Below are 140,068 nucleotides of genomic sequence, written 5' to 3'. Positions count from 1 at the left end.
CTGCTGGCTGATCTACATTTCCTCCAGCTGCAGCTCACTGTTGCCAATAACACTATGCAGCGTGACCTTGACTGTGTTATTGCTTAATTGAGTGCATACACCTGAGTGTGGGATGCCCCGGAGGAAATCGCCCCCAACGCTGCCTATGGTAGTACCACCAAGAAACACGCGACCTGCAGAAAGTGACCACGAGAGAAATGCATTTATTTGCCGTCTTCCATTCCTCATCACAATACTGCAGAGTGGATGTGCTGTCTGCTAAAGTTTCACATTAGGGAGAGAACTACAGCATGTACAGAGCTGCTTTTGTTGCTATGTCAGGTGACCAATGCACTAAGCTGCCAAAAAAGTCGGTGTGGTCTGCTGAGTGACTGATGCTGCCCTCCTATACTCGGCCCAGAGTGGCCAGCCGTAGCCAGGCCCCTAAATGGGCGTCTGGATGACAGAAGGGATCCTTCAAATGGGCATCCATCATGTCCTTCAGGAGCTGCAGAAACCAGACGGCAGGACACCGGTCGAGTGTTTCTCTTCAACCGAGGAAGGAGTGATGACCTGATGATGCACAAGTTTTAAAGACAGAGATCTTCACAAGTGTATTGCCAGCATAGGTGAGACTTTCACAGAGACCTGCTTCAATTAAGCCTTGGCATGCAATATAAGGCAGGCAATGAGCATGTTGGAAGCAGATATCTATTTGTAAAGGGTTCTTGAAGGAGACCTATTATGCTTTATAGCTTACAGGTTACAAAATTAGCATGATCCAGATCTTTATTTATCTTGTACTCGCCTTTGACGGAGCCCATTGAGCCATTTTAGTCTTTTTAAGTCTCCACTCACTAAAAGTCACAGACACGATATCACGATGTTACACAATGAGAGAGCTGTGAAAAAGCAACATAAAATACAAGTCATCCTAAAAAATGTGAAAAAAAAATGAAAGCAATGATTTGGTCCTGATGTTTCTAAAAGGGAAAAAAAGGAAAACATGGAAATTCTGGGTTTGTCCAGTTCTAATGAGAAGGCAGCAGCAGGGAGCACTTCATGGTTTGATCCAGGAGTTGAAACTGCATCACGACACCTTGTATACATATTTGTGGATGTCAGTGGGGCAGTTTGAGCTCCTGTTGGCAGAGTTGAAACCACATCTGAGGAGGCAGAGAATTAATTTTAGAGAGCGGACTGAACAGAGAAGCGTTTAGTTATGTAGAGGTAATTTGTATATTATTCACCTGTGCACATTTTGATCTAAGACTGTGCCAAATGCACTGATCTGATTGGTCAGAAATGTTTATTTGGATCTGAAAAATTGAGCTTTGTTATAAAACACAAATGTCACAAATCATCTTGTGAAATTCTGCGGTTGGTGTGACATTAAAAAAAAATTTAAAACGCAAAATACACATGCTTTTGTGTAAAGCTCTTCAATATAAACATGACCACTGTGATGTCACCAAGCCGCTAGTAACGTAGCGTTACGAAGCCTCGTGATGGCCGCTTTCACCAATGGGCTCTTTGAAACTGGGTGTGAGATCTGACGTCACGTTCTTCAGCTAACATCTTGTGACTGACACCTCGTTAGCCAAGTGAAGTGAGAAGTATGGTTGTTTTCCTGAAGACTTTAATACCATCTTTTTTTACGATCAGAGGAGTCGCCCCCTGCTGGACATAAGAAAGAATGCAGGTTAATGGCTCTCACTTTAAGCTACATTCATCTTTTATTCGTGGTCATCCAGGTCTCTCGTGTTCAGTGTTGGTCAAGTTACTTGAAAAAAGTAATCAGTAACTAATTACTGATTACTTCCCCAAAAAAGTAATCCCGTTACTTTACTGATTACTTATTTTCAAAAGTAATTATTTACTTAGTTACTTAGTTACTTTTTAAAAACACGATTTACAACCTGAAGAGGTGATAAAGCGATAGATCTTTCAGCCCAATTCTACTTTTTCTGCATAATCCATCATACAAAATGTAATCAAATGGAAAAGTCTCTTTTTTTAACTTGTTTTATCAGTTTTAATCTTTTAACTTTATGCATCAAGCAAAAATGTAATTATATGCAACATTCTCTGACTTGAATAAATTAGTTTAACATTTAAACCTACTTTCTGCACATTCCAGCACATAAAATAAAATATTTTTTGTGTTTACACTCACTCTTTCAAATAGAAGCAAGTAAAACACAGCAGAAAATAAATAAAGTCAAAGACTCAGCGGTCCTTTTGCTCTATTTTCACCTGTAAAGCAGGACTGGGGTAGGCGGAGGTTTACCCTGGTGCAGGTGTGCTGCAGTCAGTTGAAGAATCCGCGCACTCGGTGCTTGTTTAGGGGGTTTTTTTCGCTGTAAAACGAAGTTTTCTTCCCACGCACGACGGACGCTAATGTTTTTGTCACTTTTTATGGAATCAGACTCAAAGTAAGGTCAGTACTTCCACGCTTTAAACGCTGCACGCTCATACTCTCTCCTACAATCGATATGTGATCCATTGTTGATCTGCACACAGCTGTTGTCACTAACGGCGCACTCGCTTACGTCACTGTCGTGAGACATTCTCGCAAAAAATTTACGGTTTTAGTAACGCAGTAACGCAGCGTTCCTACAGGAAAGTAACGGTAATCTAATAACCGTTTTTGCAATAGTAATCCCTTACTTTACTCGTTACTTGAAAAAAGTAATCAGATTACAGTAACGCGTTGCTTGTAACGCGTTACTGCCCATCTCTGCTCGTGTTACTGTCAAGAATAGTGCGATTAAACCGATATTATTGTAAAAAGGAAAAGAAGATTTAAATCACCTCTTTTTGATTCTCTTTTATTTGTCAGTTCAAAGTTCGTCTTTAATATTAATAACACTTCAGCTGTTTGATTCAATATTAATAATATTTAAGCTTTTTCATCTTTTAGCCTTAGAAATAAAGAATTGTTTTCAGGTGATAAATCCTGTCTGCTGCATTAAAAAAAACTGCCAGCACTGACAGTCTTCAGGCTGTGCTTCTATTTACCGATGTATAAATCGCTCACTGTAATTCACTGCAGGTCTAATTTTATATTTCTCTGTAAACGGAGCAGGGAGCACTTGAGGAAACTCTCCTCAAAGTAATCTCGTGCTCTGATACCACTTAGTCATCTCAGAGCCGTCGGGTGATGATGAACATTTCAAAACACTTGAACCGTGTGACACGTTCTCCGCCGTTCTCGGGGAAAAACCACCTCGACAGCTTGACAGAATCGCTCCAAACCGTTAAGGAGGCTGGATGGATGCTCTTAACCTCCTACAGCTTTTATAGGAATCTAAAGCGGCTACGCACACAGAGGCACTGACATTAAAGCAGGCTGCTTGAACACAGTCGGAGACAGTGTGGAGGGATGTATGCACACATGATAAAAGAACATGGTTCAATCACAGTTTAGATACAAGAATACTTATATTTTACCTTTTTTTTTGCAGCCTAAAACATTTGCATTGTGCCATACATGCATATACAAGAGCCAAAAACATAATACACCATCATATTCAATCCCCAATAGTCAAAAACCTTTAAATACTCTCTCATTCTTGGCTCTCGACTGATGATTTGGTGTTTAGCACATTAATGGAAGCAGTGTAGGGGTATTTTAGATAATATTTTGATATTTCAGTCAGTCAAAAATTATTATTCCTGGTCACACCCCTAATGCTGCTGTATGGCAATTACATAGAAAGCCTATGCAATTGTGAAAATCCATGAGCTGGGATTCTCCTGATACTGCCGACAGTCAAAAATCAAGGGCTAAGCTTAGTGATGCCGTTTGAGGGCAGCTGGAAGTGTATGATTCAACTTCACTCTTAGACAGAGACAGGGAAGGAAAAAGTAGTGGGCTAAGAGAACAGGGAGCCAAATTTCACTGTGGGTTTTACTGCAACTTCATTCAGGGCATCAGATGGATTTCCATTGTTGTTACCTGTTACTGGAGGGAAGAAAATTTAATGGTAACCAATGTGAGTACCACCGGGGAAAGCTTAACTTCACACTTCCTGCAAAAGTCCCTAAACACAGAGAAAATCCTCTGCCTTTTTCATGTCTTGTAAACCTAATTTAGACACTTCAAGGAACATGTATCCATCCAGTCAGGCCACAAGGGCAGCAGACTAAGGATCCTTCATGCCAGCCACATTTTCCGCTTCCTCCTGAGGGATTCCAAGGTGATCCCAGGGTGGATGAGATATACAAAATCTCTCAGCGAGTTCTGGGGTCTCCAACCAGTTAGAAGTGCTTGGAAAATCTCCAAAGTGAGGTGCCCAGGAGAAATCCTAAGCAGATGGCCAAACCTCCACAACTAGATCCTTTCGACATGCAGTTGAATTCAATTCAATTAAATTCAGTTTATACAGCACCAAATCACAAATACAATTGCCTCAAGGTGCAGACAGACGAGTGACTTCACTCCGAAACCCCTCAAGAAGGAGGGGTCTAAAGGAGCATTCAGACAATTAATTCTCAGTTCTATGCAGTAATGCAGAGACATGGTTAGACTAGCTTATTGTAAATGTTGCGAATTTTCCTGAATATGACTGGAAACTGACATTTTAAAGGAGAGTTGGGAGATGTGCCTGTTTCTCACTGCTGAAATAGTCCTTTAACTGAGCTTTCTTGCCTGGATATTAGACTTTAAAACTCTAACAGAAACCTAAGTTATCCCCAAGCTTTAACATGAGTTAGGAGCAGCTGTGGTTCAGAAGGTAGCACGCTCATCTACTGATCTGAAAGTCAGGGGTTCAGTCCCTGAATCTTTTGCCCTACTGAAACCCAAATTGGATGGATGCATCAGCAGATAAGGTGTAAAGGGTTCAATAAAGGTTTCTGAGACACCAAGTTTTGCATTAGTACAAAGCTGGCCTAAAGCTAAAGGCATGAAAACTGGAAGCCAGTAAGAGACATCTGAGAGAGAAGAACAGGAGTATAATTGTTATAATTTTTATAATTTTTGTGATAGGAGTCATGACAGTCTTTTAATAAACTGTTGAACTAATCCTTTAAGGGAGTCTATTCTTATTTTGCATTTCACATTTTACAAGCCTTCCTATCTGCCACCATCACACGCAGCAGCTTGTTTCTGATCATCACCTTACTTTTCCTCAATGATAAGAAAGTAATAAGCGACCTTGTAAAGCAAGATGTTAATTATAATAATACTTTGTTCACATGTACTTAGAAGATCAGAGTTTCAAACTGCAACACAGAGAAGTAAGAGAGAGTAAAACATGCAGAAATCCTTAAATTATGACTAGAAGCAATAAAAACGTGAACCAGTGTTAAAATAAGAAAAACTCAAAGCTGGATGGTTCAGGTAGGTTTTATGTGCCTTTGGTTTCTGTTGCTAAGTGAACACAATGGACCTAAATAGTTTTATGACCTACCCCACAACTCTGACAAAGGGTTTCTTTTAAAAATCAAACACCACCAGCTTTATTTTCAGGTTCTTAAGCTCATAAATGACTGTTTTGCTGCAAGTAGAGAAAGTGAAGAACTGCAAAATGCTCTCACATCAGAGGTTTTCTTCATCGTTCTGGGCATTTCAGTGCACTTTGTGTACTGGAATACATCAGCTCACACCCGGCCTGTGAAGGGAAATCATCCCTGCATGACGTTTTACCCGCAGAGACCCCAAACATTTACGTGCCTCCCCCGGCTTGATATCAGACACCCTGCCACCACCACCTCATCATGGAAGTACCTCTGGGAGACAGTCACGTCTAAGCCTTTTACATTTACCCATAAGGCAGGTGTCATGAAGATGGAACGATGGTACAAAGCAGGAGTCTCCAAGATATGAGCTCTGAGACCAGCCGGGCCGAGCTGTCCGTCCCCGCCCTGAAACTGACGAATCTGGGGGGAAATCACGAGTTGCGTTCCACTTACTGCATCTTTCCTCATCCCATCTGGCCTCCCTCACCACACTGTTAGCTTCAAAGAGCCCCTGCTCCCCGTTAGACAGAAATCACTTAAGAGGGTTGTTTTAAATTGCAAAAGCTTTCAACCGTCTCTGAAACAATGCACAAAAGCGGGCCTTTCTCTGCCTTTGAAGACGGCATTGTGTGGGCTTTCTGTGCGCATCTCTCCGCGGAGGACGAGCAGAAGAAAGGAAAGCAGTCACTGGCCTGTTGCAGGACCCTGAAAGTCACAAACACACGTGGACTCCCACAATTCCTTTATATAAAGTGGCTCACAAAAACATGCGCTCTGCTTTTCAGTGCTTACCTCCCCTCCAGCAAGGAAAGCTATTATTATGGCACATTACATGTCAGTAAGACTGGTTTCAAAGGCCCACTGAACACTGCATAAATGCTAATGTTCTGTTTCCAACATGATTCATTACTTATTCAGTCCGTTTGAGTACTATTCCTCTTGGGGAGTGACATTGTGTATTAATGGTCAAGAGTGGGCTTCACAGACATATTTTTGTCTCTTGACAGCAAATTCAGCAAAGCATGCAAGTGCTTTTCCCAGAAACAAACCCTTCTGCACCGCGTTTTCATGATTTCCCTGAAATAATCATCCACAGGATCAACAGTCAAGCTGGCTGCTCTTTGAGTTAAATGCATCTCCAGACTTTTGAAGACCTTTTCACAGTTATCTGCTACTTTCCTTCTCTCTAGTTCAGTTCTTCCTGTCATATTTCCTGCTAATGTGGCTACTGTGGCTCTGTGGTTAATGCTGGCTTTGCGCCACTCCACTGGGAATTCTGGGAAACGAGCAGTTGCATAAAACAGACCAAGATGGTCCTAACAAGGGTTAAAAGTCAAAGTGAGAATGAAAATAAACAGAAATTAGCCACCGCAGGCCTGAACAATGAAGCAGGATTTGGGGCTCATCAAGAAGCGTGGCGATGTACTCACTGAAGTATATCGCCATGGTAACTTGTGCTGAAGACTTATCCAGCTCCAGAGTCGGTTATGTTTGAGATTAGAGAGGAACAGATGTGTAACCACTATATGTAATATAATATATAGTCCTATTTATTTTTACTCTGTGAATAAAAGTTTTCATTTTCTTTTTGCATCTGAAGGTGTAGCTGCTCTGCATTTTTGTTGTATACTGTATAAAGACAATTAAAGGCTTCTTATTGTAATGATCATAAAACCGTTTGTACTTGCAGACCTCATATCAATATATGTATTCTGTTTTTAGAGTTTTCCTTTACCTGCTCTCAGGTAACCAGGTCTGCAGCTGAAAGAATAACCCTGTCTTACAGACTTCTAAATATTCATTAATTGGAATAATAATGACATCTGACATTTTTTCATGTTTAAATGACAGATGTGAGCTATTGCAAGTCCATTGGACACAGCTGGTATTATCAACAGCTTTTTTCCAGTCTTACTGAGCAAACACATTCAAACACCACTGATCTGCCTGCTGCTACTTTCAGCCTGCACTGGTTGTTTAGCGTCTTCATAGTTTAGTTTCAACTTTGCTGCCTACCTACCAGTGTTTGTAACTACCGAGATGTGGCCAGCACCCAATTCTTTCATGTGAGCATGTTTATAGCTAGTCTAACAAACCCTGTGGGTTTAATTACCTTTATGTGTCCACTTGGCCTGATTCAAGTAAGTGAAGGCAGCTAGTACAGGCCATTCTACTCACTTCATTAAAAGTACTCCATATTCATCCTATAGCCCAAGCCAGTTACAGTAGCCACATAATAGCCAAAAACATTATAAGTTCACCTTTTTGGTGCTAATAGCTCATTAGTACAAAGAACAAATGAGAGCCAGCTTCTTGCAGTTCAGCTCAAGGCCCTTCATTGACCAAGTCTATCAAAACAGGTCAGACCTTCATAAAAATTTGCTGTGCTGATCAGAGTCTAAGGTTTCTGTTTTGTAGGATTTTGAAATTCAGTTATTGAAAGCTAACAGTCTGGGCTGTAAATGCTGACTGCATACCTCTCAGCAAAAGTTGCAGGTTTTATTCCCCAATGACTGCTGAGACAACCAGTACTGATCTGAACATGATACATCAAGTCTCCACTTGATAGATGAAAAATTCAAATTACCTTAAATCTTTTAAGATGTTGAATAATTTAAATCTGATGAGCAGTTCTACTTTCCAAGAAATTTTAATCTGCTCTTTAGAAAAGTGGCATTTCTGATCGAGTGTAAGGGATTGTGTCGTTAGCATAGAAATGGGTCCATCTAGTGGACACATTCATAACTGCAGCTTGAAAACCACAAAAGCGCAGGACAAAAACTTAATTCTGTGTTTATTCAGCAGTAATAAATAGTGAATAATGTGATCACATACAGACAATTAAAGTGGGAAACATTTAAATTAAGTGTACATCAATTTCTAAAAAGTGCTTTTTCACTTTGTGAGATTTGTGCTAGTTGTGCAGATCAGCATCGTGTGTCTCTGGTAAGAGTTCCTGCAAAAAAAAAAGACAAAAAGTTTACACTTCATTTGTTCATATCTGACCATTTTTTCTAAATAAGTAATAAATGATACACTGTTTATATTTAAAGTTCTTATTTTGAGCACTTAAGACTCAGTTTTTTTTAAACCAACCCAAATATTCAGAATTAAGGGCTAATCAACTGTCAGACATCCCATCAAAATAAATTACCGTTACATCATCCTTGTCGTTCGTCTGAGCTGCAAACCTCCAAGAGGACATATGGACGAGAGACCCTTCATCTCCTGTTTTCCTGCCTATAACCTTGAAATAATCTGTGCACCATGCTGAAAGATGCCTCAATTCCTACAAAGCATCAGGTGGACAAAGGCTACAAGAGCAGCTATAGTAAAGCATGCACTTCTGTGGAGTGTTTTACCTTCAGGTTAACAGGCTTCAAACACAGCCGGACTCTAAACTCTTCTTTTAAGTGTAAAAGTTACTTCAGTTATTTAAGATGATAGTTCTGCTCTTTACAGTTTGTTTTAAAAAAAAAAACAACATTTTTAAAAAAACGACCGACATCTTGTCACACTGCAGCCTGTTCCCTGTTTTGAATTTAGTTTAAAAATCAACCCTGAATATAAAGGTGTGTCAAACACTTCTTACATCTGAGACCATAAAATAAATCTGAAGCATGGTAAAACATGAGGCAAACCTTGTGATTGTGGTTGTGATTTCTTGTGTCTGTTCAAGTGTTGTGATCTGGTTTCATTCTTGGAGCCATCTGTGTCACTCTTAGGCATCCATGATTTCTCTGTTGGCAGAACAATGTTAATAGAAATGTGGACCAGCATGTAAGGAGAGAATTCTAGATAAACTGTGTGCTCACCAGTTTGCCACCTGTGCATCAGGTATCTCTGGTCCACATCCCTCCAGTTGTCCTGAAGAGGCACAGCACAGTTCTCATCCATTTCCCGGATGGCATTCCCGGTGGTGCAGTGGTGTAGCCTCTCCCAAGCAACAGGCTGATGCTGCAGCTCATTGCACACACAGTTCTTCTCCCTCAGCTTTGGATACATCGCTCCAGGACTCTTCTCCAGGTTCTGCTTACATGCTAGTGGCCTTTTAAGGTCTGCGAGCTTCCTGAGATTGTCACCCGGCCTCCACCTTTGACCTTTGCGACACGAGCTGTTTTCAGAGGATTCGCCCTCAGTGTCATGGCCCCGATGAGGACTGCAAAGATCAGGATTAGAATCTTTCCTCATCAGCCGCCTCTTGGTGTGAGATTTACATGCGTCACATGTCGGTAAGGGGGCGTCGTTCCACTGCTGGAAGGGAACCGCTTTTCTTTTTAAGTTGTGCCCGTCAAGTCCAGGGCTGGCAGGCATACAGGTTCTACGTTTTGTCAGACATCTGGAGCAGAGTCTTTCCCTCTTTGGCACACGAGTACTGAAAATGTTCTCATTGAAGCTTCTGCTGAGGCAGCATTCATGGTCGGAAAGGCTTCTTCGATCTGCTTTGCCTTTGGGTTTGTATTTCTCCTTTGGCTTGCGAATATTTAGTTCTTTGTATTCGAGGTCTAGTTTTCGCCTTCGAGCAGAAACATCTAAACCCTGAGGTCGGGTCTGCTTCTTGGGAGCTTGCGGCAACTTGTTGCTGTAGTAGACATTCTCAAAATCAGCTAGCCAGTTAGTTGAGGGGAGATAGGCAGGTAATGATTCGAAGGATGTGTCCTGAGAATCCTGGATACTGGTTTCTGTTCTGCTTTGGCTTCGATCTGCCCCAAGAGGAGAGCTCTCCAAATGCTGCACATTGGATACAGCCGCCATCTCCGTGCACATTAGATTTAGTTTAGAAGGTTCTTCCGAAACAGGTGATTCCATCATAGGGCAGATATCAGCTTCAACCACCATCTCATCCTGCACAGTGGAGACTACTCCCAGGTCATCCTCTTCCAACGGCGGCATGTCAGTCATAGCTGTGCCATCTTCCGGAGGAGCCTCCTCTTCCAGCATCATGTCTGCAGAAGTCACCTCATTAGTAGTCAGTGTTTCCTCAAGAGACTCTGCGGGACCATTTTGGATCAACGACTCTGAGGAAGGAACCAAGGTGTCGTCCCTGGACCAAACTGAAGACTCCATCTTCCTCAACTCATCCAGGTAGCTTGTATCAAACGACAGGTGAACGACTTCGAGTTGGGGATTCTTGGTCATACTCTGCTCTCTCTCACTCATCACCCCAGCTTCCCTACATGCTGCCTCTTGAGACTCCAAACTGCAAACGACAGGGACCATCTGGTTCCCAGATTCTTCTAGAGCAGGGATATTCTCACCTGTGCTGGGTGCTCCAACTAACAGGATATCAGGACAAACCTGGAGTGCCTGCTCCGACTGGTCTGCAGGGAGGCAGAGTCCCTCGTCCTGCAGGACGTGACCCTGGAGAATGGAGCTACACTGGACCATGTCCTGGGAAAAACTACGGGATACTTCTGCGGTCTCGTGAGAGTGCAGAAGCTGTAGTCCCACAGGTGTGGTGCAGCATTCAATCCTCACCTCTTCAGTTTGAATCACAAAGCTGCCATTTGATGGCGTCCTAATGGTGGACGAGGGCACCATGTCATTACTCTCTGGAGAACTCTCCACAGTCAAGGCTGACGAGAGCACCCGACTGTTGGAGACATTGGTGGTGGTGCTGCTGCTACAAATTGGGAAGACACTGGATGACTCCATGTCTCTGGAATTTGGGGTGCTGGTGTTCTGTGTCACTGAGAGTGGCTCAGTTTGCACCTCGGAGCTGGTCATTTCTCTGGTTGGGGAGTTGTGTTGGTAGCGCAACCTGCGGGCGTGATAGGCCATGGTCTGGTAATACTGGGGGTTTAGCATGCGCCTGTAGTCCATGAGATGAAGGTGGGTATGTGGGACGACAAAGCCAGGTGGCTCCATGTATGGATTAGGCTGATAGTGTGGCATCATTGGCATCCCAAAACCTGTAACAAGACAAGAGGATTAAGTGAATACCTCAGATTTTAATTTGTTAAAGGCTGCCACTACAATGGTTTACTACTGCTCGTGGGGAGCCAGTTAGTGCATAGCTACAACATTGAAACCACAGCTGCTGCAGATGTTAATAAAAATACAATACAAACATTAGAACTACAGCCATGTAGGGCTATTCATAATGCATACCCTCCTAGTTTGGCACTTAAATTTTAATGACAAGGCTTTGACTGTAGTAGTAAATACTGGGCTGATGAACAAATGAGATGGTCTAGTGTCAGCTTGTGTGGGACTGCACAGTATTTACCCTCCTCATCTCCCCTTTCTACATAAAAATGACCAATATACAGGTGAAGACACACAGGAGAGTGCCAAAGACATCATACGATGATTAAATCTCACAGATGGCAAAACATTGTTGCTTTTTTTAAAGATATGATTCAAAAGAGACAAGTCTGATGCAGCCTTCCTGAAACCAAAGATTACCACCAGAAAAAAAAAAACTACAGCTCAAAGAGCTACATTTAACCATCAGTGGGAAAGAAGGTCATTGCTGATTAAGACTGTTTCATCAATCAGACTCCTTTAGTGCATATCTACTGAGCAGTTTGACACTGAACACTTTCAGGTACAGCTGTTTAGCTGCTTGTTACTGCAAATACCTAATGAGCCAATAGCAAGCTTCTGTTTAAACACCACAGTCTACCTGAATATTGTTGCTGACCATGTAGAAAAAAAGAACACCTGCACACATCTTCTAATTGCTGTGTCCAAAAGGATACCACATCACAAAGCTCAAGTCAACTCAAATGAGCTTCTTGAACATGGCTCCGTGTACTTAAATGGCCTCCACATTCCCCAGATCCACATCCAATAGAGAACCTTTGGGATGTGATTGATCAGCAGATTCTTACCCTGGATGTGCAGCTGTATGATGCCATCATGTTAATGGGCTGAAATCTCTGAGGAGTGTTAAATGTGGAGCATTAGCGATTTAGGCAGCACTGAATTGGGATTTCTTTTTTTTCTTCTTTTTTTTTAAAGTGACCAAGTACTAGCAAGGTGTACTTAATGAAATGAGTGGATTAGCGGGCAGGGGTTCTCTCATAGTTGACACAAAGGGTCATGTTGGCACTTCAGGGAAAGACAAAAGTTGCAGGATTTAGCATTTGAAGATATTGAAACGCACATTGTGAGATAAAGTCTAGACAGCTTGCCAGATACAAATTTCTGAAATATAATTACACACCTTTTGTGAAATAAGTGTTATTTAATGAGGATTTTAAGCAGACAGCTACAGGATTAAGTAAGAAAAAGAATTAGATACAGGGGATTAGATTTCACTCCTCTCAATTATTCCCTAACATTTAATTCCTAATTAATTTCACCATATTCAGAAACAAGCAGAAAACCCATTTATTAAACAGGTTCTGAGAACTGACAGCATTTAGAGGTTTCACAGGCTTGAATAATGTTCAACATCTACACAAGGAACTTGAGTCCCAAAACTCTCATTAGTCACATTAAAAAGCACTAACAGTTGAGTTAAGCTTACCTAAACCTGGGTAACCATAGTATGGATTGTAGGACACAGGCATGGGCATCGGTACAGGCCACTGCAGACTCTGCATGGGCATGTATGGCTGCGAGGGCTGTATGTAGAAGAAAGGTTTGTGTTGCTGCTCCTCAGCACGTGGAGCCCCTGGAGCCGGTTGTTGGGGCCCCTGGGACGGCTGAGCTGCACTCAGTGGGTTTGGACCACGGGGGCCCAAACTGTGTGAATATTGCAAGGTAGACGTTGCTGCCTCCATATCTGAACAAAGAGAAGAATCAAAATAATTATTGATACCTTGTTACCGCAATACCCTTTGACAGACTAAAAGCGACTTGTACCTACTTGCATAAGGGTTATCCACTAAGCAGCCAACACACCTCCTCTGCGGGTTAAATAGGAAATCAAGTGTGTGCGATTAAGGCCAGGCTGGCATTTTAGTGCCAGGTGACAATTGTCCAGTTAAAGTTAAGCAATTTGCATTAAAAGCCAATGAGAAATGTTTGTTTCCAAAGATCCCCTCCCACTCTGCATCAGCTCACCTGTGAAAAAGGCAGATAATAGATCAGAGACGTGGAGAAAGTAAGACTGATGACTTCCACTGACCCAAAACAGGTGACAGGGGAGGTGAGAAGCTGAGTGGCTCTAATGGAACAGAGCTGCTGCTCATTGACGTGATCTACCTGATGAGAGTAGCATTGATAAAAGACGCAAAGCAGCTCATCTTGTCATTTTTAGCGTCTTCGTTAAGTTCCCCCTTACTTGGAGCTGAGCAGCAGTAAAATGCAAAGCATGCATCCACAAGCCCTGTGTGATATTCACGTTTGACCCCTGAAGAGCCAATTATGAGTTTAGATGGGAGCTCATTAAGTAGCCTTGAGCAGTGTTTAAAGATGGCATTATCCATGAAGAATAAACTAACAGACCGTTTTGTTGACTTTGCAGTGATTTTAAATCAGCACTGCTACTGGAAGAGGCGTTCTATGAAGGCATTAAAGAAAAAAACGCACCCTTTTTCTCACGTACTTCTTTTTCTCACCCTGTTTCGCATGTGGAGACTGAAAAGCTAACTGATAATTCACAGAAACTTTCTTTTATTGTATTGAAAGGTTGTAAATGCAGACACCAACACTAGTGTTTTTACACAGTCTTCAAAGGACCAGCAAACCTGGGACAAATTCTAAATGCAATGGATCGCTAAATAGTTGTAGGTTTTCCTTGAAACTTTGAACATCTTGTATTACACAAGATGAATAAAAGCCCCAGCAGAGTCTGCTGATTTTTATTTAGATGTACAGTATTATTTCCAGTTCACACTCGTGGCCTGGAGAACCCAATACAGCCAGGACCATCACCAAAAAGCAGGGAGGCATTCTCGAGGTCACCAGGCTCCATGCACTCCAGCTCTCAGCTCACAGCTGGATTCAAATAATTGTTTTGGTTCTTTTAGGAAAGCTTCTGAGTGAAATATGTCTGTGCAGCCATAATGAGAATAAGTGAGTTCTTTAACAGCTAACGAGACGACCTCTTTTAATAGAGGATACACTAAAAGAAAGGAAAATGCGATAGCATCCAACAGTTCAAAGCAACAAACCATCAACATAAGGTTGTGCAGATTCTTTATCATACATCTGTTTTCTTAACTACTTCCTTCAGCTGCTCACTTTAGGGGTCACCACACCAGCTCATCTGTGTCCATCTCACCCCATCCTAAACATCCTGCTCTACCACACCAACCCTCTCTTTTGGAGAGAAAGGAGCCGACTCTGGGTACACCCTTTACAAGCCGCTAGTGCAAATCAGGAAACTGAACTAGATACTTTGAACTTTATGCTGGCCTAATCAAATCTGCTTTTGAACGTCCTGTGCTCTGTACTTATGTTACACACCAGTTTTAAATAAATAAAACTGGGTTCGAACCGGCAACCTTCCGATTACAAGACGAACTGCCAACTCTTGAGCCACGTATTAGTTCTGTCCTTCGCTCTAATGGTTGAATTAATTTGACTTAAGTCACAGAAAGCCTCAATAAAGGCAGAAGTTACACCTTTGTCTCAGAATAATGAGGTGGTATTTTTATTTTTCATATGACTTGCATGTCTTGAAAGAACACATGAAGCAATGTGTCTACCATGAACTTTTTTAATCACATCTTCAGGTAATTATTTCCAAACCAACATCAACAACATCAACCAGAGTTCCAGGTAGATTTTGGGGGGCAAACTCAAGGACAGAGAGCAAAGGGAAACCATCACTTTCTTGTGTCCTTGACTCCTCTTCCCACCATAGGTGCAAGCAGAAGAGGTGAAAAAGGGATACAAGGAAAAGGAGTCAAAGCAACAGGTGCTTGGTATATAGTCTCATTTTAAAGTGATATAAATGAAATGACATTTCACACAGCTGTATTTTATGATCTCAGATGTAAAAGTGCTAATGTTGTAATTCAATTAATAAAATAATGCAACAAGGCAAGATGTACACGGAGAAACGAGGAAGAAAGGATTAAATAACAAACATGAGCAGATGAGCTGCTTAAACGGTCCTCCATCCACTAATGCTTGTATAGTCCAGCTGTGTACTGTCTCCTTTATCCAGTGAAGGTAAAAACACTTCCACAACTATAGATCCTCCTGATGGTTCTAAGGAATACAGAAATTAACTTCAGGCTCACAGGCAGGACAGGAAACAAGGAGGTACACACTAGTGAATGAGAGAAGCCCAGAGCACAATCAATGATGCTCAGCTAGAAAACATTGGACTACCCCACCGCCTCCCCCCGGTCAGGAGAGCATCCTTTGAGAGGTTAATCAAAACTGTTCTTCAGTGATTTCAAGGGTCTGCAAATACAATTTGGCATTCGATAATACCAGGTTGATATTAATAGTCTTCAGGACAATACCGAGAAAATCCAACAATCCCTTTTGAGAAACCTCAGAAACAGACTGAGGGGAGCAGAACATCAGCCTCGAACGGATCGGCTGATTGTAAAGTGAAAAGAGAATATTTTCCATGCCAACATAATACAGCCAGCTTTGTTTAAACTTTGTGTTTTGTATGGAGGAAACATTACTCCTGGGTAATTCGTTCCTACCTGTATTCAAAATGTTAAAAACAAAAGAGTCACCACAAAGATTAAATAATGACATTTTATTGGACTGGCCCCAAACAATGGCACACCCCCGGGTGTTACTACCTCTGTGAAATCTGTTAATCATGAATAGTGCAAGACAGTGTCACTGAGGTTTACTTCTTTCTTTTTTTTTACTTTTTTCACCAAACATAAATAGGCCTCCTGTGCGGTGCATTTCACCTAGTGCTCCAAATATCTCCAAACACATCCTTGAACATTTATACCCTTTGGGGGGGACCTGAGGGGGAGAAAAAGAAAAACAAAATTAACACACTTTAATAAATTATATAATCAGTTGTCAGTCACTATAAATATATTAGACCCCCCACAGCAGCACAGAGTACTGCAACTGAGTGAAAAGTACCCCATCACATCAAGCATTTTCCTGAATTTCACCTACAGATCCACAAACTTTGTTCAAAAGTCGGTCAAGGGACATTAACATCTCGGTTCCCCTCTCACTGTAGAGCCTGAATAAACAACAGGGTAGATTCTGTTAAATATTCACACAGGAAATCTAAAACAGAAGAACTACCTACTAAAGAAAAACGCATTAACCTCTGTTCCAGTGTGGTGGCAGCTCGTCGTCGTCACGGGCCTCATCTCTGGGCCTGTGGTACATCACTTTCCACTGAGCACTTGTTTCTTTTCAACCCGTGCAAGCAGGAGACACAACAGTGAGTGAAAGTTTAGTAAAACAACATGCACACAGTAGAAATGTATGAAAACTGAAACTATGCCACAGTAAAAACACACCTTATTTAGTTAATTAGACTAAAGAGTTTATGGTTTATTTTGCATTTGCATTTTTTTTTTTAAATTGTATTATTTTAAAATGTGACAAACACTGCTCACATCATAAGAAACAAACTATGAAAACCTAAACCACTCAGCTGATGCTGGTGAGCAGAATTTAAAACCAAGCAACAATAAAACTTGAAAGGACAACATTTCGAGTTGCACACCTTGTCTCCTCCTGGGAATCACATCGCCTTCAGTCAGATCTTCTCTGCAGAGCCTCTCTGTGAGACGGTTCAGAGTCACTACAATGAACAGAAAGGATCTGAAAATATCACAGAAGGAGGCGTCCTTGGCTCAGACTTACCTTGACATGTCCTACACTGCAGCTCGCCGCTGTCCATCTCGCCTGCCTCACCTTCACCTGCCTCTTGTTTGCAACCATCTCTCTCTTCGTCCTGGTCCACTGCATCCGTGGGCTCTTTGTACAGGCCTCTCTTATACGAAGACTTGGCTGGATGCCTTTGTGGTAAAGGGTGAGTCTTCCTCGGTGAAGAATGCTTCCTCACAACCACCCTGATGGGCTGCTCGCACCCTCGTCCATATCTGCCCTCATCCTCCGAATCTCCAGCATCGTCCATGTACATCTTTGAGCTGTGAACTTTGCTCCTGCCCGTCCCTTTAGCGAGGCTCTTCCCACAACACGCGCACACATACCTCTTCGTACCTGGCCGCCACACTTCCTCTACATCCTCAGCAGCACGGGGAGATCCACCAATCACCTCGGTGAGCCGCCTTCCTGCGTACATGTGGTGCTGGGGAAAGAGGTCCACGTCGTCCAGATCCGTGGAGAACATTTCATCTCTGGAGGAGAGTTCATCCAGAGATGGACTAAGGACGCTCATGCGTTCGTGTTTTGGCTGCATGGACAGGTAGTTGTAGTAGTAAGGAGCAGTCGGGGAGCAGAGGTGGCCAGGTCCGGCAGATCCAGGTGTTAAAACATCATCGAACGGCAGCTTGAGGATCTGGTAGCTCCGATCAGCTTTGGCTTCATCCAAAGACACTGCTGGATGTTCCACCGTTGAGACGTGGTCTCTGTTTTTAGACTCCTGTACTGATGGCTGAATGGAGGAAATGGCGAGTGAGGCTGGAGTGGAATTACGCGGCTCCTCGGCATCACATCTGGGAACACATTGATCAGTCACTGAGACATCTGACTGGATATCCATGACTACTTCTTTCCCAAGATGGAGGAAACCATCTACTGCCGACCGCTTGCCCTCAGGACACTCCTCATGGACAGAGGAGCTATCGAGGGGCAATTCCTCTTCCAGTCTTCCTGCCCAACATCCCTGAGCGCTCAGGGTGCCTAAGATCATTTGGCTGGACTCATCGGCTGCAGTGGATCCGCCGAAGGTCACAGTAGTGGACTCTGAATGCAACATGCGAGCCTGCTCTTCATTCTTCTTTTCTTCTTCTGGAGAAAACATTCCTGAGGACTGGGACGCAATTCCGGAGTCGAGTTCTCGTTCGGCGCCCTGCAGTTCATTGGCTCTAATTTTATCCAGGCACTCTATGAGCTTGGTTATAGCGTCGCTGGGGTCAGTTTGGGCCTCCGAGCAGGCCGTTTCCCGACGGCCATGAGGCTGTGGATGGTAGTGATGCTGCTGCTGGCGAGGTACGTCGCCCCAGACAGGAGCGTGGAAGCGAGGCTCAAACATTCGCCTGTAATCCATCGGGTAAATAGGAGCATGTGGTAAAACAAAGCCAGGGTATTGCATGTACTGGTAAGGGTGCATGCAGGGGCGGCCAAAGTTAAAAGCTGGGAGGATGGTGAGAAGATAAAGGGAATGAATGGCAATGAAGCTGCATGCACCATCTGCAGGTTTAATGCAACAGTGGATGAGTGTACATACCTCCAGGCAGACCAAAGTGACTGTATGGGTTGTTGAGCTGCCACTGTGGATAGAGGTAGCAGGGCTGAGATGGTGGCTGGACATAGAAAAAAGGTCTGGGATGGTGATTTCTCTGTTGTCCACTCCCAAATGATTGTGGCTGTTTGCTTGCATCTACAAAAATGTGTTTTAAGATCATTAACAAGCAATAAGTAAATAATCCATTATTAAATTAAAGGTTTAATCAGCATGAGATGAGATACTTAAGGCTGCCTTTACCGTCCATTTTCTTTCTCCTTCTTGCTCAGCCTGTCAGAAATAAAACCTCCAGAGGGATTAAAACAGCCACATAAACATCCCCAAGCTTCTGGAAATTAAACTCGTTCGTTTGTTTGCTTTTTTTCTCCTTCTATAGTTAAAGTTCCTCTAAACAAACAACGGTAAAGAGGCTTCCCACTCAGGTCCACATGACGCGACCATAAACCAAAGCTGAAACATCTCCGTTAATCAGTCATATAGGAAACAGCTGCAACTCCTGCAGGGCTGCCTGATTCAGGTGCAAACGGAGAAATCAGCATCGCGACCTGTAAATAAATGAATAGTTAGGATTTATTCCAGGGGGTTACAACCTAAAACGGACACACAAAATAAAGAGTCGGCATCAGTAAATAAGTCAATTAAATTATGTTACGCCGGACAGTTATGTCTGAACATGCCAAATTCAGACCAACACCCGACATCGACATGACAGTTATTTTATTTTATTGTATTTTATTTTATTAGCCGAAGGGAGACATAATTAAACAAAAATCGAACAAAGTCAGTTAAGGAAAATATCGATTTTAAAAAGGGCTCAGAATAGTACAAAGAGATCATGGCTAATGAATACTAAAACTCACGAATAAATATGGTTAATATGATATCCTTTAAAAACGTCTTTTTGTTTTTGATTCTGTGTATTTATTTGCTTATTTGATTGTTTCTTTGTAGAGCCAAATCTTTTATTAAAAGCTTAATTCTAATGTCACATATAATTATTTGCCTATATATTTAGATCCGTAAGATTAATGAAAATTATATTATCTATTATTGTAAATATCAATAAAATACTAGGGTTTTATTGTTAAGTGTTAATAAATAAATGTTTTTAATAAATAAGAATGCAGGGGACTTTGCTCTTGTCGGTGGTTCTAAAATAAATGTCCATAATTGTTTTTCTCAGGTGCAGTGTCTGTCTCAGTCCTGCAGGGGTCGCTGTTTGTCTCTTCATCAGAGGACGCAGCTCGCTTGATTCCGGCGCAGGCGCAGTATCCTCTGTTGGCCTCTTGTCTTGGAGGCGCTTATGATGCGTAAAAAGGTTGTCCGCTGCTCGGACCTTCCACACAGCGTCTCAGCTCGGCACGGGGAGATCACTGCACGCCTTCTGTTGATGGGAAGAAATCCCGTGACGGTTTAGAGTGTGGATCCTGCTAAGGTTTACAGTAAGCTAAATTTTTGTTGTTTTTTAGGGGTTCTTCGCGAGAAGTGGCTCAGCTTATTTAGCAGCTAGCCTAGCAGTTTGTGTGCGTGTTAGCAACATGACCACTCTCGTTAGCTACTGCTATAACGCCCTTTTTTTCATAGCAGCTTCTTTGCTGAGTTGATGATATTATATCCGTGATTTTCTAACTATAACTGCCGGCTCATCCTTCTCGCTAGCTAACTGTAAGGTACACCGGAACTACGAAGCTAATGGGGAAGCTATAGTTGCTAACTTGCCGCGGGTGACTACTTGAGCCAGTGATATAACGTTACATAGAGGCTAGATGTCTAGCTATCGTAATCAACAGATGGGGGACCACCTCTGTGGAGGTACACGTAAGAAACATAGCCCCGTGGTGTTTGCCAACTTCAACATCTGGCTAACGGCTCCATGTTTTAGACAGCACCGGGGTTTGTTTTGGACGTGGTGGAACGTGCTAACGAAGCTAGCAGTCCAGTTTCAGTGTGGTCCGAAAAATGTTTGGCCGGACTGAAAAAATATCTCAGTATTTATCTGCAGGATAACCTGTTAGCAGGCTGTGAGGCTGACTGCGTCCTTGGTGGCTGGCTGGCTGCGTAAAAAGCACGTTTTCCAAGGTGTTGCGTGCAGATTGGGCCCGCATTAAGTGGAAGAAACCCTGTAGACGCATAAATGTGGATGGAGTTGTATCAATCTTGACAGTTGACAGCTGTTAATATAGATAGATGATCTTAGATTCTGCATCAGCAGAGTGTTTTTCCGCGGTGTGTGGAACGTGCTAGTAAATTGCACCGATGCATAACCCCGAATCCGTTAGCCTGCAGACTGATGTAACATATGTTAGGTAAAGATTATTAGCGGGGGGTTTTTTCTTTTCTTAATAACATCACCTTTGCGGCTTATACTCCAAGGTAGATTTTCATAGACCTGGGTGAGGTTGAGGTTCAAGACAGGTGACTAATTGGAGCTGGAAAACCCCTGCTTCAGTGTGGCTTAGTAAGGCTTTTTTTTTTAATTTTTTCTGGCAAAATGTGGTGACCCATCTTCCTTGCTTCTTGGCACTGCTACTGGTGATGTAACTGCATATAGAACTTTTTTTTTTTTTTTTTTTTTTTAAACATTGTTATTTCCTGAGGATTTTCACTCATTTTTTGTTTAATTGACAGCTGTGAACAAAGGTGAAATGAGATCAGATCAGGCAAAATGGTTTGGTGATTATTGAGAGTGCTTTAAAATCCAGAAACTCTTTAAGGTATTAGGTAGAGTTAGGATCTGGTGACTGGTGAAGACTTTAACGCACTCACCTAACTATTCGGTGACCCCTGAGGTCTGTACCGTAAACCAGTTGATCTTATCCAGATAACATCAGAGTTAAACTTGGGTTTCCTGTGAAGGTGGTTTACTTTAGGATTGTGTTATGACAGGGCGTTTGGTGTAAAAACTGTGCTACATAAAAGTTAGGAGCCTGTGGTAACCCCTTGCACCAATGGAGAAGCCATGCTGTACACCAGCAAACAACAAAACATGTCTTTTGTGACTGCTACACCTGGAGTTACAAAGGGACTATTAAAAATGGACACATTGTAGCCTTTCAATAACAATTTTACAAAAAAAACTGTGAATCCATGTAATTCAAATGCTGTCTTGTTTCTTAGAAGGGTTTTGGGTAGTTTCTAGCCAGGCTGTTTTCTGGCTTTTTCCTACTCTTACCAGTTCCAGCGCGATACAGGTGCTTGGCTTTGGGAATTTGTCGATGTTGAGTAGCAATTCCATACCAGTGTTAAATTAAATTGAGTGACTGGGAATCTTTTTGTAAGCTAATATCAGACTCGGTTCAATTGCACTCTCTCTAGTTTTGTAATATAACATTTCTATCCAGCCCAATCTTTTGAGTCAGACCAATATTCAATACAAATATTAGATCCATGCATCTCTTGTTGTTTCATCGTCTAAGTCACTAAGCAGTGATTGCATATTTTTGTGAATTTTGGGGTGTAATTATTTACCATCTTCACCATCATCATGTCATGTCACCAAATCACTTCATACAACAGAATTTAGTGTGGGAAACAGTGCCTTTGCACAAAAAATAAAAAACCATTACAGATTTTGAAACGTATATGTTTCTCGGGTAGCGAATCGGGTGTTCAATGCTCAGACAACCTAAAGAAAATCAGAGGAATGTAAAGAGTTTGTAGATTTCTTATTTTTCCTCTACTGCCGGTTTCTCTGCATGTGAGACTCACGCTTCCTTTTTTCTTTTTTTACAGACAAGCACTGATGTAGCAGCTCGCTCTCTCTCTACCTCCACTCCCCAGTGCCTCACTGCATGACCTCAGACAACAAATAGGAAGCCCACAAGGGGGAAACAGCCCGTTCCTCAACCCGGACCCCCTTCCTCTGGATGCCTCGTGGTGATGCTCAGCTTTTGGCACATCTCTAGCAGAAGGAGCAACAGATATTTTTCGACATAGGTGTTGTACGCCTCCACTTGGGCTTGGGGAGTCATTAAAGAGTTGGCCCCTGCCCACTCCCCCTTCCCCATTTATCCTCTTGAATCTTTAAGATTGTAACTTTTTCTCCTGGTTGGCTGGAGTCCGGTTCTGCCGGCTGCGTTACTTTTCAAAACTGGGGCGGGATTCATGGGATGCGACCATGTCGGATCTCAGTGAGCGAAGGCCGGTCAACACGGACTACGCTGTCTCCCTGCTGGAGCAGCTCAAGTTCTTCTATGAACAGAAGTTACTGACTGACGTTGTGCTGCTGGTGGAGGACACGGAGTTCCCGTGTCACAAGATGGTCCTGGCCACGTGTAGCTCCTATTTCAGGTGAGTGCGCCTCACGGGGATGGAATAACTCGCGTTGTGCGCGTCTGCTTTTAACAGCCTCAGGCTGCATGTGACTCTAAATGCGAAGAGATGTATGCATGCTGTCTTTATGTAGCCTGGTGAGGTCTGTGGGTGCTCACCTCCCTCAGTTTTAATGAATAATGCATCTTGTAGTAGAGCAAGTGTTACCTGCTCTATACAAAACAAGTGGATGGGGTTACTTGAGTGCTGGAATGTCCTCTACACCAGTTGAGGGTTTGACATAAATAACCAGGAAAAATGTTTGTCAAGCAAGCACAAGCTGAAGGAAGTCAAATTCCTTGTTTGTGTGAACGAACTTGGCCAAAAAAAAGATGATTCTGATTAACGAAAGTGTGGTAATTAAAATGAAGAGGCTCATCGTGGTGGTATTAAAAATATGAAGGAAGCCATGTTTTTGAGACACCGTCTTATTAAAATGCATGCTGTCATCAGGACTAGACAGCATGCATTTTAAAAATAGGTGAGTATTAACTGTAAAATGCATTTTAGTGTCCGCCTGTTCGACAGAAGTAGTCTGTTTTATCAACAAAAACGTTTTTTGTTTTTTGGGCAGCAGTTTCTGATTAAAGCCTTCACCAGGAAGACAGGTGTAAAAGATGGTCTGCTTGAGCCCAAACTAAGGGACTGAACTGCTCTGGTCTGCACTATGTACCACGGCCGAGCTAAAAGGGAAGGAGCCAACATGTAGCCCGGGACAGACACAGATGGAGGCAGAGAGTTGATGCTGATGTAAAGATGATGTAGCTGTCAGCAGAGATGGAGACAATCTAGACAATTTCTAGAGTTGCCAGTAGTAGTGCTCATGACTGTATTTAAAGTCAAACATTGGAAGGTTAAAGTTTGCAAGACCCCATAAATCAAACCACCTGCTCAGCTAACTCAAACATTAGGAGATGCATGTCTTCAATTTCTCACACGGTGACAAACCTGCAGAAGTAAGAACGGATTAAAATAAAGCTGCAAGCAGTGATGATTGTCGCGGCGTATCCAGCAAGTATGTGGATGTCTTTAGCCATGGATTCTACTTGGATGTTGGACAAACAAAACTTGCTAGGTGGTTTTGGATACCCCCTCATTATGTGTTTAACCTGCAGTGGAAGTGTTATGTGCATGTTTATCACGTTGTCCAGATTTCCTATTGCTACTAGGAATCGCAGTAACTGAGAATTATTACTGGCACATACATGGCTGTTATCACACGTAGTGCCTGTAGTGATCAAAATTGTTTGATTTGATAAATCATTTCCTGCTTTTTCTTCTTCTCTTGTCATTTTTCAAATCAACTGGAAGAGAATGAATTTAAAGAGAAACTCCACCGTGAACCAGGGTTTGAGTGGTGAATTTTTAGAGGAGTGTTGGCCATTTACAGAAGTTGCATCAATAACTCTACATGGATTCGGTGCAGAAATAGAAATTGAGCTTTTGCCTGATTGTTGATGTTAAGCTAAGTTCAGTGATAAGGTAGGTAGATGCTGGTTTTGAACCTGCTTTGTGGTACGGGCACTGAAATATTTATGCATGGGGGGAAAAAATGAAGCAAACATATCAATCAAAGCCCCCCGAGACCTCATTTGTCCACACCACATTGCATGATAAAGAGTGTGCAGTGTAGTGAATAAGATTCTGTGCATGATGGGAGCTCCTGCAGCATTTGAACACACCATCTACCTCCTTCCTGTCTCATTGCATGCACTCCAAGAAAAACCTCCCATCAATTCAAACCTCTCACAACCGTTTCCCATGCAGTCGTTATCTGGTGTGAACATGGGAAATGTTTCCCCTTCGGGGTGTAGAGGTGTCGCAGCACTTTCTCTTTAAAGTGGAGCGTATTCCTCCTCTTTCTCTCCACGCATGCCTCTCTTCAAGGAATGGAGGGCGTCTGTGCAGAGCGCTTGTGTTTATAGGGGGAAAGTCTGGTCACGTAGGTCCTGGTGAAAGATGGAGAGCAAAAAGTGGGGAAACAAGGGAGGTGGGGGTGTGCAGGGGTATGCCTGCAGGATTGCGTAATACAGGCTGGCAGGTTTGGTCGCTGTTGTGATCAGCACACAGACACACAGCCCCCAAAAGCCAGTGTTCAGGTGGGCAGAGCAGTTCTTTCTTTTTCATACAGTGATTGCTTTGAAAAATAAAAATTAGAGCAGCATGTTGTAGTCAGCTGTTTATCACCCTTGAACAACATTCAACAGTGCTCACCACAATGTCAAAAAGCTGATATATTCAAGCACAAAGGGCTTCAAATCCTCCAACCAGTGACTGCGAATTATCTTCCGGATGTTTTTTAGAGCAGGGGATTCTCTGGATTTTAAGTGGGCATAAGGAAATGAAGTGTTAGTGCTTTCGGCCTCCCCAAAATAGTAGTTGTGCAGTAATACACGGTGCCTCTGAACACTCTGTATCTAGCACAGAATCCAAATAAATGTAAATTACCATCTCAAGCCACTAACTGTTTCTCAGATTTGTAAATCTGAATGAACTGATGCAGTAAAGAGGCTCTGATTCGCGCCAGCTGCTGATGAATGACAACATGGCAGCGTGGGCATCCCACCGAGGCTGCTGATGCAATGTGGGGGTTGGAGACTACCAGCCAGGTGCTGGGTGTTGCTTGTCGCCTTTTGTCATCTGGTATTAGTGAAACAAGCTTATTAGTGTTCAACAAGACAGCAGTAACATCTGTTCCAGGTAAATCGGTGATGCTGCAGTGTTTACCACAGATTATGAACTCCAATACAAAGAGTTGGAGCTGTTTTGTCAAAGGTACTTGGTGAAAATAACTTAAGCTGGTCTGCTCTTCAGCCTTGGTGACTTCATGTAAAAATACATGAAGTAGGTTGGAGTGATGCTCCAGAGCAGAGGCAGCCCAAGGTGATGAAGTTGGAGGAAACTCAGCTGACCTGAAATTCTATCATTGGTGTTCTTGTAGGTCACGGTATCTTTAATGTGACTTTTGGATAAGTTGGTCTTCATATAATTTTATAATATAAAGATGCATGACATAACACAACCAGTTGTTAGTTACTGTTACCCAGCATGCATGTGCCGTTACTGGTGTAAGAAATGGTTTGTTTCACCGATTTTTGTGTCTCAGGATGTTTGCCCCGTTAAACAGGATCAGTTTTGGATTAATAATTGTTTTCATATTAATGACTCACGATTAGAACCTGACAGATGGATAAAGAATTGTCAGTCCTGTGTTTCAGTCAGACATAATTTGAACAGAAATGTTAAAAGGAGGTGACAAACTTACTTTAAAGTGAAGCCTTTGTGTGGGAAATGCTGAACTTAGTTTGGAAATTTTATACAGATATTAAGAAGTCAGTAAACGGGTGTCATATTAGTATGTTAGATAACTGGCAGCTATAATGCCAGAGTTACCTGTAGAAAGAGAGGAAAGTACAAACTGGATAAAGCAGGCTCCTCTCCATCAGAGCTCATTGTATCTGTTATCTTGCTCTGAGTTATGATTAAGATGGTGTGGAAAATGTTTTCTGTTCATATTATTTATTTATTTTTTAAATTGGGTGATGCATATGATTAAAATTTCATATCTTCATGAACACCAGTGAACCTCAGTTGACATGAGATCTCGCTGTTTCACTTCCTCTTACATCGGCTGCTGCGTTGACTGTCGTCTCACTGTTGTTCTGGTCTTTCACTCGCAGGGCAATGTTCATGAGCGGCCTCAGCGAGAGCACGCAAACCCACGTCCACTTGAGGAACGTGGACGCGGCCACCCTGCAGATCATCATCACGTACGCCTATACGGGCAACCTGGCCATCAGCGACAGCACAGTAGAGCCACTCTACGAGACCGCCTGCTTCCTGCAGGTCAGTGCAGTGAAGGACAAAGAAAAGGAACAACCTGTGCTATTTCTCTGTGCCAAAGAGCTCTGTTGTTGATCTGAATTTGTATCAATCCGCCACTGAAAGTAGTGCTCTGGTAGTGGCCTCGATAAATTCTATCCTTATTTTGTATCTTTAAAGATAAGAATATGAAGAAGACTAAAACTAAAGACACATCCTTTATTCTCCTATTTAGGTTGAGGATGTCTTGCTGCAGTGCAGAGACTACCTGGTGAAGAAGATCAACGCTGAGAATTGCGTCCGCATGCTGAGCATCGGTGACCTCTACAGCTGTAGTGAGCTGAAGCAGAGCGCCAAGCGCATGGTGGAGCACAAGTTCCCCAAAGTGTACCGACAGGAGACCTTCCTCCAGCTGTCCCACGAGCTGCTCATAGACATCCTGAGTAGTGACAACCTCAACGTCGAAAAAGAGGAGACTGTGCGCGAGGCTGCTATGCTGTGGTTGGAGTATAATATGGAGGCACGATCACAGCACCTGTCCTCGGTTCTGAGTCAGATTCGCATAGATGCACTGTCTGAGGTGACCCAGCGCGCCTGGTTCCAGGGTCTGCCGCCTAACGACAAGTCTGTGGTGGTTCAGGGCCTCTACAAATCCATGCCCAAGTTCTTCAAGCCACGGTTAGGCATGACTAAGGAGGAGATGCTGATCTTCATGGAGGCCATGTCAGAAACCCACAGTGACGGTTATGTATTTTCTTCGAACGTGCCTACTACAGTAGTGTGTTACAGCCCACAGGCGGAGAAGGTGTACAAGCTGTGCAATCCCCCGGGAGACCTGCAGAAGGTGGGCACGCTTGTGACTCCTGATAATGACGTGTTCATCGCTGGTGGGCAGATCCCTCTCAAAAACTCAATCTCCAACCATGGCAAGAGTGGCAAGTTACAGGCGGTGTTCCGCTCAGTCGATAGTTTCTTCTGGTTTGATGCCCAGCAAAACTCCTGGGTGCCCAAAACCCCCATGCTGTGTGCTCGAATCAAACCCACGCTGGTCTACTGCGACGGCTTCATCTATGCAATCGGAGGGGATAATGTCGGAGGAGAGCTGAATAAACGCACAGTGGAGCGCTACGACTGCGAGAAGGACGAGTGGACCATGATGAGCCCCCTACCCTTCGCCTGGAACTGGAGCACCTCGGTGGTGGCGCATAACTGCATATACGTCATGACCCACGATTTGATGTACTGCTACCTGCCACGAGCCGACACCTGGATGGAGATGGCCATGCGCAAGACAAGCCGCTGTTTTGCATCTGCAGCCGCCTTCGGCGACCTCATCTTCTACATCGGCGGGCTCCACGTTGTCAGCAACTCCGGCATCCGTCTGCCAACGAGCACCATTGACGGCTCCTCAGTTACTGTGGAGATTTATGATGTCAAGAAGAATGAGTGGCGTCTGGCGGCGAATATCCCTGCCAAGCGCTACTCCGACCCGTGCGTGCGGGCCGTGGTGCTGCTCAACTCGCTCTGCATTTTCATGCGTGAAACCCACATGAACGAGCGTGCCAAGTATGCCATCTATCAGTATGACGTGGAGCTCGACCGTTGGTTCCTGCGGCAGCCCGTGTCGGAACGTGTGCTCTGGGATCTAGGCAAGGACTTCCGCTGTGCGGTGGGGAAGCTGTATCCCTCCTGTTTGGAGGAATCCCCCTGGAAACCCCCAACATACCTCTTCTCCCCCGATGGCGCAGAGGAGTTCGAGGTGGACGGTGAGCTGGTGGCCCTCCCTAACGTATAGCTCATAAGCACCCCTCCCCTATCTCTCCGTCTAAAGCAGGAGACTATATTACCAAGGAATAAACAATAAGGGGAGGGGGCTCATTGGAACTCTAGAAAACAAAAGGGTTTGACTTTCTGTATTGTAGAGGGAGCTCTGGACTTCAGAGGCTGTTGCTGATGAGCAGCCCAAAACAAGTTTGGAGCAACAACAAAAAACGCCCCCTCAAAATTACTAGTAATCTTAAAAAAATGTTTTCCCCGTGTTCATTGGTTTCTTATTTTTCTTTTTTTGCCAGTGAAATGTGTTTAGATTTTCCTACATTTGTCATACTGTTCCAACTAGAGCCCGACCGATATCAGCTGGTGCCCAATTGGCACGTGTCTTGTCCGATATTTTTCTACGAACGTAACACAAAAAACAAAGTTTGAGGTCATTCAGGCGTCCAAGCAACTCAGACTCCAGTGTTTCCTGCAGATTTCGTTTCTGTTTGTGGTGGTCACATTCTGAAATGAGTAAAATAAATATTACTGTTTTATAAGGTGCTCCTCTGCAGTTTTCAATTGCTGTGGTCTCTGTGATAAATAACAGTGCAATATATTCAGCTGCCTCTCCGGTGAGTCTCTCATCACTCGGTTTGGACAGCTGCTGACCAGTGCCAGCAGCTGTCCAAATCTACCACAGGGGGAAAGGCTGGAGAGGCAAGGACCACCACAACAGTGAGCCAGCCAGTAGGGAAACATGAGGTGGGAAGGGAGTGGGCTTTGAAAATAAGAGCGTTTAAATTTATGGAAGTTTTTTGCCCATGTCTGCATGAGAAACACTGGACTCATGGTTTACATTCACTCAGCACTGTCAGCAGCACATGTAGCAGAGTAGGAATCACAGCTTTGAAACGTGGTCAGGCAATCGGCGATCTGCCTCCAAAAGTAATTTTAACCATGATAAATAATGAGAACAATCTGAAATGCTCCAGGTTTGTATTTCCACCGATCAGCCACAACGTTAAAGCTGATCTTTTATTTATTTTTCGTTCCAATGATGGTTATTTCAAGCCACTGTACACACTGATATTCACTGGGAACTATTCAGTATTATATCACTGTTCATAACAGTTGTAACACAGTTTGTTTTGTTTCAGTTTCACTTGGCAAAGTTTGCTCTGCACCTCAGTTCCGTTTACTCTTTGGAGGTTTCTGGTCGTTTCAAGGCACGATGCACTCTTATATTCACTGGGAATTACTCAACAGTTGTGGCACAGTTTGTTAGTTTCACCTGGCGGAGTTTGTGTCAAATCTCATTTTCGTTTACGTTGACAGCCGTTAAGTCACCGCTGGCTTTTCGTGCTTCGTTGTGTGCAGCAGCCTCTAGGTCCATTACTGCCACTCACTGGTAGGAGACACGCATCACATCACTTTAGCTTTGGTGTTATAACTTATCCTAAAATCATGATCATAGTTCTCTTTGCAGTACAATGCAGTGGTGTCAAAGCTGTTTGATCTTCAGGCAGGTGGTTCTAATATTGTGTGTGTGTGTGTGTGTGTGTGTGTGTGTATATATACACCAATATACAGAATTTTTAATTTAAAAAAAAAAGAGCATCCACACCAAAAGATCCAGCGTCGTTCAGGCTCTAGTTCCTACAATATGATAATCTAAACGTCAGCAGATGCAGATGATGATGAGGATAATGATGCACTTGTAAATCTACTCAAATGTCAATGGCAACTGTACCAAAATTACCCCCCAAAGCCCCTTATTAGATTGTTGCTTCCCCCTCTCTCCGCTCCTGTTCTTTCCCCCCCTCTTCTCTCATTACTGATGAAGGAATACTCTGCAGAAAATCTGGCTTTACAGCATGAGAACCTCAGTTTGATCCACTTTAACATTTTTCTTTTGCTCTGTGCAAAAGAAGCTGATTTCAGACGTTAAGTTAACATAGTTAAAGTCAGTCAAAAGTGAGTGTAGAGTGCAAAAGTGTAGAAAAGCAGCAGTTCTCCCCATTTGATTCTTAAAACAGAAAATGTTTGACTCTTAATTTTAAAAAAGAGTTGTATTAGATTTTAACTGCGTCATTCTCTGCTTTCAGCTTTTATAAGATTTGCTGCTTTTCTTTAACTTTTTTTGCAGAGGTAATGAAATAGTTTCTAATCTAAGAGTTTAAGCTTACATCTTCAAATTTCAGTAACACTGGTTTACTTTTTTTTATTTTTTTATTTTTTTTTCCTCTCTTGCAGTCACAAAGCAGGTGAAGTTTAATTTCCAGCAGAGTTTTCCTTTTTCAAAAAACTTATTTCCTCAAAAGGCCTGCAGACGAGGGAAGCAGAGGCTGCGGTTTTTGGGAAAGGCCAGAGAGGCTGTTTTTAAAAGCGAGAGAGGGTGACTGCAGGTTCAGCCACCCGTCGCCTCTCCTCCCTCACCTCTCTGTCCTCTGCCCTCACGCCGCCGCTGCCTGTTCCTCGAGTTGGTTTGCACACCGGTCTTCCACACAGCCAGCAGTCAACGCCTCACTCGATCTGCCGTGACATGATCGTGACACTTTGTTTTTCTCCAACACACAACTCCATTCACAGTACAAACAGGTTTCTGGCTCATCATCTTTTTAAGTTTTTGTTTCTTATTTCCAAGCTGCTGAAATATATATAAAATGTATAATAGAATATCTATTTTTCATATGTTTAAAAGAAAACTGTTCTAGTGTGGGGAAATAACCAGGTCTATTTTGTATTAGGTTTTTTTTTTCTTTTAAATTAATATCAGACTTTACTGTAGTGTGATTGTGGGTTGTTTTTTTTTTTTTTTTTTTTTTCCCCTATTGAATTACATTTTCCGAAGTGAATATCGAGGAATCTTGCTGCTGATTGGTTGTGAGAGGAGCGGGCTAGCCTTGGGATTTTTTGCTAAGGAAACTGTCCCGCCAACCACTAGCAGAAGTGGAGAGGGGCGGGGTTAGAGGAGGGAAGGGGTCTTCCTCCTTTTTTTTTTTTTTTTTTTTTTTTTTTTAAAACATGAGCACAGGTGCTTCATGACGAACCTTACTAGCATGTTTGGCTGCATCATATTCCTTTGGCACTGTATTTTGAATGAACGTTAATTTATTAAAAAACATACCAAAAACGTTCCTGAAAGTAGACTCCCTGTTTGTTTGTTTTTGTTATACAATTTTTGAAAAATAGGTGCTAGATGAAGAAATGCAAAAATAATGCACGTTTTTGAAATTCTTTGCTGTGGGGTTTCGGCACCTTGAAACAATGAGCTATTCAATGTAAAATAATGCAAAATGCTGTCAAGCAAGTTTATCTTTCATGCCTGGCATTGCTGAAATACTTTTTCAAGAAGTCAAAGTGTCTTGCTTACACCCCTACATACTGTTTATTCTGGTTCATGTGACAGACGTTAGTGAAGTTGCAGTTGCTGCTAAATACAGAAACTGAGCGAGCAAATACAGAATTGCTGCCTAGGAAATAGCAGGGCATTTTACATCCAAAGGTACAGCTCTATGTGGAGAATAAAAATTTACTTTTTTTATTTATTGTTTTTTCTTAGCGATAGAAAATGACGTGTAGGGGTGGACAGGAGAAAAACAAGCCAGTGCTGTTTGGAGCTGTACATGTGGAACTTCCTTTAAAACAAATGCTAAACAGCTGAGTAGAGGTCAAACTGTGTAAACTTTACAGTAATGGATGGTGGTTTGATGGATGTAATCAAATTCTCCACACAACTGTGTAGCATTTGTTTTGAAGGATGTTCCACACTTACAGCTCCAAAAAGTAGAATTGATCAAATTCTTTTATCCTGTATAGGTGTGAAGGCGTAAATATGCATGCAACGCGTTTGTATACTATATTGGTGAAGCCATCAATACCATTAAATGGAAACACCAGGCTGCAAACATGAAATCGAGAAACAAAATAGTTTCTGTCAAATTGCTCAGATTTACTTTCCCGTTAACGTTAGTCACAGTAGAAAAATGGGATGGAGACCAAAAGCAAAATGTTGCAACTTCAGTTGTTGCTTCAAAGACTGGGACCAGATCTGCAACTAGTCAGTTGCTGCCTCCGAAGCAGTTTTGGTGCTTTGAAGTGGTGATAAAATAGCAACGAGACTGAGTCAGTCTGCTATCAGTCTGCAACTGAATGCAGTCTCTTTGAGATTATACAGTGATTGTGATAAATTAATTGCAAATCTTTCCATCTATTTCACATTAACAACTTACATAGAGTAAAGCCAAAACCTAAGATCTGAAAGAAGTTCTTCCACAAATAGTGACACAGTTGCTGCACAACAGCGATTTACCTGCAAAATCACACAGCTCATCAGCAACCTTGCTTTTATATAGGAGTACAACTAGCTGAGTCAAGTCCCCTGTTCCACAGAGATGTGTTGCAGACAGTAATTAGAGTCTGTTTCATGTGAAACTGCCCAACTTTGCAGCAGAATAAACATGATTCTAGATATAGGATATGGGAAACCTTTTCAGCTTCATTACAACTGTAAATCTAATCCATGTGGATGCTGGGGTCGGGTGTGGCCAATTTGAAAAGTGAAGCTGGTCAAGTGATGTCTGCTAGGCTTCACCTCAGCGAACTTGAGTGAATAAGCTGGAATTCTTCTCGTTTGTCCTTTTGATGCCTTAACGCTCCAAAAATGGTCAAAACAGTAATGTTGAGGCTTACATTCAGGAGTTTAGGACTTACCCAACAGCACTAAGTTTGGACAAATTTGTCATTTAGTTTACTTTTTGAAATTATCTGAACCCAATATGTCGCATTAGAAAAATTCTAATAGACAAGCACCACTGAGGATGGTGAGAAATGAGTCTGGAGAAAGGTTTTGAAAGTGGAAACATGCTGTCATTTGTGAAATAGTTGGGTAATAACTGAACTTAAAACACAAACATCGATGTTTATGTACCAGAAACGGAACTAAGGGTTTTCTCTTTAGATTTCTGCTAATCATTAGGCATCATTTAAAAACATAAATGAGTTCCCCTGAAGGAGGGATTCGGTGGGTGTGAATTTCTGATTCTCTGGGTGAAGCCACATGCAAGGTCGTCGGATTCATGAGTTCCCGTTATGCCAGCGTGCAGTTGTCGGACAACACTGTGCTGTGTTTTTGTCGAGCCATGTGGTGCTGCCACCACAACAACAGCCCCCCCTCTCTCGCTCACACACCAGCGCTTTTTTTTTTGTGTAGGTGGGGTGGGGGGTGGTGGACTAACCTACATTTGTTCCCAGACAAAAACCCAGAGGGATAAAGGAAAATAAATGCTCCCGTGTATGCTAAAAATAAGTCTGGTGGGTTTTTGTTTTGATTGTTTAATACAGCAATATAGTTAACCCGATGTCCTTCTCCAATACATTAAAAGCATCTGTCAAGAAAATAATCTGAATCTGAATTCATAATACATTCATATATATATATACTTAAATACAAAATGAAAATATATCATTAGAGGATTTAAAAAAGCAGCTTTTCTTTACAGTTAGCAATTTAACATACTTAATTCTAAATCAAAACACCAGAAAATGAGTCAATGTCCAAAGAAGCGTGAAGAAGAAAAAAACTGTAAAACTGGACTGGACAGAGCATGCTCACTGGACCACTTTTAATCCAACAGTTGAGTATTTGTAGCATGGAGGGAAAAGATCCTTCAAGCACCTCAAAATTACAGTTATACAAGGTAAAGATCCATAAAAAGAAGATATAACAGCTGCTTTGTGCAAATACACAGTGGTCCACAGACTGGGACTTTTTCCAGTGTTGTTACAACAAAACATGGATAGTCGTGGGACAACAAGTTACACAAGAAATAAATAAGTTGTCTGCTTTACCATCTTCAAATATACTTTTTAAAAGATATTTATGCATGTATACTGACAGTAAAGTACAAAAAGGCTTAGGTAAGGGATTACAATACCCTGTCAAACACAGCTGGGTTTCATCACAATCAGACATTAGGTTCACAAGGATTTCTGTAATAACATTGTGGTGTTATCATAACAGCGTGTTCGCGATTTGAAATTTGGAATTGTAATGTTTATGTAGGAGTGAATCAAATCTAGAGCTATGACTAATCAAGTAATGTCAACTGAAAAGAATTATTCAATTTGATACCGTTTTTAATTACATATTTCCACAAAACAGACAAAATGTAAATCAAATAAAAACATTTACATGTAAAAATAATTGATACTAAACAATACAGTGGACTCAGTAACTTAAGCTACAAGTTAGTTTAAAAAAATGCTTCCCATTTTCTCCTTTTTGACTCCTTCCCGTTATTGTCTAAAATAAAATTATTTTATTTCTCCTCACCAAAATATCCTGGAACAGCCAAATTAAGCCAGTTTAAGTAACATTGGTGGGTTTTTTACGCCAGCTTTTTCTTTAGCTGTTACCTAGCTAAAGCTAACATTTGCCATTAAAAAAAAAAGTCTGTTTTTCTGGTAACAGCAGCAAAAAAAATTCAAACAAAGTTAACTGGTTAACTTTGTTTGAATGGTCACATCAAACCAACATTTCTCTTTGTAACATTAGTGTCTTATGGTCATGTTAATAGTGTTCACGTATTAGTTCCTACATTTGCAAGGATTTTAAAGATTTAAAGGTCCATAAACTTTAAGTCATAAACACAATGTTGTTATCACAAAGACTTAGAAGTCTGAAGTTCCATCTGAAAGGAAAGAAATCTGAAATTTAATTTTACATTTACAATTAAATTTTTTAACTTGTAAGCTAGTTGAAAAGTAAAGTAACATTAGCCAATTTTCTTGTGTGTTTTAGTTTTGGGGGGGGGACTTTTGCTTAAAAAAAAATGTTAGACTCATCTTATTAAATTCTTCTCTTTTTAAAAACAATATTAAAAAAAAATGTCAATCATTATAACTGCATGTTTTCTAGGAAAGCTTGTTTCTGACTTTTTTACTATCCATAAATTAAAATTTCAGGTTAGCTTCTAGAGAGGAGTCAACATTTGAAGTTGGGTATCTAATAATTTTAACTTAAAAGTAAATCAAAATTTTTAAATAATACAGAAATTTTAACTTACTTTTCATTGGCTATGTTTGTTTGGTGTTTGTTTGTTTGTTATTTGTTTAAAAAAAAAAAAATCAAGCAATCAATAATGTTCCTTATAATATTCTTTTTCTCAAGCTAGCTAAAAAGTAGCATTAGCTTGCTAAATTTGATGATGTTAGCGACTATTATAAAGAAGTTTTTGTTTTGATTTTTTCATTTAAAATCAGTCCTGTTAAATTAAAAACGATAATTCTGATTCATTACCACTTGATTTGCTGTTGTAAGTGATACGTTATATTTCACGCTGTTACTGCATTAACCACAATGTTACCACAGGGGACTGGTAAACGGGATCCAGACTGCATTTAAAATGTGTACCATTAAAACTTTCAAGGGACCACAGATCATGCTTTTCCATTCAATGCTGTGACTTATGTTTTCTATATATATTTTACTTAATGTCATTTCTCAGCAAAATAGTCACCTTTTTAGACAAACTGTATAAATATGCAGCACAGAGTGAACACTGCAAACTCCAGAACAGCATCTCTAGTGTCTCACAGGAAAGCATCCAGCAATACAAACGGCAGCAGTGAGAAAGAGGCGGTCAGACATAATAATGCAACCTGCTGAATTTTCTGGCTTTGATCAAAAGCAGTGGCAGTCTCTGCCTCACAGTGGTTATGGACTGTACAGTTAACACAAAGGCAGTGTCTGCCTCCTTGTTTGGGATGCGCCCCGCAAATATGATGCTGGAAAAAAGTGCCAGAAACACCAACTTATGGCTGTATATTTCAGATGGCTCTCATTTGATTTTGAATAGAGATTTACTATCCTTCATGAAACTAGCGCTCACTCTGTCGGCCCCCAAGCTTCACAATCAGAGGATGACACAGAAACAGAGTCAATGAGGATTTCCGGGGGTGTCAGTTGTCACGGTTTGACTGCAGTGGCAGGTTCAGGACAGGCTGGGGTGGATGCTGGTGCCGGCTGAGCCAATGTGGAGAACCAGGTGGACATGGCCGTCTTGGCGCTGGTCAATGCTCCTCCCACTGACTGACCTGAGAGTGGAAAATAGAGAATTTCACTTTACTTTTTTGTTTTTCCTACAGTGACACCAGAACGATTTCTTACAGTAGACATTTGATTACTTAATAAGGGCAAAGTCATGGTTACAGCTAGGTCTGTAAGTGTTTCTACAGTCTTTTATAAAACTTCATTCAGTTTGGTATTTAAACACTTAAAAGCATGCTGTGTTTGACAGAGATCAGGTAACTAAGTCTCTGAAGAATACTCAATTTCTTTACCCTTTAGAAACTCTTGGGTTGCTTTTGCGGTTTGCTTTGGTTCATTATCACTTTGTACTTTACTGCTTGGTGTTTACCTTACAATATAAATTCCCTTGAGAGCTACTCTTGTGGTAATTTGGCAATACATAAATAAAAGCAAGCTGAAATTGAAGTGAAGGTTCCATTTCCTGGTTCCATGCCATAAGTCAGGGGTGGGGGAACTCCAGGCCTCAAGGGCCGCAGGTTTTAGATGTGTGTTTGATCCAACACAGCTGATTTAAATGGCTAAACTACCTCCTTAACATGTCGTGAAGTTCTCCAGAGGCCTGTTGATGAACTAATCATTTGATTCAGGTGTGTTGACCCAGGGTGATATCTAAAGGACACTGGCCCTTGAAAGCCTGGAGCTCCCCATTCCTGCCATAAGTCTTTCAAGTCTTATGTGGCGTTCCTGTTTTTGAGTGTAACTGGTGTTTTTTGCCCCTTGTTGTCAACTTTCTGTATTTATATTTGCCTTTGACAATGATATGCATACCTCCTCAAAAATGCTTCATTTGGTTGTATTTTGTAAAAGGTTTTTCTGAACCATGGAATTCTGTGATCATCCACTTCAGTGGTTTTCCAGGCCTTTTGGTGATGCTGAGCCAGCCCGTCTGCTTTTTAGGAATGTGCCACATTGTTGGATCTCTCTAATAGATTTATTTTTCAGCCTAATGATGGCCTACTTCACTTGTACTGTCATCTCTTTGGGGCTCAAACTGAAAGCTGAATTAAAGCTCAAAGTTTGCACTTTAATGACATGTTGACTGGTAACAGTTTGATCTGGGTTTAACTGAGCAGCTGCCTTACCGACTGCCTTCCCAGTCTGGACTACACTGCGACTGGTTGTCATCATGGCGTTTCCGATCTTCTTCCCTCGCTCGCTGTTCTGCACCGAGCTGCAAAGAGAAAACAAAAGGTTCACAAACGCCCAGAACAAGCAGTCTCTTTTCATCTCCCTGTCTACAATCTGACACTAAAGGAATTCTTCCTCCTTTCCAGGAAAGAAACCACATAAACGTGCTGTTGCTCAATGTTGCACAAACCTGTTATAGAGGATTATGTAACAGCAAAGAGGCTGAGCATCAGTCACAGGTGGTGAATGTGATGATCGGAGCTGACCCAACAGCGGAAACAAGACGACTAAGTTTCACAACAAATGTAGGGCTAAATGCGGCCGCGCCTAGCTTTATCTGAACAGCAGCTTGGCGCGAATCCAGCACACAACCTTTCACGCGGATCCCCGCTGACCTGACATTCAGCAGGAATCTCACTCCTGCATCATCTGGGCAAACAGCGGCGTAGTTAAAAAAGACGATGGGGATATATGTCAGCAGCTGCAGAGAGCAGACGTCTGTCACTCAAGCCTCTAATCAGCCGTTTCATCTGAACATAAACTCACTGTCAAGTTTACTACACGTGAAAATCAAACCAGAGGCCCGCAACGCCGAGGTTTGGGATGCACTTACAGGTGATGTGATTACGTCACTGGATTTCAACACACTCACATATGTTCTGTGAGCCAACAAGTCTCAATTTGTCTTATTTATGTTTATGTTATGTTAAATAAAATGCTTGAGGAAAACAAGAAAATCTTTAAGACAGAATTTAATGAATATGAAGGCAGGCTCTCGCTTTTATTCTCCATATTTATGGCCATATTTAACCTAAAAGACTGCGATTCAGACTACAAGTCTGCAGGGACTTATTAAAAAAGGTTTTTATAAAACTTTTCATCCTCATATAACTGATTTTTTCCCCCCTAAATGTGTGACTTCTTTCCCGTCACAAAATCGTGACTTTCTTCCTCAATAACTTGTTACTTTTTTATGCTTCACTTGACTTCTTTCTCTTCTAAAGTTTGACAATTTAAAAAAAACTTAAAAAAAACCCTCAATTTATGTCTTAATAATGATAAATTTGCAGTCTGGGAATTTTTCTTGTCCATCTTTGGTTTATTTATTAACTCATTTTTAAAAAAGTTCAAATATGTGAGTTTCTTTTCCTCATAAATTTGTGACATTTCTGTAATATAACCCATCCTCTCCTGGGAGCTTCCTCCCTTTTTGGCCCTATTATGTCAAGTGTAATACACATCAAAAGGCAGAGAAAATAAACTAAATCAATGCAATAACTGTGAATATTAAAGCAAACATTCAAGATTTCCACTAAGAAAAACTGCTGCCAAGATTCAGAGTGGCTCTGAGAGGCCTGCAGGATGTAAAGTCTACATATGAAACCTAAAACCAAACAGGAAATGAGACGTGTGCGTAGTGCCATCATTCCTTCAAACCACACAGAGCCAGAGTAGCATTGACGTGACACCGCTCTCCGCAGAAGCAGAGCAGAGCGTCAACTTTGCGGCATCTTGGAGTCAGACGGCAGCGCCCTGCAGCGCTGTCGCCTGCAAGTGGATCTGCCAAACAAGCTGCGGTTGCTAAGCCCATGTTGCTAGGATCAATAATCCAGCTTTGTGGCTGCTCATTTCCTCGGCAGGAACCTCTCCTCGCTGTGCTTCTTTTTGGCTAAAGTAGAGGATCTGCTGACGGACAATCCCAGCAGGGCAGTTGGGTCACGCAAGTTAAAGCAACGGAATATAAGTGAGAGTAGAAGTTTCCTAAATGAACAAAATAAAATAAAATCTGTTTGTTTTATATTTTCAGCACCCCATTTGTTACCATCACCGACTCAACAGTGCCACCAGTAGTCAAATTAAAAAAATTTAAATAAAAAAAATCTGCAAAGCTTGCAAAATTAGCAGCTGTCTTTAATGTTTGGATGATTGTTGTTGTTTAATCATCTTTTGTATATGACTGTATTGCAGCACATTGTTCCCAGGGTTTCTTGGAGACCATATTTAGTATAAATCTAGAAAAATAAAATATATCAGTAAGAGTAAAATATATGAGTAAGGGACAAAAGCACCATTAATTTATTTATTTTGGTCTTGCAAACGTCCCTGTTAACAAAGCTTATCCTGATGCAAGTGTCTAACGTCCATTAGCACTGCTAACAATTCCTGTCATGTTGGATTTGAGACTATTTTAAACATTCTGACACTAAACAAAGCTTTTTTTAAACTTAATCCATATAATCTCCTTTATATGAATGTGGGTTAATTTACCATCACAGTCGTCTGTTGACATGTGCTGTTATGACAATTTCTTATGGTCAAAATGTGTCCGAACAATAATTTCACAACTTTTACATTCGTTTCATGTAGAGAAATTGTGGAAATATGCGGTTCCTTTGTTTTGATATTATCGGCTTTCATATTAACAAGAAAGTATTCCTGTAGAAAATATGATGTAAAATTTAAAAAACTTTTTAAAGCCTTAACCATGAAATAATTGCCAAAAGAAACATTTTTTGAGAACTGAGTGTTTATTGAACCTTCCGATTGGTCTTTAAAATAAATGAAATATTAATTTGCATATATGAGTGTTCATTTGTATCATATTTGCTACAGTGGGCATTTTTTGTAAGTTAATAATTACAAAATATATTGTGGAATTTATTTTGGTTTTTCAGTGGGGAAAAAGAAAAGCCAGAACACGATTTGCTTTAAAGGGCTCGTTTTGAATTTGTCACTTTTTCCTTATAAAATTCGTTACTTCTTTCTCACAAATTTTAAAACAAAAGAAGAAACCTGTGATTTCTTTCCTCGTAAGTCTGTGGCTTTCACCTTGAGAATTTCTGGCATTTTCTTTTTTTTTTTCCCCCCCCTTCCAGGAAAATGTTGCAATTTTTCAGTTAAAAAAAACAAAACAAACAAAACACTTTCTTTTTTCTTTTTTAATTTGAGAATTTGTTACTTTTTCCTTGCAAATTCGTCTTTTTTTGTTAATTTGTTCCTTGTTTGGTACATGAACAACTGAATTCCTGATAAGTCACAAGTGATCCCATCTGGATATTCTTAGCCTGGTCGCTTGAGGGTTAAGGATGGCTCTTGACACTGGTTTAGTGGTTTATGTTTATTCATTACACATGATTAAGGAAACCTACTTAAGATCTTAAAGCTCACATATGATCAGAAATACATCAAAATTAGAGTATTAGTTTAATACTAATGAATACTAATGAACGAGATCCAGAATCACGGTTTTAAATGTTTTGCTCAAGATGAACTGCAGCACTGGAAAAAATCTTAACTTTGAATGTGTTCAGGGGAAATCTGGGTGAAATAATGGAAACTTTGTGGCTCACATGTAAACCTGCCACCCAGTTTCACACTGGTTTCCAGAAAGCCCAGAGCGTCTGTGTGCACTCTCCATCGAGCTGAGTGACCCAAAAAAACAGCTCCTTATATAGCAGAGCGCGGTACGCCAACAGTAAAGAATCAGTGTGTGTGTGCGTGTCTCTGCAGCCGTGCAGCTCATCACATGACTCTGTTTTCTGAGAGCATCTCTGCCACCGGCTGCTTTTTGTCCAATGCTGATGACAAGGGGACATGAAAAGAGTTGGCCTTTAGTAGCCCCCTCCTGGCGCTTCAATAATACACATGCAACACAGCACATTCACAAGGAAGTCAAGCGTGGCACTGAGTCTTTCTCTTTCTTTAATCCAGTGATGAGCTGAGTGGAGTGCACAGACTCAGCCTTCTTTTAAACTTTCCCAAGCAGTGGGATACATCAGGCTCGTCACCGTCTGCCCCACTAACCCCAGTCCCCCCCTCTTCCCCAGCCGTGATGTCTCAAGTTGCAGTAAAACAGCTCTGTGTTTACCGATGCAGGGAAACACAGGGGGAGAGCTTTCTGCTGATTCTCCAGCTGATGAGAAGCACCAAGGCAGCTCTTTGGGGTCAGGAGAATGTCCCGAGACTGACGGACACCAAATAAATAAATAAAAGGTCACCGATGACACATGTTACTAAAGAAAACACAACAAGCTTTCTTGGTATGATAGAACATTTTAATATGCTGTTTTATTGGCTGGTGTGACTCATAGCTGTCTTGGCCGATACAACGCAGCAGGTTGCAAAACACTTGTGACTTCTAATCTACTGATTCATGTTTCTCAATACAAATTGTCCTCCTGTTTTTTTGTTTAAATCTTTTATGCCTGCACATGAATTTCCACTCCTTATTTTTCTGACTGAGCACAATTTTTCAGCTGCACAGTCTCATATGTACTGATATATCTACACAAAATGAATATTTTCTACAATTAAAAGGAGAAACAGGAAGTTGGGGGGATTGGGTGGTGAAGTGTTCACACGGTTCACACCAAAGACCAGAGTTTGCGTCATTTATGTCAGAGGTTTTTGCATTTCTACTTGAAGTTTCCAAGTTAAAATACTAAAACTTATTAAACATCGTCATAATGCTACGTTTTCTGTGGAAAAAAGAAGATTTTGAAGACTTGGTTATGTTTAGGAAAAAGTACAGCACATACTACTCATTTTAAAGCTCTGTTTTCTTGGTTGCCATGGTGATACTAAAGCATCTGGACAACATGTGTCCTGCAGACACTAAATATACTTCCTATTGGAAGTTTTTATTTCACAATAAATAAATAAATAACTGAATAAATAAAATGACACAATATGTTCTCACAAACACAAATAATCATCCTGTTTTTTTGTGACTATTTTAATTTTTTGCTTTGGCTTCTTTATACTTAATATTTTATATTGCATGTGTAAAAATACTCGTTCAGTGTTTCTATTGTATTTGTTTTTATTTATTTATTTTCTACTAAAAGACAACTCTCGCGCGTTCTTGATTCAATAACTGTAATACATCGGTGACCTTTCTCATCCTATTTAGTGCCACTTGATATTTGATTCTGATGTCTTTACGGAAATAAACAGTTGCAAAGATTTTGTTCATAGTAAACGGAGATGTTCACAAATCTAAATATAGCAGCCGTACTGGAAGCGCTCCAGAGGTTAACGGGAACGTGATCCTAATCGGGACACCTGCCAAATTTAAATCAAGTCATTTCTATGGGCCGATTACCAGAAAATCTTCCTGCGCAGTCTGCAGAGTCACTGCTCCGATTCTCAAAAAGTATTTTAAAAATTATTCAATAATTTATGATTTTTTTAAACTGCAAAATGTTTTATTATATTTAATGAATTTTAATTTGAAATTTTGCTAATTTTACATTATTTTCAATTTATACGTTTTATAATTTTTCAAAGTAAATGTGCTAAAAGTGCGCAGGGGTGTCTGTTGATCTAGTAGAAGTCTCCTGATTGGACGCTGTGCAGTTACACTAATCTAACCCTGTGCTGTTTGTCTGTGTGTTTGTTTACTGAAGCATTACGACAAATTTCTCAGGGGCCATGTCACTGAACACCAGAGGGTAAAGCGAGAACTTTGTGTATGACAGCCAAGCAGATCCTACCATGAAGCTAAATTAGGGACCTAGACACTCTCCACTGTGTGTGTGTGTGTTTGTGGTGGGAAGGCATTTATCTGAAGCGTAACACTAGACGCAGCACTCCAGCTGTGGACGGAGTCGCCTTTCATCCACACTTCCTGGAATGAAACTGGAGCTGAGGCTGAAGAAGTCTCTGGCTCCGTTTTTGAGAATGAAACTCACTCATAATTAATGACTCCGGCTGATATGAGACCCTCGCTGCCACTGCAACCCCCGACCCGAGACGACTCTGACCGCTGAGCTGCTATATCCATCCAAGCGACGCGCTGCCTGCTGCTCCTTGTCATATACTGTATTCATAAAGTATTCACAGCTGGGGTGTTTGGGTGCACTGAGCCTGACAGCCATTGGAAATTTAATCATCAGTGGGTCTAAAAACAGACGCTAAAATTTTAAAAACACATTCTTCAGAGCTGGGACTCTCAATCTCCCATATTTTGACTTATTTTTACTTCATTTGGCATTTTAAGCAAACACTGTTTTACCATTTCCAGCTCCATATTTTCATCCTTGGACTTTTTTTAGAGTAACAATTGCATGATTCAAAGTTCAAAATAAACTTTATTTATATTTTACTGGGCCTTGGTGCAGACTCTCATATTATTGCCCGTCTGAAAAAAAAACTGATAACCCCTCATTGTGACATTACAGAGCCAACAGTAGAAAACACTGAAACTGCGTTTAGAGGAATCTGAAGCCTGAACCTTTGGCTCATAGGGTTTACCTACACAAACGCTGGCATCATTATTTGTAACTTTGGCCCTTTTTAAAAATAAACTGTCAAGATCTTTACGGTACAAATATATCAACTTTTGCATGTGTTAAAAATTAGACAGCTCCTTCAAAGTAAAAGCTAGAGGATTCAGCAAAAGTGGGAAGGATACCTAAAGTGTTACTTTAAGAAGAAAAAAAAAAACGTCTGGCAGGGGGAACAAACAAGGAGAACTTATCTTAAAAATGCTCAGAATGTGCCTGGGGGGGTGATCTTGTATCACATCGTTGAGAAGACAAGTGGAAGAAGACCTGAAGCAGGCACAGAAGAGAACCACTCCTAGGCAGACCCTGATACACCCGCCCAGTATCTCAGCACGTATGCATAATGTAACGGTCAACAGTATTGAATGCAGAGTTTAGTACTAACAAAACATGTCTGAAGGTTCTCAGTCATTAAGGTCATCATAGTCTTAGTAGCTTGGAAAGAAAAGCGTCTGGACTTGTTCAAGTTTCTTTTCACCTCTCATCCAAGAAGCTTCTTCAGTTCAGAGAGGAACTGGTGGAGAGTCCCAGATTTGTAAGCCCTATTGGGAGTGTCCCTCAGAGGGTCATCAGAATCAGAATATTTTATTGATCCTTAGGGGAAATTATTTTGGTTACAGTGCGTTCAGTGGTGCTTTTTGGTACTCAGTCTCTCACTGAACGTGCTCCTGTGACTGACCAGCATGTCATGGAGTGGGTGGGAGGTCTATTACACCTTAAGGGAGTCCAGCTATGGACCCCCTATTGATCTTGTACCTAATAACACAAGCCAAGGTGTGAAAATGGGAGTGCGTCACAATCAGCCAAGGTTTCGTGGGACCACTTGACAACTAAGGTCAAGGCGGGGCAAGGTCTCACGATGAGTACTCCTGCATCCTGCAGGTGTCACTTTACAAACTCTGTGTTTGGTTTAATAAAGAGGGAAAGTTCTGCAGATAGTCTTTAAGCAAGGCTTTAAAGACAGGAGCCCCATACTCTCTTGCTCCCTCTGCTGCTGCAGCTTTGACTTCTTCTAACCACCACTAGAGGGCAGCAACATACACGCTCTGAGCTGCAGAAAACAAGCGATGGGGTGAAGCTTCACCCTGCATCTTATCTGCTATTAAAACTAGATACAAATCCCTGATTTTTAGAAGAAAAAGAAAATAATAATAAGATAACATGAAATTGCACTCACTGTGAGAGTCGTAGCTTTACGTCGGCTACGCTGTACTGACCCTGGAACGGATGTCTACAACGGAGAAGATGGGATCATGAAAAACAAATAAGAAACATTCAAAAGCTGCAGGTAACAGAAGTCAGTCGCTCTCCTGTCCACCTACCCTGGGGTGACGGCGGTCATGCCGGGGTGCTTGTTGCTGTACCACACCCGGTAGTTGTGGGTGATCTTCCACGCTGTGACGAAAGGTGCCCCGTAATCTGCCAGCAGCCGCTCGCTATCTGAAAGGAAGAGATGGGAAACAAAGACATCAGTTACATGCAATATGGCAGCGCCAATCCTGACTAGTAAGGCATCTAAACAGGATGAGAGCTTTATGAGGTTTTTTTTAAGTTGTACTAGTTGGAAATAAAGTTAAAACCAACTATCAGATGTGGAAACAGCTAGAAATGCAGGATAGATTTATTTATCCCGCTCGTCTTGTCTGTTTTTCACACATTATTCTGTCTGTTGTGATTTAGTTGAAGACATTAAACCTAATATAAACGCCCCGTCCATTTCTAAATGCGTACAAGCTCCCACATGTGTTTTATGGAAGCATGTGATTGCTTGTAAGAGCCTTTCTATGTGTTTATTTTACACATTTATTGTGAACAGTTTTGATTGTCTTACCTTGCTGTAATGCAGAAGACAGTAAGGAGTGAAGGTAGAGGGTGAACTGGGCTCTGATCCACTCGTCTCCACCCTCCCAGCCCGTCCCGTCCAGGAAGACATCGTCGCGGTTCTCCGTCACGTGTTTGACCAAGTAGTCGGCGAAGCGCAGGTCTGCAGTGGTCAGACTCAACATCTTTCTGAGCTCGGGGTCTTGGATCTGGATACGAGCTTCTTCCACCTGAAGCAGTGAAGTATTAAAAAAAAAAAAAAATTAAATACTTACATTTTAAAAAGTTAACACAACAGTTTCACACACACGGGACTTACTTCGACGATGGCGTCACTGAGGTGCCTCTGCTGACGGAAGAGGATGTTGGTTGCTCCGGCGACAAAGCCTCGCACCGTCACGTCTGACAGGAGGTGATGCTGCTGCAGCGCCATGTAGGGCAGGCACAGGTAACCCTGGAAACAAGAAAAGACAAAGGCCGCTGTGTTTATGACAGCCGTACACCTGCTTATCTCCACCCAGCTGTCTGAGCTGAGATTTTAATGGTTAATTATTAAACAATATTGATAAATTATAAAGTTGTGTCAAGAAGACATTTCTAATCAAAAAGGTGAAACAGGAACAGGTGCAATCAGGGTCACGCAGAAAACTTCAGAAAAGACTCACAAGAAGACGGCAATCGGCAAAAGTCCTCTCAGATTTAGGTCTGAGGGTTGCACCAATTCAAAGGAAACAGAATTTTTAACATAAGTATTAATCGCTGCTGTTACCTTAGTGAAGATGGCGAGTGGCAGGCCGTACTGATCCTCCTCCAGACCTGACACCAGGCCCTGGGTGACCCCTCCCTGACCGGTGACTGCCTGCGGCTGCACTGTGATCGGCGTTCCGGGTTTGGAGTCAAATGTTTCCGGGAGCTCTGGCTCAGTCTCAGAAGGTGCCTCTTGCGGTCCACCTTCGTCCAGCACGCTGGGGTCCAGAGTCTCCCACTCGCTCTCGGAGGACTCAGGAGAGATGCGAGAGGGCGGCTTGAGGTGCTGATTGTCGCCCTCTGAGCTATTCCCAGAGGATTCTGTGGCAGGCTGGGCCGTCTCCACCCCGAGGTCAAGGGCGGAGCTATCGATGTCGGTGACAGACACAGAGACGAACTCTTCGGCACCCGAGACACTCTCCACTAAACTCTGGTCCTCTGACACGCTGCTCTTAGGTCTGTAGTGGGACGAGTCCACCAGGCCGTGTTCGATCATGCCTGCACGAATGTCACAGCAAACACGTTCTATCAGTCTACTACTACAATTGCACCACAGGCTGCAAAGCCTTTCACACTGGAAGAGCACAAAGATATTTGCAGGACAGGTTTGCATAACATGAATGTGTCATATGCCTAACAGTTAGCCAAAAACGAAAATAATCACTAGAATGAGCATAAAGTCAAAACTGGAACAAAATAATCAATAAAATGAAACAAGAATCCAAAACACAAAAACAACACAAACAGTTTTATTAGAGAACTCCTGTGCCGGGTGTCACAAAGCCCTGATTCAAAAGATCAGTGCCAGATCTGTCTTCCTCTTGGAGTTACTGACCTGGAAACAGCGATAACACTGTCATCAGAGCTCCTACTAGTCTGTTGACAGGAGACACATAGAACAGGACCTGCAAACATGAGCAAGAAGAAAGAAAGAAAAGAGGAACAAAATGGATGAGCAGATAGAATAAGAAGTGAGACATGAAGGCAAAACAGCAGAAAAACGTTTTTAAAAACACAACTAACACACACACACACACACACAAGAGTAAATCGCATTCACAGATCAACAATTTAACAGGACTTAAATGGCAGTAATGGAATCAGCCTTAAAAATGTATTAAGTCAAATAATGGAGGGTGGACTTCACAGCAACTAAGATCATTAAATATTTAAAAATGGACGAGACACACAGAATTTAACAGGATCTATAAGTGTATAAAAGACTAATACAATTAATAAAGGAGCCAAAGGGTCATCCCATGCCAATTCACAGTGGCTAAAAGCTTCCAGTAGACATTTCTTAATAGAAACTGTGCAAAACTTCAGGTCCCTGCTGTCAAGGCAAACTGGAAAACTACCTGAGCTCGATCCTTTAAATGTTTTAGGATAAATATCCGGTGTGATGGGTCTATGAATATGGATGCCTAAAAAGATTTGTATGTCTGATCTCTGACATCAGGTTTGGAGACTTTTAGAAAGAAAAATGTTGCAGGTTTAAAGTAACTTGGGCAGATTTGCCTGCAAGGAAGAGGGAAGGCGTGGGTAAGACTAAGTTTAAAATATACAAATTTTTTTGGAAACATTTTTCAGTGTATAAAAAGGCACAGGAACTTTTTTCAAAAGTCTAAAAATAGAAATAACTACAAATCAGAGACATCAGAGATGCAGCAAGCTTTATCCAATGTGAATCTGTCTCTGTGGTTATCTGCCAATACTGAGCACCACTCAACTTAAAAAGCATACTGATCAATATCTGAATCCCAAGTATACATTAACATTATATGGTTATATTTAGAGCAAATATGGTGGAAATGTTTGTCTAGAAAAACTGGGTCAGGACTCTCTTATACCTGAAAGGGACTGAAAGGAGTCATCGGGAAGATGAGCTAAAAGAGCCACATCATAGAGGCCTCGTCTTCTCTTAGAGCCAGGACTGACAGAACCTCAAAATTACCAGATTATATGAAGAAAAGGGGAAGGATGCATCAAAGTTTGAATTCTCACCTTCTTTTCCAGCAAAATGAGCTTAAAGATGATGAGAGCCTGCAAAGATTTAAAAATAAAAAATGTAAATAAACAGGATATTTTGGGTGGATTTTAGTGCTTAAAGTAATCAGATTTTCCCCACCTTGTGTCTGAAGTGCAGGATTAGATCTCTCGGCGACATCCCTGATGGGAGAAAAACAAAATGTTTATGAAAAGGATAAATAAAAGCTGAGATTTGTTGTTAAACCCTCCTGTTATCCGACAGATCTGGCACGTACCTAGATAAACCTGTGATCCGTCCAGAGCTGAGCCCCTCAGAGAGCTGTTCATGTGGTCGTACAGTTCCTGCAGCGAAAACAGGAGGTGAGCAAGCAGCTGACCGGAAGGTACAAATACTACTACCTCACTCAAACAGGTTTAGTCTGACTGTTTTCTCACCTTCAAGATTGAGATCTGTGAGAAGTCTTTCTCCTCGAAGTAGGCGTGTGTGATGAGCTGAAGTTTGGCTTGGAGCAGACCGTAGAGAGGCTGCGAGGAAATTCAAACACACCGTACGTGAGTGAGTCATTTACAGTGTGACCCATAAAAATCCTGTCAGGCTAATTTCTGCTTTATATTTATTTAGCATGGGTGGCGACATCCTTTGTCTTGATGCTTTTCCTCCTGCCTCTGTTTTTCTCCCCCACTCTACAGTTGGCACTGCTAAAACAGGGCCTGTGGTCCCCTCCCTAAAATTGTATTGTCATAGCAACATAACCATGTGTGGAAATCCCAACAGGGACAAGGGAATGCTGATATGATTTTTCTGGGAAAAACAGTGTTTTGCCCCCTCAATGAATCCCTGTAAATGATGTTCAATTATTTATTCCTATGTATGGGGGGAAAAAAGGAATACCCTGGTTTGCCTCTGAATATTACCTCATAAGAAACTGAAGTTTCTTATAAAGCCAAAAGATTTAAGGGTAAAACATAAAACATTATGAATTAATTCTCAATGGTGACACATATAGATCAGCAGACAGTGAGGAGGCCACAGTGCCGGGAAATAAAAACATCCTCTCTACACGATTTCCTTCCACTTCTCCATGTGAGCTCACTGCAACATTTTACGGCCCACTGACTTAATTTAATTTTTAGACTGAAATTAAAGCTTATTAAATTAAGTCATCCAGTGACTGACTCACCACTCGACTGAGGACACAGACGCTCTTCTGAACAGTCTCCCTGGTGACATCAGCCTGCCGGACCTTTAGGGCCTGAAAGACGAGCAAGAAAAAACAATCGTGAAATAAACTTCCCTCTGCAAGCTCTGCTTTAAATTGATGCTGCAGTTACAGCGCAAAAGGTTTGGGTCAGTTTCACTAGACTCAATGCAAACAACAGACACAGCTTTGGGTCTGAAAAGTGAAGCAAATGCAGAAACCTAATAATGCACATTTACATCCTATAATGACAATAATAGCCAACAGGCGGCTAGGGTTAAGGTACCATGGCTACCATTTTTAGGAAGTACGGCTTAGAGCAGAAAGGGAAATTGAGAAGAGAGTGTGACATGATCTGGGATGGTCCACAGCTCTACCATGTGAGATGCAAGGGTCCCAAATGTTTGAAGTTATTAAATGTGAAACTACAGACCTCACTTACAGTGGTGATCATCACACTTCACGTCACCCTTTTCCTGCAAACGTAGCAGCTCTGTCTCTAGTTTTAGCCACTTGATCACAATGGCATCTTTTTCTCCTGGAACTAAAACACCTCTTTCTTTCAGGAACTACTCTTGCTTTTGGGACGAGGCAATTCAATTCTATTCAATTGTATTTGTATTGTGCCAAATCACAACAACAGTGGCCTCAAGGTGCTTTATACTGTAAGGTAAAACCCTTCAATAATACAAAGAAAACAGAAATAATCAACCTCGGTGGCTATTAAAGAAATGAGGAAGTTTAAGGCACATTTCAAACCTTTTAGCAGTAGCTGCAAATGACATCCTACCAGGCTCTTACAAAATCAGTAAAATTAAAAAATATATTTACATAAACTGCCTGGTTCCCCACCCATGTCATGGGCGTAGCTTTCTGTCATAGAGCTGCTGCACATAGGTGCCTGCTCATTAAAGTGTGCCTATTGTCGTTCATAAACTGACCTTTGCTTCTATTTGACGATAACAGGACACTCCATAGACACACTTTGTGTCTCCACTGAGAGGCGGCAGGTGAAAATACACCGTGTCTGCAAACCAACAAAAAGACACAATCACATTATTATACTACGTGCTAAAGGGCAGAAAGAAAAGAATAAACAGCATGAGAAAAATCACTTGTGTGCAGTTAGATGAGACTGATATGCATTTTCTGTGGTAAAACAGCAGATTCAGCAAAGACCATCAATACAATAAAAACCAGTAAGTTTAGATAAAGAGTGTTTGTGGAACTGCAGTGACTGACGGCAGGTTTTCAGACCAGTTGCCAAACTGGATAAACTTGAAGGCAGAAGCAAACATTTACAAGTTGCTTGATGATAGCTGGAAAAAAGAAAAGAAAAAAAAGCCGTTCTTCATGTTCAGATTAACTACAGCTCACAAGTCACGAGTAAGAGTTTGTGCAGTTTACACTCTGTTTAAAAATGTTTGCTTTAAGTTTTACTTTTAGTTCATCAGAAGCAACGTTTAAGAAATTCAGAACCGGCTTTACAAGACAGACACCTGCACATATCCCATCAGCCAATCACATGGAAGCATGAGGACATAGTTGAGACAACCAGCAGAAGTTCAAACTGAACATCGGAAAGAGGAAGAAAGAAAGGCGATTCGAGTGGCAATGAATGTGGTATTGTAAGCAGGCTGAGGGTCGCAGATGCCAACAGACTTAATAAACTGATCCGTAAGGCCAGCAATGTTGTGGGGATGGAGCTGGACTCCCTCAAGGTGGTGTCGGAGAGGCGGATGCTGTCCAAGATAAAGACAATGTTGGATAACACCTCCCACCCACTCCATGACATGTTGGTCAGTCACAGGAGCTCGTTCAGTGAGAGACTGAGATTACCGAAAAGCACCACTGAACGACACAGGAAATCATTCCTGCCTGTGGCCATCTCCCTGTACAATGCATCCACTTAACACACTGTTTGCTGCTACAACTACACATGTTTCTTTTCCAAATATTTATTTATAAGTGACTTATGTATGTATGTATGTATATATATGTATATATTGTACTATTCTTAGTTAGCGTATTGTCTGTCTTGTCTTAATGTTGGTTTAAAATGGAGCACTGTAACAAAAAATAATTTCCCCCAGGGATCAATAAAGTATTCTGATTCTGATTCTGATTCTGAAAAGAGCATCTCTGATGATGTACACACAAAAAGACAGCAGCAGAAGCCCACAGTGGGTGTGACTCCTGTCAGCTAACAACAGGAAACTGAAGCTACGAAAGCTCACAAAAACTCGACCCTAAGAGACTGGAAAAACATGGCTGCATCTGATGAGTCTCAATTTCTGCTCCAAGATTCAGAGAGTCGTATCAGAGGGTACAACAGTCATTTTAATATTTCAATAATCAGTTAACGCCAGAAAAAAAAGCATATTAGACAGAAATGCTTATTCATTGTGCTGCGTTTTGTGTTGTTTTCTTCAAACACAATTTTTGTTGCAGTATTTTGCAGAGTACATTGTACATTGGATGGATTTCCTGCCATCTAATTGGACACCACAGAATGAAACAGATTAAGTGTTCCAGCTGATAGAGAGGCACGGCTCTAACACTGAATATTACATCTATTTTACATTGAGAGTTCTTTGATAATTGTTTTATTAAACAACAATCAATAAACATTTTAGGGCTACTGAGAGAGCTGAGTATCAACAGTTTTGGAATCAGCAATTTTTTAATGGCCAGAAACAATAAATGAAGGATGACTGCATTTGAGAGTCATGTTGAACTATTTCGGTGCATTCAGGGACACTCTGGACATTTGAACAAATAAAATCTTTGCTGCACTAGACGTCCAAATTCCCATCATCCTTTTAAGCATTTTAAAACTTGTTTACGGAGGCATCTCAAGCGTTTTGCTTCCCAAAAAACACATTTTAAAAAATGCTTTTCAAAATTAGCAGAAGAGAACTTCAAAAACACATAAATTCACCCAACAAAAACCCCCAAGATAAATCATTATGATTATGGTTTATGTACAGTGAAGAATAAGGAATTCAAAAGGAGAAATTCTCATTACTGAGAGGTTTGGACTGGGAGTCCAAAAATCATGTGCTTTACAACCTGATTCCTCTTCTACACTCACTGGGAGATATTTACCAATATAGAAACAACGTCAGTCATCAATCAAAAGCACAAAGATTAGAAACTGCAGCGACACGACAGCTGTCCTCTGTCATTAAGAAGATGGGGGGGAAAGGAAGAGACTCGAATAAAACTTCAGGGCTCAACCGTTCATTCAGTCTGAGGAGGGGGGCTGAGGAGGATTTCACAACGTGACTAGTATTTCCTCTGAACAAGACGACAGTGGGGTCACAAAGGTTAGACTGTGGACGTCACAGATTAAAGAAGAGGCAACGGCGGGGGCATCTGGGCAGAGGCCACACTCTCCGTACGTCAAACCCAACCAAGCAGCCCTGATATGCCAGGATCCAGCTCTCATGTCTCTGCTCAACACAGCACACAGATTCTGCTCCACTAGATCACCATCTTTCTTTTTTACTGACTGGATCACCTGTGCGAGGATGCGATAGCTTAAGAAAACTGCTTTGAAATAGTTTAATGAGACTGGTGATTTTCCAGTGCCAAACATGTGCAGGAGACTCCCTGTTTGCTTTTAGTGTTTCACAGAAGCAGCCGCTGTTGTTTCTTAATCAGTTCGCAACACGCTGGAGGCAACAAAGGAACCGAGCCACAGAGATTTCTCTACAGTGAAAACTGTGCGAGTGGAGCTCAGGCTGATATGTATTCAAGGGAGAATTTTTAGACTCGGGGGGACAGCAGGGGGGCTCACAGGAAGTCAGCATAATTGATCAGACATAGCACCAGTGTAAACTCTCAAGGCTCATGCAGCAATGAGCCCTCCTGCATTATTTACTCATTTTGCAGCTCCATGTACATTATTACTGGATAATACTTATTGATTCATTAAAGCTGCAGCTGGAGATGATTGTAATTACTTTAGATACTGCTGGCCAGTTTAGGAAAGCCAAATTTAATCATACATTCATCCATTATTTATTACACGCCTTTGGACTGCAGGAGGACGTCAGAGTATCTGGAGAAAACATTCAGGGTTCCAGCCTCCTGGCTGTGATGCATCAGTGCTGACTACTGACCACTACACCACTGTGCCAAATTACAGTATTTGCTTCCAAAAATGTAGTAGAAAAAAGTAGAAGATGAAAGTATAATAAGAAAGAAAAACATCAAAAGTATATTAAAGCTGTACTTCAGTAAAGCAGAAAGCAACACCCGCATGTTTGATGAAGTACAAATGCCTTTCTGATACAACTCACCCATTTATTTGGGCTTGGGCCTGGCACCAACTTTTGAGCCCTGAGGTTGTGTTTATGTCTCCTCCCAGTCGCAAACTGGGGATTTTTCACATGTGAGTCACGTGTGTAATACGCTGCATGACAAATCTGAGTAAATACACCCAGTTATGTTGCAGCAATGGTCCTAGCCCAGTGACATTTGCTGGGGATAGGCCGGTGGCACTCTGCAGATATCTGCATACTACTTAAAATTTTATTTTATTAAATATATTTCAAAGAGGATGCACCTCCCCAGGCCCTGCTCTTCTGGACACAGCCCTCGACTTGGGAAAAAATAACAATTCTATTTTTATCCAGACCATATTTCAATAAACCTAACAAAGCAGTTTCTAATGATATTTAATATTAAAGTAAAGCAAGTGACCCCAGAATCCAAATCTGGGTTTTTCAGCCCTTAAAAAGTGATGAAAACTGAAGTCCAGAAACATGACTCACTAAATTAAATGGTGTATTATTGCAAGCTGTTCCTTAATATCCTGGATACTTTTACTAATCAGTCTCTTGGTGTAACAGCAGTCTCTGTTACATGAAGCCCTCGTTTTTTCACTGCTGAATCACCGAGCTGACCAACAAACAGCTGACAGCTCTGAGCAGGAAGTGAGAACTGTCCTCTCCATGCTGATGAGTGTAGTTTTTGAAGTTGAAACTACAGATATGAACCTTGGCTCGGTTCCTGCTATTTGCCTTCACAGGTCAGCGTGAAGCACGGGCCCGTCACATGACCGCAGCCACAACAGGCGAGTCACTCACTATCGCTCACACCCACCTCTCTGTTTACAGAAGTGACACCAGCCTTTTAAAATCACCGGAGGACAATCATGATTTTATCACCTGTGTGAGAAGCACCTGCTGACTCATTCCCACACTTTGAAAACTCAATAAAAAAAAACTTCAATAACAGTGATTTAAACCCTGTTTTATCGGCATAATAACCAGCCAGGTATCTGAGGCCTCCAATTATCTTGTCAGTAATTTGATGCCTTTTGATGAATATTACGGCCTGCTTCGTGGTACAGCCCGTCCAACAAACAGAGGACTGACACAAAGAGATAAACAACTATTCGTGTTCACATTCACATAACCAGTGACTGTAACACACGTCTTTGGGCTGTGCTAGGAAGCTCGAGTACCTGGAGACAAGTGGAGAACATGAAAACTCTACACGGGCCCATAAGCAAAACTTCAAGCTTCAAAAGCACATTTGAAGTCTCAGCAGAAAAATGCTCCATTTGTAAACAATCTGTCAGCACTCTGCAAATGAAGTAACACTGGGATCTTTGTAAGACTTCATAAGACTTAATTACAAAGTGAGTTTGTGCCGTACCCTCCTGGTAGTTGTGAGCTCCGTCAGGAAGAGCCAGGAACGGGAGGTACTTCCACTCTTCTGGGAGCAGGTTGCTGTCATGACCCTCGTCTGGCATCAGCGGCGGGTAAGAAAATTCGACCTGAGGAAAGAACGGAGAAAGAATAACACCTCATTTAGGCTGTTTTAGCTCACACGGGTCATCTGCGAACAGATTGAATACAAATGAGGACGTTTGTCAGTTTGAAGTCATGGAAAATTTCCATCACTTGCACTGAATGACCTCACATGTGTTTTCCTAATCATTTTACCCTCACCTCAAATGAAAACTTAATGAGGTGCAGGAGGTGCAGTTTGCCACGTCTTCTTACTGTGATGTTTTGTGCCGGACGTTTAGCTTCACTGAGGTATTTTAGTGGATGTAATCATAATAAATTTATACAGGGATGCTTCTCTAACGGCTCTAATTGTGTTTATCATAGTTATACTGTTTCCTGTATCTGGGACACATATTCTAAAATCTAATATCACTAATTATGAGCCGTTTGTGTATTAAGTACCCGCTTTAAGGCCTCTAAAGTAATAAATCTTCCTACGCGACATCTGTTTGGAAGGGTAAAGGTAGACAATGTGGTAAAAAACATCACTTTACTACAGCAGTTGGAGTTAAAAAGAAAGACGTGGCTTGCAAAGTGCTTCACAAAATGAAAGTAATTTATAGAAACCAGATTTTATTGTCATAGTGTAACATCTGTAGTTTGTATGTGGGCTTAAAATGAAAATCTAAAGTTACAAATGCATCTGCCTATTAGAAAGTTATGGTATGCAGTGGAAGACACAGCAGCAGCAATTTACATCATGTTGATCATTAATTTTCCTGTTTAGTTGGACGGTGCATGCTATTACCGTCTTTCCGTTAATAAAAGACACTTCAGTGTCCCTTCTGCCATAGGAGTTATTAGTAATGTGAGAATTCAGCCAGCTCCTATAATGGCTCGATCATTTCACTCAGACAGGAAACCGTCCGAAGCAAAACTCAACCACAACTGTAGTGTCAAAGGCCGCCTAGAACATCATCCCAATGAAACTGATGGTGCAGAGGAATAGCCTAGAAACAGGCCTGCAAAGCAAATACCATGCACATCCTGGAAGCAGAGGATTTATGAGCAATCACTCTCCTCAAGCCAACTTGGTGTCACTGGAGTGGCAAAAAGAGATCCAACTAAATCAGAGAAGGCTTTGGATTAAGAGTAGACTCATGGGGGCAGTCAATAACAAAACAACAACAACATCTCAATGTGAAGAACACTGAAGACCCAATAAATGTAAAAAAAAAAGTTCGAAACAGATGTTTCCCACACCTTTTCAAATATTTTTGTCCAAACTTTTTGTCCAATTATTCCAAAACCTGGCCAAATGTGTTATTCAGGATAATTGAGTTTATCCCAACAACACTTTCCAGGTGATTTACTGGTCGGCCAACATTCACACCCTCACCAGCAGCCACAAGCTGTGGGTAGAGACCGAAAGAGTGTAGAGCTGTTCCTCCACATCAGGAGGATATATGACATTCAGGCATTTGACCCAGATGCCTCCAAGGTGAGCTGTTTCAGGTATGTGAGGAGACCTCGGGGGAGGAGCTCAAAACCAGCTCCTAGCATCACTTCGCACTGCCGCACACAGAAACAGCAGTACTATCAGGTAATCAAACTTAATTCTAATGACAAGAGAAAGAGAACGGCATGTCTGCAGCTCGTTTAATCAGCTTTGCTCCTTTCTCTACTGCCATTGATCCTTTCTCTACTGAGTCGGGTCCTAATTGAGGTTCCCATATGTGAAAGCACTTGAAATAATTACTAACGCTCAGCAACAGTGATTTAAGTGTACCTTAGAAAGTTTAATATACACATCACATTTCCTTACTCATGAAGTAATGAGAGAGAAGTAAAGTAATTTAACTACAAAGAATGAGTTAATTCAAATGCAATTGAAAAACAAAAACAGCGGACCCGCACAAGTGGAAGAGACAACTGCTTAAAGATTAAAGTTAGATTACAGTTTTCACACAGCTGAATAAACGACACACAGAAAACTGATTGAACAGAAGTGTGAGATGGTCGAGAATTTACTCCAATGTCCTGTTATATCTTAGATAGCAAGGAGCAGACGGCTGAGTTTATTATTAAACTTCACTGAGACAATCTGCAAATTTCATTAACAGTTTAATAAACTATCATCTTGTCTTTATTTTTAGTTAGCACAAACCTTAAACACTTCAAGCTGTAAGCTAATGATAGTTATATAAGAGCAGACGCTGGTGCAATAAGCTGTAGTTTTACGTCCAATGGATGATGATCTGATTAGTCGACTAATCGCAAAAATAATCAGTGACTAGTCGACTATCAAAATAATAGTTTGTGTCTATGGATGAAATGTCTAATTTGGACCGAGCTCCACATTTTGTGGCATTTTCATGCAAATCTGTCCATGAATTACTATGTAATCCTCCAAACAAACAAACTAAGCCAACTGCAAAACATGTTAGGGTGCAGATTTTTAATGTATGTGCCAATGTTTCTTAATGTACTGTTAAAAATAAACTTTGCAGATGCAAGGAATTAAAAAACTTTCAATGCCTTTATCAGGCTCATTTGTGCATTTTTATTTGTGTTTACATGCTTAAAAGTAAGTGGGAAAACATAAGTAAACATATTTCTGTGTGATGGATGTTCCTGCTGCATCACTGATTAAGGTTTCCAATAAAAAATACATGTAAAAGGCCTCGAAATCCTGCCAGGCAAGCAGATGGACAGCAGGTGAATAAGAGGAGGAGGGCGGTTGTGAAAGAGAGGCAGAGAAACGGATTAAAGAGCCAGGAACCCAATCTTGTGCCGCCCAGCAGGAGATCGCTGACCCTTATCCGATAACCTCCACCACCTCCATCCCCGAGTGCAGGCCCATTAAAGGCAACAAAGACTGCACACTGGGTGCTTTATCGGGGCTCTGGTCTCATCTTTACATCAGGAGAACTGCTGTTTTATCTTTGTGCTTGAGCAGCAGCTGTTTGCAAAACCGCAGAAAGAAAAACAGATGGAGAGCGGAGACAACAACACCACCACTGAGGAGGAGGAGGAGGAGGAGGAGGAAGTTCAGTGTGTAACTGCACATTTAATGAAATTTGAATCAGCAGCAGAAGAAGAAGAACAAAACAACAATGTGAGAGAAAATTAGAATGAGTAAAGCAGGGTGTTAAGCTCACTTTACATTAACGGCCACACAGAGTTTGGTCTTAGGTGATGATTTGTCAGACAAATTATTTTCACAATTAAACAACTGCTACAAATGTGAAATCTTGTAAACCTCCCCGTTGGAGGGCCAAAGTTTCATATGTAGTAAAAATCCTTAAAAAGATAAAAAAATAAAATAAAAAGGTAAACACTGAGTGCTACTGCCCCTCAGCAAGCTTCTAGAAGTTAGCCAATCAAGAAACAGCAGACTTAAACGGAAGGGGCTCTTTAAAGAGAGACTTTGTTTCAGGCAGAGGATAAACTAACCAGTCCTGTAAAGGGCCAGTGCAAGATCGAGCAGGAGTTTTTAAAACTTTTTAGCATGCAAATCTGCTCAAGTGCTGTCCTAGAATAATGAGTCAGTAATGCCTTCTGTCTGTCTTGTCAGCTGGGCACAAAACATATTTTTCACTTTTAAACAACAACTCCTATAATAGTGACAGTTTCAAGTGTCTTCTTTTGACCAAAAGACCCTAAATATTAAGTAAACAATGACATGAGACCAAGAAAATGTTTCTAAACAGCTCAAAGAAAACCTGAACTGATTGATTAATCGGCTTGTTGCTCCATTTTTGTGCATACCCAGATACAAGCAGGGTCCAGGAGCAGTGATGATGAGTATGCTGCAGCCTGTGATGAAAACACTGAACTGTTGGCAGCAGGGCTGGTGTTATATAACCATGTGAGCCCACAGCAAACAGCTGATCTTAACCCCTCTTACCTGACAGGGAAGCCAGGCAGTGAGAAGTCTGTAGTTTTTACTGTTTTTATGTTTAGAAATGTCCGCATTACTGCAGGACTGTGCATGCGCTGTTTAAAAAAACAAGAGCATAATAGACACGTAAGCTGACACTCGTACTGTACAGAAGTTTAGTGAAAATGCACCTTTATGTCAACTCGATGTGAGGACTCGGTTAGCAGTTAGCCGATGTTAGCTGGAAGCAGGGGTTCACGTACCTGGCAGCCTTTTTTGTGGTGAAATCCAACCACCACGATGTGCAGCACCGGCCCCTTCCCTTCGTCTCTGCCCTGAGGCTCCATCCCCGCTCCTGTACCCGCAGTCTAGCGTTGTTTTAGCTCCGGAATTGGATGTAAACACAGCTAACCGAGGCCGACTTTTCTGTCTATATCTCCCTGAATATGTGACAGACAGACAGCAGCACAGCAGAGATGATTTTCTCTTCCGCTTAGTCCCCACTGGCCAAATGGGCAAGAGCATTCCCCGCAGCGCACTTCCGTTTTCGCTTAGCGAAATTTAAGTTTACAGTTAATTGCTCACCAAGGACAGTCTTCAGTTAAGTAGAGTCAATGGAGCACATTTACTTGGACAAAACGTTCTTAAGTGTGCAGACAAACGCCAAGGTTTTATTACAGTTTTTAAAATTTCTGCATTGATATTAAATTCAACTTAAAATAAAATGTCAGTTGAATTTAATTTACCTTAATAAATTCAGGTTTAATGAGATAAATGTCAATCTAGACTTTAAAGCTAGCTTAACCAAAAATACATTAATTTTACTAAAATCGAGACTTGTAAAGTATAATTATTTAGCTAAGTTGTGCTTACTAGCTTTTAACTGATTAACTGTTTTGTTGCCTATCTTATTAAATTACTTTTTAGCTAAGGTTTCCAATTGTATAATGTTATTAATATAACGTAATAAAAACATTAAAATGACAGATTAAAGTTTTAATTCGCTGTTGACCAATATAACATAATATAATTAGATAACAGTTAACAATTATATTGAGTGTATTTTTTTTTTCTTAAGCAGGACAGAATGAGTTTAAAGGCTTTAAATGCAATCAGGCTGAAGTTCTTGTGGAAAAAGTAATGAGTTGACTAACATTTCCTTCATATTTTCCTTCATTTCGATCTGGAATTTCATTGATATTATCAGACAGCTTGCCCTAGAATAAAGTCCGGATAATCTGCATCTAAAAAATAGATAGTTAGCTTAGCTCTTGTGTTTCCCGCTCAATAGACAACGTGCATGTCACCTTAAATTCCACCTGTCAAGGAGAGATGAAGCATAAATATCCGCGGTCAGATTTTACAGGGGTGAATTATCTTGATCTCTGTTCTGTTCTCTTTTTTAAACACAAAAATGATGTCATGTGTTCCTCGACACAACTTGCGCCATCGTGTGGAGACATACAGAATAATTTAATATCACCCTCAGGTGTGTGTGTGTGTGTGTGTGTGTGTGTGTTTTGTTTGAATTTTTAAAAAGTGTATTATATTTGGTTGCAACCATGAATGTTTGAATTTCTTAAAAAGGAGACTCTTTTGTTTCCCCAGAGACGAAATTCTTCTGGATTGATTGATCTTGTCTGGCTGGCCCACTACTGTTCGTCTGTCGATTACTTCTGGCTTTGTGGAGGGAAGTCTCTTGATTGAACATGTCGGCTACAAACCCGTCGCAGCTGCTCCCGCTCGGTTTGTAAAATCTCTATGATGCTGTTTTTTGTTCCTGACGTCTGTGGGTTTAAATTGGGCTGTTCCGAGTCTGCGTGCGACGGCCGCAGTTTGAGCCGCGGCTCACTGAAAATCATTTTGTAGGCAGATGTTTGCTAGTTAGCATTAGCATCACGCCGGTAGGGAGCTAACGTTGCGGCTTTACTCTCTACAAGCACAAACAAAATGCTTCTTATTTGGTTTAGTTTATTAAAGTGGCAGAGAGGGCAGGTTTCTAGCTGAAAATTTACAGATTACTGGATTATCGTCTATTGCCCTATTGGCATGTTCAAAATAAATTTAAAAATTACATTGTCGTCTTTTTTATTCTATTTAGTTATTAAAAATTTATAGTATTTCAAAGGGTTAACTGTTGAGTCCTTAACAAAGATAGACACCAGTTAATAAAGTAGGTAGGTAAGTGAAGTGTAAAAAGTAGAAACACTCACCTGAATTACAGGATGTGTAATTTCTCTGTATGTTTCCTTTTGCAGAGCTTGTGGACAAATGTATCGGCTCCCGAATTCACATCGTCATGAAAACTGACAAAGAAATTGTCGGCACCTTGCTGGGCTTCGATGACTTCGTCAGTATCTTTTAATTAAAACGTGTCCAGATGAGCGAGTTAGTGCACGCCTCAACACCAACAATGTACAAAGTCTTACTGTATTGTGCTGCACACACCATCGACTGTTTGAAGTCATCCATGCTCACAGGTGGAGCCCATGCGATGAGAAGCAGTACGAGAACTATTGTGTTACTTTTTGTTTCTGTTTTATTTAGAAATGTGAGAGAGGACAGTTGCAGAATACCATTGGCACAAAAAGTGTGTAGATCTGTACAAACAAGGGACAAATAGACTGATCAAAAAATTTAAGGAAACAGTCAGTGATCACACTACAACAGTTCAACTTCAGGCATGTCAGGCGTGTCAATCTATCCAGATAGGAGTAATAAACCATGGTAATAGATGGTGGCCACAGACCATTTCCCTCTGCTGTCAGATCTTATTCTGGTGCAGTGGGGCCTGGGTTCCTCCTGCTGTTGGGCTTCTTTCATTTTTACTCTTAAAAGTCTGATGGGGTATTATCATCACCTGAGTGGGCACCTCGGAAACCCAAGTTTGTGAATCCGATAACTTAAGAGGGAAGTCAGCTAGGATTTTTCAAATTGATAACATTGGTGCATCTTCTAAAAGGGCGCTGGTGCTGCTCTCGTGCACGTCTCCACATCCTCCTGCTCGTTTGTGTAAAGCTTTTAGCTGCACTTTGATGTCTCTTTACTGTTTATTGTTGCACAGTTTGTCTTTAACTGTGTGTGTCAGACATGGTCCTGGAGGATGTGACAGAATTGTAAGTACTCCTGTTGCATTTTTACTCTAACTACACCTTTTCTCGGGTTCACCGCTGACTATATTTATAAACAAATGTGTTGCAGTGAAATAACACCAGAGGGGAGGAGGATAACCAAGCTCGACCAGATCCTCCTCAATGGCAATAACATCACCATGGTAAACAAACAAACGCCTGATTGTGTCCCATAATCTCCCCCGGTGTTTTAAACCTTCACAGGATGATTTATGGCTGCATATTTTCTCTTCTGCAGCTCATCCCCGGTGGAGAAGGACCAGAAGTATAAATGCCCGGAGGCCGGTTAACCTTCCTGTGTTGCTGTTCTTGACTTTATTATGTAATTATTATTGTTGATGTCTTGTTTTTTCTTTGGGTTTTTCCTCCTGAATGAGAAAGATATTTTTGTAATAAGATTCCTCACTGATGAGAGGTGCACATGTCGAAAAGTTTTTCTTTGTTAAAAATAAATCTGAGGATGTCACACAGTCTGAAAAACACTTTTCTTTATTCATTCTTTACCACACAACTTAAAATTTAGTGCAAATCTTGGTATAAAACCAAAGTGTTACCATGAAACAGCAGAACTAAAAAAACCATCCAGTTGTTTGTGTTTATTTTAAATGTTTATCAAACAAAGAGCCGGATACTTGATTGATATTGAGTTTAGCAGGTGATCAATGCAGCTGAAGGTTGTTTAAATTCATCCCAGTGGCTTTTCCCGTTCCCCGGGAGCCTCAGTACATCGAGGGCTTCTCCTCTCCTTTTGGGTTGGTCACCTTCTCCAGGTTTTTGCTGATGATGTCATAAAGCTCGGCCTGAGGGAAACGAGCAGAGATGCAGATTAATAATTGACTTACAGCAGCTAAAAATACATTGTTAGTGATTAAACTGTTTGAAAATCAGTTTTTTAATCTTAGAAAAACTCAAATATTTTATTTAAGATCCATTTTTTTCCCATGGTTTAAAGTATTTGGGGAGAAATATAAATGTAGGCTTCTTACGTAGAAGCCGCGGATGTCGAGGACGATCACTCTGATATCCGAGTAGATGGCCTGGTCCTTCTCGTGTACGAGTGAGCGGTAGTCCATCTGAGGGCAGAACAAAAAGAGTTAAAGGCATTTTTCATATTTCCTTTTTGTGTCATAAACTTCGAGGCTTGTTGGGATGTTCAGTGACGAAAAAGACTAAAACCAGCTAGTGTTCATCCATCTCTGAGATCTTTGTGTCTTCTCTCAGGCTTTAAGCTCATATTCAGTGTATTTACCTTTGCAGCTCTCATCCACACATGTATTCAGTCTTCCTTCTACTGACTTTAATCCATTTTGAATAGAGTTATCTGACTAATGTGACTTGCTGTGTGTAACAGACAAGAAGTCTGTGATCGGGTTTTGGTGCGTGAAATTCTGGCATCTAATTAGTTTGTTATGTCACAGTAATTAGCAGGCATGTCTGGACAAAAGGGTGGCCAAAAACTAACAGTGGTGGCCAAAATGCTAAAAGTGAGACTTCAAAGTGCCGCTATCATCCACCTTTTATACTGTTCAAATCTGATACTGGCATTAAATCCAGCTGTTCTTTCCACTTGAAAGAAAATTTCCCAAAACTCATCCAGCATCACTTCCTCTGCTCCATGTGGTGGTCAGGATGCACAATATTAGAAAACTATGGGAACCACTGCTCCAACTATTATATGAGAAAGATTTTTAAGGGCGTTTTTTTACACCTATAGTTTGTTATAACTTTGGTCCGAATCATTTGATGAGTTTGCAAACTTGTAGCTTTTTTCCTGTGATTTGGCTTCTTTTCACCCAGAAAAGAATCCAAGTGAACTCCAAACAAACCAAAGTGCATGATTACAAAAACGTGAGCACATTCAGTCCCCGTATTGGCCAGATGTGCCTGGGGTGGGAGCGACAAAAGTACAAACAGGAACAAGGTGCTGTGTTCTGGAGGATTAGGTCCATTTCATAGCTAGTTGCTAACCTGTACAGACCTTTGTCTACCTTGTCCACATCCCAGAATGCAAACCACATGTAGGTACAGGGAGATGTTTAGCTTATCTAGCAACGTACACCTGGCAGTTTAGATTAAGGTCAGAGTGCATTCACAACATAAATGAACCGTACGGGAGGAACACTACCTCCTCCAAAGGGTCTTTATTACTGTGCTCACATGTGCACAAAAGAAACGCAACGGGGTGCAAATTAAACCAGAGTTCAATTTGAATGAACTAAACACAGCAGGTGTGAAAGCACCCTAAGTGTGTTTGAACTCTGTGGCGCGATGTTTGCAGTCTGCGTTCAAATGCAGAAAGGCAGAGATCATCACTCACCACATGAGTTTCCTTAGAAGCTTTGGCCACAGCATCCCCCCTCTCTGTGAAGTACCTGAGGATTTAAACAGTAGTGATGAAAGGCTCCACTCTCAGTAAAATGACACAAAGGCAGCTGCCGCGCTTTAAAGAAGGATTTACGTCCAACCTACTTGTTGATGTTGGTCTGAAAACCGTCGACTTTGGTTCTCACTGCAGCGATTCTCTCCAAGATTTTCTCCTGTGGTTTAAAAAAACCCCAAAAAACCTTAAAGGTCAACGTATTTCTTTATCACATTAATCCAAAAGTTAAAATCAGTGGCTTTATATTCAATTAAAATGAAAGAGCAGCCAATTAAACAGACGACGTATACCTGGATGGCAACTCCGAAGTCATTTCCATCCTCTATCTTTGGGATGAGGTGCTGAATCCAGCAGGTGACCTGCAGTTTGAACCCAGAGCATTAATCCTCATTTTAAAATCATTCTCATATTGTTCCTGTCTTAGAGCATCAATCAGCCCTCAGAGCGGCAGTGATTCACTCACAGTGATGATGGTCTCTCTAAAAGCGACTATCTCTGGTTTCACTCTCTCTAGCACCATCGTGATCTTCTCGTTCCCCTTGATGAAGCCACACTTCGGCGCTGAAGAGCAGAGAGAACAGATGAAGCTTTTGTTCCCCGTCCCCACAGACATCACATGCTACCTTTCAGTTTTCACATGTGTGACTACAAAAATGCCTTACGCTTCTTCTTCTTCTTCTCGTCGTCTTCATTCTTGTCGGTCTCCATCTCCTGAGAGAGACATTTTTTTACAGAGTGAGAAAAGATTGGCTTTACCGGGCGTCTTAAATCAATTAAAAATGTGAAAAATCAGATGTCACAGTAGCAGTTTGTGCACAGCCTTCCTCCTTCTTTTATAATCCTATCTGTGACCCCACAGCAACATGGCAGGGTGGGGTCATTTTTTGATAATCATAGCACATGTTTTGATGTCTCCATAGGTGCTATACCCCTTTTTCCTTCTGCAAGTGAGGAAGCTGAATATTTGCACTCACATTAATCCAGTTAAAATTCATTCAGAGCCAATAAAGACACATTCAAAGGTCAAAGCTGTCACAGTGAGATGTGAGTGTGTCGGTCGACTGTGTCAATTAATGCACTAGTGAAGAGCACGTCAGAAAAGTAACTTTCAGTATATTAAAAAATATAACTGAGATTTCTGGAAGGGCAAAGCTTCTGGTCTCTAATGTCAATAGTTTTCTCAGAAAATTTGAGCTTAATTTTTGTGAAACTGTTCCCTTGATTTCAAAAGCTTTAAGGAATATTATGTGCCTTGTATATGACAAGCTGCAACCAAATATCAGTCCTCTACCTGCAAAGCGGGGTCTTTACAGGCCTCCAAATCTGCTGTCAGAGATCTAAGCTTCTGTCACTATGTTATCCCGAGCTTCACCCTGAGAGTCTCAGGGTGTTTTATTTTAATTCAATAAACAGATGAAATGAACCAAAAGTTACCGACCTTCACTTATCCCAACTTCTGACCATAACTGACCTTTTCTTATTCCTTCTGTATGATATTATAAAGATAAGTTGTTATAATAATGTAATTAGTAGCGTCGTCCTGAATCTTATCTGGATGTCCGGCTCATTATAATTCACGAGCCTCAATTAAAGTTGTCCAAACCAACCCAGATTTATTTTAACATGCGTTGGTACAGCCCAAGTTAAATAATATGTCTTATTACATGTGCATTTCAAATCACAGTGATTGTGTAAAGCTCCAGAAATATTAACTTCCACGCCTGTGTAGTAAAGTGAGGATATTAGAAAACTCCATGGCACTTTTCATAGCTGGGCTGATAGCAGTCTACTAATCAAAAGGTCGGTGGTTCGATCCCCGCCTCCTCAAGTCTACGTGTTGAAGCGTCCTTGCGTGAGAGGCAGGGAACAAGTTCTTGTGTCAGTGTATGGGTCAATTAATGTTGCCGAATGACCCAGTTTTTCAAAGTAAAAGCCTTCTCACCGTTTTAGTGGACTGAAGCACATTCATATGGAATGAGTGATCTCAAACACATTCATGTTGGCCATGTTTAGTGAAAGATGAAGCTAAAAGCGTGACAGGCTGCAGCGCTCTCACCTCGTCCTCGGGGGAAGGAGGGTCTGGTATGGGGATGTCCAGAGGAGCCCTAAGGGAAGCTGTTTCTGTGATGCTGAAGCCCTCATCCTGACAAAATAATCAAATAAAAGACAAACACAAGGACAAGAGTGAAGAGCAGTTTTCCCAGATCAAAGGTCACAGAGGCTGTCAGTTAAAATGCTTCACCTTGAGCAGAGAGTCCAGCTTTATGATCTTCAGAGGGATGAAGTCAGAGAAGAGAGTTTCTGCCTGGAAACACACACACACACACACACACACACACACACACACACACACACACACACACACAAAGAGGGGCCTCAAGTCATTATTAAGTCACAAAAGTTGGTTTATTTCAATATTTTACTAATTTAACGCAATCAATGTGTCAACTGACCTCCCGATACAGAGCCTGGCGGAAGTTGTCCACCTGTGGAGAAAAGGTGAGCAGACTAAATAAACCAAATAAAACACGGTTCAAGTGCTGACTCACGTTTGTGAAAAGCTTTACTTTCGTTTTCCTGCCCGCTGCGGGGGACTTTCCGCTGCTTTTCAACTATAACCGACTGCTTTCAAACACACCGGGGCTCAACACTCACACCAAGTCCGCTTTAAAGTCACTGCAGGCCGCCGGGAAGCCGTTTAGCTCCTTTACCTTGCAACCTGCCCTCCTCAGAGAGCGCTTACTCCCAAAAAGCAAAAGCTCACCGACTTACCTTCCCCGCAGTCGTGCTGCTTATTTTCAGAGTCGCTGCCTTTGACATGACTAAAGAAACTTTTTTCAGGAATATATTATCATAAATATATCCGCTGGAGCGGTTTAAATGAAGTCCGACGGCTGCAGCACAGGACAATATGTCTGTCTTGTGGATTTTTTTATTTCCTCATTCACTTTGCTTTCGATTTGATATCGGATGCGCCTCCTACTGACTCCCTCCTCCTCTCCTGGCACAGGCTCAGCTTTCAAACTTGAATATCCTGTACATGGCAACCCAGTACACGGTACAGACACCGAGAGGCGTTTACAGGATTATTTAAGATGAAGGCGGTTGTCTGCAGAGCAGAATAGTGATTTTAGAATAAATACATTTTCAAATCAATTTCTAAAGAGTTTAAGAATTTAAATATATACCGTCAATTTAAAAATGGCCTCTTTTAATCTCCTGTACAGTGTAAGTCTGTAGAATGAACAATAAATTGGATCAGGTTCACTGATACAGCCTCACGTCAGTTACAGTATAAAGCTGATTTCTTTCACACCCCTAAAGGACCTTTGACAAAAGAAACTGAAAAAGAAAATGAAACTGAGCCAATGAAAAAAAGTCATGTGGTTTAAACAAAATGTGATTACTTATTATGATCTTCATTGCCTCATCCTGAACGCGTCTTTTGTCTTGTATTTGTATGAAGGAGCTTAATCTGCTGATGGAGTTCAAGGAGTCAACAAGTCATCAGAGTAAGAGCAAAATTAATGAATGACGTTGGATGTAATATATATACTTCTAGAAGATTGTGCTAAAATGAACGTGACTTTGCACAGTAGCTTCTTTTTCGATTGGTCAAGAAACTTGAGAAACATTAAATATATAAAACAAAGGTTTTTATGAGCTGACACATTTCTTTTAAGTCAAATAAAAGAAAACTATACTTTAGAAAAAAGAAAAATAAATGGGAAATTACTTACTCACTTAAAATGAACCTAAATAAAAATGTGGCTGTACCTAATAAAGTGGCACTCACTGGTAGTACCAAGTTAGACCTTCTTTTGCCTTCAGATCTGTGGCATATCTGCTTCAAGGTTCGATGTGCTGTGCGTTCAGAGATGATCGTCTGCATGCCTTGATTTTAATGAGAAGTTATTTGATTTACTGTTGCCTTGTTAGCAACTTTAAGCAGTCTGGCCATTCTTCACTGACCTCTGGCATCAACATTTTCACCCAGAGAACTGCCTTTGACGGGATGTTTTCTGTTTTCCAGACCATTCTCTGTAAACCTTAGAGAGGATTTTGTAGGGGAATCCCAGTTGATCAGCAGTTTCTTAAACCAGCTTATCTGGCAACATCAACCATGACATAGTCACTGAAATCACCTTTTACACTATTCTCATGCTCAGTTCGAGTTACTGCCTTATGATTGGCTCATTTGATATTAGTATTAACAAGCAGCTGAGCTGGTGTCACTAATTAAGTGGCCAGCGAGAGTGGAGGGGATGTTTTTTTTGTTAGGTTTTCTTAATTTAGTAGTTTTAAATAATTTAGTAGTTTTAAACAACGAAAATTAATGCAATAACTAATGAAAAATACAAATTTGCATCACTGATGATTATTTTTCAAAGATAGTACAGATAATAAAATACCAGACTCAGGCACATTTTTTTGTCCAAAAAGCTGGTAAAATGTGTCACAACTAACAAAAATGTAAATATAATATGAAATATTTACAAAATTAATTAAATAATTATTTAATAATTTGGTCGCTGGTCATAATTAATTAAATATTTAAATTTTTTTTAGGCATGATACAACTGGGAGCTTAATAAATAAATACATACATAGTAAAGTTAATCATTTTCATGACTACTGTTACTGGAATACCGCTTTTATTTTGAAAAGATCACAATCAGACCGGAAGTATGGAGGAGTTCCGCGTTTAAAGCATAAAGCTAGCTTCAGACAGACTGAAGGAGCTCACTGTAGAAGAGGGTCTAACCGCTGGCTTGAAATCTAAAACATGCTGACTTTACTGGCGGAAATGTAAAGACTTTATTCGGAGAAGAGGCGACAGAAATAACCGTTAAAAGAAGGCCAGAACAGCTGAGGCGGTAAGTTAACTGATCAGATATGAAGCTAAGTTATGGAGCTGTGTTAAAGTTTCTGTTTTTAGAGTTTCGTTTTCAGCTGCTGTGAATTGTTATTGTTGGGACTTCAAGACGGTCAAAGTGACAAAAAAATCCACCGTCGGGTCCAGTTAATTTGATGTTTTACTGTACAGAAAGTAGCAGGGAGCGGATTTAAAGTGGCGACTGTGATGTGATACTGAACTGTTTACCTCTGAAACTATGATTAGCCTGGACTTTCCCATCAGATCACATGGTTTATTAAAAGTGAAATTATCAATTATAAAGGTCACCGATGACTGTTTGATTTACCTGAATGTTGATCCTTCCTGTTGTTATCCTTCCTCTGCCACTCGTGTCCTTTTTCAGTGTGGATTGGCCATTTTTGGATTGATTTTTAAAATAATAAACAAGGTTGCAAGTTTTGCACCTAGCTATTTTTTATTTTTTTTATTTAAGGATAAGTATTTGTTAAAGTATATTAAGTATTTAATCTGTGAACACGTGGAAAAGTTGTGATCAGGCGTTAATACTATGTAGTTGAAGAACGTCTAAAAATCAGGTGGTAACTCAGGTAATCACTGTTATGAAACCATTGTGTTTGACTTCCGTGTATTGGGTCATTTCATCAAATTCCTTTTATTTGACCAGCTCACATAAAAAAATAAAATAAAAAAGAAACTATGGAGTGATGCCCTTCATAATAGGAGTTATGGGAAAGGTCAGAAAGTTCAGGTCCCTGCTGTTATTAGACTTCTCAAAAGTCATTTTTCAAGTGAAGACGAGGGCTCAACTTTTTAGGTGTTTTTATAGCATCATTTTTTGAGAGTCAATTTAAAATTTGTTATGTAGAAAACTACTTGACCTCGTTCCTACAGATGTTTTAGAGTAAATACCTGTTTTTGTGGCTCTCAGGTATGGAGTCTTGTTTTGCCACCATAATAAAGATTAATACTTACTATCTCAAAATTTCAATATCTAACCCAAATTTTTGACTTACAAGTGTTTTTTTTTGTTTTTGTTTTTTTTCACTGGCAGAAACAACTTTCCACTCTTATTCCTGATTTAGTTTTCTGTGGGGAACCTTTGTAGAGCTTTTGTATAATTTCAGTAATCTGCTGACATTTTTGGGTCCTTATATTGATGCTGTGGTAATGATTTATATATTATCTTTATTTATCCTGATTGTTATTGGTAAATACAAATCATCTATAAAAACTGCATGACTGAACTTTGACATAGTAGACACACCAATAAGCTGGACATCTTTAACCCTGCAGGAAAGCAGGGTAAGATAGACAGAAAACAGCCCGAGGCCTCAAACGGTCCCTGCATAACAACGTGGAATGAGGCGTGGCTGGAACCAGCAGGGGACCTGCTCTCCACCTGCAGACAGCCACACCTGCAAAGCTTTATTACAGTAGTTTACAGATCATATTTAATAATAAACTGAGTGTCTTGGTCATCTTAACAAAACGCTATTGGAATTTTGAGGTTTAATGTATTTTGAAATTTGGAGGTTACACTGTGAGTTTAGCTTTTTGATCTCCTCTGGCAGTCTTTGCTGAGTCTCGCCGCACATTAATGTGACTTTTATGTTTTCCTCTAATCAGTTATTTCTTTTACAAAAACCGTCTCACAGACCGAAAATAACAGCGAATTTGCAGTGATTTTCCAAACCAAATAAATCAGCTGATCCTCGATTTTGAAGCCCTGGAACGATCTCTAAAAAGTTCTCTTCTCTTTCTAACAGCAATGAGCAGCAGTCCTGCGTCCGTCCAGATGGACGAGGCCAGGAGAAGAGCCCAGTCTCTCCTTTCGTCCTCGGGTTCAGCTCAGGAAGTGAAGGCCGACGTTCAGACGATGGCCACTATCGAGCTGCCTCTGTCGGAGAAGTACCGCCACGTCTCAGCTGAGGTTATGCTGAAGGAGAACTCGGCAGGTCGTAACAAACAGGAGGTAATCTTTTCTCTTAAACGATCGCTTTAGTGCAGTTTGATGTAACATTTCTGTGTCTGTTTGATCCCCAAAGGTCTACTCAGTTTTTTTTTTTTTTATTAAGGAAAAAAGATTTTGTGACACTTATCTTTGATTTTTTTGGATGAAAACAAAGATGAAGATATCCACAGGGGAGTGAAAAATTATCTTCAGCACTGTGGCTTCTGTTAGTAAATTTGTTCCAATCTTAAACTGCTACAGTAGCTTTGCATCATTCATTATTCAAAATAATCCTTATGCATTTTACACTGGGACTTGACAGTTCATCCTCTGTCTGAAACGAGCTGTTAGCCCCTCCCCATTTATGTCAGCTTGTTTCTGTTTGGTTACCCCTCTGTAAAAGATTTTGAGAAGGCCGAATAGGGATTTCCCTCTCTATTATGTCACACAGAACCAGGAGCTTAAAATAAAGTCAGTGTTTGGAGCATTTTTCTTTTCTGTAATCAAGTTTGAGTATCGATATCATGGGATATAGCATAGCTTCAGCAGCAAAACTGCAACACTTCAATGTCTATGACATAGAGAAACAGAAACAAGTATTAGTATCCTGGATGCTTGTATTGTATTGCATAGTAATTCACAGGAGATATGAATAGGATAGGATATGAAAGCTCTTTTTTTAACCTGCATTTGATACCAGCCTCATCTGCTAGCTGTGATTCATTGTAACATTGTTGTTAACTAAATCATCACAAATAATTCATTTGGATGGAATAATGGAGGCAAACTGATTAACATCAATACTAATTTTTCTTCTCACCAGGTCCTGGAGTCTTTGAATCGATTCATCAAAGCCTTGAGCATCCTGGAGAAGTATGGCTGTAACCTGACCTCTCCCACCAGACCCAGATACTGGAGGAGTGTCAAGCACAACAATCCTGTTTTCAGGACTACAGTGGATGCCATCAAAGTGAGGAAAAAACTCCATCGTGTCCAAAGATTGTGCAGAAACTTTGACTGAGAACCTTTAAGTTTTGTTTAAAAGATTAGGATTGAAATGTGGGTTTTGGTCCACAGGGAGGCCGCAGAGTCCTCTATCTCTACGGTTACACTAACCAGCAGGTCGACGGCCTCAGCTTTCCCGACGAAGTCGAGGATCCGGATACTGAAAAAGTCGCAGCGGTGACGCTGGAGGTCATGACGCTACGCACGGAAGTGGATATGATAGTAAAGGTTTGTATCGACTCCTAAGCAGATCTGATCATCGGTAACATGTGCGTGCAGTTTTGATGTTCCATTTTCTTATGTTTGTTTGTTCAGGGCACTCATCCTCACCTAGAACACTTCAAAGAAATCATCCCATTCGTCATCCCAAAGGTGTGTACACGTTTCAAAAGGCTGTCGGCCGAAAAGTTCATTTAAGTTCATTAAAGATAAAAACAGGCTGAATTAAGATAATCTGTTTTTTAATGTTTGTCCTTTTCAGACTTCATTCGTTTTGTTTGTCATGCTGATATTTATTTATTTTTGTTAAGGCTCAGATGGTGACTGACTCTGTGGCTAAGCTTCCCGTAGAGGAAAAGAAGCAGCAGCAGCAGCAGCAGCAGGGGGACAAACCTCTGATCCTGCCTCTTCCTCCTAAACCTGCTCTGGTGCCAAAACCTTCAACAGGTCAGCTACTGCCACACCTGATGGCCTGGGAGTTTTTATTTTATTTATTTTTTCATTCCAGCAGTTTTTCTTCTTAACTCTTAACCAAATTAGTTTCTTCTTCATTTGATGCCACAAAGTTAAGAAGCTTTTTTAGAAACTTTGCTGTGCTCCGAAGCAATTTATAAACTTTGTATAGCATTTTTGAAGACGCACAGTTATGGTAAAATAAAAGTACACCCTCTTTCAGGTCTAAAGTTTCCATATCACGTATTACACTGCGTCATTACGTTAAGAACAAAAACAAGTATGGCTTATTTAGAAGGGTTGCCAGGAGAACGCCTCTTCTCTTTAAGAAGAACATGGCAAAGTTGAACACGTCTAAACAAACCACAGGACTCCTGGAACAATGTCCTTTGGACAGAGTGGGCCAAACTCAGCATATCAGCACAAACACCTCATGACACCTACCGGGCACAGTGGTGGAGAGGAGATGATTTTGGGATCTTGCAGACACTGAGTAAACCATGAACTCTTCAGTATACCAATGTATTTAAGAGTCAAATGTAAGGAATATCTTGTGGTGTTGTTTATCTGAGGATGTATTTAAATTTTGTGAAAAATGGCAACGACCTGATATGTTTTAAAAATGTGGTCTGTTTCGTGTTTGTCTCCAGGCTCTGCTGCAGTGAGCGGGTGCAGTTTGTGCGGCGGAGACGCGTCTCTGTTTTGCTCGTCATGTGACAATCCACATTTCTGCGACGCATGCGATGACCTCTTCCACCGACACCCCAACAGAGCCAGTCACAAGAGGGACAAATTACAGCAAACCAAACAAAGTAGGCCGAGTTACATCTGCAAAACAAAAGTCAAACCTCGGCTCTGCTTGTTTTTTGCTGCTTACTGTTTTAACTCTTCGTCTTTTTCTTGCAGACACCTGCACCATCTGTGGAATTTCTGCTGTCCATGCTCGTTGCGCCACATGCCTCCAGAGGTTGTGTCTGAAGTGCGACAAGCTGTACCACTCCCACCCTGATCGTAAAGGGCACAACAGGACCATTACTACACCTGCTAAAACATCCAGGTGAGAAGAGAAACCCACATTCAGCTCTTTATTTGGCAGCAGATCAAAGCCAGGAAGGACACAGGCTGGATTTGTTCACCATTTCCTTTGTTACAATAAAGGACCAACTTTGTTTGATCAAAACTCCAAAGGTTTTTGCTGAGAATCAAACACCAGGGTCTCTAGAGATCCCTGAAATGTCTTAACAATGTATTTTATCACATCTGGGGATCTGCAGCTGTGGAGGAAATGAAGATTAGCTGAAGACGTGTTCTTGTTAGGAGCTGAAAAAAAATGTTGTCCTTCTCCGCTGCTTTTCAGCCCGTCTCTGTCCCCGTGGGAGTGCTCTCACTGCACTACAGTGAACGAGATGCGAGCCGTTCTCTGCACGACCTGCGAACGGCCTCGACTCGCCACAGCTGTGTCCACTGTTCTGGAAAGCACCATGTCACTTCCTGCATCGCCGAATGCAGGTAAGAGCAAAGGTTTACACACGCAGCAGGTTACAGGGTGTCTGTGAATTAACACATTTGCTTATAAAAGGCCCTATAGAGTTTAAAGTTCACTTGCTTATCCACCCTCTTTGTTATTTTAGAAAAAGGGGAAGATCCAAGTGTAAGAAAAAATGGTTGGAAATTGTTATTTATTATTATTGTTCTCTGTGGTTGAAACCAATTCCTAGAAGTTCCCACTAAGGACAGGAATCCCTGTTTTGAGGATGAATGAAACTTAAGATATAGCTTAAGATAAACATAGTATTTTTTGACTTATTTGCCCACACACTCAGGCAATATTTTTTAAAGGTATTTATAGTAAATTTCTGTATTTTAAAAGAGCTGAAACCTTTCAAAATTAACTAAAGCTTTCAAGAGAATAACATCAAACACTATGCGTTTGTGGTTAAAGAATTCATGCACTGCACTGCATGTAATACCAGGTTGTATCACTAGGGGGGTGCCAAGGGTCAAGGTCACCTTTCTTTTAAACTAGGGAGGTCATCAAGGTCACATCAGAGGAAATCTCTTAAATATGAGTGGGCAGCTGAAAAGAGATACACGCTGGTAACTGGTGCCCCCTGGTGGTGAAAGGAATAGTTCAAGCCTCAGGAAGTTTTGTCTTAAATTTTATTTAAGGTGCCATTAAGGTTGACTTAAAGGCTTAAGTTTAATTTTCAGACGCCCTGTGCCCTCGAGTTAAAGTAGAAATGCTTTTAATTTATTAAAAGCACCGAACTTTAACTTATTATGGAGGAAACATTTGTTTTTACATAAATATTCTGCATAATATGTTAAAGTTTGAAAACTATTTGATTTGAACTGAACTATGTTGGTGCTCGTTCTCTCAGAGTGGCAGTGTAAGAGCTGCACTGTGATGAATCAGGGCAGCAGCATCCTCTGCGAGGTGTGTGAGCGCCCCCGTCTGGCCACTCGCCCTCCGGTCTCCTCTGACATGTCCATCCTCAGATCTCTGTCTGACGCAAAGGTTTGTCTCCTGCTGCTGATAACGCTACTAACCTGTTTCTTATTTTCTCAGTCTTTACTGTGCTGAGCGTTGGCACAGACTGAGACTACAGATTCCTGCTGAATGAAAACCTTTTCTGTTAGTCTTAGCTCTGCGGGGAACACATTTATCTACAGTCACTTGTTGTTGGGTTTTCAGTGAAGTAGAGAATTCATAAGAAGACCGATTAATGAAAAACATTAATTTGCTGTTAAATTATTCTGCTGATTAGATGTTTCTGAGATGTTTTTGGCTAACTCATGTTGTTGTTTCATCGTATGTACAATATATTTAGGTTTGACCTTGTTTGTAAGACATTCTACATCAGCGATCCCCAACCCCGGCCCACAGACCGGTACCAGTTACATGAGTTGTTTGGGCCCGGGTGTGAAATTTGTGTTTCAGGGTTTTTATCGTTAACTCAGTTTCCCTGGGTCTTTTCCCGTGTTGTAGTTGTGCGTCTTGTTTTGAAAGAAATATTTACATATTACCATAGCGACCAGAGAGGAGGATGTAGTTGGCGCATCTTAGGAGGACGCTGCTAATAAAGTTACACAATTACACAGTGAATTCTCATTTATTATTATATTTACAAAATACCACAGTTTTTGTCTTGGGCGTAAATATTGTCTGACATTAAACCGGTCTGTGGCGCAGAAAACGTTGGGGACCGCTGTTTTACATGGTAGCCTCTGTCTTACACCTGCTGTTCTTTAAGCTTAACAGCTGTACCTATCTCTAGATATAGTCAGTTTTTCTTGTATTAGTCAATAGACCAGGATCCATATTGTCATCATCATCATGGTCAGGATCATTATGACGTCCTGAATCACCACCTACCAATCAGATATCTAGACCTTGTCCACAGATAGTAGGAGGACTTAATCCTTTTTTTATAGCATTAAAGTCAAGTTTAAGCTACACATGAAAATATTACCATAATGTCAGACATAACTTAAAGCACGAATGCCATTCTCACTTGGATTACACTCAGGTTAGTTTAAGTGAGGATGGAGGTGTCCCAGCAAAGCCTTTGAAGTCATCAGTTTTTGTTAGTGTTTGCTTTACATGCTTTTCTTTCTTCTTCTAGCAGTGGACCTGCCAATTCTGCACCTTCGCTAACACCAAGGCCTCCACAGTGTGTGAGATGTGCAACATGTCCCCTAAAGATTCTGGTGGACTTTCTCTGCCCCAGTCTCTCCAGCAGACGCCGTGCGGACCTAAGGACCGGCCACAGCCGAAGCCCCGAGTCAACCTGGAGCTGAAGAGGCAGAAGACGATGAAAGAAGACGGGCTCGCTCTTGTCCGTCACATCAGAGTATGGCAAACGTTTCACACAGACTCACCTCAAAACATTTAAATGACATTTTTCAAAATAAATTACAATATTATAGAATTGAAACGCTGGAAAAGAGAAGATGCATTACGTTTCTCATTCACAGGAAGCAGAAAAGCGAGGCATTAGCCCAGAGGAGGTGTACGCCGCTCTGGGCGCGTGCGGTGGCAGCAACGTTAACCCCTGTGACTGGCTGACCTCAGAGCTGCCTCACCTGCTGGATGAAATCTGCGCCATGGCCGCCTCAGTCCAACTGAACTACAAAATGGGGCGTGTCGGGACGCAGCCCGTGCTGGAGAGAGACGGAGGCGAGTCCGAGAAGAGCGGTCCGACCTCCATAGGTGACAGCATGAAGCTGTCCAGAGCTGAGGCCAAGCTGGCGTGGCTGAAAACAGGAGGAGAAACCGACAAAGCCGTGAGAGAGCTGCTGAGAGACCGCAAAGAAAAGGTGGGACAATTAAAAGCACATTAAAGTTTTAAATACATATTTATTGTTAAAAGAAAGTATGAACTTTTCTTCCTTCTATCTCAAAAAGGACTCTTTTTATTTTTAACCTTCATACTGCAAATATTTTGTGAATTACGACAGAAAATTGTTTCTTTTGATTTAAGAAAATCATTTGACACACCTCAAAATCCAAAAACGTCTGTTTGCTTTTCTCCACAACATGTGGTTGGTTATAACTTAAACTTCACAGGGATTAAAATGAAAATGTAAAAAATCCAAGTTGTTGCTGGGAACTTCCCAGTTTTCACTACACTGCTGGGACCTCTCACCTGTTGTTTGGTGAGATTCAAACCTCTTTACTGGTGAAAGAGCAAATGCCTGTTTTTAATATTGTTTATCAGCAGTGTAAAGACTCTTGATGTGAGTCTTTTATGTTCACTGCAGCCATTTAAAGTGATTCCTTTGTTTCATTGTTTTGTTTTTGTTGTTCCTGCTGGGTGAAGATGAAGGAGCTTCACTCTCTGGGCTTCCAAGATGTGGCCCAATGCGAGGAGGCCCTGCGGCAGAGTGGAGGTGAGATGCAGGGGGCTTTGTCTCTGCTTCAGCGCCCCCTGCTGGAAGCTTTCCACCAGCGAATCTGGACGGCCCAGCCCGAGCCGCCGATTGATCCCGCACACCCAGACAAACAGGTTTGACTAGAAAGAGATTTTTGTTTTGACGTGTATCTTTTTCATTTTAACATAAACCTCTGTGCTGACCTGGCTTGCTCCCTTCAGAGGACGTGCAGGCGGCTGCTGGCATTGTATGACCTGCCCAGCTGGGGGCGCTGCGAGCTCGTCCTGTCGCTGCTCCAAGAGCCGGGTGTCAGCTACTCCCTGGAGGATGTGGTGCAAGCCGTGAAGGAGTCACATGACAGAGATTTTATCAGGCGTCTCCTCAACAACGAGTGCCCCATCTGTCTGAGCATCTTCCCCCGCAGCAAGGTGGGTCATCGGGGAGAGCGATCTGTTTCCGCAGCAACCAGTTATGTTTAATGCACAGCTCTTAAAGTCTCTTTCTTTTCCCCTTGGTACTCCAGATGCAGTCTCTAACGTCCTGTCAGTGCTCGGTGTGCCTCGAATGCTTCAAGGCCCACTTTACCATCGCCGTGAGAGACAAACACATCCGAGACATGGTGTGTCCCAGCTGCTGCGAACCCGACATCAACGACCCAGAGAAGCTGGACAGCTACTTCTCCACGCTGGATATACAGGTGAACTCAGAGGAAATGTGCCGGAAACATTAACGTGAAAAGTCCTAAATAGGATTTTTAACAAGAGACACCAGATGCATCTTTAAACAGGTCATTTATTTTTGTTACAAATACATGACACAGAGCATATTTAAAGTAATAAAAGGCATTTCTGAGCAACACTTTAGCTCAGTGGATGAGCAAGAGACCACGTGCCACATGGCACTAGTGCAGCAGTCCGGATTCAAATTCCCTCCCCACGCCTGTGAAAAGCTGTTTTCACACGTTCACTGAGCCCTGAACTCTTCTAGATATTTCCTGTTGGAGGCGCATGTGCATCATATCACATAATAAACACTTTGACCTGCACTCTCTCTGCTACAAAGTCTGTGCCGTGTCCTTTTGTGTTGATGTGAGAGAAGCACAGGGGATAATGGCCGCTTGAATTAGTAGTAAAGTGGGTGTCCTGCCTCTCTCAGCTCCAGCTGCCTTTGCCTAAACCTCAGAGTATTTCCACAGACGACAACATGCCTGATGTGAATTGTCTCCTGCTACATGTGAGAAATAACTACAGACAAAGTCTCAATCATATTTCCCAAAGCCTAAACAGATGTGCAATATAAACAGCTGTATAAACAGATTAAGCGTACTATAATTATTTACTCACGAACTGCAGCTTGAACATCTTTTCCTGACTGTATGCAAGGCTGTGGGGAACACTTCAGGGGCTTTTAGTGTCGTCTGCAGATACAAGGGCCAAGATTTCAGTTTGCATCTGATTCTCCATGTGATCATAAGTACTTATGAAGAAATTATGAAACTGGGGTTATTTGTGGGTTGATGGGAGAATGGAGCTTTGTTTCAGCTATTAAGACAGAATTTGATCTGTAAACAGATTTTTAGCTCTTTAAGATATTCTTAGAAGATGCTGTGGATTGTAATCATGCATGATAATTGCATTTATCTCAACATAGTCATTTTTAAACAGGGTGAAGTGCTCAGAGGGGGAAGATGTTTTGTTTAAAGTGCACAAAATGACATTAAACTAGTATCAAAACCTGCAGCTGTTTTTCGTCTTATAATAACGACGCGGCGACGCCTCGTGTCCTGTTTTGTTTTCCAGCTGAGGGACTGCCTGGAGCCTGAGGTGTACGACTTGTTCCACAAAAAGCTGACCGAGCACGCTCTCATGAAAGACCCCAAGTTCATGTGGTGCTGTCATGTGAGTTCACCGTAACGCAGTCTGCTTGTTCGCCCCTGTCGTTTAATCTTCTTAACAATCAGATTTCCACCCTGTAATTTGCATTCCATAGTTTTCATACAACACATAATTTGGGTTATTTTAAGCTCCGTCTTTGAAGCCTGGATTTTATTGACAGTGTAACCAGACAAGGACAGACAATCCTTGAACGCACCTCAGAGTCAAAATAATCTAGTTTTATCCTGTAGTTGTAGCAGTTGTTTGAAATTTATATATGGAGTTAGATTAAGTAAAGAAACAAACTAATTTTCTTGAAAACATTAAAAGAATAAGGAATTAGGAACTTTGGATGTTAGTGCTGTAGATTACAGTTGTTTTTTTTGTTGTTGTTTTAGAAAATAATCATTGGCCTGTTAACTTACATGAAGTGTGGAGGAAAAGTTGAACATCCACAAATGCTTTGTGTTATTTCAGCCTTTGTAGGTACTTTAGTTTAGTTTTATGATACAAGTTAAAAAAAAAAACGCAGCCAGTCCTGGTACAGCTGTATTCTCTGTTTTCTGGATGAGCACATTATTGAAATGGATAAAACACCACATATGATTTCATTTAGAAAGTCAAAGAGCCTCCTGAGTCCACTCAAATCAGCGGCCTAGTAATGGACTGACATCAGGTGTATTGGGGGGGGAAAAAAATCGAAATCTTATCCTGTTAAGAGTAAATCAATAAAAAAAAAATCACATCAGCTCAGATTTCTGCAAATTGTGGGAGAGAAAATCACAGAGCCACTGCCAGACCGGGCACGCTGGACGATTTTTTATTTACTTATTTTTTTTCAGGCAGGTTTGTTACACTGTCTCTTTGACGCCTGTCACATGTGCTCAGTGTGAACCTGCTGTCATCAGTGAGAAGAACGGGCTGCTAATGGCCGTTTTCCCTTCATTTTCTGCAGCCGTGTATTTACTGATTATTTAAAACCAAGCAGAGATCTTTTAGCCTTTTCTAATAGGGATTTTTAGCTTTATTGCATTTCTCTTTCCTGTCTTTCTCAGTGCACGTCTGGGTTTATCAACGAGGGAGACCAACTGAAGGTCACATGCCTGTCTTGCCACAAGAGTTTTTGTGCTCAGTGCAAGAAACCTGTGAGTATAATCTGAAATATTTTCCGTTGTGCATGGGAGCTGTCTATCTTATCTTACATTTGATTAAAAATAAGGAAGAGGTCTCAGAAGTTTCCACATGCAACCTTGAAACTTTGCCACTTCAGTACAGGAAGCACTCAAATCATTAACCCCTTCTCTGGTCACAGTGGGAACCTCAGCACCAGGATGTGTCCTGCGAGCAGTTCCAACTGTGGAAGAGGGAGAATGACCCGGAATACCAGAGACAGGGACTGGCTGGCTATCTGAGAGACAACGGAATTAGTAAGGCTTGCCAGAGACTCGACCTAAAACCACAACCACAAGTTTCATTTCCATGTTTGGCTCCTCTGTTTGTACATCAGTCAGCTTCCCTCACCACACACAGACACACAGTTTGAATGTGTGCTTTCATCTGTGCCAATTGTTCCTGTTTTCGCTCTTATCTCATCTTCCTGCAGCATGTCCTCACTGCAGGTTCCAGTACGCTCTGACGAAGGGCGGCTGCATGCACTTCAGCTGCTCGCAGTGCAGGTACCAGTTCTGCAGTGGCTGCAACAACCCCTACCACAAGGTGAGGGTGAATTATAGGATGAATGTTTGTATGGTAGACAGCCCCCTTTTTCTTTGTCATATCAGTGGCATGTAGGCTTGAGCTCCAATTCTCCATAATATCACAGCTCTAGAAAGAGGGCTGAGCCTGTTGGGAGGATGTGCTTTGTATGAGACAAGCTGCAGGTTGCAGTCTCATTTGTTTCAGGACACATCCTCTGGTTCATTCTTCATCTTCTAATGTCTGGAAAATTCATACAATTTGGTTTAAGACTGATATATTTAGACAAATATTACACATCTTAAAGTGTTGCAATTTTTAGTTAAAAGTGTAACATTTTCTTTAACCTGACTAAAACCTGCTGCTCCTTTTTTTGCAGACTAAATGTAAGCCTGACTGCTCTCTCAATTGCTTGCACGCTCATCACCCTCGAGACTGCCTCTTCTATCTTAGAGACTGGGAGCCTCCCAGACTACAGGCGTTTCTACAGGTGAGACGCTCACGTATGTATGTTTCTTTGCATTGTTTGCATTATTTGCATTGCTGATTGTTGTACAGGAAGCTGCAGCCGACCTACGTGGATTACATATCAGCTGACAGCTGTGCCGCTGAATCCACCTGGCTCCACTCTCTAAAATATCCTGCTCCACCTGTCCTCTCACAGCTGAGCTAAAAACCACAAACCACACATGTATTTTCTTCTGCTGTTCACCCAGTAAATTGTTTTTATTTTAAACTGTTGCTTTCCATGAGAGATGGTTCAGTTCCTGTGTTACCTGAAGCAGATGGCAGTCGGCCATGAGCTGAAGCAGACAGCGGGCGAGAAATGTTTGTTCATACTGACAGGAATCACAGAGCGCTTTACAGGAAATAATCTGAGACAATGCAGAGTTTAAAGAATTGAAATGCATTGCAGAAACTTATAGTAAGGGAAACAGAATCAAAATGCAGAGTATGAACTGCAGAAAAGCAGAAACTGCCACAAAACATGTGACTTAGCTGACCTTTAGGAGGCCTCTGGGTCAGCTGACCTCAGGTGAATATTTTAAAAGAGCTCAATTTCACTTTCTTAAAGCTGCACTGGAACAGGAAGCCGGCGAGTGGTGGATCTGGTGTGAGACCCAGTAGTGAGCCTAGCAGCAGCATATTAAATGACCTGCAGGTGATCCAGGGCAGATTAACCAGAAAAAACGTTGATATTCGAAATGGAATATAAAAGCCACTGAGGTGTTCGTTGGCAGGGGTGACACGACGCCACTGTTATGAATGAAACTTGTCACAGTCTAATAACTCCAGCCGTACTCATCCTGTCTGTTTAACATATTATTGCACTGCCATCACTTGTATTTGTTGTTCCACAGTCTCTTTATCAACGTCATTCATCACAACAGCGCAGCGGTCACAATCTGTTTGCTTCTTCCGACCAATAACACCGGGCGCTAATTACATGTGTCTACCTTAAATACAGTCCCATAAACACACCATACTATAAAGTGACCCTTAGTAGCACACATAAGGCAACAACACAAAAAATGTCTCCCACAACAATATTTAAACATTTCTCGTTTTTTTTTTTTACCCTGACTCCAGCTCATATCTCACTACCAGTGGGATTTAAGTAAAGTCGAGCAGCGTCTTTCATACAGATGCTGAAAGTAAAGCTGTTAATAGATGATAAATGTTATCAAAGAAATCATGAGGAGAAGAAGTGAATAAACAAAAGGACCGGTGAGGAAATGCTTCGTCTTGGGCTCTCGCGATGATCAGGAGAAAGAGGTTTTGGAATAGTTAAGTTTGTGTTATTGTGACTTTGTCCCACAGAACCACAGATAGTTTTCTGGCTTCAAAGAGGTCCATTTTCTTTTTAGTGTGCTCTCCCCGCAAACCAGCTTACACCTTTACAGCTTAATTATTATTATTGTTTGAGCAGCTCTGTGTACTCTGTCAATGTAAACCACATTATCCAATTTTCTAAATGTATTTCTAATATAATGCACTTTGACAAAATAATGTAATATCAGCTGTGTTGGAATGAAGATATTTAAGGTCATCTGGAGGATAAACTGACTGGCAGTGAAAAAAAGGGAAAATGATTTGATTGTAAATGATAAAACAAAATGTCCTTGTGTTCATACAGTCCACTGTGCCAGATATAGTAAATAGAGCCTATGTCCTGTTGTAAATAGAACTTTGTTTGTGCTTGGTGTGTCCCCTCCCCTTTGAGTCACCAGGAATTTGGCCTTTTGACAAATAACAACACAAGTTTTATTTTGTGATTTATCCTCACTAATAACTCGTCTCTTTGCGGCTCTATTATATTTATAAGTAAGAGGTGGATGGTATGTGAGGGTTTGTTTAAACCTGATGAGCTCGTCCCCGATCTAAATGTAAAGAGCGTGTTTATTGATCTGTTTTTCTGCCCTTAGAGGAGCGGTGTGGAGTTCAACACGGATCCCTCTAATGGAGCTCAGACCGGTAAAACAGTTTTTTGTGTTAATGGGAATCCTGGCATGACTGAACAATTTCTGAAAATTAAGTGGTCGGATTTGCTTTTCAGGATGTTTAGAGAAGCGAAGTCGGATGCTGAGCATTTCATTTCTCATTTGTGCAAAACAAAAACAAACTTTGGCAATAAAAGCATTAAAAGAAAAATAAATGCATTCACCTTTATTCATGCATATCCAGTTCACAACAATAGTTGTGAGGGAGTGTTTTATATTTTACCATAGACTTTACGATATTAGAGAGTCAATCAGAACAATCGGAAGATCCTCTTTGAGCAGCATTTAGTGACAGCGGGGAGGAAGAATATTCTTTAAACAGGAAGACACAGTGCAGGGCAGCCATCTGCTGCAACCATAGAGAAACAACGGAGAAAAGAAACTGAGTGACATGCTGCAATAGCATCAGGCTGTTTATAGGCTCAGGGTGCGAGGGACTTCCCACAATGCACTAAGGGACGGTTCAGGGTCACCTGATTCAGCCCTTATTATAAGCTTTATCATAAAGAAAAGAGTCTAGTCTTAAAAGTAGAGAGGGTGTCTGTTTCTTAGATCTTTGAAAATCGATAGCAGTGTATTTGTTTATGATAATATCTGAAAATTGAGCTCTGTAAATAAATACTGCGCTACATGGATAAAAGTACTGGGCCTGCTATACACCAAACAGGAGCTGTTATGAAGCTGCTGGTGCACAGCGTTTGTGCTGCTGTTAATGGCGGGGGAGGTTTGCAGCTCGGCAGCTATGCCTCAGCACATGGTGTAATCCGCTCTTTAACGGTCAGGCCCGACACCAGGCCGAGTCGCTGAGGTGCCTAAATGCTTCCTCTTCAATCGGATTGTGTAATATTTCAGAGGGAAGACATTTCACAAACAGACTTGCTGCTGTGGTGGCATCCTGTTGCATTACCACACTCAAGCTCCTCAGAGCGAGCCATTCCTTCCTAAGCGTTTGTAAAGGCAGACTACATGGTGAAGTGTTTGATTTTACACACCTGTGGCTCAATACTTTGGTCCATATGGTGTTTCATCACCCTCATAGTAATGATGATAATGTTGCTCATATTCAGTAAATAAGGAGTTTAGACATAAGAAATATTTAAATGGATACAAGATTACAGCTGATGTTTAGGAATGATGTAATATGACAGTGATGTTGTTAAGGGGCTGTTAGTTCTAGTGTCCATGCGTAGGAATGCAGGTGGTATTTAATAAATGAGCTCTAGCATGAATTCACTGACTGTTTGTTGTTGTTGTTGTTTTGTGGTTTTTATATACATTTTAATTGACTTTGTGTTTTTGGTGCAGATGAATGTGGTGTGATGGAGCAGAAGGATGAAGGCGGTCAGCAGGTGGATTCACCGTGTGGCATCAAAACACAGCCGGGACAAGCTGGACTCTGCGAGTGAGTGAATCTGTGTTTCCACGTCCGCTTCCTTTTACAGTTTTTCATGCATCTTAATTGCTTCGATGGAAGTTTCAAATTAGAACGCCACTCACAGCGCTCTTAGGCTAATTCCTGTTTCAACATATTCGATTTTCTCAATATGTTTGTACGCGCTGCTGTTGTTTCTACACATGAAGATGTTTTGTCATTGTTGTGGTTGCGGTTCTCATGTGATTTCCACAGCTCATTAAAACCTGTATACTGTCCTGCATTGACCTGTTGTGTTCAAAGAGTCAAAGCCTGTCAGTGGTGACGGTGAAGCTTCCCATCAAATAGAAGCATGTGCTCTCAGTCTTGTGTCACATGTGCATGTTATAGCACTGCTGATTACACATAATTGTATACTGTACATATATGGAGTATGGTTTTATTCTACTAGGCAGTTGTTGGTGTGTATTTTTTCTTTGTCCGTACCCTGAAGCTTGTAGCATCACAGGTGATTTGTGACACAGGGGGAAGTGATCGAGATACTTAAATGGGAGTTTTGATGACTGAGGGCCAGCATAAACATAAAGGTTCAATCAGCACTAAAGATTTATATATATTTTTTGTCATGTGTAGAGATAAGCATCACATTGAATCGGGTGTATTTTTTCTAACTCCAGCACAAAGGCAGCGGCTCTTATTTCCCTTCATGCCCAGTTTGCTGTTTGTAAGGATGAATGTTTATGCTGTGATTTGCACTTCTGTGCTGGTTTATAGTTTTTCATTTAGCACTGCAGTATGTTAGCATGAATGGAACCGAGGCTGAATAAGATGTCGTTTCTTTGTTTGTAGCCAGCAGGGACACACATTGAGAGTTTAATAAAACTTGAAGACTCCCTCATCGTGTAACCTCTGACACTCTTCAAGTCCCAGTTTGTCCAAATTGGGGGTTTTTTCTGGTTGCTGGTTTTTTTTCCACTCCTGTCGAATCTTCTTTTTAAACCAGCAATTTGCACGTGGGAGAAACGCTAGTAATGTTTGCTTTTGCTCCCACTGTGATCTGTCTGACCTCATGATAGAAATATGTGACTCTTCAGTGGCTCCATTATGTTCAGCTGTGCCTCTGTCTGGTGGTGTGTTGTGACATCTTAAAGAATTTCCGCTCAAAACAGCTGCCTGCTGCAGCAGAAACATCCCTCCAAGAGTGATGACATAGAGCTAAACAATGAAGTCCCTAAAAAGCTTCCAATTCAACTTCTAGTTCAAGTTGAGGTTCAACCGTAAAAGAAGTTTTAATGTTGTTTTATGGAAACAGTCTGCGACATTTGAGACGGCGATAAATCATACACACAGGTGCAGAAACGTCTTAACTTCTGTCAGAGAGATTATCAGGGTTCACATTCAAGAAATCCAGCAGATCCGGAAAGACAGGATGATGCTGGAATTTCTTTTCTTGCATTATTCAGTCACTTCAGCCTCTTCAGATGAACCACTACGTACGCAGGTCCTCCCCAACACTGAAACATTTTACAAATTCCAATACATACCAAAGTTTAAAGAGAAACAAAATGAGATTTAAAGCCTGGAGCGACTGATTTACTGTAATCTCATTAGAAGACGGTAAACTGAGACGAGTTCAGGAACAAAGACGCCGTAAAAGAATTCATCACCACACCAGGTATCTGCTCAGAGATGCCAGGAACTGGCTAACATCAGCTTTTTCCTTTTAAAACCCAAAGTATGATTCAGAGAGTAAATCAGGTCAGGCAAGAAGACACACCAGTTTGAACTGTTTAGGTTCACTGTCACGGCAACATTTGTGGCAGCAGTTTCCAAAGAAAAGGGCCACTCTGCACTGCCTGCTCAAGCAGACTCAGCTGAACGGCAGCTTGTGAGTAAAGTGGTGGTCAGATAGTTTCCTCACATGTTGGTCGAGACCCAACACAGAGTCAATACTGGGATTGTTCAGGTTGTAGCTGAGTGAAGTCGTTTCCAACACACCGCCTAAAAATCAAAATCAAATATTGCAGGTGAATCTGTGCCTCCTTTGATGAAGATAACTTCTAAGATTCATGCGTGTTCCCACAGTAAGCACTACAGGGAGTACCTGGTGAGCCTGATAAACGCTCACTCTCTGGACCCGGCTCTGATCTACGACCTCAACGAGGTGATTCGGGCCTGTGAGAGGTACCAGGTGGACGTACAGCGAGGAGAGGGCGAGGAGGACAACGCTTACCAAGCTCGACTGCTCAAGGTGGGACGCCGATGAATGTATTCATGCACACAGACAAAGAGAGTTCAGTAGGACTGGGCACTTTGGATAATTCAGGGGAAAATAAAGAAACGATGACCAAACCAAACCAAAAAATGTCCTATAATTACTCTGAGAATGTCAATAAAAGCAATAACAACTAAAAGAAAAGAGAAAAAGGGGATTTAAAAAAATAATTAAAATAAAAATTTCTACCCTAACCTACGGTCATTATCTCTGGGTAGTGACTGAAAGAATGAGGGCTCTCCATAGAGACAGAATGAGGAGCTCGGTTTGAGCATGCCCTACCAGGAGGACGCCCCAGGGCCAGACCCAGGACCAGCTGCACAGATCATCTCTGTTGGCTAGCTTGGGAACGACTCGGTGTCCGCCAAGTCTGGTTGGATGGAAAGTAAAGATAGTATAAATACAGTATGAGAAAATATAATTAAATATAAAGTATATATGTAATGCAATGCTAGATAAACATAGCTGATTTGAAAATAGCTTATAAGAGAACCAGAAAAAATCCATCAAACTTAACTTATAATTCATATAAAAAAAATACATCAAATAAATAAATGAATGAATATGAGTGAATGAGGCTAAAATCAAGTTTATTTATAAAATGTTCACAGTAAAATAAAATTACAGATGACCAAGAAAAATTAAAATCAGCTACAATAATAAAACATCCAGCATTACTTTATGTATTTAAAACATTGATTAACCAATTAAAATTACTACAATCATCTTTAAGTACACTAACAATGTGAAAAACATTAGGAGCCACTAAAAATATAAAAAATAAATCTTGGAAAAAGTATATTTAAAAAACCAAAACATGATAAAATAGAATTCAAAGGTACAATACGCTTTACCAAGTAAAAACAAAACACCGGAATAAAAATATGACTCATAAAAATTCAAAACAAACTCCAACATGGACACAAAGTTACTAAAAATATGTGATCATGGGGAGTCACACGGCATCTGTCCTTAAAAAGAAAGCAGAAATGAATTTAAGGAAACTGCCTGTCAAAGCAAGTCATATGTTTCTTCTGCTGTTCGAAGGCCACTCTCCACAGAAACCTTTACAAATAATTACTCTTTCTTAATTGGTTGAGATCATGTAGCTGATTTCTGTTCTCCCCACAGAAACTGATGGAGGTTCCTCTTGGAGAAAAAGTTCCTCGAAACAAATGAAGACTTCCAGACTTTTTTCCACCCAGATCCACATCAGAGGAGTGTACTATGAAGCACGCTCAACAAAGCTGGGCTTTCTCCGCTTTAGCTGGCTTGACAAAACCTAAAATCCCAGTCAGAGATAACTGCTGCTTCTCAACTTTCTCTGTTAATGGAAGCTTTCTGGTCTGGGCTCACATTAAAGGTGGTGTTTGACGCATTATTTCACAAGATGATTGAATGCCATTTACGTCAATCAGAGGTCACTGAGAGAGATGAATGATATATTTTAAAAGAAAATGAAGCCAAAGATGAGTGCCACAGAAAGCTTTTAGCCTTGCCTAGAAAACCTCAATTTTAACGTGACAGTAGCAGATGAGAGCTTCTTCTCGAATGATCAAACCAGACAGTTTGTAGCATGTGACCGATCGCGGACTGAAAACTGGCAGCACAGCAGCTGATCATATGAAGGAAACTAAAGCTGTAATCTTAGAGAAATATGAACAGGTTAAACACAGAAAACAGACTCAGTAATGCTCCATCATCGGGATACAATAAATATAAATGAAATATAAATATTCCATTAATTCAACAGGCTTTGTCGTTTAATTCAGACTGAATACAGAATAATAAAACTGCTGTAAAACTCCAGGAAACGGAGAAAAAAAGCTACAAATAAAGTTTCTCCTAAAAATCTGCATTTAATGATTGATGCTTATTATTTATACTGTCACTAAAAACACTGAGCTCCACGGGGAATGGATGCACTGTTTCAGGTGATTTCATATGTGCTTTGGTGTAGCTGCAGCATAAATTACCATGGCGATGTAGCCCTGTAAGAAGAACAGCAAGGTTTAAAGCTGACGTTAACTCCATAAGCAGAGTCCTGCTTTCCATAGAACAGGACCAGGTTGCCTTAAGCATTAGTTACCATGGTGATCTAGCAGGTTAAACTGAGCCTGTGGTCACTGAGGTAGAGCAGGTGTGTGTGTGTGTGTGTGTGTGTGTGTGTGTGTGTGTGTGTGTGTGTGTGTGTGTGTGTGTGTTAGAATAAAAGCGCTGTATGAATGTGTGTGCTTGAAGTGAATGAGGCTTGTAGTAAAAAGCACTTTGAGGGTTCATGTTCATTTAAGAGATCCACCTTCATCACAGTGAAAACTCTGACTTAAAGCTCGCCATGCCCAACTAACCAGTTTATCTCTTTGTAGTACACCTCTCTATATTCAGACTGTTTTTAATTAGCATGTTTATTTTATTTTAAATGTATTGGAAATTTGTTGTTTTATTTTGAAGGAGATAAACCTTTGGAATGGGTTTTTAAAAAAATCATTCATTTGTGATTTTCTTTTGCTCTCACGTCTGGTGCCTTTTAGGTAGCAGTGATGCACAAATTTTAAGATTTGAAAGGAAATAATTTGTGGTGTGGAGCTGGCTCTTGATGTAATAAACTCTGTTTGATTTATCCAGTTAAAAAAATGGAAACGTCTGTTTCAGAATAAATGTACGTTTATTAACCAAAATGGTTTTTTGGGTTTTTTTTTTGTTTTTTCAATCTTTAACATTTTGTCTGAGAGTTTCTAGTTTTTTCTGCTTTATAACCGATGGGTGGAGATGAGGTTGAAAATCATCTCAATAAATAGAATGATTATTTTAACAAAAGTGGAGTTACTGATGTCCTTTGTTTTGACAGATTTTGTGGTGTTTTCATTAATACAGTTAATTTAGCCAAATGTGACTTTTAAAGTGTTGTTTTTAATGATAATTTAAATGTTACATTTGTGAACAATAAGATTACAGGTTAGTGTAAAGAAATGATACAAACTTGTGTAAGGAGAGGAGATTTCCTCTTTTTCCTGAATGCATCAGCACCGCTACTTAGAAACCCTGTAGGCGAAAGCAAAACTGTTATCAAATAAAACATTTAATTAATTCTGTATCAAAGAAAAAAGTCCAAGCTAAAACTTTAAGTTCACACAAAAAAGAACTTTTTAAATTTAAAATGTAAAGTACATCTTATGTTAGTTATTATTCTGTGATTGTATTTCAGTGAGATTCATTTGTTTTACTTTAAGGATAAGGAAAACCATTCAGAGGGTTTAAAGAACATTTACTTGAATTTAAACACACTACAGTGAATTGATGGTTTGGAGATTTAGTATTTTCTTATTAAAAGGACCTGAAGGTAAGGAAAAAAGGCACAAGAATAAAGAATAAATTAATCATTCAGTCAAAAAAACATCATTGAACATTTATAGAATCTCTGCTGTTAGTATATATATATATATATTGATCCGGTGTAACATTATGATCACCTGCTTAATATTGTGTTGGTCCCCATGTTGCTACCAACTGTTCAGTCCATGGATCGGACTTGTTTGTCCAGCACGTCCCACACGTACCTGATTGGATCGAGATCTGGGAAATTTGGAAGTCGAGTCAACACCTCAAACTTGTTGCTGTGCTTCTCGAACCATTCCTGAACCATTTTTTGCTTTGTAGCAGTTACAATGCTGAAAGAGACCACAGCAGAGGTGGGATCAAGTCATTGTTTTGCAAGTCTCAAGTAAGTCTCAAGTCTTTATCCTCAAGTCTCAAGTCAAGTCTCAAGTAATGTCAGGCAAGTCAGAGTCGAGTCTCAAGTCACTGGTGTAAAAGTCCAAGTCAAGTCACAAGTCTTAGAACATTTTTTCAAGTCAAGTCTAAAGTCGTAAAATTAATGACTCGAGTCTGACTCGAGTCCAAGTCATGTGACTCGAGTCCACACCTCTGGACCACAGCCATCGGGGAATACTGTTTCCATGATGATTGTGGATGAACATGACCCTAAACACTGCTTAGGTAGGTGGAAAGTGTCAAAATAACATTCACTTTGTTGGCAGGACTCAAATTCCCAGCAGAACATTTCCTGAGGCATCGCACTGCCTCTGCCAAAAAATGACTCGTTGGCCTGCAATCTGCCAAAAACATGTCAAACATATGCCTTATGAATACTATCACATCATTTTGACCCAGAAAGAATATTCCTATTACAAGGTAGAAACTTACGCTTATGGTGACAAGTTAAAACAAGATCTAAGGACCTTTAACTACACTCTTGTATAACTGTTTGACTGTCTGGACAAGTTACACAAACATCAATCTAAATATACACTCACTGGACATTTTATTAAGTACAACTTGCCAGTAATTTGCTAATACTTGCTTTTTCATGGTTTAGATTCAACAACTTGCTGGAAACATGCTTCAGAGACTTTAGCCCTTATTGACAAGATAGCATCACAGCAGCTGCAGCTTTCTAGGCTGCTGTGATGTGAATCTCCTGTTCCACCACATACCAGAGTTGCTCTAATGGACTGAGGTCTGGTGCATGTGGAGGTCACTGGGTAGAGTGAACTCATTGTCATGTTCAAGAAACCAGCTTGAGATGATCTGACATTTGTGACATGGTGTGTTACGTCTGTCATAAACATAACATTTTCATCCAGATAACTGCTGCCCACTGGATATTTTCCCTTCTTTGGATCATTTTCTGTAAGCACTAGAGATGGTTATGTGATAAAATCCCATCACATGAGCAGTTTCTGAAATACTCACGCTAACTATCATGCCACATTCAAAGTCACTTAAATCACCTTTCTTTATTGATCTGATGCTTGGTTTGAACTTCAGCAGGTTGTCTTGGCTGTGTCCACATGCCCAAATGCACCGAGCTGCTGCCACGTGATTGGCTGATTGGATATTTGCGTGTTCCTGGCTGGTTAGTTCATTTCCAGCTCATATATCTGCTTTATTTGTCATGCAGCAATGAGGAACCAGGCCTTACCTGGCCATGAATCTGCTTCTTACTTATCGTCCAATTATTTTAGAGCCTTTGAATGTCATTCCTAAACAGGTAATGGAATATTTATTACAATCCCCTTGAATGAAAGGTGAAAGTCTGCACTTCAGTCATTCAGTCACATCTCCACTGTGCACATACTCAGGGACCTGACTGTCTCTGTGTGTGCTCACTTTCGCCCCCTGGTGTCAGGCTAGCAGAGCCTTTCTCTAAAACCACGTGACTTCGGGGAAAAGGAGCGCCTTCATAGACTGAGCCGCAGAACTAAAGAGGAGAAGACAGTCAGTCCGCAGGCACCGCGGAGGAAACACGACCGAGGTAAACGAAACTTAAATCAACTTCCTTAATTTAACACCTTAGCGTCTATATTTGATTTTTTATAAATATAACATGCGGCGGTGGGAGGATGTTTGCAGCTGCTTTGTTGTTTCCAGACCAGACTCCATTTAAAAAAGACCTAAATTTAGAAAGTTTTTGTCTGTCTTTCTTTTCTTTTCTTTTTTAATGTGTGTCGACTCTGTTTAAAGACCCGGCTTGAACACGAGGCTTGAACTTGGCTTTTTACGCGAAAGCAAATCGACGTTTATTCATATTTTTACACATTTCTTATGTCTAATATTGGATGTTTTTGATGTGCCCAGAGTGAAGTTGTGCTATTATTAAAAAATGTGAGGCGGGGTGGGTGTAAGAGGGCATGTCGGGGCAGTTGATCGTAGTTGTTTGTGTTGATGTTTTGCCGCTGACCCTGAAACTTTGCGGTGTTTTCAGCATTTTTAAAGAAGCAGCGATGGCAGCTGGGAGAATGCGCTCCACTCGCAGACTGCGCTCCTGGATCGTCGAGCAGGTGTGTGTGGCTGTGTATGTGTGTGTGTGCATGAGTGTGAGAGGGAGGCAGGGAGAGGGTAAGGACAAATGAAAGAGTGGGGTGGGGGGGAAGGGAAACGGGAAGAGAAAAAGGGTGATTGAGAGGTCACTAACAAACATATATTCATAACTATGGGGCTGAAAATGACACCAGCAAAAGTTTAACTTTTCTCTTGTTAGAAAATCAGCTGCAATTGCATAATCTGCTTAAGCAAATTGTAGGTCAGCTGTGGAAAAATGCACTTTTCTGTTTCTACTATCATATAAATGTGTTATAGGTGCTTATTGCTACTTTTTATTTTTACAAAACAGTTTAAACCCTTGAAAATGAACTAAAGTCATAAACTGAATATCAGGAAATAGCTGATTTTGACTTTAGGCCACAAAATTCTGTGTATAGTGTAGAAGTGATATCAGCTGAAGTTGAGCTCAGCTGCACTTTCATCAAGTTTATATTTTTTTAGATTAGTTGGTTAAGAAATAAACAGATATTGCTCCAATTATGTGAATGTGTTCTGCTTTTTCTTGCTTTCTGACATATATAAGTGAAATCAGTGCAAGTGCAAACTTCACTGTTTTTTCTACAAAGACATGCAGAAGAGGTGGCTGGTTAGCAGCCCTGATTTATGTCTGCAGTTATTCAGCTTTAGGTGAAATTCAGGAAAACTATAAGCTTCTCTAACGTCGCTGTGTTTTTTGGTTTGTTTCAGGTCAGCAGTGGGAAATATCCGGGGCTGGTGTGGGATGACGAGGCCAAAACCATGTTCCGCATCCCCTGGAAGCACGCGGGGAAACAGGACTTCCGCAAAGACGAAGACGCCGCGATCTTCAAGGTAGCTCTTGAAATTCTCAAGATTTGCTTTAAATGCCACAAATCTTGTGTGCTTTAAATCTCTGAGATCGCCATCGCTGTCCTCCCCAGGCGTGGGCAGAGTTCAAGGGGAAGCTGACAGACGGGGGCCAGGACAACCCGGCCGCTTGGAAGACCCGTCTGCGCTGCGCCCTCAACAAGAGTCCTGAGTTTAAGGAGGTGATGGACCGAGCCCAGCTGGACATCTCAGAACCGTACAAGGTGTACCGCCTGGTCCCCATCAGCGAGCAAGGTGAGGCTTGACGTACCTACTCAGCATGCTCTGGCTAGGTCGTAGTACGACTTAGTTATACCTCAGCAGCAAAGCATTTGACTTACCTCAGACCTGATAACCTCGATGACAAAATCAGTCTCGTGGTCACACGAAGGTGGTTAAGTCAACCCAAAACTTCCCAGTGGGTCACATGAGGGCACAGGAGGCAGGACAGACATGTGACAGCAATTACAAAAACATACATGTGAAGACCAGGCGAGGCCCGAATGTGCAGTGTAAAGATGCTGAATTCAATAATGTAACCATGATATCTTCTGCCAGGGTAGAAATGGGACGTTTTTCTGTAAGAGCTCTGATAGTTGGTGTTCCCACTTCACTGGCTCAGATGTCTTCCATCTCAAGACATCTGTATTTCATTCAAAATAACTGCTGTTTAAGATTTATTAGCTCACAGTCTAACACGAGCAGCCCGGTTTCACTCCTGATGGCAGAACAATGCAGGCACACCAGCGCACAAGGACCCTTTGTGGCGGGAATTCAAAGCAGCACCATAAATTATACCCCTGCCTTGTTTTACGAAACCAAGGACAAAGTACAATATTTAAAAACTCTCAGTAGGTTTAAGACAATACAGCCCGAAAGCAATGAAGCAGGCTGGGAGTGTGCGTGAGAGAAAGAGTGTAGTGTTAAAAAGTCTTGTATATGTGCTTTAAAAGGTCAGTAAGACTGGAAAAGCTGGCAAAAATGTTGAATGTCAAAGTTCTTGGTATCCCTGCTCGATGATGAAGAATAGATCTAAACTACTCCTAAATCAATGTGAAGGTTTGGTGAAGGTATTTCTGTAGAGCATGTAAGATAGTTTTATAGTTTTTTCAGAATTGTTGAAAATTTTATACAAGATCAGCTAGCATGCAGCTTAGGCTCCTTGATTTAGTATAAACCTTGTGTATTTGATATAATCTCTGAGCCATCAGAGTCTTAAGAGTCTTAAGACTACAGACTCTCTACCTACACACAGGAAGTGGTGACCCTTTTTCGGAGAATTGTTAGGTCACTAAGTGGTGGGCGCCGGTATGCGTTGTTCTCTTATCTGGAGCAGGTGTGGTTTGCAGCATATGTTAGCATGGCACTGTGGCCCGGTAATGTTGGAGTCCCACAAATAAGAAGGTTGCAGTGAGATTGCAGATATGCAATCTCACTGCTTTGAAGTATCTGCAACCACTTGAGTCAGTGGGTGATGAAGTCAGTCTGCAATCAGTTTACAACTGAATGGGGTCAAGTTGGCATTTACACACAATATCTGTGTTATTGTGTGCAATTATTTCCTCTCTTGCAAAGAGTCATGTAACAAATAATTTGCCCTCATTGGTCCAGACTGACTCGGTCTGATTGCAGCACGTCTGTCTGTGTTTATACATTAAGACGGTGATCGCATGGAAAACCAGCTGTTCCACAGTGATTGCAGTCAGTTGGACTGTTTGTTTGGAGACAGGTTGCCTCCCACCAGGTGATCTGTGTAATCGCCTTGTTATCACAGTTATTAAAATCCCAGAGGTTAAGGTTATTGGAACCTCTGGTGAGCAGATGCCAGATGCAAAAAAATTCAGTGCAATCGCCTGGCAACCACCGATTTTTCCCAGCCACGATGTTCCTGTCCTATTTTCATTTAATGTAACTGAGCCAAAAAGACGTGACCCACCCTTATAAGAATGCACATCCAGGGTTAAACACAAAGTTAGCACGATGAGCCTCAACTCCTGCTACATAGTACCAGCCTGTGATGATCGTGGCAGGTAAACTGATATTTCAGTTGTAATGTAGGGCAGACCTGCACTCACTCACACAGTCACATGGTCAGCTTCCATCTGCCAGGTTGGATTTTTATCTCAAGATAATGAGCAACAGTCTTTGCGTCACTTTAACAGCCAAAAAATAAACTGACTTAATCCTGACCTCTCTGAGTCAGACTGGTGAACTCATTTAAAGCAGGTAGTTTGGGAATACTTGTAGCTCCTCGGGGTTCGTATTTAGTCATGATGGGGGTTAACCTACAAACCCATTCTGTTTGCAATACACTTTCACAACAGTCTGTTGCATTTAACGCAACAGTGGATGTTTGCCTGGCTGCCACTTAAAACTGTTCCAGTTATTGATTCAGAAGCAAAAACAGTTCACGTGCTTTGCCACGCCTGTGCATGCTCATTAAAGTGTAGGGTGAGATGAGCAACTGCAGGCCGGCGATGTCTCAAAATGCAGCAGCTCTTTTTCTGAGAAACAGAAACCTCAGGAAGCACATGACGACTGCGTCTGTCTCTTCAGGCTGCAGGCGCACAGATCCAGCGCGTTGATTGGTTGGTTACATCTCAGAGATCGTGTGAAGATTAAGGAAAGATGAACTAAAACTAGTTTCCTCTCACTTTTAGTAAATGCAGTTAGTCAGTTTCTTCTGCTCTTAATGTGGAGGAGCTTTGTAGCTTTTATTCTGAAAGCTACAGTTACTAACAGCTCTGCCATCAATTCTGCTTTTACAAAGACTTATTCTTTTCAGCTTTTCTTTATCATCATAACACCTCATAAATACTGGATTAAACTATTACTATTATACATGAACCGGTCAGAATATTAGGAACACCCAGAAGCCCACCATCACTAACTACAAACTCCATAATTAACGTGAACGAACTGAAAAATTGGATCTAAAAGTTTCCCACGGCTGATGGTAACGTGTTTACAGTTTTGCCCGACTGTTAGCAGGGCTGGCATCGCCGCTGCTGAAAGCTGACACCGAAGCAAACCTAAGCAAGAACTGAAGGAAGGGTAATCAAATGTATGTATATAGGTTTTCTTTGTTGTTGTGGTCGACATTGTTCTCCATTTTTAAAGGTTTGATTCACTAAAATAATTAGAATAACCTTTATTTACATCAGAGAAATGATTGTACACATATGACATATAAACGTGGTTTTAATCGGAGTGTTTATCTGCTGTGGGTGCTGGCCACAGTAGATGAACAGTAGATGAGAAAATGGAGGTTTAGCTGCGTTAGGTGTTGCAGAGTAAATGTTGCACAATGTACCTGCAGAAACTGGTGAACTTTCTTCTCTATTAGCGCACGGTTAGTCTGATCACCACTTCCACCTTTTCTGCAGCGTTAAGCCCTCTCGCTGTTTATTTCTCTCACACCTTTTTTTTTAAGTGGCTTTTGGACCCGCTGACTCTTGACCTATTTTCTGCTGCTTTGCCTGTTTAATGTCATAAAAGTGCCAAACAAATATGTTAAATGTAGGCCGAAGGGTATTTAAAGCTCTGCCGTGCCCTCTGCTCTCGTTGTGTTGCAGATGTTTGTCTGTTTCCAGGGAGAAATACCTGGATTCTAGTCTGGATTTATGACCATCTTTTCTTCTGATAATCTCCTGCACTTTGGTCTTTGCGTGAACTTTATCTGTTTTTAAGTTACTTTTTTTCAACTTTTCTTTACTTTAGATTTTATTTTAATCACTGGAAAGTCTTAAAAAGTAAACAAGACATGCAACACAATCAGTCACATGTTAAAACAGAGAAACAGACATTATTAAACACATTTTAATAAAAGCCTATAAATCAGAGACATGACAGAGATGGATGGAGAAGGAAAATACTTAGAAAGAAGTTCCTCTTTTAATCATTGCGTGTAGTTCTGCTGTGTCTTATCGTTTCTTTAAAAAAATGATAAATATATTTTAAAACATCTGCTTTTGATTTTAAGCCAAAAAAAATTATCAGTAACTTTCTTTCCAGATGTCTGACTTCTTTTATACAATTCATACTTGACCTTAAAGTTATTAGTTATATATTTTAACTGTTTAAACATGTCCTCTGCTGCTTAACCAGGTTCAGATTAGTTATTTTTACTTTCTTTAACCTTCATTTAATCAGCAAGTTAAAGCACTTTGAATTTACATCTGTTTTGTAAGATTGCTCCGGGTCAGGATAAGGTGCGTTAACTTCGCGTATTTCATTTTGATAGCAGGAGAAACTAGAGCATCGCTGTCAGAAACATGCAAATTCCACACAGTATCCGGCCACCGCGCTGCTAAATACTGATTCAGTTACTGCTATCAGGGCTGCTGCTCACAGATGTTTTCGATAAATGGTCAGTTTGTCAGTCGATAAACTGGTTGGTCCCTGAGATTTACAAAAAGAGACATGAGCAGCTGGGGCTCAGCAGGCACAGTGGGTATCTCTGTTATTTGGGAGTAGAGCTGGGCGATATGAGATTTTTTCATATCACGATATGTTTTTTTCATTTCAGGCGATAACGATATCTATCACGATATAAGCCAAATAACTATATTTGTAAGATTTAAATGTGCCGTTGCTCACAAGTAAAATGTGAAATAATCAGCAGCTTGTTTTTATTTAAATATTTATTTCCCATAATAAGTTCAACAGGGTAGATGTACTTAAGGAACATGAGACTTTTTCAGATAAATAAAGGCAAATATTGCAAACTACACAAAAGGCAGCCGCTAAAGCGTTTAAGTTTCAAAATAGAACAAACGAAACAGACTAAATTGTCAATTCCACTTAGAAACAAAATATTAATTCTTAAAATAAATCTTAGTTTGTTTTACAGAATAACAGACAAAACTGACTAACTTTTGTCAATATCAAATAAACTGAGAACTAAAAGGAAATTCTCAATCTCTCCTTGTTGTATAGCTTAGCTTTTCAAACAGTTTTAACAGTTACTTTAGTCTGACAAAAGCCGAATGACGAATTAGCGCTTCCAGTCAGAGACTGAGGCTACGTCCACACGTACACGGGTATTTTTGAAAACGGAGATTTTCCGTTTTAAAAAATAATCCCGTCCACACATAAAGGCAGAAATGAAGAAAAACGCTGCTATGAACATGCCAAAGCAGCAGGTGGCGCTAGATTCCTAACCGTGCAGAAATGTTGGCCAATCAGAAGTCTAGAAGCCTCGGTGGGAAAAAGTAAACAAAGCTGCGGCATAGAAGCAGAACCGAGTCGTATGTGTGGAGGGACAGTAACTGTGTGTATATGTAAGCATTTAAACACTGCAGAGAGTAGAATTAACAGTATTGTAGAAATTCATTTCACCGAAACAATAACGTGGCGCACAGTGTGACGCATGCACCAGTTTATTGTATTTCCAGACTTGCTTTCGGCACAATTTACAGTGCACGCTACTCTGTTTTTTGTCAGACTTGAAATAGCCGAAATACCTTCACACTACGGAACTTCTATGGCTCTTCCGTTCGACAATCTCTCCGGCATTGGAACCATCATCTGTTTTCTCTTCGGTCACGCTCGGTTGATTTTTCTAGTCGGCACACTCATTTCCTCCATTACCCGCTGGCTGCTTCCCAAACAAACACGTGCGGCTTGGCACTTGTGCTGTACGTAACAAGTCACGCGACGTGACGCTGCGGCTGTGATTGGTTCGGCTCTGCGCTACTTAGTTTGGATTGGCTGACCTTTTTTTAAAAAAATTTTTTAATTTTTTTATTTTAAGAGGACAAGAGCGGCGAGGTCTATCGCGATAGCTTAATTTCTCTATCGAGTAAAAGTTATATCGCGATACATATCGTTATCGTTCTATCGCCCAGCTCTATTTGGGAGGTCTGCAATTTGATGCCTGGGTCCTCCAGGCTGCATGTCAAAGTCATCTGGGGTGATACACTCACACTTGATTCCTGAATTAGGCTTCAGTGGGCAATCTACGCGTAACCTGATGCACACTTTGATAGGAATGTAACCACGTGTCGGGTCGATGCAGCGAAGGATTAAGAGGCGTCTGAGGCATCAAAAAAAGCACTTGTGTGAAACGATGTAGTAGAAAGTTCTTCAGGCAGAACGGCACCAATCAATATACTGCACAGTCCTCAGGAAATATATGAGATTTCCAAAATAAAAGCCCCCAGTTATTTATAGAGATTTATCATCATGCTTTAGGGCTGAGGTGTCAAACTCCAGCCCTCGAGAGCTACTGTCCTGCAGCTTTTAGATGCATCCTTACTGCAACACAGCTGAATCAATTGGTTGGATTACCTCTTCAGCCAACAAGTTTGGCAAAGGCCTGATAACAAGCCATTCGTTTGATTCTGGTGTGTCGGAACAAGGATGTGTCTGAAAGCTGCAGGACAGTAGCTCTCGAGGGCTGGAGTTGGAGACCCCTGCTGTAGGGTGCCAACCACATGTGGCAGCGCTCTCATATAAAGTGTCAATCACAGCCTTGCAGGATTTAGGCTAAATAACATTTTATGTTAAATGTGCATCCTGGCATTTAAGGAGGTGTACATTTTTTCTTCATTTTCATCTACAGAGCTACTAAAATAAGGCTTCTCCCTGTATTGGCTCTTCCTGCAGCCTGTTGTAGCCACAGTTATGTACATTATGCTCATGCATGCAATGACCGGAGCCAGTGATTCATAACTTAAGAGTAATCATTTGATCATTACACTTTTTCGCTTATAAAATCTCTAAATATTCACTTCACGGCACTAGGACCAGTGGAAAAACAAAGCCCGACATTTGGGAAGCTCAAACCATCGAACGCTTCCCCATCAATTAAGGTGGCACTCTGGTGAGATAGCATGGGGAAGTACTGACAAAAACACATTTAACTGATTTAAATGTCAGTAAATCCATCTGTTCTGTATCTTTTCTTCATTTTCTCAGCATGAGACTTTGTAAAACTAATTTCGTGGTGCGCTTAAAGGGCTGCAGAAGACCAGTGCGACTCACTTTGCATTATTGTCGTATTTTAAAGCTGCTATAAAAATAAACTGTCTGTGCATCACCATTCAGAGGTCAAAGTACAAACATGACGGAGCCTGACGGAGTTTATCTTTGGCTATTATTTTGGTAATTACATGGAAAATAGAATAAACATCTGCAGAGCTGTTTGTGTGCTAGTTCTAGTGAGGACATTTAATCAAAGACTTTTTATTTTGCCAAATGAGTCAAATTCTCGTGGAAGCAATGGGGCCGAAGAGCACTAAAACGACTCAAAAGTAAAAACAGCCGGTTGTTTTCAGCTGCTTCACGAGTGTTTCCTCTGTGTGCGTTTAGGTGTGGTGGTGCCTGAAAAGAAGAGCAGAGAAAAAGCCTCCAGGAGGTCGAAAAGGAGGAGAAGCGATTCAGACAGCGACGCCGCCAGTGATGACAAACAGATAAAGAGGGAAGAAGCCACGTCTCAGCTGGTGGGTTTATAGGATGTGGGGCGTATGCCGAGTCATTTTAGCCTCAATGTTTGCTCCGAGATAGGAGAGCATCTGATAGCATCTCGAAGCCCTGCAGTATCAAACGCTGTTTGCCATTTCTGTGTAGTTTGAATTATAGATGTTGGTGTAATGACTCCTTCTTGCCTGCTGGAGCTCAGCTAATCTGAGCATCTGAGAGGCAAATTAACAGTGACTTAAAAGCTGCGCAGCATAAACAACATAATTGAAGTGAACCGAACTGAAGTTCATAAATACTGATTACATTTTTTTTTTGTCTGATTCTCAGTATGTCGAGGAAAGCCCGGTCCAGACGGAGGAGCCCACTCAGTGCCCCACCTTCATTCAGACGGACTGTGAGTTTAACTGTCTTTGTAATCTGATTACTTCTGATTACTTCTAATTACTTCTTCGTAATCGGGATTTTTTCATATGTATAGAGTTAGCGATGCGAGGAGTATCCTGTGATTTCTCCTCACATTTGTTCTCTTTTCCATCTAAAAAGATCTAAAAGATCCATTTGAATCGTGATCTCTGGCTTCCTCAAATGTAAACAATGAGTTAATTCTCCATTTCACACAGTTGAAGGCTTCGCCTGTAGCCCACACAAATAGTATCTCAGAAACTTGTTTACACCACTGGAAAAAAGGTATTTTTTTGTCATTCGTAAATCAAAATTTTAGGTTATTGAGTCCACTCAATAACCTAAAATTTAGATTTTCGAATTTCAAGTTCTTTCCTCAGTTTCAAGTAATTTCATCAGTAGTTTGAGAGACATAACAACGTGAAACTTTGACTTACGAACGACAGAAATTGGTTTAAAGTTTTTTTTCACTGGTGGAAATAAGTTTCCATATTTCACACGTTAAGAAAACTTTGCTTTGAGTTTGACGGAGGATCTAAAAGTTAAGCCAAAGGGACAAATTTCCTTTCTGTCTGAGTCCGTGTTTTCCTGTGATCCTGTGAGGCTGCAGTCACAGTCTTTGCTTTGTAAAAATCATATTTGCACTTCGAGGACGAGCAGGTCTGTCGCTGCCTCTGAAATCAGGTCATGTCCGAGGAGAAATCTAATCGCTGACCTTGGGTCGGGCGATTTTATTTATACGCCACATGTAGCACGTATACAGGTGTCAGTGTGCTTAAAACTAAAAACATAAAATCCTGTGTAGGTCTGCTGTTCCTTAACCCTCTCAGGCTCAGATGAACTCTTTTGTTGCTAAGTCCTGCAGTGGTACTTCTGAGTAAAAAAACCTCATAAAATATGTGCGTGGGGTAATCAGGTTGTTAGTTTGTAACTGTTGCAGATCGGCAACGCCTGCCTCGAGAGGGTTAAGGCAGTAAAAACTAAACAAACTTTACAAAGAAGTAACATACAAGCCTACACACGCACATTGTGAAGCAAATGGATTACTGCAGTGTAACCTTGTGTTCTTATTTCATCATGTGTTTACATTTCAACTAACAAATCAAACTCACAGGCGACCAAAAGAAGCCGCTGATGTAACTGTTTTATGTCCCTTCAGCGGTCGATGAGATCAGGTTGGACGTGCGGATTGAGGAGAGTGTGACCGCTCCCGTAGGAGGTAATAAAGCATTTACAGCTGAGCAGGCTGTGATATGCTGGGTTCAGAGTCATGAACCCAGTCACGACCTGCTGTGAAAGCACTGAGTGTTGTTGGCTCGAGAAGATAACGACTCCTCTGTCTCCATCTCTACAGCCCAGGACTCCTTCAGTGTGGCAGTTTACTATTTAGGACAGCAGGTGCTCAAACGTCAGATTCAGGGCACCGATGTGCGGATAATGTACCTGCCCTCCTCGCCTATTCCCCCCACGCCACTCGTCCTGAAAGCCAGGTTCCCACGCATCCCGCTACCCGAGCCGCCCTCCACGTTGCCGGCCGGTCCGGAGCTGCAGGCCCTCTTCACCCTGCTCCCCTTCATGGAGAAAGGGGTGGTGCTGACCTCCACTCCGCAGGGAGTTTACGGCAAGAGGTTCTGCCAGGGGCGGGTCTTCTGGACGGGGCCGCACACGACCATGCCGGACCTGCACAAGATGGAGAGGAACACAGAGCCGGTGCTCCTTTTCAATAAAGAAATCTTCAAGCAACGTAAGTCAGAAATGAGCGTGTTGATATTTGTTAACAGCCCTGCCAGATGCTGCAGAACAAATTATCACACAGATGTTATCACAGCAAGAGCTTGAATGTCTGCGCAGTGAAGCTAATATGTACTCTGCAGGAAAAAAGGACTCACCAGGACTTTAATCAAAATCTGTCTTTAGAATTAGTGTTTATTAACTGAAGTATCACAGACTCATTGCCATCACTGTTTTATGAACTAAGTGTGTTTTTGCCACCAAAACATGGTTTGGCGCCAGTCTGCAGCTGTGATTGGATAATTGACGGGACATCCAGGATCATTTTGCTCTAATGCACTGCTGACATGGTTAGCTCACGATCGATAATAACACTGCTATCAAATTGCCTTATTTCGTGTTATTGGATAAAACCGTTGCCTGGTGCTTGTCTGGGCAGCAGTCTAACCAGAGATGCCCGCGTCCAGCTCTCCTTTGAGGAAATGCAGAAGCCTTTCAAACACAGCAGATGCACATAATCTCTGCAGCATGTCATCCTCCCAATTGGACACATGCCATACCCAGCAGCAGCTTTAGTCTGACTCCAGGAGAACACCGTTTACGTGTCTCCAACACACTTTGTTCTTAAACTAAGGGTGTTCAGGATCTTTTATTTTGAAAAGCTGCTAATTCAGTTCTGTGTTTGACTTGTCGCGTTCCTTACCTGCTCTGTGCAGCTTGACCTGACTACAGGAAAAAAATAAAAACATTTAAAAATAGTGCAGTTTTCAGCAACGTGAAGTGGAGAGCTGCTCCTGAACGGTGTTACAGGCTGGTACGTCACTGGGAATACGCGTCTCCCAAATAACTCAGATGAAGCCAGCTCGTAGCGATAGGTGCGGGTAGGAATGCAGGTCGAGCAGTAAATAAGCTGCTTTCCCTTCATTCTCAGCTCTTTCTTTACCGTAGCAGGCAATCAATCCTCCCACACTTGGAAACACAATACGCATGTTCATTATACATCTGGCAGCGCTGTTTAAGACTGAAAAATCAATGTTAAGTGCATGTTATTTTTTAATTTTAGAGAGTTTTCATGATAATAAGGTCCAATCTTCAAAAAACTTTAGTCTTTGGTTGAAATTGTCCAACTGGAATTTTGATTTTAAATGTCATGAGCAAAGATTCAGTGTAGGGCTGTTTTTTGCCCTGAGCTGATAACTTACATGAAGCGCTAATAAACGCCCGCCCCTTCCCTCCTCAATCATCAGAGTTGGACTACTTCCGTACAAATGGCGGCGAGCCTCCCCAGTGTGGCTTCACCCTGTGTTTTGGAGAAGAGCTGAGTGACTCAGAGGACCCTTTCCAAAAGCTGATCATTGTTCAGGTAAACCACACACACTCAGCAGTATGTTTTTTCTGTGGTGGGGATTTTCCAGGGAATTTCAGGTAAACCACACACTGGATTATTGAAAACTGTAACTAGAGAAAAGTTTCCTTTCTTTGTCCTTTAATTGTCACCAGTATTCATTTTTCTACATGAGATTCTTTTAAATCACCCTTCAGGTGCTGGGATTGTTACTCACATGTGATTTTAGTGACACCTAACTTATTTATTCTTCTGTAACAACTTGTGCTTAACTGGTGCCCTCTTCCCTGCTCTCCTTTTTGTGATTCGTTAAAGTGGACTTGCACACTCCTCATCCAAAAGCTCAGGGTTCACACTGCTCTGAATGCCCCATTTTTGGCTCTTTGTGATGTCAGACAGGGGCTAGCCCTCATAACTGGTTATATCAGGCATAGAAACCCCCCCCCCCACATGCTGTTCAAACCTTCTGCTTGTGAGGGGAAGCCAATCAGCTGAAATGGAAGCGTTAAAAACAGTTTTAAAATTCATTTTTAGGGACCTTTAAATGTGGAGAAATCCGTAGCTCCAATACAGGAGATCTGAGTAACTAACAAAAACTACCTTCACTACTCTCTCCTCTACAGATTACTTTACGATGGGAACAACGGCAGGTCCAGAACGCTCAGTCCGTCTGATTTCAGTAAATGGTAAAAACTGCCTTTACTGCTCTTTCCTCTGCAGATCACTCTACCGTGGGAAGAACAGCAGGTACAGAACGCTCAGTCCATCTTTGAATCCATCACCATCCTGCAGTCTCTGGCCAGCCAGTCCCCGCTGGGAGAAATAACCCTGAACCTCGTCACGGTGCCTTCGCCAACCAACTAGAGCATCGGCTGCGGGACTTTCTAAGCACTTTGATGGGTGGCATTTGAAAAATAAGACACATTTCCCCCTTATTATAAATCCGACAGCTAGAAGGATTTTTTTCTTTTATTATTCTAATTAAGACAGATTATAATAAGATAACAAAACAGGAACCTGCAGTTATTTTCTGTGGTAATTGTTTTTTTTTTTTCATATTGCCCAAACACGTTGCACAGAAACGGATGCATAGCATTTAAGAGAAATAGGAAATCAAATGGTGAACTAATATAAAGGGGACCTATTCTGCTTTTCCTTATTTTTTGCCACAGTGGTCAAAACCCATATGAAAAAAGTTTGACAAACTCAGGTTCAAACAAGAGTAGATTTACCCAATACTGTCATATTACACACATAGTTTTGACCGTTAGCACAGAAACAGCCCTCACTGCAAACAGGAACCTGCAGCTCCTGTTTCCAGTGAGGGCTGTTTAAGAGGGGCAGCCAATCAGAAAAAAAGCTGGCTTGAAGAGGGAGGAGCATTTGGATAAGAGGGTGGAGTGACTAAAACCATAGCACAGACTTGTGCCTCACAACAAGCTGTATTCTTTATCAGACAATAGCATCAACAATGCTAAAAATGCTAAGAGAACAAAAGATCGCGTTTACAGGAGAAACTTTCCATTCAGACTAAAATACTTTTTGTCTCAGGCTGTTTTTATGCTTTCAGGTGGCGTAAAGCTGAGAATTTTAACACGGGGATTGACTCCCTTTTGTAACCAGCAGCCTCAAGTGGCCATTAAAGGAACTGCACCTTTTGACGCTGCTGCAAGACGTCCTGTAAAACAAATAGGACTTATTTTGAACTGTGAATCATGCAAAGCTCCCGGAGTAAAAACAGAGTTGGAAATAAGCATTAATAGGCCCCCTTTAATATCAGTTTTGGGGTGCACCTTCTTTTTCATTTTAGATATTAGTTAGTGTACTGGTAACACTACATGTAAGCCAACACTTGGAAGCTTTTTATATTCATCGTGCATCTCAGAATGTGATGTAAGCAGCATGCCGATCAGAGCTGAGCAATCATCTTCCTGTAAATTCCTCTCATTAACTATTGGGTCATTTTAGATATTATAAGTCTATTGTTTTGGTTAGGGATTGGGGGTGGAGCCATTTAGTACTGTAGACGCTGCTTAAGTTGTGTTGATGAAAATTGTTCACACCACAGGACTAGATAGAAGTTTCACTGTACAATCAAAGGGGAAAAAAGCATCATAATAGCCTGCAGTAGTTCAGTAGACTATTTTGTAAAGCACCTTTATCTTTACTATATTGCCGTCAAGTCTTTTCAGATCCAGTGCAGATGTGTCCTTTATACCATTAGGGTTTTGTAGTTAAAAACATTTTTTACAAATGTGTCTTAAATGGTCATCTTTTAATAGACAAAAACTGAAACTGGAGATGAGAAAGGAGGAGCGTGTCACCCTGGAGCAGGTCAGTCAGGAATATCACATTCAGCGCATTTATTTTTTAACCATTTACAGTGAGAAACTTTCCCGATTTACAGGACTGTGCGCTGTTAGACAGCTGCACCGTTGTATTCATTTTAAATGCCTGTTAACAGTTAAACTTTCAGCTTTTCTTTGGGGGTTTGTGAAGGACGAACAAAACACACATTTCAATACAAAAGTTCTGCAGTGAACACAGGGAGGAGAAGCTCTGAATATTTGGCTTATTGAGAGTGTAAGGCAGCCTCAGTTTGACACGTAAGGCAGGTTTCCCAAACTTGCAACACATTGTTCCTCTTTCCTGAAGTTAAAATGATTTAGAAGAAATTTCCTCTAGACTCATGTTATTTTTGTAGCACCTGCTGCAGAAGCTTGGCAGGCATTTGCTGAACAGCAAATAACAAGAACAGCTGCAAAAACACGCTTTAATTGAGGATTTAAGGTAACAACACAGAATAAAGACACTAAACAGTATAAACTTTGACAGGGAGTTTATTTGAATGGTCAACTGTTATATTTGTAATGTCACAACTCTATTTAACCAGTTCTTGTGCCCACACGAGGCATTGAAGTCATAACAAACACATCTGCACGGTGTTCAAGGGTGGATGTACCCCCCTCCCCGCCCCCATTTTATTTTTAATATATTACTTCCCAAAGTCAAAACCACAAACTTGAGAGTTCCTTTTAAATCAAACCTAATGAAAAACAAATATTTTGAGCTTCATCTAGCTTGGTATTTACTGCAGGATTTTAGTATTGTAAGGCATTTTTGTCCTTTTGTCCATCCTGTTTCATGTATAGTTTGCTGGAATCATACTAATGTATAAACTAAGGGAAAGAGGGGGAACATATCTATATGTTGTAGTAGTGTTAGAGGAGGACTTCAAGGTGGAAGTGTCCTTTAAATGAGCAGGGGATGGACCACAAGGCACACTCTGGGGTGGGCGGGAAACTAGTGAGATGTAAATATTGTTATTTATGCATATATGTTCTTGTTCACTCGGAAAAAAATAAACGTCTCCTTAAACTCGGTGTCGAGTGTGCGTTGTTCTGTAAAAATCACATTTGTGCAGAAAAAGTGATGCTACTCTTCAGTCTAGATGTTTCCGTTGGCCGGCGAGGCGAGCTCCTCTATCTTGGTGTTAAGTTTCTGATTGGTCCAGTCTTTTGTGATGTCGTCCAGGTGGCTGTCAAAATCCACCAATAGCGTGTGATCACCTGACTCCATCATCTGGCTCGCTATGGCCCGAGTCTCCTCCCACTGTCTCAGCATTATCCTGAACAGGACAGAGGAAAAAAGGAACAGGTGAGTGTAGTTTTCAGACAGAATTCAGGCGCAAAAATAAAAAACAGACGTGCTGCTCAGCTTTCACAGCGTGTCCCACATAAACGTGCAGTTTGCTGGGATATGGTCATTCATGCTCTTACGTGTGTTTGTCTTTGAGTATCCATCTTGAGTCTTTGCGCTCGTACAACACGATGGGAGGAACCCGATAGTCTGGAGACATCTTACTGCCATCGAGCTGTAAGAAAAAAAATCATCCTGAACTACTTTATTAAACAGACAGCACAGCTAAGCTTAACTTATTTCTGAAAGCCTGCTTACCAGCAATAGAAATATGTCCAGGTTAAACCAGCAGGTAAGAGACAGCCGATAAAACAATTTTACTTCTGTTTTTCTTACCATTAATAAAACTGGATTGTCAAACTGCTCTGCAATCTTATCGGCGACCTTCAGCGCACACGGTGTCGGGCTGCCGAGCAGAAAACATAAAAACTAGTTAAAAAGAAACTCCTGAGACCACACGCCTCCGCCAAAGCCGCAAAGTTACAGAAGGATGGCATATTTTTCTTGAGAATATCATTTTGATATGTATGAAGATCCAGTTTATTCATTCCAAAGCTAACTTTACTGCTTGAAAACTGACAAAAGGTAACCCTTTAATCTCTTTTCTGAACAGAGAGGTTTCTGTATGATTTCAGATTTTTTTAAATTTTAACTAAAATGTCTTTTTACATCTTGTTTTAGTTTTTATTTAATAACCTTTTCATGCTGGTTTTCCCATCTAGACAGATGTGCTGAGCTGTAAAGTGTTACTGCATGAGGTACGAAAGGCTAAATGTGCAGCTTTGCCGCATCTCAAAACAAAAAACAGGGTTCAAATGAAAACCTCTTTAGTGACACGAAGCTCTGGAAACCCACTTGTTATCAGACACGCAGGCGTTGGCTTGGTAATATCCCACTATCCTCTGCTGAGTCTGTGAACACCAAACATCCACCTGGAAGGAGGAGAGCACCCACCGCCACTTTTAAACTTCATTTAATGCTGATGCAAGTTATAAATTCTTAATAACTTGGTAGCTTGGTCCAGAATATCTGACTGCAGGGTTTTATGCCTTCACAATAAACAATCACGAGGAGTCTTTAAGGTCTTCTCCGGGATCAGAGCTCCAGACTGTGGTGCTATTAAACAAAATTGTGAGGGCAGAAAAACACCTGTGAGCACCTGTGTAAGGGCCAGCTGGGTGATAGGAGCCAGGGGCAGGTGGGAGTGGAGCAGCGGGACACAGTCAGTCACGCAAACAGCGCCACCTGTCGGGCTGGACGACAACAGCAGGCCATTGATGCTACAGCGCGGAAAGAGGCAGGCGTGCAGGTACATCTTCACGTAAGCGCGACAGGACAGCTCCACCTCACCCATGGTGTCCGCTGCGGGGAGATAAGAGCACAGAAGCACTGAAAACTTGCCTCAGAGGACCGAGGCTAGCGGGAGAAGCACTGATGAGACACATAACAAAGGGCTGCCGTTAATAATGTCGCTGAATTTATCGAAAATCAGAAGGAAAAACGTCCGCAAGTGGCTTGTTGCTCAATGAGCTGCCAACCGGCCACACTGTGAATGAGCATTAGCATCCAAGCTAACCAAGCAGAGAATTTAATTCCGCCTTACCTGAATGGGAATATCAGTAAACACCAAAATCTACAGCTTCAAACTGGAAATATCAAATTAAGCTTTGCACGCAACTGTTGACACGAGCTTTTAAAAAAACAGACCCAATTCACTTGACAGATACATGAAGAGCGTCTGAACGGCAGCTTTTGGTCCCGCCTACACGTCTTAAATGTAATTACCTGATTGGCTAAGAGATAAAGGCTTTGTAATGCGGTTCGAGATAAAAGATGCCAATCATTTCGTCAGGAGTTCAACGTAAACACGACTATGTGTACGCTTTGCGGTAGTGCGCCCTCTACTGAAGAGGATGACCGAGGGGATAAAAAAAATAGGTGTGTGTGTGTAAAGAAAAGTAAAGCTATATCAAGTATAAAATATACATGACTTAATTTGTGTGACTGACTTCTTTTGCACTGACAGAACTGCACCTCTATTTAGTCTAATAAAACTACTTTGTTATTGTAGTTTCATTGCTACAATGACAAAGATTCTGGTTCTGAGAAAACAACAAAACATAAAACAAACCCACTCTGAAAACTCAAATTTGAATTAAATATTTTAAATAAATGTTACATTCATAACCCAGCCTTTCCCTGTCAACGATGGCTTCTTGACAGATGCTCTTCCACTGAGACTATTTGTGATAAGGTTTTATTGAACAGTGGATCAAGTCAAAGGCCAGATGCTGGCTAGTAGCTCTTTAGGAATCACCTTCACTTGTCAAACTGTTTTGAACAAAAATATGAACAAGTTGTGTTTTGCAAATTATGCTGGTAAAGTATCTAAAGATGAATGTAAAATGGGTTCTTTGCCAAACTACCAGTGTCCAAAAAAGAAAAAAAGAAAACATTGCTCAGTATGTGTGTATATTTGTATATTTTCAAGTAACTTTCAAGTGGCTTCAGATTTTCTTATGATTGTATGGCTAGATAAAATGCAAGACAGAACTAGAGAAGTTCTTAGATACAAATTTCAGCATATCTCCCAGAAGTGCAGAGTGTACAAATGTTTGAGTGAGAATCCATTTTCTTCAGTCTCTTATCCAACTAATAGAGTAAGTAAGTAAAACTTTATTTATATAGCACCTTTCAAGATAAAAATCACAAAGTGCTTCACAGAAGCTAAAACCTAAAAATAAAAATCAACCAAAAGCAAGTTTAAAAAGATGGGTTTTTAGCAGTTTTTTTTTTTTTTTTTTTTAAAGCGACCACTGAGTCCACAGATCTCAGGCTCAAAGGGAGAGAGTTCCACAATCTGGGGGCCACAGTTCCAAAAGCTTTGTCGCCTTTTGTTTTCAGCCTCGTGTGTTGGACAGCAAGCAAGCCCTGGTCACATGACCTCAGGGACCTGCTGGGAATGTATGGATGTAAAAGTTCACTTATATATGTTGGTGCTTGTCCATGCAGAGCCCTGAAAGTCAAGGTCAAAACCTTAAACTGGATTCTGAATTCAACGGGGAGCCAGTGCAGCTGAATCAGCAGGGGTGTGACATGGGAAAACTTGGAGGACTTGGTCAGAAGCTTTGCAGCGGCATTCTGAACAACTTGTAGACGCTCCAAAGAGGCTTTACATAAACAAGTAAACAAAGAATTACAATAATCCAGACGAGATGAAACAAATGCATGAATGACAATTTCTAATTCGGAGCGCGATACAATGGGACTCAGCTTAGCAATGTTTCTCAAATGATAAAAACAGGAGCGAACCAAAGATTTTACATGGGCATCCAAAGTCAGAGCTGAGTCAATACTAACACCAAGGCTCCTGATAGACTGTTTTGCAAATGTAGCAAGTGGACCCAAGTTTTCCATAACACTAGGTACAAAATTTTTAGGAGCACAAACAAGAACTTCAGTCTTCTCCTCATTTAGTTGAAGAAAGTTTCCAGCCATCCAACATCTAATGGAGTCTATGCACTTGTGCAAAATCTGTAGCTTGGAAACATCATGGGGCTTAAAGGAGATATATAACTGAATATCATCTGCATAGCAGTGATACGAAATGTCCTTAAAAGTGCTCAATAAGTGTTGAAGAGGAAGTAAATACAGTAAGAACAATAAAGGCCCCAAAACTGAACCTTGTGGCACACCATAGGCAAGAAAAGTAGAAGAGGAACTGTACTTCGAGGTAGCCACAGAAAAGGATCGTTCATGCAAATAGGATTCAAACCAGTCCAAAGCAGCCCCTGATATACCCACCAAACCTCTCAGCCTATCTAGCAGAATATGATGGTCCACAGTATCAAAGGCGGAGGTCAGGTCCAACATCAACAGAACGGAGCATTCTCCTGCATCACATCTCATCAAAATGTCGTTGGAGACTCTAAGAAGTGTAGTTTCAGTAGAGTGAGCTCTACGAAAGCCAGATTGGAATTTATCCAGAATGCTGTATTCATCTAGAACAGCTATAAGCTGCTTAGCCACAACCTTTTCTAAAATCTTAGAAATGAACGGTAATTTTGAAATCGGTCTGTAGCTACTGAGAAGAGAAGCATCAAGCTTAGGTTTTTTAACAGTGGGTGAATAACAGCATTCTTACAATAAACAGGGACCTGACCTGTTTATTGTAAGAAACCCTAACTTTATCAGTAAAGAGGTATCGGTACAAGATGTAACTTATGTTTGTCCTTTCTAAAGTACTTAACTCAATAGGAATTCAAGTTATGTTTAAACAGCCTGTGTGTCAATACATTTAGGTAGAAACCTCACAGCAAGTTCACTGCAGTGCAGCTAGCATGTGTGTTATTTCTAAAAACAGATTAAGTGGCAGGAAGGCAGAAAGTACTTTTTATATTAATTTAATGTGACAAGTTCAGATGACAGTGGTTCAAATGCAAAAAACTAAGCATCTTCGGTGTTGCAGTGAGAATACAGGGATTAAAAATAATCTGCAAATTTTAATCACACACCCATCTTTGTCCAGTGCTCTTTCAGATTTGGTTAGTATTTAGGCTGTACCTGGAAAGCAGACACCAGCAGCTTTGCAGCTTGAGCAAAAATTGGGAGATTGCAGTAGCTTCTTGGGCGCGTGCTGCCTCCCTATAGTTACATTTTAAATGTTTGGCTGCTTTATGGGGAAATTGGGCACCTGGTCCCACTTACCCCACCAAGCTTATACTAAACAGGTGCACTAATTTAAGACCTTATACATTTAAATAAGTTCTACGAACCATTAACCACAATCATAAAATAGAGAAAATCTTAAAGAGACTGGATGTGGGTACCATGAATCCCCATGTGTCACAACAGTTATGATGCAACATTCATTTCTCAAAGAATGCAGAGACTTGTTTGGTATCAGCTTTTCACCATTTACCAAAGAATTTCTACAAGTCTGGGAAAAGCACTGGTGTGTTGGTTGATGTGGATTATTTTTTGCACAGGCTTAACAAAAAAACAAACAAAAAACCAAAAACAAAATGCATGAGCTAAATCAGACCTCAAGACTCCTGTTTAAAACATTCAAAGGTGCTCAGAAACTTGGCATCAAACGGATCAGCACATACAAAACATTTAGTAGTCAAGAGTATAAAGCACAAACTAAATGTTCATTTGAAAGGTCAGTCCAGTAGTCCAGCAGGTTCCACACTGCAGTTCCTAAAATAAAAGGCATAGATTTAATGTAGTGTTTGAAACTTGCCCTGCTCCCCTCAACAAGGATGATGTGCCTGAAAGAAACCCACAATAAATTCATTGATTTTGCGCATTTTGTTTTCTGATGTGCCAGTGTGGGTGGCTTACCGACATGAAGCTATGAAATATTGGTATCTGATCTGCAGGGGGTGCTGAAGCTTCTTGGCCTGGTACAGTGGCACCTTGGGACTGTAGCTTGGCAATCGGGATTGGTAGTGTGACATGAAAGGCTGGTAGCGTGGCTGCTTGGCCTGGAGCTGGTAGAGTGGCCGTTTGGGCCATTGGGCTTCCAGAAGCTGCTTGAATTGGTAATATGTCTGCTGAGGCATGGGCTGAGGCTGAGGGTACAGGGGCAGAACGGCAGCCTGCTGGGGCACCTGCAGATGGAGGTACAGGGGTGGGAAGACTGCCTGCTGGTGCACCTGTGAATGGGGGTGCAGGGATGGAAAGACAGCTTGCTGGGGAACCTGTGGATGGGGGTGCTGGGACAGAAAGGCAGTCTGCTGGGAAACCTGTGGATGGGGGTGCTGGGACAGAAAGGCAGTCTTCTGGGGAACCTGTGGATGGGGGTGCTGGGGCAGAAAGGCAGGGCCCTGTGGTGGCTGAAGATGCAGGGGTGGGAAAGCCTTCTGCTGCGTTGCCAGAAGCAGAGAGTGTGAATGCAAACCAGTCTGCTGGAGAACCTGTGGATGGTGGTGCTGGTGCAGAAAGGCAGTCTTCTGGGGAACCTGTGGATGGGGGTGCTGGGGCAGAAAGGCAGGGCCCTGTGGTGGCTGAAGATGCAGGGGTGGGAAAGCCTTCTGCTGCGTTGCCAGAAGCAGAGAGTGTGAATGCAAACCAGTCTGCTGGGGAACCTGATGTGGATGATGTGGACGTAAACCAGTCTGCTGCTTCAACTTAGGGAGACTTGGTGGATGGTGTGGATGCAAATGAGACTGCTGGGTCACCTGAGAGAGACTGGGTGGATGCAAACCAGTGTGCATTGTCACCTGAGATAGACTGGGTGGATGCAAACCAGTGTGCATTGTCACCTGAGATAGACTGGGTGGATGCAAACCAGTGTGCATTGTCACCTGAGATAGACTGGGTGGATGCAAACCAGTGTGCATTGTCACCTGAGATGGAGTGGGTAGATGGTGTGGATGTAAACCAGTCTGCTGGCTCTGCTGAGGCACACTGGGTGGATGCAAAACTGTCTGCTTGCTCTCCTTAGGCACACTGGGTGGATGCAAAACTGTCTGCTGGCTCACCTGAGGCACACTAGGTGGATGCAAAACAGCCTGCTGGCTCACCTGAGGCACACTGGGTGGATGCAAAACTGTCTGCTTGCTCTCCTTAGGCACACTGGGTGGATGCAAAACTGTCTGCTGGCTCACCTGAGGCACACTGGGTGGATGCAAAACTGTCTGCTGGCTCACCTGAGGCACACTGGGTGGATGCAAAACTGTCTGCTTGCTCTCCTGAGGCACACTGGGTGGATGCAAAACTGTCTGCTTGCTCTCCTGAGGCACACTGGGTGGATGCAAAACGGTCTGCTTGCGCTCCTTAGGCAAACTGGGTGGATGCAAAACTGTCTGCTTGCTCTCCTTAGGCAAACTGGGTGGATGCAAAACGGTCTGCTTGCTCTCCTGAGGCACACTGGGTGGATGCAAAACGGTCTGCTTGCTCTCCTGAGGCACACTGGGTGGATGCAAAACGGTCTGCTTGCTCTCCTGAGGCACACTGGGTGGATGCAAAACGGTCTGCTTGCTCTCCTGAGGCACACTGGGTGGATGCAAAACTGTCTGCTTGCTCTCCTTAGGCAAACTGGGTGGATGCAAAACTGTCTGCTTGCTCTCCTTAGGCAAACTGGGTGGATGCAAAACGGTCTGCTTGCTCTCCTGAGGCACACTGGGTGGATGCAAAACGGTCTGCTTGCTCTCCTGAGGCACACTGGGTGGATGCACCTGAGGCTGATGCAGTGCTGGCTTACCAACATGCTCTGACAACTCTGGCTTTTGGGGCTGCTTTACCTGGCAGCTCAGGGTTGGGCAAGGCCGGCAGGCAGACTGCTCCTTGTGCGGGCAGGGCCGGCAGCTAGGCCCCTGGGGTGGACAGGGTCGGCATGAAGGCTGCTTATTGGGTAGGCAGGAAGTTTTTAGTTGTTGTTGGGGCACCTGTGACTGCTTGGGTTTGCGCTGACGTGGTTGAGATGCCCGTAGATTTGGTAGGGGCTGAACATCAGGCTTTGGTTCTTTGGACACAGAGCCATTCTGTTTTAGGGTTTCAGATTCAGGGTGATACTGGTTAGTGGAGGACATAGTTGTGTTGTGGCTTTTTGCATTCAAGGGTGAGGTATGATTTCCAAATGTCTCACTACCATGCAAAGTGTCATTCCCAGAGTTAAGACTACTTAAATCCAATCGATCATCTGCAACAGGCACCTTCTGATCTGCATGATTTTCAAAAGGGACAGTGTTATAGGCTTTTAAGCAAAAATTTAAGTCTACAAAATGCAATGGTGTGTTTGCTTACCATTTGCTTGAGGTCCTCCCACAACTAACAAAAACAGCATCCACCATCTAGACAAAATACCAAAATGACTCTAAGCTTTAATAACAACTTAAGAGATGGTTTGATACAGATATTAGTAAAAACTAGTGATGGGTCCAGAAACACTCACGCACCGACGCATGTATCAAGCTCCACTAGCGATGCCTTGCCGTGCGTCGCTTTAAGAAAAAGTCACGTGATCGATACAGCTGCTGTATCGCTCATTGCCAACGCGCCAAACTGTGTTTAAAAGGTACCGCATCCGCATCTGCCAACGGAATGAGTCCCCACCAAAAAAACAAAACAAAACACAAAATTACTCTCGCAAAGATTAAAAAAATAATAATAATAATAATAATACACATCTCTCCATAACACAATGGAGCCCGAAAGAAAAAGAAATGTTTCTGCTGTGTGGAATCATTTTGATCTTTTAACTGCAAATAAGGTAATAGTTTGTCTGTCTTTGTTTCAGTGTAATCTATCAGAATAGAGAAAAAAAAAAAAAACAGCCATGTGACTTGAAGTGTAAATTATTCATTTCATTTTATGCAGGTTAAATGTCGCATCTGTTCTGCGGAGGATAAACCTATTTTTCTGAATAGAAATTTATAATAAACTGAGTCAAATGGGTAATATTACATTCACAATACTTTCATTTTAATTTTCACTTAATGTCATTCATAATATATTTTAAAGATGTCTACAATATTTGCAATATAGAAGATATAAAATGATTCCATGGAAAGTACAATACCTTACAGTGTATACAGTGCATATAAGTATGACTAGGTCATTGAATCAGTGTCTGTTGTGAGTCTCAAGTAAGTTGCCTGCAATGATATTTAAGGTCCAGCAGGTGTCAGTATGGAGCAAAACAGTCGACACAGTGTCGATACAGTTTGGGGAATGTGCTGAAACGCTTCACGAGGCCTCATCTACCCATCACTAGTAAAAACAGTTTTAAAAGCTTACCTTAATAAAAAACTCATGGTCTCAGCTGCAGGAAGCAGCAAACTCTGCCACTTCTCTCAGCTGCTACCAAATCAAGAAGCTGAAAAACACAGCAAGGCCAGTGCAGCCCTTTTAAAAAATTTTCCTCTCTGTCATGGGTGGTTAATTGGACTCAGGTGTGATTGTTTGTATGCAGGTGTAGCTAATTAGGAAACACTGTGGCCAACAGTAATGTTTTAATCTTCTTCATTATTCAACATTTGCACATAAATAAGTGACATATTATTCAGTACTTTTAAAAGTTTTCGGCAAAATTATCCACGCCCACTGCTGCACTATGAAGTCTGGGATATTTTGGGCCACGAAGTCTACGCCGTCACATCCTTAAAATGCAGGGAAATCAAGGACGCATTTGTGGCTGCATTTCGAGCAGCCTTTGAATTGGGACAGCCTCGCTGTCGCTGTGACGTAATCGGCCTTAAAATGCGGCCTTTAAGGCTGCAGACCCTGAATTGGGATACAGCCATATTCTACTGTTTTACATGGTGCTGTATGCAATACATTTTTTGTTTTTTTTGTAAAGCATAATAGGTCAGGCTGGGCCAGTTCCTATGTATTTAACAGTTCTATCACTGATACTTTATTCTGTTTATTTATAGTCAATTACTAGTTTTTGGTCACTATTATTCTGGTATTTATTGTTATAAACTGTGTTTTAACTAGTTCTTGTTGTTTGGGGGCCCTTAAAAATGAATTATTTCTTGACCTATCTGAATCAGCTGTCTTAGGAACAGTTCTGTTTACGTTATATGTGCTTGCTTTAGGCAGTATTATTAGGATGCATAGTATACATTTTCACTGCTCTGCAGATGACACCCAATTTTATCTAGAAGCCAGATAACGCAAACCATTTAGATAAGCTGTAGGTATGTCTTAAAGACAAAGACGTCAATCACGTCTAACTTTCTGCTTCTTAATTCAGATAAAACTGAGGTTATTGTATTCTGTCCTGAAAATCTTAGAAATATGGTATCTAACCAGATTCTTACTCTGGATGGCATTACCTTGGCCTCCAGTAACACTGTGAGGAACCTTGGAGTGAAGTTTGACCAGGACATGTCCTTCAATGCACATATTAAACAATTATGACTGCTTTCTTCCATTTGCACAACATCTCTAAAGTTAAAACTGTCCCATCTCAGAGTGACACTGAAAAACTAGTTCGTGCATTTATTACTTCTGGGGTGGACTACTGAAATTTATTATTATCAGGATGTAAGAAAAAACAAAAATCTCCCTTAAAAGCCTTCAGTTTATCCAAAACCCACAGCAAGAGCACTGATACGGTCTAGAAAGATCAAATTTCTCTTCCTTGCCTCGCTGTTAATCGAATTTAAAATCCTGCTCCTCTCATACAAGGTCTTGAATAATCAGCCCCCCCATCTTATCTTAAAGACCTTATAGTACTGCATCACCCCAATAGAGCACGTGTGTGATTCCCACTATCAGTGAGCTTCTATCCTCAGGCCAAGTCCTACGACCTTATGTCCCATTCCAGAACTTTCACTGTCATATCTGATTTGTTATATCAAACGCTGCTACACCGTTTGTTTATATTACCCTGCTCGCTGTTGTACATTACACTGGTCACTCTACTTGCATTGCTCTGTCAATAAATTGCCATGCTAATAAGGCAGAAAGCACTTTAACATTCCATTTGCACAATGTACATTTCCAGAGTTTAACCTTACTTATTGTTTAAGTCTCGATCAAAGGAGCAGTTCAGAACATTTCATTGTGTGTTGTACTTGTATGACAATGTGACAAAGACTCTTGTGGTTCCTGGAGTATTCAAAAGTAGGACAGGAGGCAGAGTCTTCAGCTGTCAGGCGCATCTTCTGTGGAACCACCTTCAAATTTGGATTTAGGAGACAGACACCATCTCTACTTTCAAAAATAGGCTTAAAACGTCTATTAAAGCATATAGTTGGGGCTGGATCAGGTGAACCAAAAACCTCCCTCTGTTACGCTGTAATAGTTTCTGGGGGATTCCCATGATGCACCAAGTATTTTTAGTCACCTTTCACACTGCGTTTATAAACCACTCCGTATTTAATCCTTAGTAATTATCTTTGGGGAGAGCTCTTCCACAGCATCTCTTATCTGCAGTGTAAAATTTCAATCTGCTTTGTATACAAGTTTCTACAAATTGTAACTCTTAACAGAAGGAAAGCATTGTGTTGGCATCATACACACATCTTGTCAAACTTTATTACCAAATCATTCAGTAAATGCTTAGAGAGTCAAGATGAAAGTTATTTTAATTGGGAAGGTCCGTACAACGATTCAGAAGGCTCAACATTGCTGTGCCTAAGAGAAAACATTCATGAATAAAGGCCATTGAAAACCAGTTATCTCATTAATCGTTTTCCATGACCATTGGTCCCTTTGTGTGGCTATTACATTAGCACCACGTTCTGTGCCTGAAAGAAATAAATCCCACTTAAAATTCACTCCTGTTACTCAGCCAGTAAGAAGAGCTCACCCAGATGAAGGTTGAGCAGAAATTGGACTGTTTAAAAAGTTTAACTTTCTAGAAGTAACTCACCTGGTGGGGATACTGGAGTTGCTTGCCTGGATAGACCAATAACTTTCCCCCTGTAGATGGGCAAGACAGTCATGTAGTGTGGACGCTTGGACTGGTAGTAAGGCTGGTAGTGTGGCCATTTTGCATGGTACTGAGGCATCTGGAGTGAGTATAGTGGCCACTTGGCCTGATAGTGAGGTCTCTGAAGCTGGTAAAGTGGACGGTCAGGCCACTGGGGCAGGAAACCAGGCAGCCTGAGTGGAGAACCAGGCCGGTGGGACACCCGAGGCTCCTTGGATTGGCAGAAGTGCTTGGGCGGGCAGGAAGGCTTCCACTTTGGCTGGGTTGCCCAAGATAGGGAGTCAACCTGCTGTCTGGGAAGCTGTGGTGCACTGGTGAACTGCTGGGCCTTCTGGGGAAAGCACAAAGCCTTTGAGCTGTGCCAGCATACACGCTGAATGGGTGCCTGAGGTTTATGCTGCTGCCGGGGGACCCGTGACTGCAAACCAGACTTCACTACCTGTGACATTTGATGATGTGCATAAAACTAGTTATCAGGCAGAGACTTGCACGGTTAGATTCACTGTTGTGCCAGGATCACTTGCCTTTGCATTCAGGGTTAAAGTATGAGCAGCATTTGACTCGCTGCGCCATGAAGCATTCACTCTGGGGTAACGACTACCTGAATCTGGTTGGTATCCAGCAAAAAGCAGTTTGTTAACCTTTAAGAATATTTAATCTATGCAATTAAACAGTGATGCAATTTAACTTGCTTACCGTTTGCTTGATGACTTCCAACAGTGAGAAGTAACAACAACAACAGCCAACTAAAGAAAACAAGTGTCTGTAAGCTCTAACTGAAAACTTTTAGCTTCATGGAAACCTATTTAGTACTTGCCTTAATGAAAACCTCATTGCTTCAGCAGCAAGAACCCACAAACCCAGCAGCTACTGCTGTCAGCTGCTACCAAACCAGGAGACCAGCAAAAGAACCTGAGCTCTCGAAAATCTTTAAAAGGTTTTCCCTTTATCTTGTTGATTAGGTGACCACAGGTGTTTCTACTTCAGAGCAGATTAAGCTCACTATGACACCAGGAAAGGACCTTGAGGTATTTTGCAACTCTTTGCAAATCATTTTCAGCAGCTTCCATTGTGCAGATGCTGTTCAGATGACTTAAATGTGAAAAACCTGCAGCTGAATTTGTTGGAGCTGCTGATTGGTTTAGATGTTTGTTCTTAAAGAAGCCTAAATATTTTCACTGGATTTCCAAATAGTATGATTTTAAATTATGAAGGTTAATTCTGCTAAAATAATACATGTGCAGCTGACAGAAGTATTCCGCCATTGGCTTTATGTCTATATCAACATGATTTCTATCAATAAAATCATTGCAAAGTTTGGAAATTCCTTTGCTACAAACATTAAAAAGTAGGTTTGGCTTAACAAACATAAACAACACATTAAATAAGTGTACTAGTCTAAAAATCTCCTTTATTTCATTTATTGCAAAAGTTTAAGAATATCATATAGCTTAGAAAAGACAGCCTGCTCACTTTACAGGTTACCACAGCTGATCGTGGGGCGACCGTGGCTCAGGGGGTTGGGAAGCGCATCTGTAACCGGAAGGTTACAGATACGGAGTAGTGCTCCCTCTAGTGGAGGGGATTGTAAAAGCTGCATTATTAGAGTTACAATAAAGTTTACTGAAGCAGAAAGCACCAACGTCTAAGAAAAAAAAAAACCCTGTGAACTTTGCACACTCCTAGAAAACACATTGAAACACAAAGGTTTGCCAGGTGAACAGTATCTACTTTGATCCAATGTTTTAAAGAAAACAAGTTAGAAGCAGTTCTTAGCCTTCTGAGTGTAATGGAGTAGATGTGCTGTGGAATGGATATGGATACGTTCAATGGAAATGTTGCAAAAACCCTTTTGGGGCACACATTATGCTGGCAGCCTTTGTCAAAGATGGTGTAACAATATAGGGGATAATATAGGGATTTAGTTTAGCTTAACGCTAAACTAGATATTGAGCTTTTCAACAAATAAATAGACACGTATAGCAAAAATAATTATAGCAGTAGCTGTATTTTACTTTGAAAGGTCAGAACAGTGTTTCAATGTTGCAGTGCCTAAAACAGAAATCGTGAGTTCAGGAAAGTAACATCTGAACTCTTGGATGATCTGAGAGGTTTCATTAGATAACCTTCCCCATTGTTTCTCTTAGTGTTGCTGCCTCATGCTTATTAGCTGCTGCGCCGGAAAGAAATTCATGTTAAACACAAAAGTCCCCCGATGTTGCCCTGCCTACTTTTGATTACAAAATTTGAGGGGAGAAAAAAAAAGAAAAAGATTTGGATCATAATTTTAATGAGTCTGCTTGAAAAACTTATTTCCAACGTGCATATCTGATCTGCTGGGGGTGTCGAAGATGCTTGATTCGAAAGAGCGGAGTCTTGGGTCGGTGTCCTAGCAGCCTTTCCCGGTAACGGGATATCATGGGCCGGTAATGTGAGTACTTGGCCTGGTAGCGAGGGATCAGGAGCTGGTAGGGTGGCCGTTGTGGCCACTGGGCCATTTGCGGCTGCTGGAGCCGGATACTTGGCCGGGGTACCTGCTGCCACTTTAGGGCCGAACCAGGCTGCTGGGGTGCCTGAGCCACCTGTGCCCATTTGAGTTCAGCTCTAGGCTGCTGGTGCACCTCTGCAAATTGTAGCTGTTGGAGAGGGGATTGATGCATTTGGATTAAATCCAGCCGCTGGTGTGATGAACCAGGCTCCTCTGGCACCCACAGCTGCTGAGATGGAGAGTAGAACTCTGGGGATACCTGGGACACCTTAGGCACCCCCAGCCGGTTGAGTGGAGAACGGGGCTGCTGTGGTACCTCCAGCTGCCAAAGTGGAGGACTACGCGGCATTGGCACCTGCAAGAGCACCTGTGATGGGCATGTAGTCTCACTGGGTGGGGAGGTAGGTGGCGGCACCTGGGGCTCCTGTGACTGCCTGGATGAGAAGGTACGCTGCTGTTGGAGCACCTGTACCTGAAAACCAGACTCCACTTCTTTTAGTGGAGGTTCAGTATTACTTAATGAATACTGGAGATCTGGCAAAGACCCATTTTGTGCCAGTGTTTCGGCTTCAGGCTGATAATCCACTGTTACTGTTGTGCTGTAGTTACTCTCATTCAAGGTTGAATTATAGTTATCAAGTATCCCACTGGTCCCCAATGTCTCATTTTTAAAGTAAATGCTTAAATCCAGTTGATCATCCGTATGGGCTAATTCTTGATCTGTGAGAGAACATTGGAATATGTTAGACAAAAATGTTGGTGCATAAAATTATCAAATTTTATTTGCTTACCATTTTCTTGATGACTTTTGACAGCTAGCAAGAACAACAGCAACCATCTAGACAAAAGAGACTATAAGCTTTAATAGTGACATTAAAAATATGTTTGATTTAACTTTTAAAAAAACTTCTTTAAGGCTTGCCTTAATATAAACATCATAGCTTCAGCTACAGGAAGCAGCAAAGACAGACACTTCTGTCAGCTGCTACCAAACTATGGACCTAGAAACTAATGAACAGACAGTAAGCCAGCGAAACTCTTTGCAGAACTTTATTTTCTTACCTTCTGGCTTAATTGGCCAGCTGTGTGACTACTTGAAGCCAGGTGAAGCTAATTAAGAAACCAGCGAAGCACAATGAGGCACTGCAGGCAGATTTAAGCAACACTCTGCCAACCTTCAGTTCAGCTTTCTTCAAATGTTTTATCAGGGTTGTTTGAAATGAAGCAGACCTGCGTAGTGTTCAGATTTCTTAATATTTATATTTAATATATTTTTATATCTAAAATCTGTTTGTTTTTAAAATCAGTATTTTAATAAATTAAAATTTAATTTTAATGCGTATTTATTTTTAATTTTTATTTGATATTTTAAATATTTTATTTACCATTGTGAACAAATAAAAACACATCATCAACAACATTTAAATTTCAGTATTTAGATTCATCACTTAATTATTAAAACAAACTTTTAATGTTTACAGTAATATTTTTATATTTGCATTATTTTTAATACAAACATGTTAAATTTAAAATATGCATTTAATATTTACATTTAACTATAAAAAAACTTATATTTGTAAAATGCATAGAATACTTTCAAATTGTGATTTAAAATGTATACTTTATATTTAAGAATTCAAATTGTTTATTTATATTAAGTGTATATCACTTTTATTTACACGTCACAATTTTTGTTATTTCTTTTTTAAATTTCCTACATATTTTAAATAAATATTTATAATGTCATATTTGGATTTACCATTTTAATTTATATTCATACTTAATAAATTGACATTTCTATTTAACGTTTAGATTAAAATGTTTGCAAATATAGCTATAAATCTGATCAAAACTTCAAAAAATTTGTCAAAATGTCGCAGTTTTATTTCAGCATTTTATTTCGGTTTACCATCGGAGCTCAAACGGACTACATTTCCCAAATGCAACAATGTTACGAAATTCTTAAGCTACTTCCTTAGGAAACATTTCAAAATAAGATGTATGTTTCCAGCGTAACGTCCTATCTTTGTGAAAAGATCCCTGCTCTCTGCATAGAGCTTTAATTTTGAAGCCGGGGTCATTCCTCCCATTCTCGTCGATCTCTGGCGGAGGCAGCGACCGCTCAGGACCGTGTGGGAGGGTTAATCTCGTTTCAACCGTGGACGCGATGAGGCTCCGTTTGGCCGGAGCCGTGCTGCTGTCAGCGGCCGCCTACTACGTCTACCTGCCGCTACCGAGCGGAGTTAGCGAGCCGTGGAAACTGATGTTGCTGGACGCGCTTTTCCGGAGCTTCATGAAGGCGGTGAGAGCTGACTGATGACTGACAGGAGGGCAGAAAAGGGCAGGTTGATGTGAGGAAAGACAGGGCTGTTAGGATCACAACACCTGAAGCACGAAACCGTGCAGGTGAACGGGTGATATGAGAATCAGGGTTTATTTTATAGCAGATCCGAGGTCGTGCAGAGAGAAGGAAGTTACTGGTTAAAATGAAAGCCTGGTATGGCGAATGAGCCAAAATAAAAATGTCTGTAAAAGCCAAATCTAAACAAGAATAAAAATATGGTTTTAGTCTCAGCCAGTATCTATTCTCACCTTCTAAAATCTCGCCTTTGACGAATGTCTACTATAATCTAATGATTAAAAAGATCTAATTCTACACTGAAATTGATAACGTCAAGACAAAATCACAACAACCACAAGAAACAAAACAAATACAGAAATAGGACGAGAAATAAAAGGTAACTAGAAAATATACAACTAACTTAAGTCTGTTCATAGGTTCAACAGGTTAATTGAGAGGATAAACCCAGAAGTTTTAGGAAGTCTTGGAGTTATTTTAAAGCTTGCTTTCATCACTAAGATGGCCTTTCTGTCTTCTTGTTTATGCATTCATTCATTGTTCTTTCATTACTGGCTCCTACAGAATCCTTGTATATGACACTTAAAATAGATTTGCTCTCTCTGTCCTGATTGCAGTTTTAAATCTGAACGGGATCCAGAGAGAAAAACTCTTAATGCAAATTTTGCAATTTATGTTCCCAGAAAATCCCACCAGGTGGCTGGACTTGACTGCAGCCATTATTAAAACAAAACATTGATTTTTGTGCCGCATTTTTTTTTCAAACTATCCTCGTTTTGCCTTTCAGCGCATCCCTTTCACTCATATTTAAATACACTCCTTATGTATTTGTTTAGGCATTACTAATTTTGTTTACTATTTGTTTACTATATTGGCCAGAATGATTATAATGAGCATTAGTGCAATAATGCACAGCAACAACTTCGGTTTTTTTTTTTTGTTTTTTTTGTTCTTTACACAGAACAAGGAGTTTGTTGGTTTAATTTTTGATTAATCGGTGTGCAAATTTTGAAAATTCATATTTGTTGTTGTTGTTATTATTATTATTATTATTATTATTATTATTATTATTATTATTATTTAATTATAAGTTGTTTGTAAGGGGAAGTTTTTGGAATTTGAGATTCCAACTAACCACAGCATTTTTTCAGGGCTGGTGACTCACTGACACGGAGCAATAACACCTCCTCAGGCTGGTTGTCGTCACCATTTCAACACATTGGCAAAGACTAAATCTGAAGACTTTCACCTCACCTTATCTGGGAAACTTTGTCCTACACTTGAGTAAACCAGAACTTTCACAGGAGAATCAGAACTACTGCATGAAGCTTCTTTCACAAAGGGTTGTTGATAAATCTGCATATTCGATTTGGCAGATTTTAACCTGATCCTGACAGTTTTTCCAGGGAAATTAATTATAAACTATATTATATATATTAGAGTTTTTCCTCCATACAGAAAATATTGGCACTGACCAAACAGGTTTTGGCTTTCCATCAATGGAAAAGTACAAATCAGCCACAGTCCTTCAATCTGTATTCAGGGAATAACATAAAAAGGACCTTTAACTAGGCAGGCCACATGCCACAGAGCTGTAGCTCACCTGCAATGCTTCACATTTAATTAAACACCACACAGTTTACACGCCCACAGCTTGAGTGACGAGTTTCCATGCGTGTTCCCCACATTGAACAGGTTTTCACGCCCTGCTGGTTTCTTACCTTCAGGTCCCGTCACTTTGAGCACAAAGAGACAAATGGTTCTCTTTGTGTTTTGGAGACTGCAACCCCAAACCTGTGGCGTTCCAGTTCAAACTAAATCAGTTCCCTTAGAAAACTGTGAATATTATTACAAAAATGCGTTATTAAATCTCTTTGCAACCGCACAAAAAGTCCAGATTAAAATTTTCTGGATGTGTAATTTGAGGACAATCGCTGTGCCTGATGGTGGGAATGATTATCGGGTTACACTGTAAACTGATTTCAGGGAATAGGCGAATGGTGCCACACAAGCTTAACTAATGATCTGCTCTGCTTCAGAGCAGAGCTCTAGCTAAACCTAAAAAATCTTTTAAGACTGGTGAAAGTGTCAGATGAGGTCGTGTAGGCAAACCCTGTGCTAACTCTCTGCATGCTCAGTCCAAGTGTGACGATCTAAAGCCAAAATCGTGGTTCTGTAACCAGCTTTGAGCATCAGTATTATGGGATTTATCATAGTTTCAACTGCAAACCTGCAATATTTCAATGTTTGTGATGGAGACCAACAGAATCCACAGAAGAGAACTGCAAAAAGTACTTGAAAAAATTTCCTTGAGCACAAAATATAAAAGTTATTTCTTTTTTAAAATTTCCAGAGTGATGTAGCTCATGCGATGGGCGTGTGCCACCGCGTCCACGTGTTGAACCGGGTGGTGTCCTGGGTGGAGGTGATTGAGGCTCGCTCCAGCCCCGCCGTGAACGTCACGGACTCCGCGCTGGGAGGCGTGCCCACCCGGGTGTTTCATCCCATCGGAGGGGAGAAGCTGAAAAGAGGAGTTATTTATTTCCACGGTGGCGGCTGGGCCCTCGGCAGCGGACGTGAGTGCGGTGCATAAGAGGCTTTAGACAACCGTAAAGCTGCTGACGGTTAAACAAATCCAATCAACTTAAGTCTGTTTTTAAGCCTATTTTTCTGCTGGTTTCAGTGTTTAGATCTCACTGTGACAACGTGAGCTTGTTAAACACAGTCTTACAGTGGGGCAAAAAAGTATTTAGTCAGCCACCGATTGTGCAAGTTCCCCCACCTAAAATGATGATTGAGGTCAGTAATTTGCACCAGAGGTACACTTCAACTGTGAGAGACAGAATGTGAAAAAAAAATCCATGAATCCACATGGTAGGATTTGTAAAGAATTTATTCGTAAATCAGGGTGGAAAATAAGTATTTGGTCACCTCAAACAAGGAAAATCTCTGGCTCTCACAGACCTGTAACGTCTTCTGTAAGAAGCTTTTCTGTCCCCCACTCGTTACCTGTATGAATGGCACCTGTTTGAACTCATCATCTGTATAAAAGACACCTGTCCACAGCCTCAAACAGTCAGACTCCAAACTCCGCCATGGCCAAGACCAAAGAGCTTTCGAAGGACACCAGGAAAAGTATTGTAGACCTGCACCAGACTGGGAAGAGTGAATCTACAATAGGCAAGCAGCTTGGTGTGAAAAAATCAACTGTGGGAGCAATCATCAGAAAATGGAAGACATACAAGACCACTGATAATCTCCCTCGATCTGGGGCTCCACGCAAGATCTCATCCCGTGGGGTCAAAATGATCATGAGAACGGTGAGCAAAGATCCCAGAACCACACGGGGGGACCTGGTGAATGACCTGCAGAGAGCTGGGACCAAAGTAACAAAGGTCACCATCAGTAACACACTACAACGGCAGGGAATCAAATCCCGCAGTGCCAGACGTGTTCCGCTGCTGAAGCCAGTGCATGTCCAGGCCCGTCTGAAGTTTGCCAGAGAGCACATGGATGATACAGCAGAGGATTGGGAGAATGTCATGTGGTCAGATGAAACCAAAGTAGAACTTTTTGGTATAAACTCAACTCGTCGTGTTTGGAGGAAGAAGAATACTGAGTTGCATCCCAAGAACACCATACCTACTGTGAAGCATGGGGGTGGAAACATCATGCTATGGGGCTGTTTTTCTGCCAAGGGGACAGGACGACTGATCCGTGTTAAGGACAGAATGAATGGGGCCATGTATCGTGAGATTTTGAGCCAAAACCTCCTTCCATCAGTGAGAACTTTGAAGATGAAACGAGGCTGGGTCTTCCAACATGACAATGATCCAAAACACACCGCCCGGGCAACAAAGGAGTGGCTCCGTAAGAAGCATTTGAAAGTCCTGGAGTGGCCTAGCCAGTCTCCAGACCTCAACCCCATAGAAAATCTGTGGCGGGAGTTGAAAGTCCGTGTTGCTCGGCGACAGCCCCAAAACATCACTGCTCTCGAGAAGATCTGCATGGAGGAATGGGTCAAAATACCAGCTACTGTGTGTGCAAACCTGGTAAAGACCTATAGTAAACGTTTGACCTCTGTTATTGCCAACAAAGGTTATGTTACAAAGTATTGAGTTGTATTTTTGTTATTGACCAAATACTTATTTTCCACCCTAATTTACGAATAAATTCTTTACAAATCCTACCATGTGGGTTCATGGATTTTTTTTCTTTTCACATTCTGTCTCTCACAGTTGAAGTGTACCTCTGGTGCAAATTACTGACCTCTGTCATCATTTTAGGTGGGGGAACTTGCACAATCGGTGGCTGACTAAATACTTTTTTGCCCCACTGTATATGAAGGGTGAACTTTTTTCTCACATTAGGAGCAAACACTGCTTTTCTTTTTGGGCTAAAGTTCATTTTTGTATGAAGATGCTATCATCTTCATACCCGTGTCATCATCACTGAGCCTCATTTATTCGGTGTGTGGTGCTTTCATTGCCTAAAGACTTGCTGTATTTAGCTTGTGAGCATATTGTAGCTTCTACCTCCAGTATTTTACAGAAATAACTTAACTTTTTATTCGTTATGAGTCAAAACAAACGACTGAATCAATAAAGTCATAAAGTCACAGGTCAAATGATCTGAAAGTCATATTCCCAAAGACTTTACTACTACAGGAAGTTATATGAGCAGCCATATGAGTCATCCTCTGCTGCCCAGGAATGCTGAGACTTCTAAATCTCGTGGTATCGAGTATAATGTATTATCAACTAAACCTAAAATGAATTTGCAATATATTACTGTAGCCTTACTGTAACTTCAGCATCGGTCACTGTTTATGTGCTTCACAGGAATGCGCTCCTATGACCATCTTTGCCGGAAGATGGCAGAGGACCTGGATGCCGTCATTATGTCAGTTGAGTAAGTTTTGGGCGTCGATCACGTGAATCTAGAAGGAACAAACCTCACATTGAAGCTGCAGGTGGTGGATTTTTATGTAAAAGGTTTGAAGACAACAAGTTATGCTTTTCTCTTGTTGTTTAGCCAATCGTAGCAATGACAGCTGATTGTTTCATTTTGATCTGAAAGTCAATTATTTCAGACAGCATGTTTCAAACTCTTCCCAAAGGAGGAAAACTGGGTGAAAGTTTTCAAGAGTTTTTTTTTTCCATGTTTAGCATCAAGGCCCGTTTGTGACCTTGGAAACAGTCTGCAGCACAGACTCGGGTCTGTTCATTTATCATGGATGTGGTTTAGCTGAAGGCCATGTGATGTGGCTGAATGTGCTCAAAACATCAGTGAAACTTGTGATGAGATTATGGTCAAAGATTGTGCCATTCTAGGCTGATGTCAGTATTTGAAAGACCCATTTACTCACAGATATTTAAGGGGTGTGTGTAAATTTACTTTTCTGTTATTTTAGTTTACCCTTTTGGTAAAAATCCGCCTGAAGTTTCTGTCCTGTCTTGACATGAGAAAGATTACACAGGAAAAGATTACTCTTTCAAATCAGTTTGCCCCCGCTGGTGACTCTCTCCTCTTAATGGAGAGTTTCTGGACTTGGATTCTTCCTTTTGTTTTTCTTCTTTATCCAAATCCATCTTCATATGCTCTCCTCTTCAGCACTGCCAGAAAGGCTGCTTACTGCAGAGCCCCTGGTCTAGCCCAGCTCTGCCTTTAAACCCATCTACATCCCTGCCACAGCCTTTAACCAGGCCCAGCTCAGCCTGTTTGACTCTGCAGTAAGCACCTACTGAAATCACTGTTCACCCCAGCAGCTAGCTCAGGAGTATCATCACAGATGAAGGATTTAAAACTTTAATATTCTGTGAAATACAAAGAAAGTCAACATTTAATATAACAGATGTTCATTTTTACCTCCAGTTTTAGCTTTTTCTGTCTATTTTTTAATTATCGTCATTATAACACCTGAGTATAATATTGCTGTCATGTTAAATTGTCCGTTTGCTGTAGCTACCGTCTTGCTCCAGAGGCCGTGTTCCCAGATCAGTACCATGATGCAATAGCGGCGTCGCGGGCCTTCCTGTCCACTGAGGTTTTAGAGCACTACAGCATCGATCCCGAGAGGGTGTGTGTGTCGGGAGACAGCGCTGGAGGAAACCTGGCTGCCGCTGTGGCGCAAAAGGTAGAAAAACAAATGCATACATAGAAGGAGAAGCAGTTTTGGGGTAGTTTGCTACTGTTTCTACTTTCTGTTTACGCAGAATACACACGTTTCTGTTTGTTTATCTCTTGAAATGATTACCTGGTGTAAGCGACCCTGTATGTAAAGGGCAGCAATGGGCACATCTTAGTGTTCTTCTATTTTTGGCTGCTCCCTTGAGTGGGTGCCACAGTGGGTCGTCCGCCTCTATCACATCCAGTTCTGTCCCACCAACCCTCTGCATGTCCTCCTTCACTCCTTGACATCATTATAGCCTGGTTTAACCAGCCTATCACAGCTGAGACGGTGGAAACTGTCAGAAGACACCAGCTGTGTTCAGAAACTAACCTCATCAGCTTGAGTTATTACACAGGTGACACAAGGCAGCATGTGGACAGTGTGAATCAGGTTTGTCCTAAAGTGCCCTTCCCCTGCTAAAAGAAGAGCATTTACAGTGTGCAGGGTCGGGAAGAGCGCAAGCGAGTAAGCTGCGACTGTGACTGTAGAACAACTTCATTTTAAACATGCGTTATCACATTATCTTAGAATCCATAGAAATCAATGTTAATGTTTCCTATTTCTGAAAGGAGAAAAAACATTGGCCTATATTGATATTGGTGTCAGTCAAAAAAAAGAAAATTGGTCGGGCTTTAAATATCAGGCAAAAAGCTGCCACCGAATATTTTATGTAAGGACTGAAATCTGGTGTTTCTGAGTGTTTTTCCTCTGAACTAAAATCTAAAGCTTGCGTGTGTCCACAGCTCAGCTCAGATGACACCCTGAAGGTGAAGTTCAAGGTCCAGGCGCTGATCTACCCCGTGCTGCAGGCGCTCGACTTCCACACCCCATCCTACCAGCAGAACCAGGCCGTGCCCATCCTCTACAGGCCCGTCATGGCTCGCTTCTGGCTGCAGTACCTGGGCGGCAACACCTCCCTGGAGCCTCTCCTGCTCGCCAACAACCACAGCTCTCTGGACGAGTCGAGCATCAGCGCCGAGACTCGCTCGAAGCTGAACTGGACCGCTTTGCTGCCGACTGAGCGCAGGAAGCACTTCCGGCCGGTGCTTAAAGAAACCGGGTCACCTGGCGTGGTGGGCGAGGTGCCGGGGCTCACGGACGTGAGGGCGTCGCCGCTGCTGGCGGAGCAGGGCGTTCTGGGTAGGACGCCTAAGGCGTACGTGATGACTTGTGAGTTTGACGTGCTCAGGGATGACGGCTTAATGTACGCCAGACGTTTGCAGGACGCTGGCGTCACGGTGACCAGTGACCACTATGAGGACGGCTTTCACGGCTGCATGGTGTTTGCGTATCTGCCGATGATGTCGAGCGTGGGACGGAGGAGCATGAACAACTACATCCGCTGGCTGGACCAAAATCTGTAGGAAAAAAATCGTAGTTTCCACTTTGTGGTATGAAAGATGAACTGGGGCAGAAATCTGGGATGACTCGGAAAAAAACATGATCATAGCTGTTAAAACATCCCAGCTTGAGCCAAGAAGGTCAAAGGTTGGATCCACTGTGTCGATGCGGAGGCGTCTGTTTAGCACATTAAAGTTTAAAACCACTGGACCTATAAATCTACAATCAAACACGCCACCGCACATCTTCAGTGTGTCCTGACACCAAAACGTCTTCAAGCAACTGTGACCAAAGAAAGTTTTTATATAGAAACATCTATATAATTAATGGCAAACTTATAAAGACAGGTTTTATACTTATTACCTTTATTTATTAGTTTTAAAATGGAAACGAGTAGAAAACTACAAATATAAACATATAAGAAACTTCTTTATACAATAATACTCGCCGAAAACCCCTAAAGCTTAAAACATTGTGCCATAGCAGCATACAACTGTGATTCGCTGGCAGGTGATTCATTAAAACAAACGGCTAACGCTGCAGCAGTTTTGGCCCACAGTATAATTACTGCTGTCAGTTAGTGGGTCAGTGCAACAACAGGAAAACTAAGAGCGGCTCTTGTTTTACTCAGCAGTAAAGCAAATTATCATAATTCGGCATCATCACTGCCAGATGCACAGCTACACGGCGGTATTTTTGCTCCACAGCTCCGCCCATAAAAGTCAAAAGTCAAACCTGGTTTAAATTGGGCCGATCTAACCCTTCAAGGTTGCCTCCTCAGGCAGCGATCAGTTAGATTGCTCCCCAGGAGTCCAATTCTGACCATTTGGACTTTTCTGCAATGCTCTCTGGATCTACTCCACTGTGTGAAAATGGGGACCTTAGAACTTGAATGGTGGTGAGTAGAGTGGCTGATGATTAAAAACCACCAAACCATGTGGCTACTAAAAAAAATGCTTTTAAATGCTTTGAGTCAGCACAGTTGTAACCCTCAGGAGATTATCGTAGAGTTTGCATGATTACAGTCTGCCACGGGGGAGAGATTCATGGTGTATAACCCCGTGAGTGTCGTAAAAAATGACAAGCTTGCTCCTGTGTGTGGTTTCAACTTCCACTAAAACCGTTTAATTTCTGAGTCGTAACTTAAAACCTTGTCGTACGCCACTTTGTAGCTGATGGTCAGTGATTAGGGGATATTTCAGGCTTAATTTATCCCTCTAATGTCAGCTGCAGTCAGCTGTATCATTAGTAGCCACTTTAGTCACTCAAACTAAAGATACATTTAAATCTGGACCTGCTAATGTGCAAACTTGTGAATTTCACTGACATTTTCTCATGTCTGGTCACTGCATCCCTGCTAGTTCTCATCTTAATATCTGATCTCAGTGATGCTAAGAAGTACAAATCAGTTAAATGTGAATCAAAGGTTTGATATTTATCATAGTCAGGTATGCTTTTTGATTTTTATTAGCAAAGTTCCTCTGAAAACGATATAAAATATACATATTAACACTCAGACTTGAGAAAACACTGGATACTAAATATTGAATTATTATTATTTTGTTTTGTTTTTTTAAACACAGCCGAGGTGGTGAAAAAACGTTTTATTTAGTTTAAGAAGAAGTGCAAGAAGAAACGACACAGCCACAGCTTAACCGTGCTGAAGGATAATCTGTGGCTTATTTCCAACATTTCCTGCCATCAGTTGCATTTTCTCTGGGTCGTTTTAACCCTCAGAGGCCTAAATATTCCAGCTGCCCTGCTCCCAATCTAAAGCCTGTAATTTACAGGATAAACAAACAGACTTCTATGACAAGAAATGAAACAGTTCTTCTTTAACGTTAGACCGTTTAGTGCGTTTTTTTTACTTGATTGCTGTGAGTTAGGCTTTTTTAAAAGCAGAAAATCACACATTCTGATGGCTGATAACTTAAACCTCGCAAGTTTGATAACAAAGTGACGTCATTTGCTGCAAATTGGGGGGTTTTTGCAGCAGGAAGTTTGACTTTTGGGTGACATTCAGGACTGAAATGACTGAAAACATTCGATTTCATTTTCAGCATAATTATGAAGAGAAACGACAACAGGCCCAGCTGGCCTGTAGTACGGCTCAAAATTCCTCAGATATGATGTTTTATGATGTAACGAGACACTGAAGACACACACACACAAAGCCAGACAGTCGGGCTTAGTGTGTGTGTGTTGTAAAAGTATGTCAGAGTTCACAGCTGTGTATACTCACTGGGTTGTGCAATAATGTATGTCTCAAACTGTCTCTCAATCTCTGTAACTTCACTCTCAGATGACCACTGGACCACGGGGCCAATGCAATGATGAACGCTGTGAATTATTACTTTTTAAACAAGAGTAAAATTGCTCTATCGCCATGAGAGAATCGGTCCCAAGCGGAATATCACGTTTCCCGCTCGCCCGGTGCTGCTGGCTCAAAACAAATATAATGAACTGACGGCGGTGAATGACTCGCTGTTGGCGTTCAGCCCGACTGGAGCAGGAACGCCGAGCTGAGGGTGGTCATTACACCCCTCGAATTATTCCACAAAAATGTAATTTTCTTTCTCTCCTTTAAAGGAAATGATTCCAGACGTCTTATTTCTAACATGTGGCTTTTATTCACGTACAAACTCATCTATAAATTAGACACGCGGGCTTGCGGTAAAGTAAGTCTGAGTGCTGTCATTTTAATTCTGTATGTGAAATTATGCGTTTAATGGGTTCACATTGTATAAATAAGGTTTTAATGCGAGTCGGGTTATGCAACAGGTTGTTTCAGGCGAGCCGATATGGAAAACCGGGCCCAGATGTGCTCCTGCAGTGCTGGTAAATCTCGTAAAGGAGCTGTCTTATTGGCTGCTGTCACAACTGTGCAGGGAGGATGAAGAGGTTTCCTTTTATGTTATCTATGTTTTTATTTCCACTCTGTGCTGTATGTTTGTTGTAATCTGGGTTTTAATTTTCTGTCCGTGCACGTGTCAGTGCGGGAGACCCGTGACACTCCTGGATAAGTTTTTAAGCTGTGATTAAAAGGACAAAGGAACTGCAGGTGGTGCTCAGCAGCACCGGGTAGAAGAGCAACATAATGGCTTGTTATCTACATCTGCTGTTATTCAAAAAAGCCAAGATCCAAACCCATAAATCATTTATAACTTTACTGATGTTGATATGACTGCAGCTGAAATGAGGTTCAGGTTTTGGTAACACTGTGCTTTAATTAACCGTCCTGCTGAGCATGTAAAAGCAGCATAGAAATGATATCAGACACAGTGAAGTACTACTGTCAGAGTGCTTTTTAAACTGTTTTTTCTGGCATATCCCTCTTCAAGTCACAACCCATATGTTTTTGACCATTAAAGGTACTGTACTGGGCAAAAGTCTCAAGCCATTTCTTTGTAAAAAGTGGAAAAATGTGCAGTGATTTATTGAAAAATGTGACGTTACAGTATATCAGGCAAAAACCGAGTTTATACAATTCGATATCTTGGTGTGACCACCTTTATTCTTCAACACAGCCTGAACTTTCTGAGCAGCCTGACCGCCTCCGCACACGCTGACGATGATTTCAATCAAAATGTAAAATTTGGATTCCTTCCATTTGACCTGTTGCCCTGATTTTCAGTCCAGTTCTTGTGTAATTTGACTTACCACAGCCTTTTCTCCTGTTTCCCCTCCTTAAGAATGGCTTCTTGACAGCCACCCTTCCACTGAGACCATTTCTGATGAAGCTTGTGTGATTGAAGGGCCAGATGCCGATCTCAGGTCCTGTGTCAGGTCTCTGCAGGAGTGGTTTTTCCTTCTCCTTAAGGACACGACTTCCACACACTGTTCATCTGCTGTAGATAATTTATTAAGCCTGCAAGTGCTTCTTTTGTTCTGTCACTAAGTTTTCAGCTAATAGCTCTTTGGGATCTCTGCATCACCATGTTAATGTAAAATTGCATTTCTTTTGCCTGCCAAACTGTTTTATCTGTGACATTTTTGTAGACTCAGCTGAAAAATTTGGAAATTTGTGACCCTAAAGATACAGTTCAAAATTGATTCTTTGCCAAGTTATCTGCTGTGTGCAGACACCACTGATTCATCCCTTGAGTTGGGTATCTTTGTTTTGCTTAAGTGATAAGGAGCGGAACAAACAAGTACAGGCACTGGACTGAAGGTGTGGGAAAAAGCAGTCAGTGTCCAGAGAAAAAATTTGAAAGACTACCAGAAAGTGTGGAGAACTACAACCCAAGACCACTTTAAAAATTTCAAGAATGTCTGACACCTTGGAAGGAAATATAAAGAAACAAGGGGTAGCTTGACACATTTGCACAGCACTTCAGTCATAGAATTCTTTTGTTTTAAATCTCCTGCAACATTCACCTAAACTATTATCAGAATGTGAAACGATAACTGCTGTGACTTTGTCAAAAAATCTATCGATCTGGAGAAATGTCAAGTCACGCTGAACTTGGGCTCCAGTTTACTTTTGTGTAATACCAGTTTTTACCACAAGATGGAGCAGTGAGGCAGTGTAACCTTTTTTTAACCAAGTAATTAAAAACATGTTCTTATTTACCATGGCAGGAAAAGAAGAAACATCAAGACCTTTACACTTCAGAAAACATGTCACGCACCTGCTGGTTAAATACTGCCACCTGGTGGTCACAGTTACAGTTAAAAGTTCTGTAGACGGTGTTGGCAAAAACACAAACGCAACACTTCAATTCCTCGGTGCTGGTGCCGCTCCTACCTTTTGCCGCTCCTGCTTTTCATTACCATCGACTGGTTGAGGTGTCAAACAACATGTGACCGTCCACGATGCGTCCAACGGAGGATGTTTGCACAAATAGAAGATCTTAACGGCACAGATGATCTGGCAGTAATTTCAATAACAATATACTCGTCTCCAAGAAGATTGACAGACTCTTCGACTACGCTAAGAAAACAGAAGAATGAAGTGATGTTAATTTTCTTTTTCAAACTGCTTTATTTTCATTACTACACTTACAACTGAGTCAGACAAAATAAGACAAGACAAGCAGAAAAATGGAAAACTAAAACAATTTGAGACCATCATCATTATCCTATTCTAATTCTCATCATCATCATTTCAACAGCAAGTCATCATCACATTGTCTTTATTATTATACACACAGGTAATTATATAACGAAGTCATAATATATGCGGTTATAGTATATAATATATATAATCGTAAACTACAGTTTAGAGGGATAATAGTAATAAGGAAAAAAGAACAAATAGTCCAGTCAAAGGTCAGATTTCCTCAGTTTTAAAGTCACTATTACTTTGCTGTTACTCATCTCACAGTTGCACAGCTCTGAGTCACCTCTAGACCTGATCGGAGGGGCCAGCACAGCGCCCACATACACCAAAAACAAAAACAGAGCCCACACCGCTTCATGAAGGGAGCCTGTTACTGAGTAGTCACCAGTGTTGGGAATGACACTGAGGAAGGCTTTGGACCTGCAGCTTTAACTATGGGGTACAGATACACAGACACAACACAAACGCATGCAGTAAGAGAGGGGGGTGGGCAACGAACTGCTCCCAAGGTGTGAAATGATGATGAATTATGATTAAAAAAACAACTACCCAACTGTTTTTTAATAAACAACAACAAAAAATATATTTTTAAATGTGTGCTCCCGACACAGGGAAACCCAATTCTGCAGGGGAGACCTACCTCGGCACTTGTGCAGGTGAAACCAAAGGGAAGATATGCTTCACCATATTTTCTACTCTTTGGCTTAGAATGAAGTTGCTTGTAATGGCTGTAATGGCTCTGCGCCCCCCCTAGGGGGCGGGCCCCACACTTTGGGAAGGTCTGTGCTAATGCTCATCTGCCTCACAGTTCAATGCGTTGTCTGTTTAGAGATGCTCTTTTGCATAACTTCATGTAACAAAGGGTTACTTGAGTTGCTGTTGTGTTCCCGTCAGCTCAAAGCTGTCTGGGTATTCTCCTCCAACCTCTGGCATCAACAGAGAACTGCCCCTCATTGCATATGTTATCCTCATTAAATAAGCTCTGTTATGTGATTCTAAAGACAAGGTTCAAGTTGCATTGATGGGGTAGACTTCAGACAGTGTGGAAATGACCTCATAGCCCTTCCCAGTTTGATGGGCAGCTTTTCTAAGATCATTGCTGATGTATTTTCTCTGTGTCATACCTGAATGGTCCTCACCAGCAAAACTGCCCAAACTGCTGCTTTTATAGATGTTTTCACATTTGCTGGTGATCAGATAATCAGGTGGAATTAATTAGCAGGACCCAGCTTCTACTTACCTTACTACTTTTTATGCAAACAGTGAGGGTGTACTTCATTTTTCACATCTGTATGTGTGTTGCTTTTACCCTTAAATGTCCATCATGAGCCAACAGTAAGTCTGATATTCACATTTAATTATTGTTATTAGGAGCGTAGATTACACTCATTAGTGATATTAAAAATGAAATAGGGGTTTATTTATTATGATTGGAATATTTGAAATAACAAAACAAATATTCCGGAGTGATTTAATTAGACTTTACATAATTATTTATTCAGTTAATTCGCTATGGATCACACATTCATAAATTATAGTCACTAAATTAGCATTTATTATAATTGCCTATAATGTACTTATTTTATTCTTCATCCCACTGCTGTCATTTCTAAGTAAGTAAGCGTGTATGTCTATTACACGTATTCTAAGTCTTTCAAATATACAGCACGCACGTGCTAGCACTTATTTTTTAGCAGCATTTAATGAACTGGTATTGAATTTCACAATAAAAGTCTACCACAGGAGATGGCGCCAAATCCTCCAATGCACGCAAACCTTCAGCCAGTAAATCCACCGTTACGCATATGGGTTGATGTTATTTATCACTA

At 41.3% G+C, this 140,068-nt stretch overlaps 12 protein-coding genes across 13 annotated transcripts; 5 read left to right on the top strand and 7 right to left on the bottom strand.

Annotated features, from left to right (window-relative positions):
* Positions 1-8,372: 8,372 nt before the first annotated feature.
* On the bottom strand, positions 8,373-13,178 carry LOC146625363 (uncharacterized). The gene is made up of 4 exons (XM_085362020.1): positions 12,923-13,178; positions 9,261-11,357; positions 9,087-9,185; positions 8,373-8,401 (listed from the first exon to the last, which is right to left on the bottom strand). Exons 1-4 carry the CDS (start codon positions 13,176-13,178, stop codon positions 8,373-8,375), a joined length of 2,481 nt encoding a protein of 826 aa, XP_085218146.1.
* A 3,309-nt stretch (positions 13,179-16,487) lies between these two features.
* buc (bucky ball) lies at positions 16,488-18,968 on the bottom strand. The gene is made up of 6 exons (XM_085362166.1): positions 18,962-18,968; positions 18,704-18,856; positions 17,155-18,609; positions 17,015-17,071; positions 16,608-16,694; positions 16,488-16,519 (listed from the first exon to the last, which is right to left on the bottom strand). The coding sequence occupies exons 1-6, from the start codon at positions 18,966-18,968 to the stop codon at positions 16,488-16,490; spliced, it is 1,791 nt and encodes a 596-aa protein (XP_085218292.1).
* Positions 18,969-20,017: 1,049 nt separating this feature from the next.
* On the top strand, positions 20,018-31,256 carry kbtbd2 (kelch repeat and BTB (POZ) domain containing 2). The gene is made up of 4 exons (XM_085362019.1): positions 20,018-20,163; positions 22,454-23,011; positions 26,713-26,878; positions 27,090-31,256. Exons 2-4 carry the CDS (start codon positions 22,839-22,841, stop codon positions 28,647-28,649), a joined length of 1,899 nt encoding a protein of 632 aa, XP_085218145.1. The 5' UTR covers positions 20,018-20,163; positions 22,454-22,838; the 3' UTR covers positions 28,650-31,256.
* Positions 31,257-35,839: 4,583 nt separating this feature from the next.
* avl9 (AVL9 homolog (S. cerevisiase)) lies at positions 35,840-59,979 on the bottom strand. Its single transcript, XM_085362018.1, has 16 exons — positions 59,769-59,979; positions 55,546-55,666; positions 50,817-50,902; positions 49,858-49,929; positions 49,112-49,201; positions 48,952-49,018; positions 48,816-48,856; positions 48,692-48,730; positions 47,523-47,592; positions 46,710-47,185; positions 46,260-46,394; positions 45,951-46,170; positions 45,442-45,559; positions 45,297-45,350; positions 37,787-37,875; positions 35,840-36,709 (listed from the first exon to the last, which is right to left on the bottom strand). Exons 1-16 carry the CDS (start codon positions 59,850-59,852, stop codon positions 36,582-36,584), a joined length of 1,890 nt encoding a protein of 629 aa, XP_085218144.1. The 5' UTR covers positions 59,853-59,979; the 3' UTR covers positions 35,840-36,581.
* A 1,210-nt stretch (positions 59,980-61,189) lies between these two features.
* Positions 61,190-63,100, top strand: lsm5 (LSM5 homolog, U6 small nuclear RNA and mRNA degradation associated). Its single transcript, XM_085362017.1, has 5 exons — positions 61,190-61,251; positions 61,764-61,859; positions 62,594-62,621; positions 62,707-62,779; positions 62,875-63,100. The coding sequence occupies exons 1-5, from the start codon at positions 61,215-61,217 to the stop codon at positions 62,905-62,907; spliced, it is 267 nt and encodes an 88-aa protein (XP_085218143.1). The 5' UTR covers positions 61,190-61,214; the 3' UTR covers positions 62,908-63,100.
* Positions 63,101-63,150: 50 nt separating this feature from the next.
* Positions 63,151-67,961, bottom strand: psme2 (proteasome activator subunit 2). Its single transcript, XM_085362015.1, has 11 exons — positions 67,789-67,961; positions 67,470-67,502; positions 67,259-67,321; positions 67,073-67,159; positions 65,679-65,727; positions 65,480-65,577; positions 65,307-65,375; positions 65,106-65,173; positions 64,954-65,008; positions 63,623-63,709; positions 63,151-63,436 (listed from the first exon to the last, which is right to left on the bottom strand). The coding sequence occupies exons 1-11, from the start codon at positions 67,834-67,836 to the stop codon at positions 63,356-63,358; spliced, it is 738 nt and encodes a 245-aa protein (XP_085218141.1). The 5' UTR covers positions 67,837-67,961; the 3' UTR covers positions 63,151-63,355.
* A 1,760-nt stretch (positions 67,962-69,721) lies between these two features.
* LOC146625357 (E3 ubiquitin-protein ligase RNF31-like) lies at positions 69,722-90,270 on the top strand. Of its 2 annotated transcripts, none has more exons than XM_085362783.1 (24): positions 69,722-69,893; positions 71,662-71,867; positions 72,670-72,816; positions 72,924-73,079; positions 73,167-73,223; positions 73,382-73,517; positions 74,174-74,335; positions 74,430-74,580; positions 74,881-75,032; positions 75,905-76,041; positions 77,153-77,377; positions 77,502-77,843; positions 78,347-78,532; positions 78,620-78,826; positions 78,922-79,095; positions 80,198-80,296; positions 81,328-81,417; positions 81,585-81,699; positions 81,876-81,988; positions 82,347-82,457; positions 84,394-84,442; positions 85,774-85,870; positions 87,926-88,091; positions 89,247-90,270. In XM_085362783.1, the coding sequence occupies exons 2-24, from the start codon at positions 71,664-71,666 to the stop codon at positions 89,292-89,294; spliced, it is 3,324 nt and encodes a 1,107-aa protein (XP_085218909.1). In that variant the 5' UTR covers positions 69,722-69,893; positions 71,662-71,663; the 3' UTR covers positions 89,295-90,270. The 2 variants fall into 2 exon arrangements, with proteins under 2 accessions (XP_085218909.1, XP_085218908.1); XM_085362782.1 differs by having other exon boundaries at positions 77,150-77,377.
* Positions 90,271-93,360: 3,090 nt separating this feature from the next.
* irf9 (interferon regulatory factor 9) lies at positions 93,361-109,117 on the top strand. The gene is made up of 10 exons (XM_085362784.1): positions 93,361-93,429; positions 93,880-93,955; positions 94,686-94,808; positions 94,898-95,078; positions 102,138-102,268; positions 102,576-102,642; positions 103,810-103,869; positions 104,005-104,394; positions 105,629-105,744; positions 106,447-109,117. The coding sequence occupies exons 2-10, from the start codon at positions 93,899-93,901 to the stop codon at positions 106,588-106,590; spliced, it is 1,269 nt and encodes a 422-aa protein (XP_085218910.1). The 5' UTR covers positions 93,361-93,429; positions 93,880-93,898; the 3' UTR covers positions 106,591-109,117.
* On the bottom strand, positions 108,565-111,132 carry emc9 (ER membrane protein complex subunit 9). The gene is made up of 6 exons (XM_085362785.1): positions 111,029-111,132; positions 110,585-110,787; positions 110,281-110,357; positions 109,762-109,831; positions 109,506-109,600; positions 108,565-109,354 (listed from the first exon to the last, which is right to left on the bottom strand). Exons 2-6 carry the CDS (start codon positions 110,777-110,779, stop codon positions 109,174-109,176), a joined length of 618 nt encoding a protein of 205 aa, XP_085218911.1. The 5' UTR covers positions 110,780-110,787; positions 111,029-111,132; the 3' UTR covers positions 108,565-109,173.
* A 3,458-nt stretch (positions 111,133-114,590) lies between these two features.
* LOC146625354 (uncharacterized) lies at positions 114,591-118,187 on the bottom strand. Its single transcript, XM_085362014.1, has 5 exons — positions 118,171-118,187; positions 117,178-117,224; positions 115,779-117,094; positions 114,772-115,736; positions 114,591-114,627 (listed from the first exon to the last, which is right to left on the bottom strand). Exons 1-5 carry the CDS (start codon positions 118,185-118,187, stop codon positions 114,591-114,593), a joined length of 2,382 nt encoding a protein of 793 aa, XP_085218140.1.
* A 4,939-nt stretch (positions 118,188-123,126) lies between these two features.
* Positions 123,127-124,244, bottom strand: LOC146625353 (uncharacterized). The gene is made up of 3 exons (XM_085362013.1): positions 124,228-124,244; positions 124,097-124,143; positions 123,127-124,025 (listed from the first exon to the last, which is right to left on the bottom strand). Exons 1-3 carry the CDS (start codon positions 124,242-124,244, stop codon positions 123,127-123,129), a joined length of 963 nt encoding a protein of 320 aa, XP_085218139.1.
* A 1,222-nt stretch (positions 124,245-125,466) lies between these two features.
* LOC146625352 (neutral cholesterol ester hydrolase 1-like) lies at positions 125,467-133,558 on the top strand. The gene is made up of 5 exons (XM_085362011.1): positions 125,467-125,607; positions 128,018-128,240; positions 130,506-130,575; positions 131,629-131,800; positions 132,580-133,558. Exons 1-5 carry the CDS (start codon positions 125,473-125,475, stop codon positions 133,198-133,200), a joined length of 1,221 nt encoding a protein of 406 aa, XP_085218137.1. The 5' UTR covers positions 125,467-125,472; the 3' UTR covers positions 133,201-133,558.
* Positions 133,559-140,068: the final 6,510 nt, after the last annotated feature.

The sequence above is a fragment of the Diplotaxodon limnothrissa genome, linkage group LG9 (genome assembly GCF_057381915.1).
Source record: "Diplotaxodon limnothrissa isolate DT_005_m linkage group LG9, D_limnothrissa_male_GT1.1, whole genome shotgun sequence".
Taxonomy (NCBI): Eukaryota; Metazoa; Chordata; class Actinopteri; order Cichliformes; family Cichlidae; genus Diplotaxodon; species Diplotaxodon limnothrissa.
The sequence above is the reverse complement of the archived record's forward strand: the minus strand, read 5'-3'. Positions and strand labels throughout refer to the sequence as shown.

Excerpts from the sequence above, each read along its gene's own strand:
- LOC146625363 (XM_085362020.1), bottom strand. The coding sequence starts at position 13,178 with ATGGAGGCAGCAACGTCTACCTTGCAATATTCACACAGTTTGGGCCCC. Across the intron at positions 11,358-12,922 it reads CTATGGTTACCCAGGTTTAG|GTTTTGGGATGCCAATGATG; the intron begins GTAAGCTTAACT and ends GTCTTGTTACAG. Across the intron at positions 9,186-9,260 it reads GATGCACAGGTGGCAAACTG|AGAAATCATGGATGCCTAAG; the intron begins GTGAGCACACAG and ends TTCTGCCAACAG.
- buc (XM_085362166.1), bottom strand. Across the intron at positions 18,610-18,703 it reads TCACTTTGGTCTGCCTGGAG|CTTTTAACTTTGGCCGCCCC; the intron begins GTATGTACACTC and ends CCATCCTCCCAG. Across the intron at positions 16,695-17,014 it reads GATTCCCAGGAGGAGACAAG|AAACAAGTGCTCAGTGGAAA; the intron begins GTGTGCAACTCG and ends CGGGTTGAAAAG.
- kbtbd2 (XM_085362019.1), top strand. The coding sequence starts at position 22,839 with ATGTCGGATCTCAGTGAGCGAAGGCCGGTCAACACGGACTACGCTGTC. Across the intron at positions 23,012-26,712 it reads ACGTGTAGCTCCTATTTCAG|GGCAATGTTCATGAGCGGCC; the intron begins GTGAGTGCGCCT and ends TTTCACTCGCAG. Across the intron at positions 26,879-27,089 it reads AGACCGCCTGCTTCCTGCAG|GTTGAGGATGTCTTGCTGCA; the intron begins GTCAGTGCAGTG and ends TCTCCTATTTAG.
- avl9 (XM_085362018.1), bottom strand. The coding sequence starts at position 59,852 with ATGGAGCCTCAGGGCAGAGACGAAGGGAAGGGGCCGGTGCTGCACATC. Across the intron at positions 47,186-47,522 it reads AGTGTTATCGCTGTTTCCAG|GCATGATCGAACACGGCCTG; the intron begins GTCAGTAACTCC and ends ACATTCGTGCAG. Across the intron at positions 45,560-45,950 it reads GTCTTCTGCATTACAGCAAG|ATAGCGAGCGGCTGCTGGCA; the intron begins GTAAGACAATCA and ends TCTTCCTTTCAG.
- lsm5 (XM_085362017.1), top strand. The coding sequence starts at position 61,215 with ATGTCGGCTACAAACCCGTCGCAGCTGCTCCCGCTCG. Across the intron at positions 61,252-61,763 it reads GTCGCAGCTGCTCCCGCTCG|AGCTTGTGGACAAATGTATC; the intron begins GTTTGTAAAATC and ends TTCCTTTTGCAG. Across the intron at positions 62,622-62,706 it reads CTGGAGGATGTGACAGAATT|TGAAATAACACCAGAGGGGA; the intron begins GTAAGTACTCCT and ends AATGTGTTGCAG.
- psme2 (XM_085362015.1), bottom strand. The coding sequence starts at position 67,836 with ATGTCAAAGGCAGCGACTCTGAAAATAAGCAGCACGACTGCGGGGAAG. Across the intron at positions 65,578-65,678 it reads CGAGAAGAAGAAGAAGAAGC|CGCCGAAGTGTGGCTTCATC; the intron begins GTAAGGCATTTT and ends TCTGCTCTTCAG. Across the intron at positions 65,009-65,105 it reads TTTCAGACCAACATCAACAA|GTACTTCACAGAGAGGGGGG; the intron begins GTAGGTTGGACG and ends TTAAATCCTCAG.
- LOC146625357 (XM_085362782.1), top strand. The coding sequence starts at position 71,664 with ATGAGCAGCAGTCCTGCGTCCGTCCAGATGGACGAGGCCAGGAGAAGA. Across the intron at positions 77,378-77,501 it reads CTCTTGTCCGTCACATCAGA|GAAGCAGAAAAGCGAGGCAT; the intron begins GTATGGCAAACG and ends TCTCATTCACAG. Across the intron at positions 84,443-85,773 it reads CTCTAATGGAGCTCAGACCG|ATGAATGTGGTGTGATGGAG; the intron begins GTAAAACAGTTT and ends TTTTTGGTGCAG.
- irf9 (XM_085362784.1), top strand. The coding sequence starts at position 93,899 with ATGGCAGCTGGGAGAATGCGCTCCACTCGCAGACTGCGCTCCTGGATC. Across the intron at positions 95,079-102,137 it reads GGTCCCCATCAGCGAGCAAG|GTGTGGTGGTGCCTGAAAAG; the intron begins GTGAGGCTTGAC and ends GTGTGCGTTTAG. Across the intron at positions 105,745-106,446 it reads AAAAGCTGATCATTGTTCAG|ATCACTCTACCGTGGGAAGA; the intron begins GTAAACCACACA and ends TTTCCTCTGCAG.
- emc9 (XM_085362785.1), bottom strand. The coding sequence starts at position 110,779 with ATGGGTGAGGTGGAGCTGTCCTGTCGCGCTTACGTGAAGATGTACCTG. Across the intron at positions 110,358-110,584 it reads CCCAGCTGGCCCTTACACAG|GTGGATGTTTGGTGTTCACA; the intron begins GTGCTCACAGGT and ends TCCTCCTTCCAG. Across the intron at positions 109,601-109,761 it reads ACAATCCAGTTTTATTAATG|CTCGATGGCAGTAAGATGTC; the intron begins GTAAGAAAAACA and ends TTTTTCTTACAG.
- LOC146625354 (XM_085362014.1), bottom strand. Across the intron at positions 117,095-117,177 it reads GGGAGGACCTCAAGCAAATG|ATCAGAAGGTGCCTGTTGCA; the intron begins GTAAGCAAACAC and ends AAAATCATGCAG. Across the intron at positions 115,737-115,778 it reads ATCTACCCACTCCATCTCAG|GTGACAATGCACACTGGTTT; the intron begins GTGACAATGCAC and ends AGTCTATCTCAG.
- LOC146625353 (XM_085362013.1), bottom strand. Across the intron at positions 124,026-124,096 it reads CAAAAGTCATCAAGAAAATG|ATCAAGAATTAGCCCATACG; the intron begins GTAAGCAAATAA and ends GTTCTCTCACAG.
- LOC146625352 (XM_085362011.1), top strand. The coding sequence starts at position 125,473 with ATGAGGCTCCGTTTGGCCGGAGCCGTGCTGCTGTCAGCGGCCGCCTAC. Across the intron at positions 128,241-130,505 it reads CTGGGCCCTCGGCAGCGGAC|GAATGCGCTCCTATGACCAT; the intron begins GTGAGTGCGGTG and ends TGTGCTTCACAG. Across the intron at positions 130,576-131,628 it reads GCCGTCATTATGTCAGTTGA|CTACCGTCTTGCTCCAGAGG; the intron begins GTAAGTTTTGGG and ends CGTTTGCTGTAG.